This window comes from Cervus canadensis, chromosome 14 (assembly GCF_019320065.1).
Source record: "Cervus canadensis isolate Bull #8, Minnesota chromosome 14, ASM1932006v1, whole genome shotgun sequence".
Lineage (NCBI taxonomy): Eukaryota > Metazoa > Chordata > Mammalia > Artiodactyla > Cervidae > Cervus > Cervus canadensis.
In genome coordinates this window covers 53,519,877-53,640,115 of record NC_057399.1, presented here as the reverse complement: position 1 = coordinate 53,640,115, position 120,239 = coordinate 53,519,877, and the positions used below count along the sequence as shown (strand labels likewise).

General features: G+C 37.6%; 1 protein-coding gene across 1 annotated transcript; it reads left to right on the top strand.

Annotated features, from left to right (window-relative positions):
• The first annotated feature begins 9,551 nt into the window (after nt 1–9,551).
• On the top strand, nt 9,552–72,221 carry CAAP1 (caspase activity and apoptosis inhibitor 1). Its single transcript, XM_043487061.1, has 6 exons — nt 9,552–9,980; nt 13,820–14,020; nt 15,437–15,521; nt 16,461–16,536; nt 35,717–35,790; nt 70,796–72,221. The coding sequence occupies exons 1-6, from the start codon at nt 9,675–9,677 to the stop codon at nt 71,140–71,142; spliced, it is 1,089 nt and encodes a 362-aa protein (XP_043342996.1). The 5' UTR covers nt 9,552–9,674; the 3' UTR covers nt 71,143–72,221.
• Nucleotides 72,222–120,239: the final 48,018 nt, after the last annotated feature.

Sequence of the window (120,239 nt, the reverse complement as noted above, 5' to 3'; positions counted from 1 at the left end):
ATTTAACTTATATGCAGAGAACATCATGATAAACGCTGGGCTAGAGGAAGCACAAGCTGGAATCAAGATTGCCGGGAGATGTATCCATAACCTCAGATATGCAGATGACACCACCCTTATGGCAGAAAGTGAAGAAGAACTAAAGACCCTCTTGAGGAAAGTGAAAGAGGAGAGTGAAAAAGTTGGCTTAAAACTCAACATTCAGAAAACTAAGATCATGGCATCTGGTCCCATCACTTCATGGCAAATAGATGGGGAAACAGTGGTTGACTTTATTTTTCTGGGCTCCAAAATCACTGCAGATGGTGATTTCAGCAATGAAATTAAAAGACGCTTACTCCTTGGAAGCAAAGTTATGACCAACCTAGACAGCATATTAAAAAGCAGAGAAATTACTTTGCCAACAAAGGTCCTTCTAGTCAAGGCTATGGTTTTTCTAGTGGTCATGTATGGATGTGAGAGTTGGAGTGTGAAGAAAGCTGAGCGCCAAAGAATTGATACTTTTGAACTGTGGTGTTGGAGAAGACTCTTGGGAGTCCCTTGAACTGCAAGGAGATCCAACCAGTCCATCCTAAAGGAGATCAGTCTTGGGTGTTCATTGGAAGGACTGATGCTGAAGCTGAAACTCCAATACTTTGGCACCTGATGAGAAGAGCTGACTCATTGGAAAAGACCCTAATGCTGGGAGGGATTGGGGGCAGGAGGAGAAGGGGACGACAGGATGAGATGGTTGGATGGCATCATCAATTTGATGGACATGGGTTTGGGTGGACTCCGGGAGTTGGTGATGGACAGGGAGGCCTGGCGTGCTGCGATTCATGGGGTCACAAAGAGTCGGGCACGACTGAGCAACTGAACCGAACTGATTCAGTCTATAACACATAGTGTAGTTGTCATTATAAATACAGTTTTGAACACTTATTTTTCCATGTGTTTCAATTTTTTAATGAAAATAAAAGTTAATAGAGTGAACACTCATGGACTTGCCTACTGGTTTCTGCAGTTTCGTTTTCCATATATGCTTTTTCTCTTGATAATACTTTCTTTTGAAATTATTTAAAAAAATAAGTTACAAATAACCCTTATCAACTGAATACTTCATTATGCATCTTATAAGAATAAAAACATTTCAAAGAATATTCTTATTACTACTACATATTTAAAATTAATAATCTCATAATATCTAATATCTGGTCCATATTCAAATTTCCTCATTGTCCTAAGGATGTCTTTTAAATTTTTGTTCTAAAGGCTCTACTCTATTAATAAATAATCAAGCTTTATCTTGTTTTTAGTTATTTGGTTATATATAGCTCTTTGGTCTCAGTCTACAGCAGCTTATCTCTTATTTTTTTTTTTAATTTATTTATTGTCTGTGGTGGGTCTTTGTTGCTGACACAAGCAAGCCGGGGCTACTTTCCAGTTGCAGTGTGAGGGCTTGTCTTGTTGCAGAGCATGGGCTCCTAGATGTGTGGATTTCAGCAGTTGCAGCACATGGGCTCATTAATTGCGGCTCATGGGCTTAGTTGCCTCGGGGCAGGTGGGATCTTCCAGGACCAGGGATCTAGCCAGTGTCCCTTGTGGTGCCAGGCAAACTCTTAACCACTGGACCACCCAGGAAGCCCTCCATTTTTTTTTTCCTTCTTTTTTAATATAATTAACTTTAAAGTGTGTTGGCCAATCCAGAATGTGATGTACTCCTGTTTTATTTGTAAAAAATGTTATTTTTTAAAAAATTATTTATTTGACTGCACTGAGTCTTAGTTGTGGCTTGTGAGATCCTACCCGGGACCCCTGCACTGGGAACTCAGAAGCTTAGCCACTGGACCACCAGGGAAGTCCCAATTTGTAAAAAAGAAATGATAATAATCTTATAATCCTCTATTCCTCATTAATAAATTACTCCAGTATTTAGTGGCTTAAAATAACACACATTTGTTATCTCAAATTTTCTGTGAGTGAAGAATCCTGCCACAACTTGGCTAGCTCCTCTGCTGCTTTATTTCACATGAGGCTTCAATCAAGGAGCCCACCAAGGCTGGGGTCTCATCTGAAGGCTGGATTGAGGAATGATGTATGTTTTAAGCTCACTTGCACAGTGTTCAGTTCTTTATAATTAAGGACCTCAATTCCTAGCTGGCTGTTAGCCAGAGGCTGCCATCAGGTTTTTGCCTTGTGGACCCCCCTGACATGGCCAGTCGTTCATGTCTGTTCTTTGCAATGCGGCTCAACTGGTTGGTGAGAGACAGAGTACTAGCAGGACCAACAAGAATCTTTATAATTTAAGCACAGACATGACATCCTCTCAATACCGAGATACTCTACTAGTTGGAAGTAAGTTACTCAAGAAGAGTGGATTACACAAAGCTGTGAATACCAGGGAAAGCGATCTCTGGTGGCCCTCTTCACATTTGCTTGCTACACTTGTTTCCTTAGACAGAAAGCTAAATCCAAAGGCTTGGTTAGATTGAAATTACACTATTGTGGCAAGAATATTGAGAGGTGATGAGTACTTGCTTTTTGCTTGTGTGATTTTTTTTTAACTTGATAGCATCATAACTGAGTTTCCTTAATGATGTCTGCTTCCCTTAACTAAGGCAGGTTAGAAGAATAAAAATGGTACAATTACCATTCTAGTTACCATCTCAACAACAATGGGGGAATATTCTATTTTTTTTAAAGTATTCCTATTCTTAACTATTTTATTTTTTCCACTCAGAAAAACAAAATGGTTATCAGATTTTACTTGTTTAGTGTTTAAGTTTAGGATGCTTGCTTTCCAGGGATACTAAGAAAGGCATGATCTTGACTTTGAGGGCAATAAGTGAACCACTCTGGTGCCGGTCACAGAGGAAACTAGCCTTCAGAAGAAAGCAGGTGATGGAAGTTTTAGAGGAGAAAGTTGACTGGCATCCTTCTCTAAAGTTGGCAGGCTGATATTGATCCTAGGCCTAAGATGAAGTTCTGGGACTTAAAACTTGCCCTTGGGTTTGCTGGACACATTATAATCAGTAATAATCACATGGCAATGATATTTTCATTAGATATGCTCCGATAGAGATAATATCATTCTACATTTAAGGCATGTGATATAGCAGTGTTTACTCATTGGTTTGCAACTGAATTTAAAATCAACCAGTTTTCCTTTCCCGGTAAGCGGCCTGAGCTGACCCCTAAAAATGGTGCGCTATTCACTCGACCCAGAAAACCCCACAAAATCATGCAAATCAAGAGGTTGAAATCTTCGTGTTCACTTTAAGAATACTCATGAAACTGCCCAGGCCATAAAGGGTATGCATAGTCGAAAAGCCACCAAGTATCTGAAGGATGTCACTTTAAAGAAGCAATGTGTGCCATTCCATCCTTACAATGGTGGAGTTGGTAGGTGTGCACAGGCCAAACAGTGGGGCTGGACGCAGGGTCGGTGGCCCAAAAAGAGTGCTGAATTTTTACTACACATGCTCAAAAATGCAGAGACTAATGCTGAGCTTAAGGGCTTAGATGTAGATTCTCTGGTCATTGAGCACATCCAAGTGAACAAAGCCCCCAAGATGCGGTGCAGGACTTAGACAGAGCTCATGGTCGGATCAACCCCTACATGAGCTCTCCCTGCCACATTGAGATGATCCTTACTGAAAAAGAACAGATTGTTCCTAAACCAGAAGAGGAGGTTGCACAGAAGAAAAAGATATCCCAGAGGAAACTGAAGAAACAAAACCTTACGGCCCGGGAATAAATGCCACAGAAAATAAATGCAAATAAAAGTAAAAAAAATAAAATAAAATCAACCAGTTGAGCAGCATTGCAAAGAACAGACAAATTTAAGTAAACTGAACAGCATTCATCAAGCAATTACCTTATGCTCATTCCTAAGAGTATCACTATTCCCATGGGGAAAGTACTGCTAGTAATCTTACTTTTACAGGTGAAGATGCTGAAAAAGATCAAGTAAACCTTTATTTGACAAGTCCGTAGTAATAAAACAAGAAAACTATATTTAATAAATTGGCAAAACTGGATATCAGTATGGAGAAAAATCTCAATTTGGAGTAGCCACTTTGCTTGATCATAATAGCTACTGTGATGGTTGGTAGTGGTATGTAATGTTGATACATAGATACAGGTTGATATACAGATACAGGTTGATACTGAAAAAGCTGGTCTGAAACAAGCTCTCAAGTCACATTACTTTCATTCTTGTGTCTTCATAGGGACTAATAAATTCAAGAAATATTTGCTCACATCTACATTATTCAAATTTTCAGTAGTAAAAGCAACCAAGATACAGTGTAATATATATAGCAAGAGTGCTGGCTTTGGAGTTAAAAATCCATATAGTTCAATGACTTTTCCACCACTTACTAATAAGTTAGGGCAAGCTGCTTAAACTAAGTCCCAGTTTACACATCTCTACATTGAGATTTCATAGAATAGAATAATAAGGTATTTGTGTAAAAGCCTAGTAAAATATCTGCTATGTATAATGTGTTGACCAAGCATTCCTTTCAAAGATAACCAAGCAAGCCTACTATCTTCCTAACAATGAAAGTGACTGCTATATACAAAGAATATTCAAAAGGTAAAGAAAAATATTAGATTTTATTGCTATAGGGAGAGAATGTGCCCACGTAGTTGGTGGTGGGGATGGGGGGTGTTGTCCTGATGATATTTTAATAAAAGCAGTTGGTTGGAACTCGAAACACAAATATCCTTATGCTTCTTTATAATACCACAGAAACTCACCATGAAATACAAAGGTCTATCTGTTAGAATATAAAAATAAGTGGCAGTTCAGTGGTTGAGACTCTGTGTTTCCCCTGCAGGGGACAGGGGTTGAGTGGTTGGAGAACTAAGATTCTGCATTCCACACAGCATGGCCAAAAAAAAATTATTTTTTAACTCCACAACTATCCATTCTACAGCTGTGGCACTGAATAGTGACTCATTTGATATCAAATCAGCTGTGAAAATATCTCTTCTAATAACTATCAAAGAAATATTGTGACTGACCCAACATTTCATTCGGCTTTTTCTGCAACATCTTATGGAAAAACACTAACTTTTTGGTCAACCTCACACAAGGAAAGGGGATGTCTAGAAAGAAGGTAAGGTGGTTGGATGCCATCACTGACTCAATGGACATGAGTTTGAGCAAACTCCGGGAGATAGTGAAGGACCCGGAAGCCTGGCATGCTGCAGTCCATGGGGTCGCAAAGAGTCGCTCAAAGAGTCGCAAAGAGTCGCTGAGTGACTGAACAAGAAGAAAGTATGCATATAAATTAACTATACCCACAGTAATACTGCACAGAAAACAATTACAAAAATTATCAGCATTAATTTAGCCAGGAGTTTGGGGTTTGGCTGATCCTGGGTAGGCTCATTCATGACTCTGCCCTAGCCTGGACCTCACAGCTTAGCTGGGACAGCTGAGCTCTGCTTGTCTCACCTTTCTCCTGGGACCAATGGGCTAGTCTGGTGATGGTGGAAGTACATGCATGACCATCCTAACGGCCCAAGCTTTTGTTGAGATTCTGGTGCCCATCTGCTTAACATTCCCTTAGCTTAAGTGAGTCATACAGCTGATTCCACTCTGCTTGTCTCTAGTTGTGGAAGAAGGACACTATCAAATTACATGGAAAAAGGCATAACTACAGACAGAGGTGAAGACCTGGAGCCATGAATGCAGTTTACCACAGTGGTGATACAGAAAGAAGCTCTGTGTGGATCCACCACTTCTCAATAGAATTTGACAAGCATGGAGTCTCTAGCATGTGTCAGATACTGTATTATATGTTGAGACTACAAAGATATGTAATACTTGGCTTTTGTTTATGAGAACTAACAATATTTTGAAGAAGATACTGAGCAAGAGCCTGCAGTAGTGAGTTTTGGTTGCTCGTAGGGAAAACAGTGGATTACAAAGGAAGAAGCTGCTAATCTTAGCAGGATTCAGAATGGAAACACGGATTCTTTATTGTCTCAGCTACCTGGCAGATGAAAGACAGGCTTCCCAGGTGGTGCCAGTGGTAAAGAACCCGCCTGCCAATTCAGGAGATGCAAGAGACGCGGGTTTGATCCCTGGGTTGGGAAGATTCCCTGGAGGAGGAAATGAAAACCTGCTCTCCAGTATTCTTGCCTGGAAAAATTCATGGACAGAGGAGCGTGGTGGGCTACAGTCCGTGGGGCTGCTGGGAGTCAGACATGATTGAGCAACTAAGCACACGTAAGATAGAGCAAATTTCTCACCTAGTGAATCTTTATAAAATTCCAGAGAAGTACTGATTGCCCCCAGCACTAACGCATCCTATCCCCAGACATCCACTGTGATTCATGCTTACTGAGTTGCTGAAGAGTAGTTACAAAAATGCATATAAATCCCACTCTCTGTCCACCCTACCATGTATTTGTCTTCGGGCAGAAAAACAGTCCTGTGTTTGCTCACAGAGCTTTAAGTTCATAACAATATTTAGTGCTGGGCCTCTTAACTTCTGTAATATTGGGTTGAACCATATGAAACTGCCAACATACAATCAGTTTTGACCTACAACATAGGCAATTCCATCATGAGGCAGGAGATAGATGGGCTCCAGGCTAGACATTCACAACTAGCTTCTTGTTTCCATTTCCTGAGGAAGGAAGCAGGTGAGCTCCAGGCTAGATATTTATAATGAGCCTCCTGCTTGCACTTCGAAGTAGAAATAACAACAGAAACAGGGTAAATAGCCAGATTTTGCCTCTTGAAGACATTTTAAGATAACAGTCAAGGCAGGAACAGAGGAGGGCTAAATCCTGTTTGAGTAAAAGATCAAGAGATCATACATTTCCCATCTTTGGAGCAAGGGAGACTTCACACATGCACAGAAAATCTCCCTGGGGTCAAAACGGAGGGGATGACACCCAAGAACAGGTGATAGCAAGGGCTCCACCATAGCCGATTAACAATGTTGTCATAGTTTCCGGTGAACAGCAAAGGGACTCAGCCATACATACACATGTATCCATACGGGCATGTGTGCTCAATCGCTTCACTTGTGTCTGACTCTTTGTGACTTCACAGACTGTAGCCTGACAGGCTCCTCAGTTCATGGGATTCTCCAGGTAAGAACACTGGAATGGATTGCCATGCCCTCCTCCAGGGGATCTTCCTGACCCAGGGATCGAACCCACATCTCCTATATTTCCTGCATTGCAGGCAGATTCTTTAACTGGTGAGCCACCGGAGAAGCCCATAAAAATATCCATTTCCCCCCAAACTCCCAGGATGTCACTTGTTGAGCAGAGTTTCACGGGTTATAGGTCTTTGTCAGTTATCCATTTTAACAATAGCAGTGTGTAATGTCCATCCCAAACTCCCTAACTATCCATTCCCAACATCCTTCCTTCTGGCAACCATAAGTCTGTTCTCTATGAGTCTGTTTCTGTTTTGTAAGTAAGTTCATTTGTATCATTTCTTTTTAGATTCCACATATAAGGGATGCCCTATGATATTTCTCCTTCTCTGTCTGAATTACTTCACTCAGTAGGACAATTTCTAGGGCCATTTTGTTGCAAATGGCATTATTTCATTCTTTTTAATGGTTGAGTAATATTCCATTGAATATGTGTACCAACCACATCTTCTTTATCCATTCCTCTGTTGATGGATATTTAGGTTGCTTCCATGTCTTGGTTATTTTAAACAGTGCTGCAGTGAGCACTGGGGTGCATGTGTTCTTTTGGGTCATGTTTTTCTCCAGATACATGCCCAGGAGTGGGATTGCAGGGTCATATGGTAGCTCCATTTTTAGTGTTGTAAGTAACCTCCATCCTGTTCTCCATAGAAGCTGTAACTGTTTACATTCCCACCATTAGTGTAGGAGGGGTCCCTTCTCTTCACATCCTCTCCACCATTTATTGCTTGTGGATTTTCTGATGATGGTCATTCTGGCTGATGTGAGGTGATAGCTCATGGAGTAATATTTTATTTATTTACTTTTGGTTATGCTGGGTTTTCATTGTTTTGCTTGGACTTTCTCTAGTTGCCATGAGAGAGGGCTACTCTTCACTTAGGCACAGGATTCTCACTGTGGTGATTTATATTGTTGCGGAGCACAGGCTCTAGGGCACACAGGCTCAGTACCTGTGGCGAGCAGGCTCTAGGATGCTCAGGCTTCAGTAGCTGTGTCTTAGTCGCTCTGTGGCATGTATCCAGAGGAGGGATCGAATCCGTTTTCCCTGCAGTGTCAGGCAGGTTTTTATCCATTCTACCACCAGGGAAGCCCTTGATCTCTGATTTTAAAACCAGGTTTGTGTTTAGATCCAAAATCCTACAGGGCAGCCTGCAAAGTTAACAGTCATAAAACTATGATCCATAATCTATTTTCAAAAACTCACTTGTCCCTTTCTTGTCCCTCACGCACTCTATGCAAGAAATACATAATCTCTAGAGGTACTCCCCAAATTTGCTCTCCCACTGCTGCCATCATACACTTCTCTTTTTCTTTTGCACTTCTTGCTTCAAATCCCTTTAAAAAATGGCCTGGGATTCTCTTATTGGTCACCTTCACTCCTAAACTCTTCTTGCTTTCCTCCCCTTCAAAAAACCAAGAACTAGTACGAAACAGCAGTTGATGAGGAAAGAAGGAAAAGAGAAAAGGTAGGAACACTGATATGCCAATAGTATTGTATTCCTGCTCCCCATTCCTCAACAGAAAGAACTAATTTACATTTAAAAGGTCGATATACTTATTTTAGTAGGTAAATGGTTAAACAACATCAGACTATTGAGCATGAGGAAACACCGTTCTAATCTGTGGAACAGTATTCAACATTGTAAGCCAAGAATCCAAGTTAAAACTAATCATATGTTAGAACTTACTTTTATAAAGATTTCAGTGTATCGGTGACATTTTAAATTGCCTCAGCCTTTCTTTTTCAAGCAAACTCGATTACATAAAACAAGAAAAATAACGTGCTGATAACTTTTGATCAATTTCTTTTTGGGGGTACAAAATAATGTAACTTTTCCCTTAAGTTATTTACGGCGGCACTTTTCTGACATGTTCCAGACGGTCAATAACCAAGACACCAGTATTTGACTATTAAATAAACTGAGAAGTGATAAATAAAAGTGCCAAGTGCCTTCAGAAGTGAAAATGAATCATGCCTAGAAAGTAGTGTTAATGGGGAAAAATAAAGAAGCAAGAGACTGCTCTTGTACAATTTCTTAAAACACATTAAACAAAAAATTGTCCATGTGATGATGATAATGAGTTTCTCCTAAATTTGCCTCATTGTTGTCGTGTCAAACAAAAACTGAAAGACAAATGAAATCAGAAGATCAAACAATATACCTTCACCTTACTGTGTATTGTATACTGACAAAGTTGAAAAACAGTATCAACAAGGCAAAAAGCTACTGTAACGCTCCACCTATGGTTCTTTGTGTATGGAAACATACAACCAGCATCCGGCCGCAGTGCTCACCCGCCCTCAACCTCTACAGCCAACCTCCGCAGTAGGCGGAGGCAGCTTGATCAGCCCCCACCCAGCCTTCAGAAACGACTCTCAACGTTTGCGGCGCGACCGGAAGTGACGTCAAGCTGCGACGCCAGCGCCTGCAGCTTGCCGCTGCGGGAGGCATTTGGTCTATCTGGAGACGGCGTCTCTCACCGGATGGTTGCTAGAGTGGGATCATGACGGGAAAGAAGTCCTCCAGGGAGAAGCGGCGCAAACGAAGCGGTCAGGAGGCGGCGGCGGCCCTCGCGGCGCCGGACCTGGTCCCCGCCGTCGGCAGCAGTGGCAGTGGAAGCACCAGCGGCTGCGGGAGCGCCAGCGGCTGCGGGAGCGTCACCTGCTGTGGAAACACTAGCGTGAGTGGAAGTGTCACCGGCGGCGGGAGCGGCGGCAGCTGCTGGGGTGGCAACAGCGTGGAGCGCGGTGAGCGTCGGAAGCGGAGAAGCACTGACTCATCTTCCAGCGTCGCCGGCTCTCTGCAGCAGGTGCGTGCGCGTCTTTCTCGCCGCTTCTCGAAGCGGCCGCGTTTTCAGAAGGCGGGCGAAGAGCGGGATGTGACTGCGGGATGCGTAGCCTGCTATCGCTCCTGTTAGCGCTGCGGTCCTACAGGATCCGGTGTCTGAAGTGCACGTTCCTAACTTCCCTTGAACCCCACCCTCGCACGACTTGAACTTAAAATTTCTGGCTTTGCTGATCGTCTGACCCATGTTGCCTTTAGCTCCTTCCACTCCTGTGGTCACCTTTCAGGTCAGTTCAGTTCAGTTCAGTCGCTCAGTGGTGTCCGACTCTTTGCGACCCCATGAATCGCAGCACGCCAGGCCTCCCTGTCCATCACCAACTCCCGGAGTTTACTCAAACTCATGTCCATCGCGTTGGTGATGCCATCCAGCCATCTCATCCTCTGTCGTCCCTTCTCCTCCTGCCCCCAATCCCTCCCAGCATCAGGGTCTTTTCCAACGAGTCAACTCTTCACATGAGGTGGCCAGCGTATTGGAGTTTCAGCTTCAGCATCAGTCCTTCCAATGAACACCCAGGACTGATCTCCTTTAGGATGGACTGGTTCGATCTCCTTGCAGGGTGGGCACCTTAGCCTCCCTGAAAGGTTTAGTTCAGGAACTAGCTTTCAGTGCCCTTGCAAGCCCCGCTTTACTTCTCTTCATCTACTTGATACAAGATGAGAAAATTGAGGATCAAAGAGATTAAGGAAGTTTACCCGTAGTTAGCAATTTGTTAATAACACCTACATTCGAATCCAATATGTGATTATAAAAGCCCTCTTTACTGTGGTACATATATACACAATGGAATATTACTCAGCTATTAAAAAGAATGCATTTGAATTGGTTCTAATGAAGTGGATGAAACTGGAGCCTATTATACAGAGCGAAGTAAGTCAGAAAGGAAAACACCAATACAGTATATTAACGCATATATATGAAATTTAGAAAGATGGTAATGATGGCCCTATATGCGAGACAGCAAGAGAGACACAGATATAAAGAACAGACTGTTGGACTCTGTGGGAGAAAGTGAGGGTGGGATGATTTGAGAGAATAGCATTGAAACATGTATATAATCATGTGTGAACTAGAGCACCAGTCCAGGTTCGATGCATGAGGCAGGGTGCTCAGGGCAGGTGCACTGGGATGACCCTGAGGGATGGGATTGGGAGGGAGGGTCAGGATGGGGAACACATGTACACCTATGGCTGATTCATGTGAATGTATGGCAAAAACCACCACAGTATTGTGAAGTAATTAGCCTCCAATTAAATAAAAAAAACAAAAGAAATAAAACCCCTCTTTATGCCCCTTCAACCTGGCAAAATACTGCCGTTTAAAAAAAAAGGTTTACTCACATTAGAAGATGCAGGAAAAGAATAAAAACACACAAAAAACAATTACAGGACTGCATGCTTTAAATACATACAACACAAATGATGGGAAATGGAAGGCTTTCTTTATGCTTCCTCATTAATTGTTTGATACGCAGCCCCTTCATTAACTCGTCAGCCATGATATTTCTTATTTTTTGTTATTTTGCATTATCTAAGGCTTTTTTCTTTTTTTTCAACCTTTTAGTGTAGTGTTGAACACAGGCATTCATAGCAGGCATTCTTTTCCCATTCCTTTTTGTAGTAGAAACAGTTTTTTAAATTTTATACCAGTAAGTCTATTTGTCATAGGTTCTGAAAGATATCTGATCAAGTTAAGAAAATTTTTAATTTCTGGTTTTCTGAGATTTTGTGGAGTTTTATCAGATACCTTTAGGGCATTCTATTGAGGGGTCATACAGTTTTCTTCCTTTAATCTGATAATGTAATTTTATTGATAAATTGAATTGTCCTTGCTTTTTGAGATAAATCCTATTTGATTTGTTGATTTGGTGGTTGTACTTGACTATAATTCAGTATTTTTATTAAATACATTTTGTGTTTATGTTAAGTTAAATCAGGTTATGGTTTTTATTTTTGTAGTTACCCTATTTTGTTTTAGTATTGAGCTATGGATTGAGTTGGGAAAACGTAACAGTTTTTTTTTTTCCCATGTATTCCAGAGTAGTTTATATCTTTCTCTCAAGAGTGTACTTGACTGTTGGACCATACAGCTGTTTGGGTCTGGTGGATTTTTCTAGGGGTAGTGTTTTTTTCCTTAATGCCTCTCATCTTTTTTTCTTCCCCACTTTCTTCGATAATTATAGGTATATTCAGTTTTTCTATTCCTTCTAGATTTAGTTTTGGATCAGTTCAGTTCAGTCAATCAGTTGTATCCTGCTCTTTGTGACCCCGTGGACTGTAGCACACCAGTCTTCCCTTTCCATCACCAACTCCTAGAGCTTGCTCAAACTCATGTCCATCGAGTCGGTGATACCACCCAGCCATCTCATCCTCCGTCATCCCCTTCTCCTCCTGCCTTCAATTTTTCCCAGCGTCAGGGTCTTTTCCAGTGAGTCAGTTCTTTGCTTCATGTGGCCAAAGTTTTGGGGTTTCAGCTTCAACATCGTCTTTTCAATGTATTTTCGGGACTGATTTCCTTCAGTATTGACTGGTTGGAACTCCTTGCAATCCAAGGGACTCTGGAGTCTTCTCCAACACCATAGTTCAAAAGCATCAATTCTTCGGCGCTCAGCTTTCTTTATGGTCCAACTCTCACATGCATACATATTGGAAAAAACATAGCTTTGACTAGGTGGACCTTTGTGGGCAAAGTGATGTCTCTGCTTTTTAATATGCTGTCTAGGTTTGTCATAGCTTTTCTTCTAAGGAGCAAGCATCGTTTGATTTCATTTTTGGATATCACCATTCTTACCTTAAATAGTTTGCATATTTTTAGTACTCTATTATTATGAGAAGACCAGTAGTAAGGACTGTGTAAGCATTTGCGTACAGAACTAAACTGTACTTTTATGAGAAGTACTTCATTGGGAAATCTTACAAATAGGATGATGATGTGTGCATTTATAAAATCCATTTTGGTGACAGTATACAAAACAGATTGGCAAGACCTTTGATTAGATGTAGGGAGTCCAGTGTGTGTGAACTCACTCACTCAGTCATGTCTGACTTTTTGTGGCCGTGGACTGTAGCCCACCAGGCTCTCTGTGCATGGGTTTTTCCAGGCAAGGATACGGCAGTGGTTTGCTATTTCCTATCCCAGGGGAATCTCCTCCATCCAGGGATCGAACCTGCATCTCTTGGCAGGCAGGTTCTTTATCACTCATGCCACCTGGAGGTAATCTAGGCAAAAAGGATGTTGCGTTGGATCAGCATTCTGGCAGTAGACTTGAGAGACTGGATAGATTTGGAAAATAGGAGGCAAAGTTGATTGAATTATCTTAAATTACTTGCCTGCTTTGAATATGATTGGATATTTAACAGTTTTAAAAATGACAGTAGCTTCTGGTAAGCAGTGGTACTTAATTATATATGTGATTTGTAACATTTTGCTGCTATCTTGTTTCTTTTTAAGAATTAAGAAGAATGACCATACATACAAAAAATTCTTGGGTGAATGGTCTACTGGAGGAGTATCGTATTCTTCAGAAGTCTGAAATTGTAGAAGATTATTCAGTATTGAGTATATTTCCATTTGTGTGTTGTAAGATATTATTATTTCTTCACTTTTTATCAATTTGCTGATAATTACAGCCTGGAGAGTAATGTCAAAGAATACTGAGTAATTAAATAGTCTTTTCTGTGGTTTTAAATAACTGATTTATGCAACCAAAGAATTTGGAGATGTTTAATAAAGATTTTATTAAATGATGTATGACTTTATAGATGTATTTTTATTGTTTAATGGTTCTTTATGTCTTTTAATTTTAGGAGACCAAATATCTTTTGCCACCTCTGGAAAAAGAGTTATTCTTGGCAGAGCACAGTGACCTTGAAGAAGGTGGATTAGACCTGACTGTGGCATTAAAACCAGTTAGTTTCTATATATCAGACAAAAAAGAAATGCTTCGGCAATGTTTCTGTATCATAGGAGAGAAGAAGTTACAGAAGATGCTTCCTGATGTGTTAAAGGTACTTCATGACATACATTAGCAGGTTCCCCACTATATAGAAATATACAAAAACTTTCTTTGTAGCAGTCATTTTACTTAATGGAAATTATAATTGTATGTTTTCAACTAAGCTACTTCAAAAAGATAAAGGGATTTTGCAGAACCATAATGGCTTTGTGTATTGAAAAATTTGCCAGAAAGAAATGGGACACTTTACTGTATTTAGGTAAGGAATTTTTTGACCTTCTGGGAATAATTCTATTAAATATTGGCAATTTAAGTAGCTAGGTTAGACATACACTGATTCTTTTCTTTTGCTTTAAGAAGTAGTATACTGCTGTGTAACAGTATGTAATAAAAGGAAGAAAGTGAAAGTGTTAGTCACTCTCATGTTAGACTCTTTGTGACCCCATGCACTGTAGACCACCAGGCTCCTCTCTCCATGGAATTCTCCAGGCAAGAGTACTGGAGTGGGTTGCCATTTCCTTCTCCAGGGGATCTTCCCGATCCAGGGATTGAACCCCGGGTCTTCCACGTTGCAGTCAGACTCTGCCAACTGAGTCACCAGGGAAGACCACAGTGTGCAATGATAGTTGATAATAGCCTGTATTTCATTAAATTCATAAATGTTTTTCTATGTTTATTTCTGAAAATTACTCAGAAACATATGTGGTGTTGTAATTTTACTGATATGGAAAAAAGACTTGGACAAGTTAAACCCAACAACATATATATCTAAGATGAATGGAGCCAGGGCTTGAATATGTAAGCCTTTAGTGGTATTAGCCTAACATAAATAGGAGAAGACTATTGAGAGTCCCTTGGACTGCAAGGAGATCCAACCAGTCCATCCTAAAGGAAATCAGTCCTGAATATTCACTGGAAGGACTGATGCTGAAGCTGAAACTCCAATACTTTGGCCACCTGCTAAGAAGAGCTAACTTATTTGAAAAGACCCTGCTGCTGGGAATGATTGAGGGCAGGAGGAGAAGGGGATGACAGAGGATGAGATGGTGGAATGGCATCACCGACTCAACGGACGTGGGTTTGGGTGAACTCCGGGAGTTGGTGATGGACAGGGAGGGCTGGCGTGCTGGGGTTCATGGAGTCACAAAGAGTCAGACACAACTGAGCGACTGAACTGAACTGAAATAGGCTGCTGTTAACAATATCTGGGCACCTGACTCACTCTTTAGTTTGTTCTTTCATAGTAAACATTACTTTAATATTCCAATTAAAACTATAAATTATAATGTTTGCTTGTTAGCTGGAAGGTCTTCAGATTTTATCCCATAAAAAAGATTTTTGTGACTTTTCATTGACTGCACAACTTTGCTAAGCAAGACTTTTTTTGTTTTTTAAATGCTTGTTGTTTTCTAGTTTACTTTGGTGCTGTATTATATAAATGCATTTTTAAAAATATCATTTTCTTTAGAACTGTTCAATAGAAGAAATTAAAAGACTTTGCCAGGAACAGCTAGAGCTCCTGTCTGAAAAAAAAATTTTGAAGATTCTTGAGGGTAAGAATGCATATTTCTACCTTCTGGTAACTTACTATAGATATTTAATCCTGTATTTAGCATAAATCATGAGGTATTTTTACTTGACTTCAGCTTTATTCTTAGTCATTAACTAATGAATATTTTTACTTCTCTGTATACAAAATTATAGTTTATATCTTAGAATAGCATCTCTGGAATGGACTTGTTGATGTATGTGAGGTTTTTCCAAATCAGTTATATAGGTAAGAACTTTCAAGTTTGTGTGAAAAAAAAAAAAAAAATAAAAAAGGTTATCCAAAATTCTATAAAAAATTAATTATTAAGAAGGCAAAGGCTTCTCTTAAGATATTTTTTGCTTTCTCATTGCTTCTAATTATCCATTGAATACCATTTCTGCTCTAATAAGAGCCAAATGCAGAGTTAGAATAATTTCTTGCAAATTCCTGACATTTGTCTGTCTGCCTAAAGTAAGACTCTTCTTTGTGATACATTACCTACAGAATTTTGGATTTTTAAGGTGGTTTTTTTTTTTTTGACTCTACAAGGATTTTACTATTAGCATTACAAGAGAAGGAACAAAAAAATGGAGACTTTGAATTTCTAGAGATAACGTCTTTTTTTTTTTTACCGAGATAACGTCTTTTTAAAATGTAAAATGGTTTAATGGAATTTGTAACTAAGAAAAGATGTGTACATGTGTGTATAGTCTGTAAGTATATATATGTATATATACACATTCTTATTTATATACATTTTGTGCATTTATAGAATAGATAAATAGGATAGATACCTAAAAAGGCATTTTAAATATAATAATTAAAACTGTCATCTTTCAACAACTATCCGGTTTCTTAATCTGTCACTTTATAGATGAAACCTTCTGTATAATGATAAGTTGCTCTGACTTTTTGTCTTATAAGTGTGTTTTCATTTTTTTTTTTTAATGTCATTCACCAGGTGACAATGGTATGGACTCTGAAATGGAAGAAGAAGCAGATGACGGCTCTAAGATGGTATCTGATTTAGTTAATCAGTAAGTTAAAAGCATTTATTGTAATTTCAGAATTGCTTTATCATCTCTGGTGATTTCTTACCTCAAGAATGTGATTGTTTTTCTGTGTTATAGTTATATAAAGAGGTTCAACAATGTTGGATTGATTTTTTTACTTGTAGTGATTGGTCTTTTTGATTTGTGAGGGTGGAATTAATTGCTTTGAGGATTAAGATAATTTTATTAAACTGCTACTCAGAAACAGGACTATAACAGTGCCAACACTGAAGCAGAATCACATCTCTCACTTGGAATTTGAATATATATACTACTACTGATACCCACTGTTTATTAAGTACTTACTATAACAAACATGTTAATAGTTTAGAAGACTTTATCTCACTGAATTCTCCTACATACCTCTTAATGTTTGGTGATAATAGCATCTTTTCATGGATCAGAGAGTAAGCTGGTTCATTTGATATCAGTTCAGTCGCTCAGTGGTGTCCAATTCTTTGCGACCCTATGGACTGCAGCATGCCAGGTTTCCCTGTCCATCACCAACTCCAGGAGCTTGCTCAAACTCATGTCCATCAAGTTGGTGATGCTATCCAACCACCTCATCCTCTGTCGTCCCCTTCTCTTGCCTTCAGTCTTGCCCAGCATCAGGGTCTTTTCCAATGAGTCAGTTCTTTGTTTAATATAGGTACATTTAATTTGACTATTGTGATGGTGAAAAATAGCTGAGTTTTGGAATGCCAACTAATTAAGAAATGACATGCTAATTTTCTAGGCTATTCTGCTCTGCCATGGGCTTATTAAACTTTCACCCACTAATTTTATCATCTGTTCTGATTTTTTACTAAAATATTTTTTTTTGGTCATCACCAAAGACTGACTTGTATCTCTGTTTGCAAAGTTTGGCTGTAGGCAGTAGCCCAAATAAAAACATAACCAGAGATAGTAACATAAATCAGTAGCACATATTTAAACTGAAACCTGAGTATATTTTCATTTCTAATACAGTGCTATTGGGTAAGTATCACTGGAAAAAGACAATTTAATTTCATATTATAACTATAGAGAGAGCATCAGCTACTTATACTGAAGCACTGAAAAATCATTGTATCTTGGCTGCCTCATAATCAGTAGATTTTTGGTCATCACATTCATCTTGCCTCAGAATGTCATAGGATGGTTTATACTTACCCACAAAATATAAAATGTACACATTTCTACAGTCTTGCTATTGACTTTTTTTCAAAATATGTAGCTTTAAAATGCTTATGTGTATGCTCATCTAATTTAGCTAGTTTAAGCCTGTCACTTTTTAGTTTTACATTTTAGTTTCTTAAATAATCTATATTAATCATCTTGTTTCTTGATGCTTTTTACAGAGCATCAACTTTTGCTTGATTACTTTTATTTTGCCTTTGTTTAAATGTGTTTATTTTTCCAATTTTTGAGGTGTTTTCAAGGTTAAGTCCTTTATTGTTCACACCTGAACACTAATGCTACTTTTCTACTGTTAGAAGCCATTTAATGGATATCTAATTAGATTAGAAATTTGTTTCTTTTTTAAAAATTGCAACAAAGTACAGTATTTGACTTCTGAACTTTTCTAATGAAAAAAAAGGTGATTAGATTCAAAGTGACTATTGTGAAGAACTGAGTTTTACAATGTTACCATGAGATAGGTCATGTTAGCCTTTAAATGCTGCAGTGAGTAGGTTAAGCAATCACATATATTACCCAAAATTGTCATAGTAGCCACTTGTGGACCTGATAAGTGTCAGATCATTGAGATTCTTTTGAGTTATTTGAGTATATAGGCTTTAAAAAAAATCATATTTGTAAGCTACAGGATGCCAAATAAAATAATAATATCAAGAGCATTGTATGCCAGACACTGTTCTAATCACTGTACTTGCCTTCATTCACTCATTGGGTTTGTACACTAGCCTTGTGAGGTGGGTGGTATTAGTATTATCATTTTACAGATGACAGATAAGGTCTAGAAAGATTTGTGTGCCTGAGATCACACAAATGAATGTGGAAGTAGAAGGAGTGTTAGTTATGAAGAGACTTTTAAGTATTCATGTAACTGGACCTGGCTTTAAAACACTTAACCTTCTCTAAAATCACTTTGTACATGTGTAAAATATGGGTAATACTTGGCCCCAATAGGATAATTGGGATTAAATGGTAGTGGAGTGGTAAAGAATCCACCTGCCTAGTGCCGGAGATGCAGGTTTAATCCCTGGGTCAGGAAGACCCGCTAGAGTAGGAAATGGCAATGTGCCTCAGTATTCTTGCCGGGAGAATTCCATGAACAGAGGAGCCTGGCGGGCCATGATCCATGTGGTCACAAAGAGTCAGACATGGCTGAGCAACACTAATGTGACTTGGTTTGTTATTTAAAAATTTTTTTTTACTATTTTGTTACGAATCTTAATTATGAATAGGGAGATACACTGCACTGTGAAACAGTGAAGGTGGGACAGGGAAATAATGTGGGAAAATGTTGGCCTTAGCCCACATTGCTGACTTGACAGTTTGCTGCTTGCTTTGTGCTCAGAGGTCAGTTCAGTCCTGTTAATTTCTGTTGAGTTGAACTGAACCTGGCGGGCACGCTCATATAAACTTCATTCCAGTGCTTCAGCAGAGGGTTGCTAGTTAACATGTTTGGTACTTGGTGCTGAAAAGTTTCATGTTTTTTATTACCTGCTGGTTTTTTACTCTAACAGATAACAGTAGTCTGACCTTTTTGGATGCTGAGGGAACAGTTATGAGTAGGCAAGAACCTTCAAGGAATTCTGCAATTTGGGAGAGGAAAATAAGGCTGAATACATTGAATAGGTAGCTTCTGTGGAACACAGGATTAATAGGCAATAGGAAAGGAAACCTTAGCAAAGTAATGATAACTTGCAAAGAAGTAGAGTTAGAACACAAATGTAGTTTCAGGAACTAAAACAATTCTGAATTCCTAAATTTAGGAGACAAACAACAGATTAGCCATGACTGGAGGCTAGCTACATCATTGTGCTAAGAAATTAAATTGAATAAATAAATACAGAATAGTAGAGAGAAACCACACAGAGAAAGTGTAAATCCTTATGTATAACTCATGGTTACCTGGAAGACAGTTTTAGACCTATCTTGAACATACTAGAAATCCCGGAAAGAGAAACAAATAGCTAGAAAAGAATTGAAGAAATGATAGAAGTAACATTTTTTATTTAAAGACCTAAGACTGTAAGGACAAGGATAACGATCTGGTTATGAGTTGAATTGTGTCCCTCCAAAATTCATATATGGAAGTCCCTAACCCTTAGCACTTCAGAACATAACCTTATTTGGAGATTAGGTCTTTAAAGAGGCGATTTGTTTGTTGTTTAGTCCCTGAGCCATCTCTCATTCTTTTCCGACCCCATGGACTATACAGCTCGCCACGCTCCTCTGTCCATGGGATTCTCCAGGCAAGAATATGGGAATGGGTTTCCATTTCCTTTTCCAGGGGATCTTCCCCACCCAAGGACTGAACCTGCGTCTCCTGCTTGGCAGGCAAATTCTTTACCACTGAGCCACCTGGGAGGCCCAAAGAGGTGATTCAGTCAGTCCAGTCTGACTGGTGTCCTTATAAGACAAGGGAATTTGAGAGCCCTGAGAGACACCAGGGCCGGGCAGACACAGAGCAGAGCCGTGTGGACGCTGTCTGCAAGTCAGGGAGAGGCCACAGAGGAAGCCAAACCTGCAGATACCTTGATCTTCAACCTCCACCTTGCAGAACTGTGAGAAATACATTTTTATTGCTTAAGCCAGCCAGTCTTGGTATTTTGTTATGTGTGTACTTGTGTAAATTTCCTGGTGCAATTTTCCCCCCGAACTTTTTATTTTGGAAAACTTCCAACTTATATTTTGGAGAACTTTAAACTTATGTAAAATTGAATAGAATTATATGATGAACATCTGTATACTTTCTGCCTAGATTCAGCAACAGTAAGATCTTGCCAGTTTTGCTTTCTCTCCCCTTATATTTCTCTTTTTCACCAGGAACCATTTGTATTAGGTCGCTGGAGCTGCCAGAGCAGAGTACCATAGCCTGGCTGGGTTAAACAGCAGAAGCTTATTTCCTCACCATTCTGGAGGAAAGTCCAGGATTAGGGAACTGACAGGGCTCTTTTCTCTGAGGCCTCTCCCTTTGACTTGTATATGGCCACCCTGTTGCTGCCTTTTCACTTGGTTGACTTCCCTTGTGTGTCTCCCTGTTGTCTCTCTCTGTGTGCTATTCTCCCCTTAAAAGGTCACCAGTCATGCTGGATTAGGGCCCACCATTATGGCCTTCAGTCCGTTAGGTTCAGTCGCTCAGTCGTGTCCGACTCTTTGCGACCCCGTGGACTGCAACATGCCAGGCTCTCCTGTCCATCCCCAATTCCTGGAGCTTGCTCAAACTTAGGTCCATCGAGTCGGTGATGTCATCCAACCATCTCTTCCTCTGTCGTCCCCTTCTCCTGCCTTCAGTCTTTCCCAGCATCAGGGTCTTTTCTTTTCTTTTTTTTTTTTTTAGGGTCTTTTCTAAGGAGTCAGTTGTTTGCATCAGGTGGCCAAAGTATTGGAGTCTCAGCTTTAGCATCAGTCCTTCCAATGAATATTCAGGACTAATTTCCTTTAGGATTGACTGGTTTGATCTCATTGCAGTCTGAGGGACTCTCAAGAGTGTTCTCCAACACCATAGTTCAGAAGCATCAGTTCTTCAGCGCTCAGCTGTCTTTATGGTCCAACTCTCATATGCATACATGACTACTGGAAAAACCATAGCTTTGACTAGACAGACCATTGTTGGCAAAGTAACATCTCTGCTTTTTAATATGCGGTCTAGGTTTGTTATAACATTTCTTCTAAGGAGCAAGTGTCTTTTAATTTCATGGCTGCAGTCACCATCTGCAGTGATTTTGGAGCCCAAGAAAATAAAGTCTGTCACTGTTTCCACTGTTTCCACATCTATTTGTGATGAAGTGATGAGACCGGATGCCATGATCTTCATTTTTTGAATGTTGAGTTTTAAGCCAGCTTTTTCATTCTCCTCTTTCACTTTCATCAAGAGGCTCTTTAGTTTTTCTTCGCTTTCTGCCATAAGGTTGGTGGTATCTGCATGTCTGAGGTTATTGGACTTATTTTAACTTAAATTAGCTTTTAAAGGCCCTATTTCTAAAATGGTCACATTCTCAGGTACTGGAGTTAGGGTTTCACATACGAATTTTTTGTGAGCAAATAGTTCAGTTCATAACCTATCAAAAACTAAGTTGCAGATGTCATAACATTTCATGCCTAAACAATTCAGTGTGCACTTCTTAAAAATAAGACCAGTCATCACTCTTCAGAAATAATCAGTATTTCAAGTAGTATCATTTAATGCATTGTTCATACAAAATTTCCCCAATTGCTAAAATAAATTTATAGCATCTTTATTGATTCTGATCCAGAATCCAGTGGAATTCATGTGTTATGTTTGACTGTTAGTATTACAAAGTTGAGTTTTCTTTTTGTTTATTTCTGGGTTTGTTGTTTTTTTGTTTTAATTTTGGCTGTGCTGAGTCTTTGTTCCGTCACATGGGCTTTCTCTAATTGTGGCACACAGACTTCTCTTGTTGTGGTACACAGGCTCTAGAGCATGTGGGCTCAGTAGTTCCAGGTGCATGGGGCACTCTGGTTGTGGTACACCTGCTTAGTTGCCCTGCGACATGTGGGATTTTAGTTCTCAGATCAGGGATTGAACCCACGCCCCCTGCATTGCAAGGTGGGTTCTTAATCAATGGACCACCAGGAAAGTCTGAAAGCTGAGTTTAAAGAGAAGATACAGATAGAAGAGATAAAAGCTTAATGAATAGTCCAAGAACTTAGTTCACATCTTAAAGGAACTTAAAAAATAACAAATCAAAAGGAAGTAGAAAGAATAACAGAGGTAAACGTTAAAACTAAAGACATAGAAAATAGAAGGATAAATTTGTAAACTTGATTTTTGTAAAGGCAAGAAAATAAGATGAATTCTTCTTAGATCTGATTAAGGAAATAAGTGGAGAGCAATTAAAATCGAGATTAGTGAGGAAGGAAGAGTCATGTATTTTATGAGTTTGAAAGAATAGTGAGAAACCACATGCAGCATTGTATAAACAAATTTGAAGCTAGCAAATGGATATTCTATCAAAATACACATTAACCAAATTAACTTCTTCCTAAAGTTGAAAACCTGAAGAGATTAACAAACAAGAAATTAGAAAGGTAAAGAGATCTGTTGAAAAAGACAAGGTGAATCCACAGCATTACTTAAAATATTCAATACTTGTTACGTGTTTATAGCTAATAAAATGTTCAATAATGTTATCTGTTATAATTTCAAATAGGTTACACCTGTGCTATTTAAATTAGTCCAAGCCCTAGAAAAAGATGAAAAGATCTTCAATTTACTTTATGACTTCTCCATAGTTTTAATATTCCAAATCTCATACATAGTGTCAAAAAAAATGTGGGGGGATTATAGGCCTTCTCACTTGTGACTATAGATGCAAAAATTGTAAGTACAACATTAGCATATAGAATCCAGCAGTGTATTAGTGAATAATTATACTACTGACCAGGTAGGATTTACTCTGGGAATTTATAGCAGACTTAATTAGAAAGTCTTTTAGTGTAATTCATTTCAATAAATTAAAGGAGAAAAGTTCAGATAAGTAGATGCTAAAAATGCCTTTGATAATACCCAGCAGTCATTTCTAATATAAGCTATAGGTGAAAGAGATATAGAAAACTATTCAGATACAGTAATGACCCTTTGACCAGACTTAACCACCCACTTGGTGAACTAAAATGAGGAATCAGACAAGACCGTTCGTTTTCAACATTTCTTGAAGGTTCAAGCAAATGCAGTTAGACTAGAAAAAAACAAAAAGCCACACATATGCAACGTGAGTGGTAGAAAGTAATTAACTGGTCAAAGGCAGCTAAAAAGATGGGATGATGGAAGCCCAGAGATTGGGGTGATGTACTCTGAAGATGGAGAAAGGAGCGAAAAGCCAAGAATGCAGGTAATCTTAAGCTGGAAAAGACAAGGAGATGAAACCTCCAGAAGAAATGCGGCACTATCTATGCCTTGATTCTAGTGTCCCAAGACTCACTTGGGATTTCTGACCTGAGAACTACAAGGTAATGTAAGGTATGTTGTGTTAAGCCACTATTGCCTCTGTAATTTGTAACAGAGGCAATAGAAAACTAATGCAAGGTACTTGACATAAAACCAGAGTTACAGATTGTTGCCTATAGCCATAGAGATATTTTGCTCAAAATTTAAATATTTAAAGTTTCAGATGGTTTCCAGCTTTTAAAAATCAGGTGATAGTTCACCAAAATTTTGATTTTTGAATTGCTTAGAAATCAGATCAGCTTTTCCTCAGGGGGGACAAAAAACAAAAAATTAGAGCCAAGTGTAGGTACTCTCTTTTTGCGTGGCATGTGTGTGTTTCACTGTGCCACATAGTACTACATTTGCCTGTGTGTTTAATGTACAGAATGTCTAGAAAAGGAAGCTCTGGTTCAAGGGAAAATACATAAAGGCCAAAGGTTTGCCTTGGAACCAGTTCTGTCAGTTTTTCAGGGTCTTATCAACTGGGACATATACCTTTACCTTTTTATCCCAGTTTTGATGAACACAAAGAACTTTAAATAGATCTGGATAAAGCAGTCTTTATTATTAAAAGCACATGGAAATTTTGATGTTTTCTTTTAATGAGCAACTTATGTGCTTTTGTTATAGTGCTTATGGCAAAGGAGATAGTATTAAGGATTCTTAGGATTGTCTAAGAAGCTGTAAAATGACCTTTCAATATGAGGTATATATGTGTATGGTATTTAATATGCTTTATGTGAATTAATTTTTTCATAAACCATTACAGTTTGAAAATACAGTACACACAGATGTTTATGCACAATTTTATTTTTTTTATTTTTTATTTTTTTCATTTATTTTTATTAGTTGGAGGCTAATTACTTTACAGTATTGTAGTGGTTTTTGCCATACATTGACATGAATCAGCCATGGATTTACATGTGCTCCCCATCCTGAACCCCCCATCCACCTCCCTCCCCATCCCATCCCTCTGGGTCTTCCCAGTGCACCAGCCCTGAGCACTTGTCTCATGCATCCAACGTGGACTGGCGATCTGTTTCACACTTGATAATATACATGTTTCGATGCGGTTCTCTCAGATCATCCCACCCTCTCCTTCTCCCATAGAGTCCAAAAGTCTGTTCTATACATCTGTGTCTCTTTTTCTGTCTTGCATATAGGGTTATCGTTACCATCTTTTTAAGTTCCATATATATGCGTTAGTATACGGTATTGGTGTTTATCTTTCTGGCTTACTTCACTCTGTATAGTGGGCTCCAGTTTCATCCACCTCATTAGAACGGATTCAAATGTATTCTTATTAATGGCTGAGTAATATTCCATTGTATGCACAATTTTAAAAAATTTAAAATTATATTTTCAGTTTTATATGATTTATATGTTTATAAAACAAACAGCTTTATATGTTTGTTGTATTCTAAGGTCAGCTTTCAAATACATGTTTTTTCCCCCAAACTCTTTTGATTTCTGTTGCTTTTTGAAATTTTGATTGCTTAGTCATACTTAGTTTACAATAGTTCTCTTTCTTTCTTTTTTTACAATAGTTCTTTTTTACTTTCCAAAAGTAACAAAAAAATAGTAGTTATAAGAAATTTTTGACAGTGCACTACTTAAAACTTGAAATTAGTGTTAACTTATAACAATTTTAATAGAAATGAAATGTAGTAACTATGAAGATAGGATATTTATAGTTTCTAAATACCTTCATTTTTAGAAAGGTGAGGGTTGCGATTGTCACTTTTGTTCACCTTAGGTAAATAAGTGAGCAATTTTATGTTGTATTGAGATGGTGTAAAACCTTAGCATGTATAATTTTGCAGTATTTTAAAACTTAGATATCGTGACAAGAGTTGTGTATGCTACCAGTTGCAGGTTGCTTACCAAGAACATCTGTTTTAAGTAAATAAGATAATATGCCTGCATGTGGAGTGCTATCTTCATTTGGAAAAGAAGAAGCTTTATTGTAGCCCAAGTAGCACTAAAAATGAGAACAGGTATTAGCTTGGCATATACTGTGAGATGATTGCACTAAAGAATATGTTTGTAATGAAATTTAAGTCTTGAATAGTGCAATAAAATAACCAGGATTGTGGTTTCACATAAAAATAAAAATACAAGCACTTTAGGGAAATCTTAGCAATGTTTTAGTATTGTTCTCATAAATACTTTTATGAATTTTAAATTAATATGCTTTCAGTGAATGATATTGAGGGAAATGTCAGTGGAAATGAAGCTGTATTTCTCTATGGATAATAAGCAATATTGAGATACTATCCCAGTTCTGGAAGGCAGAGAAGTTTAGAAACCCAGCTTCTCAAACTTAAAATATACCACAGAGTAGATTCGCCAGAAGTGTTCTGGAACTCTAGTCACTGCTCCTTAGCACAGGATGGGCATATTCTGAACTTCAGTTACTGAATTCTAGTTCTGGATTCTTAACTTTTTGGAAAAATAATATACTCCTAAACAGGTCTTAGGTAGGAGATTTTCCATAATACGTATAAGTTGAACAACAACTAGAGTTGTGTTTATGACCACTCTTGTATTGTGGACCTGATAGTGATATGTGGTAGAACTCTGATAATGTTTGTTGGTTGAATAAAAAAAACATTTATTTTTCTTCTGTTTTTGGTAAGGGGAAAGCATCCATGCCCTTTTTGATGAAGTATAGCTGTCTTGTGGGTTCAGCTCACTGTCATTAGAGTACTCAGAGTTCGATTTGTTCCAATTCACGTCTCTTGTATTCCTTGAATGTGTATGTATAAGTAACTTTCAAAGGGGCAGTAGTACTCAGCCAAATGCTGAACTATCAACAAGTGTCAATAAAACTGAACTCATTGGGAATAAAAGACTGTTGCTTCATAAACTGCTATTATTAAGCTTCAATGGAATAAAGTATTTGAATAAAGTTTATAGTGCTCTGAAAGTGAAAGTGAAAGTTGCTCAGTCGTGTTGGACTCTTTGCAACCCCATGGACTGTACATGGAATTCTCCAGGTCAGAATACTGGAGTGGGTAGCCTTTCCCTTCTCCAGGGGATCTTCCCAACCCAGAGATAGAACCCAGGTCTTCCGCATTGCAGGCAGATTCTTTATTGTCTGAGGCACCAAGGAAGCCCACAGTGCTCTGGAGCATTGAATTAATGGGCAGCATGAATCTACAGTACATGATTAAGTAAGCATTTTTATCAGTGGATACAAAAAAGGCATCAAGTAAACCCAAGACCAAGCCTTGTTAGGAATAATACCTTCAGAAATTGATCTGTGACTCATCAAACTCACATGACCCACTCTGGAATGTATGAAGTTGTTTTGTAACAGTTATTTAACTATTTATTTGTTTATTTAACTCATGAAAAATTTCAGTGTACAATGAACCTTGAATACCTATCATACAGTATGTTTCCTCCCATATTATTGGAAACCTCCTCCTTTCAACTTCTGCCAGTTTGATAACTTTGAAACAAATCTTGATCCAGTTCTTTTTAAATATTTAGCAGATGGGCATCTCTCTGAAATCTTTATACATATTCCTTGGAATGGGAAGGCCTGAGCTTCTCAGAGGTCTTAGATAGGCTTGAGTTGTAACTGTGTTTTCCGTTAGAGAATTTTGAGGGTCTTTGGAAGCATTTTCTGATTTTGTAACTGTCTACACATAAAAAAATTGTATTCTTTGTGTTACAGAAACCTAATTTTTAAACTATATTTGTTCTTTTTTCATCAGTCATTTTAGTGCCTCGTCTTGGTGCTTAAGCACTGGATTAGATGTAAACAAGTAGTTTTCCTATTCTCTGCTCTTTCCTTATCACTTTTTAAAAAAATTTAAGATTTTCTTAATCGCTTACCTAATTCTTTGTATTAATAGTCTTTTCCATTTCACTTGAAAAATAAATCCACTGATGTTCAGTACACTAAACTGGTTTGTTAATGCCTGTTCTTTATGCCAGTACACTTTTCCCACCATTTGAAGGTTTTACTTACCAAGAGTCACTTGTATTTATTTCCAGTACAATTACTGTAATTTTATAATATGGTTACATATAAAAACTGATGAAATAGCAGTATGAAAAGATTAGTTGATCACATTGAATGCTTTGGGAAAACTCAAAGTACAGTTGTTGTTAGCTGTGGGATAACAGCAGTAAAAGTTTGGGTGGCATTGTGTGTGTATATATGTATATGTGTGTATATATATATATATATATGTATAAAGGGTTATCTTTTTCTGCACTCAGGAGTTTTCTGTTTTAAATAAGCCAGAAGTAGAGATGTAGACAATGGCTTATGTGAGTAGGGTGAGCCTGAGCTCTTCTTTGGATTCTTATCCAAAGATTGGTGAATGAAGATTCATTCCTGTTTTATGTTAACCTAAGATGCTTGAATTATATATGTAACTTTTAAGTGTTTCCCTGTGTTAAGTTTTTCTTTTCCAGTAAAGTGATACCACCTGAGTTAGAAAAAAGTGATTTCACTGTATTAGATTGTTTTTACTTTTTTATTATGAGAAGTGTCATCTATCTAGAAAAGTAGAGAGACTAGTATAATGAAACCCCCAAATAACTATTGCCTAGATGTAACAGTTATTACCACTTTTCATATTTGTTTCATCTGTTTTCTTGAAGCACTATAAAGTAAATTGACTCTAAATGTTTATGTTTGAAATTTCAGAGAATAAGTACATTTTCCCACATAGCCATGTGTCTTGTGTCTGTTATTTAACAGCTTGTTTATTCAAATGGTAAATACATGCACATGTACATAGTATGATTTTTAAAAGTATATAGTGAAAATTAGTCTCACTCTTTTTTCTATTTCCCATTCTGAGTGCCTTCCTATAGGCAACCACAATAAACAAGTTTCTTGTGTATCCTCCCCGAGATATTCTGTACATTTACAAATGTATAAGTGTATATATATTTTTTCTTCTCACACAAATTGTAGTGTACTGTGCAAACTGTTCTGTACCTTTTTCCATTAAATCTTTTCCATTTAATAGTATGCCTTTTCTTGCATTTTGTTTTACTTAGTGCATATAAGGCTTCCTGTATGTGTGTGTGTGTATGTATGTGTGTGTATACATACACACATATATATACACATACATGTATATATGTATACACACATGCATCTGTGTACTATTCCATTGTTGGATATAGCAAAAGTTTGTCAATGGACATTTAAGTGTTTACTATCTTTTGTTACTGCATATAGTATGAATATATCTGTATGTAAGTAATCATGTTTTTCAGTGATTATATAAATACCTGTAAATTAATTGTTGGATTAGATGTTTGGGCATTTGAAACTTTAATAGGTAACTGCCATAATTGACTTTCACAGAGTTTAAACTAACTTATATCTGTCCCCACAAATGTGGGGTATATGTTTTCATATACTTTAGCTAATGATGTTATCTGACATTTTGATGGTTGTTCATCTGTTAGGTAAAGAAAGGGTATCTTACTGGAAGGCAGGTATGCTCACCACTATACCACCAACACTGCACTGGGAATTTTAAGCTATAATCTCGTGAAGTGAAGTGAGAAGTGAAGTGAAAGTCATTCAGTTGTGTCCGACTGTTTGTGACCCCGTGGACTATACAGTCCGTGGAATTCTCCAGGCCAGAATACTGGAGTGGGTAGCCTTTCCCTTCTCCAGGGGATCTTCCCAGCCCAGGGATCGAACCCAGGTGTCCCACATTGCAGGCAGATTCTTTACCAGCTGAGCCACAAGGGAAGCCCAAGAATACTGGAGTGGGTAGCCTATCCCTTCTCTGGGGGATCTTCCTGACCCAGGAATCGAACCCAGGTCTCCTGCATTGTAGGCAGATTCTTTACCAATTAAGCTATGAATGAAGTTGACTGTCTTTCTGTATGTTACAGAGCTGTTTGAACTTCCTTTTCCTATGAGTTCTTTTGTCATTTTTTTACCTTTTGTGTGTATGCGGGTAGAGGGTTTTGGTCTTTTTAATCGTCCATTGTTTGTGATATGGGTTCCAATTGTTTGTTGTTGTTGTTGTTGTTTTTTCTGCTTGTGTTGCTTTACTTTGCTTATAAGCTTTTATTTATTTATTTATTTATTTTTGCACATGTATAAGTATTTCAGGTTTATATAGTCTGATTTTATCAAGCTTTTTTAGTTTTGGGGTTTTATATTTAGAAAAGGCCTCTCCATTTTGAAATTATAGATTTTTCATACTTTCTTCTGGTACTTTATGGTTTCTTAAAATGTTGAAATCTTTGATTCATTTGGGATTTATTATTGGTTACCAGTTGTTATTGCTCTTGTTTGTCTTTTCATTGAAAATTTCCACTGTAACATAATAATTCCATCTTGGTTTAATAGCATATCTTAGTTTTACCAGTAGAAATAAGTATTTTCCTGTGAAGCTTGGGGTCAAATTTTGAGTGAAAACTGACTTGATACTTTGAGATACAGATAATGACTACATACAATTTTTAGTGTTACCACTTGGAGAACTATATCTTTATGTAGGAGAAAGTCTACATAAATGTAAAAAATGAAGGTTCTCGAGTTAAACTAAACCTGCATTTTTAACAGCAGACCTCCACACCTTACTATATCTGACTTATGGCAAGTTACTTAACCTTTCTGGGCCTGAATTACTTTGTTTGGACAATAGGGGTAACATCAGTACCTACTAATATGATTGTGATGATGATTAAATCAGAAAAAATTATAAAGTGCTTAAAATAGTACTTGTTGAGAAGCAGTGAAAAAATGTTGCTGTATTTGCTCTGGAATTTTTAACTTTGAATTTGTAACAATCACAATTCTTAAAATTCCACTTTACATTGATGAGTACTGGGGATTCCCTTCCCCAAATTCTTTTTATGAAACCCTAAAGAAAGCAAAATAACTCATTGTTATTTTTAACTATTATTTTTTACTGTTACTGTGTTTTTAAAAAATTTATTACTTACAAGTTTCTAGCTTTTTCATTTATTACAAAAATAGTTTAAGAGAAAACTATTTTAAAGCATAGAAGGATTTTTTTTCTCCCACAAATGTGATCAATTTGTTAAATTGCCAATACGCTATGCTCAGTTATTTATTTATTTATTTGTATAGTCCAGGTCTTTGTTTTCTTTACACCCATCATTATGCTCAGTTAAACTCAGTATGTATTCTAAAGAGCATTGATTACCTGTACCCTACTTATGTCCTTTTAAATTGTTATTAGGCTGTGATCTTTAGGCAGGCTATCAAAATAATAGGATAAATTTTTCAGAAAACCGTCACAGAAAATACTACTAATCATTGACAATATTGTGACTTAAAACTTGGATAGGACTCCAAATTTAATGTTAGTAGAATGTTTGCATAGCCTACTTGTACCCCTTTAAATAAAGCACTTACAAAGTGATCTCATACAACTTAAAAATGGAAAGTCTTGAAAGCAGGAGTATAGGGATAGAAGAAAGAGGAGAACCTCTGTTTCCTTTAGTCACTTTTGTATAGAATAGAGCCCCCCGTTTAGAGAGTTGCCTTATTTACAAAGACTTGTAATTGTAGAGAGGCAATTTATAGAACAAATTCTTCGAGAATCGTGGATCAGAGAAACTGGAGTGTGGTAACTGATTTTTAGAATTACATTATTTGGGGAACAGAAATGGAAACAAGGGTTGAATTTTGCTATCTTGAGTAATGACCTTGCTGAGGGAAACATTAGAGGTGTGGATTAATTTGCTGTTTGGAAAAGGCCCTTTGAGAAAAATAGTTTTGCTCCATTCCATGGTGTTCGAGGGTTACATTTGAGCACTATGTGATTTCATTTTTGTGAACTTGTTCTAAGACTTGGCAGTACCGTAATTTGAAAAATATTAAAAGTGTAATTTAGAACAAAATTCATTAAAAAAAAATTATATAGTTATGTGGGTTTGGACAAGTTTATCAACCACCGCAGCCACAGTAAGACCCCTTCCATCACACTCAGAATTCCCCCCATGGCTCTTTGTAGTCCACTCGTTCTCCTGTCTCCAGCCCTTGACAACCACTGATCTGATTTTTGTCCTTATACTAGTTCTTTTTCCAGAATGTCATATGGATCAGTACAGTATATAGCCTTTTGAGCCTGGCTTCTTTTACTTGGCATAATGCAATTGAGATTTGCTTGCGTTGCTGTGTGCATCAGTAGTTCCTTCCTTTTCCTTGGTGAGTAGTTGGTATTCTGCAATGTGGATGTACCGTAGTTTGTTATCCTTTCTCCAGCTGAGGCCATATAGTAGGCAGCAAAATGACTCTCTGGTCTTTAGAACCTGAGAATGTCTTTTGCATACTGACAAAAGGGATTTTGCAGATTTGGTTAAGGTTAAGGACTTTGAGATGGGGAGATTATTCTGAATTATGCAGGTTATCCCAGTTATCTTCCCATTGAGTAATTTAAAGGGAAAGAAGAGTAGGTCAAAGAGATGTGCCTGAGGGGACCTTGTGACTGGAAGCTGGCAACCAGCCAGGCAGCAGGGACTTTGGTCCTCGCATATCAGGGAACTGACTGCCCAAATGAGCAGGGAGTGAATTCTCACCTAGAGCCTCCAGAAAGGAAGGCAGTCTGTAGGGACTTTGATTTGAGTGCAGTGAGACCCCGCCCAGACTTCTGACCTACAGAGCTTTGGTATACATTTATGTTATTTTAAACTATTGACCATGTATGTATGTGTTAGATCTGTTTCTGGACTCTCTTCTGTTTCATTAATCTAGATGTTTATCCTTTCTCTAACACCATTACTGTCCTAATTACTGTAGCCTTTTAGTCTTGAATGTGATAGTGTGCATCCTTAAACTTTGTTATTTTTTTTCAAAATTGTTTTGGATACTCTAGTTTCTGCCTGTGTCTCATTTTTAATAGTACAAAACTCCTTAGTTGGTAGACTGGCTTCCTTCAGCCTCTATTTTACTCCTAGGATAGCGGAAAGAACCAAGGGTTATACCTATCGCTAGGCTAGTTTGCCTGATTGTTAGCTGATTTTTGCCAGAACGGGAAGAATCCTTCTGATGCAGTTCTCTTTCTTTTTATCCTTCTGTTGAGGTCTCTTCCCAGTATTTTTCTTTTGGGCAAGAGATTGATTTTTTTTTTTAGAAACATAAACCTTAGTAATTCACACGTGTGGTTCTTTTTGGTTAAGTCCTGCAGATCTCCCCAGTGTATTACTCTGATTTAAAAACAAACTCATTCGAGTTACAAGAAAGAATCCTGCCCAGAACTGTATTGGAGGTAAAAGAAAGAAAGGTGGACTGATGTTGGTTTGAGAACTTAAATTCCAAGGATAGACATAGGGCTTTCTTATAATTCAGGGTCAAGACTGTAAATTAAGCTGCTTTAAGGAGCAGTGCAGATGGTAGAAGAGAATTGGGAAAATTAAAACTCTCTTTCTTTTTTCTTTATGAAAAAGAGTACAAAAAGCATTGCGAGATTCTTAAACTCAAGCCAGCCATGTGTTCCTTCCCTCCTTCCTTTACCTCTTCTCCAGTTGTTACAAAATTCTGACATGGTTTTAAAGTGTTTGAAATATTTAAATGTCATTTAAATATAAATTGGAATTCCTCTAGTTTTCCTACCTCTGACAGTATGTTTTATCATCTGGGGGTGACATTTTTTATTTTCCTAAAGCTGGAAATAAGATGTATGTACACATAATTTTCTTATACTTTAAGACATTTCTTATTTTGTTTCTATCTTGCCTTTTATATTCTTTAGTGAAAATCTTTAAATTGTATTACAGAACTCTGAATGTGTATGGTAGTTTTAGTTGTAAATCTGTGTCTGGAATTTTTTTCAGCTTCAGATGATACTGATGTAAAACCAGCTAGCTTTTCACTTTTCAGCCACAAGGCGGTGTACTGCCTCTACTGTCTGCAGTTGTTTTTTTTTTTTTTTGGTGACTTTCTTCAACAGCCAGATCAAATCCAACTTAAGAAAAAAGGAACATTATAAAAGTTCACTTTGGGCAGTAAAAGAAACTATTTATGACAGCAGATAGTTTTATAGAGGGGTCTAGTTTTATCTGAAGGTGATTCAAGGAACTTTCACAGAGAAAATAAAAAATAAAATTAAGAAAATTCATAAAATAATTCATTTCATTGCTTTATTAATTTTTACTTGGAAAAACTTAAAGAGTTATTAAAATGTTGCAGGAATAAGAATAATAATATAAGAAGTATATTTATATATGCTTTACCTAGATTTATCTGTTATTAATATTTTATCCCATTGCACATACTCTGTTTATATACTTGTGTATTTCCTTCTGAAACATTTAAGGCTGAGTAACATACATCATGACATTTTACCTCTAAATACTACACTGCATTTTTCCTAAGAATAGTGATATTCTTTTTCTTATAACCACAATACATTGTTAACGTCAGTAAATTCAGCTTTAGTAAATTTAACATCAATAAAATAGTTTTGTTGAATCTGCCATCAGTGTTTCCATTTGTCTCTTGACTCAATAATATCCTTTATAATGGTCTTCCACTTTAGTTGAGGCCCTCACATCAGTTGTTACATTTAATTGTCACTGCTCTTCAGCTTCCTTTAACCTGGAATGTTTCCACAGCCTATCTTTGTTTTTTATAACATTGACTTTAACTTCCCTCCCCAGTTTTAATAGAATATTACTCATTCCCACTTTGGCTTTGTCTGATGATTCCTCATTATACAGGTTATACATTCTCAGCTGTAATTTTACATGAGTCATGTTCTGTCTGTTAAGGTCTTGTGTATACCTAAGGTCCTTTTAATGGTGATGTTACTTTATGTTTTTATTCAAGTCATTTTTTAAAAATTAGGTTTATGTGTTTAGAAGAGAAATAAATGCCATTTAATTTTAAGAGCAAACAAACATTTTCTCTAAAGGAATATACTTAGAAATAAGGTTCCCAGTAGATAAAATCTAATTTGACATAAGGCTTGAGATGGCATATTTTAACTTTATTTTTGCAAAGCTTTTAATGTAGTGTATTGGCATTTAATCTTTCCCTAGACTGCCAGGGAGTCTTGTTGATATCCTCTTTGGGATCTGCTAGTCATTCTGGTGAAAGAATAAAATCAACATTAGACTAAAAGAAATTTAAAAAATTGAGATATCTCAATATTAAATCTCTAAGATGTCACAATTAACACCAGATTAAAATATTTTTATAATCTCTATTTGAGTTTGTACTTGTATTAGTAAAATTTCAGTACAAAACAAAAGAGCCTAATGTGTTGGCTGGAAAGAAAATTGTAAACTTCTCAAGGAAATAATCACATCTTTATCCTTTAGTTATTTGAGGAATTTATTATTAAGTGAATATAAAGTTTTGTGAATAGGTAACTTTCCTAGATGTTTTTAGTTTGTTAGTCTTAGAGTGTGTATAAACATTCTCAGAAGGTGATAGACACATATTTTAAAGAAAATAGTCATTTTGAGTATTCATAATAGTTAATTTCTTGACTTTCTGAAAAGTATTTGTAACATCAGTATAAAGATGGTACAGTGCTGTCTAAGAAAAAGTATCAGTTGAGCTCTTTTGCAGAACATAGTGGATCAAGAACTTTTTAGTGGCATCTTAAACATAATCAATTTACTTTGATAACATGTATATTACAGATAAAATATGTATTTCCCACATACTGTAAACATCAAAGCATTTGAGGTATGAAATTAGATGACTGTAAAATGATTTGAATGCCAAAGTGCCCATTAAATTTAACAGTTGAACTTGAAAAATTACTGGATTCTTCTGTGAGTTAGGATTTCTCACATTAGCTACCCTGCTGAGTATTGGAAAGGAGAAAAAATTACCTTGATATTCTTCCCAGGTTTGCTCTTTGATTTTACAAAGAGGTATACTACTTAAATTGTGGTAGTTTGTAGCTGCTGCTTCTGACACTTGTGTAAGTGTTTCTGTCTCCAGAGTGTACTGAATTGTACCCTGGGACTGAGAAGGATTCATTGTGTCTTTTCAAGTGTATAACTTAATTCTAGGACCTTGAATATTGTTTAAAAAGTTGTTTTTATTTACTTTTCATTCCTCAGACAAGACAGCTGTGTAGATTCTACTTCATCCCTGAGAGAGAACAAGCAACCTGAAGGTTTGGAATCAAAACAAGGTATGGATCACATACTTGACTTTTTCTGAAACATTTGCCTGAAAATGATAAGCATTTTACCAATAATAAATTTTTATAGTCTTCTAGTTTTCCCTCATTTTATAAATAGGGAAAGAAAATAATTTATTTGGTCTGAGGTCAAGAGTAAGGAATACATCTTTTGTTTCATGACTCCTTCAGGTATTGGAGTGGTTCTGCCTTAGTAACTTGTGGGTACAAATGCCACCAGCAAGGTATCATTTTGAAAAGTTTTAATTCAATGATCTGTTATATACTCTTAGCTGCAGGATACTGTGGATATGTTGACTGGATAACTGTGGGTTTTATGTGAAGGAAAAAAGTTTTATAGGATTATTTTTTCTTTTTTTTTTCTTGATGTTTTGTCATTGTTTACTTTCTTCCTTATATATTGTTTTCTACAAATCAGGTAACTTTTGTAACACTAGTAAAGTGGTATTTGTTACTTATTCAAGCCAGGTAGATCAGTAGGGCTAATCTATTAGATGTCTTTTTGTTTGTTTTTTCCTCATGCCTGGTAGGGAAAATTGAATATAAAAATAAATTTTTATTAGTTCCTCAAAGACTACCTCACATTTTTCCATTTTCCTGATAAAATTACTTCGGAGCCATGAGAGTCTGTTGTGACCAAAAGGGTTATGTTGTTTATTTCATAGGCGGCTCAGCTAATCTTTGATGGCTTGGAATAGTTTCTCTAAAACTTTGAGTCATAAGAATTTCCTTGGTAGAGAGAGATAGGTCATCAGTTTATTCAGGCAGAATTTCTTCTTTTAAGCTGTGGCCTGTGTTACCAACACTTAATTAAGAAAGGGGGAAAAAAGTTGGTTAATTTTGTGATTCCTTCAGTTCGCATGTAGAGAGAACAAAATCTAAGTTTTCTTTTTTTTTTTTTTTTCAAAATCTAAGTTTTCTATAATTCTAACTTATGTATTCTGGCGTGTATATATTTTTCTGATGATTTTGAGAATTCCAGTGCTTTTCAGAAGTCCTGTTGTGTTAACTTCTTCAATAGCCAGACAAAATTATATCTTTGTATTCTTACTTCTTCTCAGTATATTCTTGCTTCTTTTTAGCCTCCCCACAGGCATAAGCTCAGATTCATAGTTTTATTTATGTTTGTCGTGTATAAATACATGCTAAGCACACATCATTTTCATATAATGTAGTCATAATCATTTAACTCTTGTATCCTGTGTGTGTTTTGACAACACTGCTGTTGTTTCTGCCTTTGTTTCTGTTTTTGCATTTAATGAGCAGGTGGTGTAGAGACTGTTACTAGATTATCTGTGGAGAGAAAAATGCCATATAAGGGATGGAAAAGTTCAGAATGGGCAGGTTGATTCTTGTTCCCAGGGAAAAAGGAATGGAGACCCCACTGTACAAATTAGCTAGTGCCGCTGTCTAAGGGGAGGGGTTTTTCTGCTCCCTTGTTCCGGCACCTGGAGCTGTCTTCAGAATTCCCTTTCTGGTGCCAACAGCCTGTTTTGCTGTGACTCTTTTTTTTTTTTTTTTAAATGGTAACTTCAGTCATTTGAAAATTGGCAATGGAGGCAAAGAAGGAGAGAAAAATAACTCAGTAGCCAGATACCACAAAGCCCAGTTTTTAATGCTCAGGAGCCTTGATAGACACTCTCAGGTTCTCACCTCAGCATCAGAAGCGTCGGGAACACAGTCATCAGTAAGTGACAGCCAGCAGGGGTGAGGAAACGGGAGATCCAAGCTCTGCAGTACCATTGTACAGTACTGTTCATGCGCATACTGTGACTGAATTTTAGACAAAGGCCTATGAAATGGTTAAAATTGTAAATTTTGTTGCATATGTGATATATTATAAATTATTTAGAAGATTTAATTATGTGGAACACCTTACAGATGAATGTTAGTAAAGCTGAAATCCGAACCAGAGCGTAAGTAACTTGCTGGGAGTTACCCAAGAAGTTCAGGTACCCCAGGAAACAGAAATGCTGGTAGGCTCAGTAAAGACTGCATTTTTTCTGAATGAACTAATATTTAATATTGTCTATTTTTAATATGCAGATTTTCAAAATTGATTTATTGTTATCTCTAACTTCTATTTTTGCTCACAGTTGGCTAATAAAAACAGAACATAATTCTCCTTGTGAATGCATTGTCATTTTATTTAATGGCTTGACCATTTAAGAAAATTCATTGACGCTTACTTAGTATTAAAGTAACTGTTGAGTAGACCAAAATATAAAGCAGCATTGAATTTTCTCTTTGCTCTTTCAGGATAAAATAAATCTTAGTATTATGCCCTATTAATAGTATGTGATATTGGCAAGTTATTTAAATTATCTTTTCAGTTTTTTCAGCTTCTGAAATACTCAATATTGAGAAATAGTAACTATGAATTAGGTAAATTGAAATTGGCATTTCTTTGTCTAGTAGTGGTATTATTTATCTTGTTGATAGGAAATTCATTATGAAACTGGCTGTGCTGAAGATGAGTATCAGACTGTACACTAACTTCTGCCTTCACTGAGAAAACATTTAAATGTAAATATAATCCAGTTGATTGATACTGTAGTAAAATAGCATTAGGATTAGTGTTGTAAATCATTTTTAGCAAAAGGGTAGAAGAATGGTTTATATAAATTTTCTAAATTGGTCATTTGTGCTCCAGATAAAAAAATGCAACTGCTGTTTGTCAAAGATATTTATTTTTCAGTTTACGTGCTTTACAGTTTCCTCTTTTGCCTTTTTTAAAATTGGGGGATAACTGCTTTGCGGTGTTGTGTTGGTGTCTGCCATATAACAGCATGAATCAGGCATAAGTATACATATATCCCCTCCCTCCTGAACCTCCCACCCGCCCCCCCAGGTGGTCGCAGAGCACCAGGTTGAGCTCCGTATGTCACGCGGCAACTTCCCACTAGCGCTCTGTTTCACGTACGGTAATGTGTGCGGTTCAGTGCTACCCTCTCTAATCATCCCATCCTCACCTTTTCCTTCTGTGTCCACCAGTCTGTTCTCTGTCTGCCCCTCAAAGTTATTTAATACCTTGAAAATATTTTAAAAATGTAAGACAAATCTTTGCTAATATTAATGAACTCTCATATATTTATCTATAAATAAATAAATTTAAGACATTCAGTAATATTAAAGCAATTTAAATTGTTGCTTTAAAGTTTACAACTGGAGTATGTGTAATTTTGCAGATTATTCTCCTTTGTAACTGCAAGAATTAAGCTGTTATGTTTGTGTTCCTTCTTGGAAGTTGTTATGAGAATTTTTTTTTAACTCTACATGATTAAATAGCTAAGTTAAAATTGTATATTTAGGATGAAGAGAAGAGTTGAGATTTATAGTAGTTCCTTTAAAATATTTGAACGGCTGTTATGTAGAAGACTGATTAGGTTTGTTCTAATAGAGAATAAAAGTAGGGCTAGGAGATAAGGTTATTATTAGATATGGTTGGTTCAATTTGTTTATGTCAAAGAGTCAGATGTATCAGAAAATGCATTCTGCTTTCTGATACATCCATATTGCTGAAGGTGTTTTCACACAAGTCACACAAATGGCCACTTGGTGGTGCTGCTGTAGAGAAGATTCAAGTAGTGTTTAAACATTTGGATGTTTGACCTTAATCTTGAAGTTCCTTTTTATCAAATTTTCTAAAGACCAGTGCCTAGTGCAGTGTTGGCACTTGTGAAGATGTTAATAACTGTTTTATTAAATTGTTTAATGGAAGAATAATGAGATATACAGTTTTTTCTCTCCATGTTTTTGTTAGAGAAAAAGATGCTTGACTTTTAGTCTTTTAAGCTGTTTGATGGTTTCCAAATACATTCATTTGAATACAGTTGTAGGTAATGTAACCACATGGTATATAAAATGATCAAAATTAATAAGACATTGACTGCATTTTACTCTGCATCTTTTACATCAACTTTCTCATGTGAAAATTATTCTTCTTATCTATTAGAGAAAGACATGCAAACAAAAAAAATGCACATAGATTTTTATTATGATTAGACTCAAGTCTTGTCACTTTTTTTTTAATTAGTGTAGTTGCCTCACGCAATTATATTTTGGCCTTCTAATTCAGGAGTTAGTGAATGATAGCTTTAAGAATTTACCTTGTTGAGAGCTTCAAGAATTTGAAAAGTAGACTTTAATAGGGAAAAATTGTTCACAGTGGTTAAACCATGTGATGAAATTTAGATACTTTTAGCCTTTCAGACTGCTGGTCAACAAAGTATAATTATACATACTCCCTGAGAATATAAAATGAAAATACTAGAAATTTTAAAGTGAAAAAATACATAAAAACTAATAAATTTAAATTTCTTCCTTTAAAATTTTTCAGTTAAATATAGTAATTATAATAGTTCATATTAATTATGTATTAATTTATAAGTCAAAAATATATGTAGTGGGACAGGTACTTAAAAATGTTTTCACTGATAGGTTTATGTAAACAATGAAGTTGAGACATGACTCTTTCAGACTGTTATTAAGGATTGATGGTGACCATAAGTGTTCATTTATTACCTCTAAAAAATTAAATGTGATATGAGATTTTTCCATTGTTTAGCAAAGATACTACACAAAAAAACTGTATGAGACTATTTGAATCCTTAAGGTGAAAGTAAATAGAAAAACTCAGTTAATTTTTGTTCTTACTGCTTTTGTTGTTACTGTTCTGAGGTAATACTGCTCTAGGGGAAGCGAAGGTAGGTACAGAGGGGAACTAGAATAAAAAAGAATGAAGAAATGAATTTTCTCTTACAAAGGGGTTGATTTTTGCTGAAAAGAACTTCACAACCATGGAGGAATAAGTACAAGTTATAAAAAACTGCAAAGACAATGAGAAAAGTGTCATCAGAGACTTTTATTGCTCAGTAAAGAAAGAGAGAATGGAGATCATCAGTTAATTAAGTAGCATTTATAGGCCAGAAGGTTTCTGTGAAGAAATCCCTGGATTGGCAAATGAACTCTGCAGAGCCTCTACATTTGAAGCCCACAGCTGCAGGCAGGCATGTTAGAGAGCTGAGGGAGGCTGAAAGGAAAGTGTTACAAGGCTGTTGTGGAGCTGAGAGCAGAAAGCATGTGTACACTTGTAGTGCTGGTTTGTTTTCAAAGTTGGCATCTAATTCCTTCCTGCTAGCCCTTGATTATCCCCTTGACTGGCTCTAACAAATAAGTATTCACAGAATGCGGCTTCTCAACACGAGTTAACTTCTTTAAAAGATTTTTGAAAAAACTTGTTCTGGGGAAATGATATCCAATTCAGCAATTGGTGAAGTAAAAAGAGATTGTGGTATAACCATTGGTGTGGCTTAAGAATTTACATCTCTTTTCTCATTCCTTTGGGCTTTTTCACAAGTTATTACCAGCAGTGACACCAAACATGATCCTCCCTGCTTTTTAATTTGTCTCTTTGTGTGAGTACTAGTTAAATGAAAGGGTGAAAATTACATTTTATATGGCAAATTAGCCCATACTCTTCCTGTACCTTTTGAAGGCCCCCTGTTGAATTTAAATGTGAAACCTTTTCTGTACTTCTTTTCTTTTTCTTTTCTTTTTTTAAAGTAAACTGACAAGGTTTTTGTATGTGTAATGCTCTGTGTGTGTTTTATCGAGAATGAAATTGTGAAGACTTGGATTCAGTATTTTGAGAGAAATGTTTGTTTCCATGTTTCTTTAAATTTTGCTCATTTTAAGCATTATATCTTGTGGTGCATTTGATAATATCCTAGACACACTGTAAGGAAGTGTGTCTCTCAGCTACTTTGGAGTTCACGTATGCCAAACCTCCTCAGATGTTTGAACCCCCTTTGGATCCTCTGTGCTTTTCGATCATTATGTTCTCATCCGGTTCACTGGAAAAAGTAACCCCTTATGTAGAAGCTCTCCTCCCAAAGGGAAGATAGTAAATACTAGGCTTGAAATCAGATTTTGTCAGCAGGTTCTGAACTTTTTATGTACCTAGCATCCATAGCCTATGATATAATTAGCAGTTTTGGTTGCTGTATCATATAGTTGATAAATAATAAGCTTGTAGTTAATTGATACATAATAAGCTTGTAGTTGTAATTTCAAAAATAACAACTTTATTTTTGAAAAATAATACTTAAAAATTTTTTTGAATGTCTTTAGATTTACAAAAAAATTGAGTAGAAACTACAGAGCTCCTTTTACCTACCAGTTCTTCCAGTTTCCCATATTATCTTACATTAGTGTGGTAAATTTGTTACAATTGGTCCAGCAATATTAATACATTATCACTAACTAAAGTCCATAGTTTACATTAGGGTCCATTCTTTGTGCTGTACCTGCTATGAGTTTTGGTAACTTATGATAAGGTATCCACCATGATAGTATCATGTATGATAGTGTCATACAGTATAGTTTCACCTATTCATTCCTTTTTTCTCTCTCTCCCCTAGACTCTTGGCAACCACCCACCTTTTTACTGTCTCTGTAGTTTTGTCTTTTCTGTAATGTCATTCAGCTGAGCTCATATAATACATAGTTTTTGCAGATTGGCTTTTTTCACTTAGCAATACACATTTGAGGTTCTTCTGTGTCTTTTTATGATTTGATAACTTATTTCTTTTACTGTTGAGTAATCTTCCATTGTATGGATGTACTGCAGTTTGCTTATCCTTTCACCTACTGAAGGCCATCTTGCTTCCAGATTTGGCAATCGTGACTAACGCTGTCATAATCATTTGTATGAAGGTTTTTGTGTGGACATAAGTATTCAACTCTGGGCAAATGCCAAATTTAGTTTTGTAAGAAACAGCCCAACTGTCTTTCAAAGCTCTGTACCATTTCACGTTCCCATGAGTGAGAGTTCCTGATGTTTCACATCATTGTTAGCATCTGGTGCCTGCCAGTGTTTTGGATTTTGGCCTTTCTCATGGGTGTCTAGTTTTACTTTGCAGTACCCATTGTAATGGTCTGTGATGTTGAGCATCTTTTCACGTGCTTCTTTGCCATCTGTATCTCTTCTTTGGTAACTTGTCTCTTCAGATCTTTTGCTCATTCAAAAATTTGGTCCTTTGTTTTTTGATAGTTGACTTTTAAGGGTTCTTTATATATTTTGGATACCAGTTTTTATCAAATGTGTTTTGCAAATATTTTCTCACAGTCTTTGGCTTGTTTTTTATTCTCTGAATTTCTATCCACTTTTAATAAATACTTTTTGGGTCTTTGTCTCCCTCATATTATATTTATTTAGGTGGGGTTAAGGGACCTAGAAGATATGTTTCCCTGAACCAGCATTCTAATCTGTGAAGGTTTTGTGGTCATTCTGATTTTGTTAAGATCTGAGAGGTAGTACGAAAGGTTTAAATGCATAGATTTTCAAAATATACTTGGGTTTGAATTTTGGTTCTGCCACGTAAGTTTTATAAACTGGGGCAAGTTACTTAAATTCTCTGTTCCTCAGTTTCCTCATTTGTGAAATGGAGATAATAAATGAATGCCTGTTGTGCTACTTTGGCATAAGGATGAAATGGACTAATACTTGTGAAGTGCTTTAGAGAAATAAAATGTTTTGTACAAAGTAACTGCTCCATAAATATCAGCCACTGTTAAAATATTTCTACCATTATTATCATCTTTAATGTTTTCTGCTGCATTCCCTTAGTATCATCCTGGCTGTCTCTAATGGGTAAAAGTGTCACTGTGTCAGATCATAGTCTGCCTTTATGTAACTTCTGTGCACTTGGTCCGTCTGTGTCCTTTGGGTTATAGACAGTGAATTCAATATCTCTCTGAATAGCATCTCTTCAAATTTTAAGGCTGATCCCTTCTTCCTACAAACAACTTGTTGTTTCGTGCTGGGAACCAGGGGTAGAAAGATAAATACAGTGTGGCTTGGCTTCATAAGAACTTACCTAATCAAGGAAAACAGATGTGTAAATTAAATTTTCATATCTTTTTGTACCTGAACTTACATATTCCCCTTTCTTCCCATTAAAGTGCTTGAACTCTTTATGTTGCTGGAACCAGCCCCTCTATTTGTATAGTGGCCACATCCCTTCTGGGACTTGTAGTTGTTAACTGTCTTTTATCAGGGTCCTACTCTCTAGTGAATCCTTGCCAGCAGCTATTTCTTTGGCCATTGCAGAGTGCTCATCTTGACCTACCAGCCGTGTGTGACACCTTTGATTAGTTCTCGTTCCCTGACACTGTCTTTGTTCTTAGTCACCTTGGCATTATACTCCCCTCTTTGACTTCTGAAGGCTGAGTGTCTTCGTACTTTTTTCTGCATTCCCAGCTAGTGATCTTACCTAGTTTTAGTACTGATATCTACTAATTTATTTCTTCAATTCAGAACTCTTCCCAACATTTGTACATCCAGCTTACTTAATCGATGTTGAATATGCATCGTAAAAATTAATATGTCCCAGAATAAATTCTAGATCCTTCCCTGACCCTCCACCCCTTGTTTGCTTGCAGAGCAGCAAACAAATAAAACACAAACGTTGAACTCATATTTTTTTGTGGTTGCACCACATGGCCTAAAGGATCTTCTTTCACCAACCAGGAATAGAACCCATGTCCCCTGCAGTGGAAGCTCAGAGTTCTTTTTTTTTTTTTTTTAATAGCTCAGAGTTCTAAACCCTGGACCACTAGGAAAATCCTGAACTCATTCTTGAGTCCTTTTTTCTCCATCAGCAAAACTTGTCAGCTCTGCTTTCAGAATATTCAAAATCCAGCCAATCCAAACACCTCTTCTTAGCCATATTATTCTGGTGCTGATTCTTAGAGTATCCTGATCCCTCTGTTGCTGTCTATGAGTTTCTATAGTCTTTTTTTCTGCACAGCAGTCTGCATGATTGTCTTTAACTGTAAGAATGGTCATGTCACTCTTCTTCACAAAGTCTTCCAAAATCTTTCCATCTCAGAACGAAATCTGAAGTCCTTCCTTCTTTCTGATGACTGGTACCGTATGGTATGATAGGGACAGTGCCACGTGATGTGACCTGTCACCTTCCCCCTAACTCCCTCTCTTCCTTCATCTTGGTTTTCCTCTCCAATAGAAAGCCCACTCTAAGCTCTCTTAAGTCAAGGACTTGCTTTTGCTATTCCATATACCTGTGTGCTCCTCCCCAAGAGAACCATGTGAGTCTCCACAGAGCATTTAGATCCCTGATCAGATGCTACCTGGTCTTTCTAAACTAATCAGCACTGCCATTGTCATAGTTCATAAGTCTCTCAATCTAGAGATTTACTGGGAATTAAAGGCAGGCGTCCTGTACTGCAGTCCTAGAGAAGTCACCTTTTGAAAGACAGAACTATGTTAGTGTATCATGTGTCTAGTTCACAGCATATCTCACAGTACGAATGGAAATCTGTCACCATGACTAGAAGTTTTAATATCTGTCTTGCAGTTTGTTCAGATCTGAGATTTATGCTTGTTCACACCAATGGTATGCTCTTATTTAGGTTAAACTGCTTGTTCTTTAAGATTGTTGTCTAGTTGCTAACTTGTGTCTGACTCTTATTGCGACCTCATGGACTAGCCCGCCAGGCTCCTCTGTCCATAAGATTTCCTAGGTAAGAATACTAGAGTGGGTTGCCATTTTCTTCTGCAGGGAATCTTGCTGACCCTGGGATCAAACCCGCATCTCCTGCATTGCAGGCAGATTATTTACCCTGTGCTACCAGGCTCTCTTTAAGCTCAGACATCTCCAGATTGGTGAGGCCTTTCTTAACCTATTTACGCTTACCTCACTTTTTTTCCTCAGTGCCCTTACTGTAGAATTGATTATCACCTCCTTGATACCACTACTGCCTATTTTATTTACTTCTGTTATAACACTGCCCAATAATTAGTAATAGTTTTTAATTCAGTAAACATTTATGGGTACCTAAATTTAGATACTGTAAAGTAGAGGATTATATCTTAGAATTCTTCCACTGATTGTCTATAGTGGATACTCATACTCTTTTGAATAAGTGGATGGATAGCTGGCTAAAAGAATTCCTTCTTTTCTACCCTGTCCAATGTGTACAAATTCTTAAAAAGAAGTTAAAAGTGAAATAGAATATTAGTTATATTTGTCCTTTAATATTCTACCACCTACCCCAAAAAGTGAGTTGCTTATAAGAATGTTTTTCTTTCTCGTCTTAACAAAACTGAGTTAAATTTTGGTTCATTTCCCTTAGCCTTTAGATTTGTTTATATTACTTGTATAGATTCATATTAGTCTTTTATATTAAGCATTGATCGTGTGCCCTTTATAAAATATGTGGTCCTCATAGAGGTTCTTCTTTTTTTTTCTTTTTTGTCCATTTTTTTTTAATTGGCTTACCTGTATTTTGGTTGTTTGTTTGTTTACCTGTATTTTTTAAAATTAATTATTTTATTGAAGGATAATTGCTTTACAGAATTTTCTTGTTTTCTGTCAAACCTCAACATGAATCAGCCATAGGTATACATGTATCCCCTCCCTTTTGAACCTCCCTCCCATCTCCCTCCCCATCCCACCCCTCTAGGTTGATACAGAGCGCCTGCTTGAGTTTCTTGAGCCATACAGCAAATTCCCGTTGGCTATCTATTTTACATATGGTAACATAAGTTTCCATGTTACTTTTTTCATACATCTCACCCTCTACTCCTCTCTTCCTATGTCCACAAGTCTACTCTCTATGTTTGTTTCTCCATTGCTGCCCTGTGAATAAACTCTTCAGTACCATTTTTCTAGATTCTGTATATATGCATTAGTATATGATATTTGTCTTCCTCTTTCTGACTTACTTCACTCTGTATAGTAGGTTCTAGGTTCATCCACCTCATTAGGACTGACTCAAATACATTCCTTTTAATGGCTGAGTAATATTCCATCGTGTATAGGTACCGCAACTTCTTTATCCATCCATCTGTCAATGGACATCTAGGTTGTTTCCATGTTCTAGCTATTGTAAATAGTGCTTCAGTGAATACTTGGATATATGTGTCTTTTTCAGTTTTGGTTTCCTCAGGGTATATGCCTAGGAGTGGGATTGATGGGTCATATATGGTTTTATTCCTCGTCTTTTGAGAAATCTCCATACCATCTTCCATAGTGGCTGTATCAATTTACATTCTCACCAACAGTGCAAGAGCGTTTCCTTTTCTCCACACCATCTCCAGCATTTATTGTTTGTAGACTTTTTGATGACGGCCATTCTGACTGGTGTGAGGTGATATCTCATTGTAGTGTTGATTTGCATTTCTTTAATAATGAGCAATATTGAGCATCTTTTCATGTGTTTGTTAGCCATCTGTATGTCTTCTTTGCAGAAATGTCTGTTTAGATCTTTTCCCCACTATTTGATTGGGTTGTTTGTTTTTCTAGTATTGAGTTGTATGAGCTACTTGTGTATTTTGGAAATTAATCCTTTGTCAGTTGTTTCATTTGCTATTATTTTCTCACGTTCTGAGGGTTGTCTTTTCATCTTGCTTATAGTTTCCTTTGCTGTGCAGAAGCTTTTAAGTTTAATCAGGTCCCAGTTGTTTACTTTCGTTTTTATTTCCATTACTCTAGAAGGTGGGTCCTAGAGGATCTTGCTTTGATTTATGTCATTGAGTATTCTACCTATGTTTTCCTCTAAGAGTTTTATAGTTTCTGGTCTTACATTTAGGTCTTTAATCCATTTCGAGTTTATCTTTGTGTATGCTGTTAGGAAGTATTCTAATTTCATTCTTTCACATGTAGTTGTCCAGTTTTCCCAGCACCACTTTTGAAGAGGCTGTCATTGCCCCACTGTATATTCTTGCCTCCTTTGTCAACAATAAGGTACCCATAGGTGCATGGGTTTATTTCTGGGCTTTCTGTCTTGTTCCATTGGTCGATATTTCTGTTTTTGTGCCAGTATCATATTCTCTTGATAACTATAGCTTTGCAGTATAATCTGAAGTCAGGAAGGTTGATTCCTCCAGCTCCATTCTTCTTTCTCAAGACTGCTTTGGCTATTCAGGGTATTTTGTGTTTCCATATGAATTGTAAAATTTTTTGTTCTAGTTCTGTGAAAAATGTTGTTGGTAATTTGATAGAAATTACATTGAATCTGTAGATTGTGTTTGGTAGTATAGTCATTTTCACAATATTGATTCTTCCTACTCAGGAACACAGACTATCTCTCCATCTGTTTGTGTCATCTTTGATTTCTTTCATTAGTGTCTTATAATATTCTGTGTACAGTTCTTTTGCCTCCTTAGGTAAGTATATTCCTAGATATTTAATTCTTTTAGTTGTAATGGTGAATGGGATTGATTCCTTAATTTCTTTCTGATTTTTTCATTGTTAGTATATAGAAATGCAGGTGATTTCTGTGTATTGATTTTGTATCCTGTGACTTTGCTAAATTCACTGATTAGCTCTAGTAATTTTGTGATACTGTCTTTAGGGTTTTCTATGTATAGTATCTTGTCATCTGCAAACAGTGAGAGCTTTACTACTTCTTTTCTGATCTGGATTCCTTTTATTTCTTTTTCTTTTCTGATTGCTGTAGCTAGGACTTCCAAAACTATGTTGAATAATAATGGTGAAAGTGGACACCCTTGTCTTGTTCCTGATCTTAGGGGGAATGCTTCAGTTTTTCTCCATTGAGAATAATGTTTGCTGTAGGCTTATCACATACGGCCTTTGCTGTGTTGAGGTAGATTCCTCCTATGCCCATTTTTTGAAGAATTTTAATCATGAATGGGTGCTGAATTTTGTTAAAGGCTTTTTCTGCATCTATTGAGATGGTCATGTGGTTTTTATCTTTCAATTTGTTAATATGGTGTATCACATTGATTGATTTGCGTATATTGAAGAATCCTTGCATCCCTGGAATAAACCCAACTTGGTCATGGTGTATGAGCTTTTTGATGTATTGCTGAATTCTGTTTGCTAAAATTTTGTTGAGGATTTTCACATCTATGTTCATCAGTGATATTGGCCTGTAGTTTTCTTTTTTTGTATTATCTCTCTCTGGTTTTGGTATCAGGGTGATGGTGGCCTTATAGAAAGAGTTTGGAAGTGTTCCTTCCTCTGCAGTTTTTGGAAAGAGTTTAAGAATGATAGGCATTAGCTCTTCTCTAAATGTTTGATAGAATTCACCTGTGAAGCCATCAGGTCCTGGGCTTTTGTTTTTTAGGAGATTTTTGATCACAGCTTCAATTTCAGTGCTTGTAATTGGGTTGTTCATAATTTCTATTTCCTCTTGTTTCAGTCTTAGAAGATTGAACTTTTCTAAGAATCTGTCCATTTCTTTCAGGTTATCCATTTTATTGCCGTATAGTTGTTCATAATAGTCTCATATAATCCTTTGTATTTCTGCATTGTCTGTTGTAACCTCTCCTTTTTCATTTCTAATTTTGCTGAGTTGATTCTTCTCTCTTTTTCTTGATGAGTCTGGCTAAAGGTTTGTCAATTTTGTTTTCTTCTGAAAGAACCAGCTTTTAGTTTTACTAATCTTTATTATTGTTTCTTTCATTTCTTTTTCATTTATTTCTGCTCAGATCTTTATGATTTCTTTCCTTCTATTAATTTTGTTTTTTTGTTTTTCTGTTTCCAGTTGTTTTTAGGTGTAAAGTTAGGTTGTCTATTTGATGTTTTTTTTTGTTTCTTGAGGTAGAATTGTATTGCTATAAACTTCCCTCTTAGGACTGCATTTGCTACATCCCATAGGTTTTGAGTTGTCATGTTTTCACTGTCGTTTGTTTCTAGAAAATTTTTGATTTCCCTTTTGATTCCTTCAGTAACCTGTTGTTTATTTGGAAAGGTATTGTTTAATCTCCATGTGTTTGTGTTTCTTATGGCTTTTTTCTTGTAATTGATATCTAGTCTCATAGCATTGTGGTCGAAGAAGATGCTTGATAGGTTTTAAATTTTCTTAAATTTACTGAGGCTTGATTTGTGATCGAAGATATGGTCTATCCTGGAGAATGTTCCATGTGCACTTGAGAAGAAGGTGTATTCTTCTGCATTTGGATGGAATATCCTGAAATTATGAATGAGATCCATCTCATCTAATGTATCATTTAAGACTTGTGTTTCCTTATTTTCTCTTTTGATGATCTGTCCATTGCTGTGAGTGGGGTATTAAAGTCTCCTACTATTGTGTTACTGTCAATTTCTCCTTTTTATACTACTGTGTTACTGTCAGTCTCTCCTTTTTCTCTCTGTTTTATGTATTGAGGTGCTCCTGTGTTGGGTGTATAGATATTTACAATTGTTATGTCTTCCTCTTGGATTGATCCCTTGATCATTATGTAGTGTTCTTCCTTATCTCTTGTAATCTTTATTTTAAGGTCTATTTTGTCTGATATGAGGACAAAAGCTGTCTATTTCGTCAGCTTTCTTTTGCTTCCCATTTGCGTGGAATGTATTTTTCCATCCTCTCACTTTCATTCTATATGTGTCTTTAGGTCTGAAGTTCATTTCTTGTAGATGGCATGTATATGGGTCTTGGTTTTGTATCCATTCAGCTAGTCTGTATCTTTTGGTTGGAGCATTTAATCCATTCACATTTAAAGTAATTATTGATATATATGTTCCTATTGCCATTTTCTTAATTGTTTGGGGTTGATTTTATAGATCTTTTTCTTCTCTTGTATTTCTTGACTATTTAAGTTCCTTTAACATTTGTTGTAAAGCTGGTATGATGGTACTGAATTCTCTTAACTTTTGCTTGTCTGAAAAGCTTTATATTTCTCCATCAATTTTGAATGAGATCCTTGCTGGGTATAGTAATCTTGGTTGTAGATTTTTCTACTTTCAGTACTTTACATATATGCTGCCATTCCCTTCTGGCCTGCAGAGTTTCTGCTGAAAGATCAGCTGTTAAACATACGGGGTTTCCCTTGTATGTTACTTGTTGCTTCTCCCTTGCTGCTCTTAATATTCTTTCTTTGTGTTTAGTCTTTGTTAGTTTGATTAGTATGTGTTTTTCCTTGGGTTTATTCTATATGGGGCTCTTTGTGCCTCTTGGACCTGACCGACTATTTCCTTTTCCATGTTGGGGAAATTTTCAACTATAACCGCTTCAGAAGTTTTCTCATACCCTTTCTTTTTCTCTTCTTCTGGGACCCCTAGAATTTGAATGTTGGTGCATTTGATATTGTCTTTAGATCTCTGAGACTATCCTCAGTTCTTCTCATTCATTTACTTTATTCTGCTCCTCAGAAGTTATTTCCACCATTTTATCTTCCAGCTCACTGATTCATTCTTCTGCTTCAGATATTCTGCTATTGATTCCTTTTAGAGTATTTTTAATTTCAGTAATTGTGTTGTTTGTCTTTGTATGTTTATTCTTTAATTCTTCTAGGACTTTGTTAATTGATTCTTGCATTTTCTCTATTTTGTTTTCAAGGTTTTTGATCATCTTTACTCTCATTATTCTGAATTCTTTTTCAGATAGTTTGAATTTCTGTGTTTCTAGTTTGTTCCTTCATTTGTGTAGTATTTCGCTGCCTTTTCATTATTTTTTTAACTTAATTGTGTTTGAGGTCTCCTTTTCCCAGACTTCAGTGTTGAATTCTTTCTTCCTTTTGGTTTCTATCCTGCTGTGGTTGGTCCAGTGGTTTGTGTAATCTTCATATAGGATGGGGTATGTGCTGAGTTTTTTGTTTGTTTGTTTGTTTTTCCTCTGATGGGCAAGGCTGAGTGAGGTGGTAATCCTGTCTGCTGATGATTGGGTTTGTATTTTTGTTTTGTTTGTTGTTTAGATGAGGTGTACAGCACAGGGTGCAGTAGGTGGTTGGGTGGTTGGGTCTTGTATTCAGGAGGTTTCCATTGTGTGAATTCTCACTATCTGATACTCTGGCAACCCATTCCAGTATTCTTGCCCGGAGAATCCCAGGGATGGGGGAGCCTGGTGGGCTGCCGTCTATGGGCTCACGCAGAGTCGGACACGACTGAAGCGACTTAGCAGCAGCAGCAGCAGCAGGGTTAGTTCTCTGGTAATCTAGGGTCTTGGAGTCAGTGCTCTCACTCCAAAGACTCAGAGCATGATCTCTGGTCAGGAACGAAGATTGTACAAGTGGTTTGTTATGGCATTAAGTGAGATTAAAACAAATACCCAAAAACGAGAAACCAAAGATGAACCACAGACAAATGGCAGTTACAAAATCAGACAAATAATAATTAAAATAATGGAATATACACATATACATATATACCCATAAGCAAAGCCAAAACAGTCCAACAAAAATAAAGTACAGTAGATTGACCCGGTGAACAAAGGAAATAAAAAATTATATTTACCAGTTAAGAACAAAACTAACTAAAGCACAAACTGGAAAACAGAACTTAAGCAAGGTGCCAAGTGGAGAGTAAAGCAATGAAAACAGAACTAACAAATATGTTGAGAGGAAAGAAAAGAAAGAAAGAGTAGATAAGCAATGTTAAATAGAGGTAGATAAAGAAGATTTATGTATATTAGAGATTAACTGCAAGGGGAAAAGAACAATAGGAAAGGCAAACAATGGAAAAAATGTAGAAGAAATATAATAGCATTGAAAAGTTAAAAGTTAAAATTATAAAAAAGAGAAAAGAAAAAAAAAAAAAAAGAAAAGAAAACGCCACAGAACTACAAAAGCCCAACCTAGAGGCAGAGGTTTATAACAACAATAAAAAGCTTGACTATATATATATATATATATATATATATACACACCCATTAGCAAAATCAGAACAGTCCAACAAAAATACAGTAGATTCACCTGGCAAACAAAGGAAACCAAAAATTATATATACCTGTTAAGAATAAAACTAACGTGTAGTCCTAAGATGGCTGAGGAATAGGATGGGGAAACCACTTTCTCCCCCACAAATTCATCAAAAGATCATTTGAATGCTGAGCAACTTCCACAAAACAGCTTCTGAATGCTGGCGGAGGATACAAGGCACCCAGAAAGGCAGCCCATTTCTCTTCAAAATGAGGTAGGACAAAATATAAAAGACTAAAGGAGAGACAAGAATTAGGGATGGAGACCTGTCCTTGGGAGGGAGTCGTGAAGGGGGAGAAGTTTCCAAACAGCAGGAAACCCTCTCACTGGCAGGTATGTGGAGAGTTTTGGAATCTCGGAGGGCAACATAACCGGGAGGAAAAAAAACACAAACCCACAGAATAGGCGCCTAATCACAACTCCCAGCGGACAAGTAGCCTAGACGCTCACGTCCGCCACCAGCAAGCAGGGGCTGGACAGGGAGGCACGGGTTGCATGCTTAGGGTAAGGACTGAATGCCTAAGAACAACCTGAGGGAGCTAATGTGAGATAGCAACCCAAATTGTGGAATAGCCAGAGAGAGGAAAAAAAAACAAACTGAACTTTCCCGCTAGAAGCCGTAGCTAAGGCCCAGCCTGGCCCACTCACGGAACAAAGGATTGAGTGAATACCAAAGGAGTGCTAGCCTGCTGCAGACCAGCCTCTCGCCCTGCCGGAGGCAGAGAGGCAGGTGTGGGACAGCCAGAGCCGAAAGGCAGGGGGCAATCTCAGCCCCAGAGATGGGCTTCCACCAGCAAACTGTGAGAACAACAGCAATCTAAACAAAATGAAAAGGCAGAGAAATATTCAACAGGTAAAGGAACATGATAAATGCCCACCAAACCAAACCAAAGAGGAGGACATAGGGAGTCTACCTGGAAAAGAATTCAGAATAATGATAGTAAGAATGATCCAAAATCTTGAAAACAAAATGGAGTTACAGATAGACTAGAGACAAGGATTGAAAGGATGCAAGAAATGTTTACCAAGGACCTAGAAGAAATAAAAAAAGAGTCAATCAATAATGAATAATGCAATACCTGAGATCAAAAGCACTCTAAAGGGAACCAACAGTAGAATAACTGAGGCACAAGACAGGATAAGTGAGGTGGAAGATAGAAGAGACAAGGATTGGAAGGAAATGAAGCAGAGAGGAAAAAATAACTAAACGAGAACAACCTCAGAGACCTCTGGGACAATGTTAAACACCCCAAAATTCAAATCATAGTCCCAGAAAAAGACAAAAAGAAAGGGCATGAGAAAATACTTGAGGATATAATAGTTGAAAACTTCCCTAAAATGGGGAAGGAAATAGCCACCCAAGTCCAAGAAACCCAGAGAGTCCCAAACAGGATAAACCCAAGGCGAAACACCCCAAGATACATATTAATCAAATTAATGAAGGTCAAACACAAAGAGAAAATATTAAAAGCAGCAATGTTCATTGCAGCACTGTTTACAATAGCTAGTACATGGAAGCATAGTAGATGTCGATGGGCAGACAAATGGATAAGAAAGCTGTGGTACATATACACAGTGGAATATTACTCAGCTATTAAAAAGAATGCATTTGAATCAGTTCTAATGAGGTGGATGAAACTGGAGCCTATTAGGAGTGAGGTAAGTCAGAAAGAAAAATACACCAGTACAGTATATTGACGCATATATATGGAATTTAGAAAGGTGGTAACGATGAGCCTATATGCAAGACAGCAAAAGAGACACAGACATAAGGATCAGCCTTTTGGACTGTGTGGGAGAAGGTGAGGGTGGGATGATTTGAGAGAACAGCATTGAAACATGTATATTACCATATGTGAAATAGATCGCCAGTCCAGGTTCGATGCATGAGACAGGGTGCTCAGGATGGGGGACACATGTACACCCATGGCTGATTCATGTCAATGTATGGTAAAAACCACTACAATATTGTAAAGTAATTAGCCTCCAATTAAAATAAAAAAACAAAACAGAACAAAACTAAAACACAAACCGGAAAATAAAACTAAAGCAAGGTGCTAATTGGAGAACAGAGCAATGAAAATAAAAGAAATATGTTATGAGGAAAGAATAGATATGCAGAGTTAAATAGAGACAGATAAAGATTTATATACATTAAAGATTAACTGCAAGGGAAAAAGCAGTAGGAAAAGCAAACAAAGGAATAAATGTAGAAAAAATAGTAGGTTTAAAGAAGTAAAATTAAAAAACAGAGAAAAGACAAAAAAAAAAAAGAAAACTCCACAGAACTGCAAAAGCATAGAGGAAGAGGTTTATTACAACTATAAAAAATGTGAGGAAAAAAAAAGATCAAAGGCATAATTAGATTTCATTGTACCAATAAAATCAATAACTACAATAGAGAGGAAAAAATAAAAGGAAAAAAAATTCCAGAAGAATCTACAGAACAAGTTGAAACATAAGAATAATAAATGTTTTTCTTGAGTCACTGCTGTCAGAGTCCTTTCCCTTGCTGGGAGGCCTAGCCCACCTCACCTCCCTAGGATGCTCTCCAACACTATGCTATCTCTGGACCTGCTGTGGGAGCAGCTTAGATTCTAATCTGGTCCTCCTCCTCTGTGTTCTTGCCTCCAATGTCCACAGCTATGAGAACTAGCACGTTTTCTTTTGTGGGAGCTCTCAGTGTCCTTTAATATATTCCATAGACAGAGGGTCTGCCTAGTTGATTGTGTGCATTTAATCTGCAGCTTGTACAGCTGGTGGGAAGGCTTTGGGTCTTCTTCCTTAGACACCCTGCCCCTGGGTTTCAATTGTGGTTTTATTTCCACCTCTGCATGTGGGTCATCCACTGGGGTTTGCTCCTGAGGCTGCCCTGGAGGACTTGGGTTTGCTCCTGTGAGGGCCAGGGGTGGAGGTGGTGCAGCTGTTTGGGTCACATGGGTTCTGGCAGCAGCAGGTACTCAGGGGAGTTATTGGCTCGGGCAGCAGGAAATATAGTGCTCTTCAAGGGTATGGCAGCCAGTATTGGCCAATATGCTGCAGTATTCTTATCTGGAGAACCCCCCTGACAGAGAAGCCTGGCAGGCCACAGTCGACAGGGTCGCAAAGTGTTGGACATCACCAAAGCGACCCTGTGCACATAGATGCAAGACTTTTTTTGCCTGTGGCAGCTCTGCCCCAATGAGAGTTGAGTGTGAAGGTGGCGCAGCGGCTTGGCTTGCGGGGACCCTGGCAGCGCCAAGTGTGCGGGGACATGGACTGCCTCCTGCGCAGGAGTTACGGCCCCATCAGAGTCTTCTTTCAAGCCTTTTGTAGCTGGCCATCAGAAGGCCTCTTTGGCCAGTCTTTCTCCATTGCTCCACCCGTGCAGGCACTTAGAGGACTCCCTTGCCCGGAGTCCTTCTCTATTGTTTGGTGTGTCAGGCACATAGAGGGACCCCCCCCTGGCTGAGGTCCTGCCCTGTAGATCCGCGCATCGGGCACTTAAAGGGGCACCCTCGGTGGGGTCCTACTCTGCAGTTCAGTGCCTCAGGTGTTCCAAGGGCCAGCCTTTCTCTCCTTCAGCTGCCGATGCTGTGGGGAGGGAGAACTTGTGGTGCTGGCTCCACCCCCTACGCGTGACTCAGCAGTATCGCCTTGCTTCCATGGCCGCCTGGCGTTCCTCCACTGGCATTTCCCACCACAATCTCCTCCCTCACATCCCTTCTATCTGTCTCTCCACAGTCAAGAGCAGCCCTCGCCCTGAGGTTGCTCCACAATCTCTAAACTCCAGCTCCTAGCTGCTGCCCCTTCCAGGGAACCTGCATCCCTGTCCGGGGTATGTATGGCTGCGGCAAGGACTGTCTGATTCTCATTCCGTTTAAGCTGCCACAGATCAGCTGTTTCACTCTCAGCCTTAAATGTTTCTCCTCTGACCCAGACAATTGCCCTGATGTGGGGAGCAGACCCCTGCTTTAGTTCCCCCACCTGTGGAGGGCAAGTCCAGTCCTACTAACACTCCTGTTTTCCCCCTAGTTCCTTTGTCCTACTGAGTTTTGTGTGGTTCTATATATTCTTTTCCGCTGGTCAGGTCCTCCTGTCTGTTCTCTGCTGGTGTTCTGCATGCACGTCTGTGTCTGAAGGTGTGTTCCTGATGTATCCGTGGAGAGAGATGTGCTCTGTGTCCACCTACTCCTCCACCATCTTGTTCCCCTTAAAAATTTTTAAATGTGGGCTGGAATCCATATTTTAGAGTTCCTTCTCTGCAGAAACCTCAGCTCTACTTTCCCCTGCTTTTCTGAGCTTCCTCCAGGAAACTTTTTCAGGCAATGGGAAGAGTGGGAATTGAGGTTCTTCTGCAGCTTGTATTTCTTTGGATAATTCCACATTTGGATAATTAATGTTTGGATAAAGTTTATTTTTTAGCATCTTTTTAACACTCTTTAACTATCCTTACCCATGAGATTATACCTTTTCTCCAACCATTCTGAAAACATTCAGGGCACTTTTTACTACATTATCCACCTTCAGTACCAGAGTTATTTTTCCAAAGACTCTAACTACTTACTTTATGGAAAGAATAAGGGTGAAACTGACAGGTTTGTTATTTTTCGTGCTTCTTTAATGAAAGTGTTTTTAGTTTTAGGGTAGGATTTCTATTTCTTTTTTTTATGAAATACACTACCACTATTTTTGCCATACTGATAATGATTGGCTGCTTTCTACATGACTATATATAATAGATACCTTTACATTATCTACAATTAGAATCAATATTTTGCTTAGTTGTGTCCGACTCTCTGAGACCCCGTGGACTATACAGTCCTTGGAATTCTCCAGGCCAGAACACTAGCTGTTCCCTTCTCCAGGGGATCTTCCCAGCCCAGGGATTGAATCCAGGTCTCCCAGCATTGCAGGCAGATTCTTTACCAGATGAGCCATAGGGAAGCACATATAAAAGATAACTTCACATTATCTAAAATTAGAATCAAGTTTTTAGTATCTCTTTCTAAACTTTAACAAACTAAACAATTTTTTTTAAATTTTTTATTAGTTGGAGGCTAATTACTTCACAACATTTCAGTGGGTTTTGTCATACATTGATATGAATCAGCCATAGATTTACACGTATTCCCCATCCCGATTCCCCCTCCCACCTCCCTCTCCACCCGATTCCTCTGGGTCTTCCCAGTGCACCAGGCCCGAGCACTTGTCTCATGCATCCCACCTGGGCTGGGGAACTGTTTCACCCTTGATAGTATACATGCTGTTCTTTTGAAATATCCCACCCTCACATTCTCCCACAGAGTTCAATAGTCTGTTCTGTATTTCTGTGTCTCTTTTTCTGTTTTGCATATAGGGTTATCGTTACCATCTTTCTAAATTCCATATATATGTGTTAGTATGCTGTAATGTTCTTTATATTTCTGGCTTACTTCACTCTGTATAAGGGGCTCCAGTTTCATCCATCTCATTAGGACTGGTTCAAATGAATTCTTTTTAACGGCTGAGTAATATTCCATGGTGTATATGTACTACAGCTTCCTTATCCATTCATCTGCTGATGGGCATCTAGGTTGCTTCCATGTCCTGGCTATTATAAACAGTGCTGCACTGAACATTGGGGTGCACGTGTCTCTTTCAGATCTGGTTTCCTCAGTGTGTATGCCCAGAAGTGGGATTGCTGGGTCATATGGCAGTTCTATTCCAGTTTTTTAAGGAATCTCCACACTGTTCTCCATAGTGGCTGTACTAGTTTGCATTCCCACCAACAGTGTAAGAGGGTTCCCTTTCTCCACACCCTCTCCAGCATTTATTGCTTGTAGACTTTTGGATAGCAGCCATCCTGACTGGCGTGTAATGGTACCTCATTGTGGTTTTGATTTGCATTTCTCTGATAATGAGTGATGTTGAGCATCTTTTCATGTGTTTGTTAGCCATCTGTATGTCTTCTTTGGAGAAATGTCTGTTTAGTTCTTTGGCCCATTTTTTGATTGGGTCATTTATTTTTCTTGAATTGAGCTTCAGGAGTTGCTTGTATATTTTTGAGATTAATCCTTTGTCTGTTTCTTCATTTGCTATTATTTTCTCCCAATCTGAGGGCTGTCTTTTCACCTTACTTATAGTTTCCTTTGTAGTGCAAAAGCTTTTAAGTTTCATTAGGTCCCATTTGTTTACAAACTAAACAATTTAAACAGACTAAAGCAGTGCTGCAGAAACAGCAGATTGTGAATAGATGATGAGTTTGAGCATACCTTCCTTGGATAGGCAGCTTGTAAAGTGTTGAGATGTTACTAGCAGAGAATGCTTGAGTGTGATGCCCTTTTAAATTTGTAATTTCCAACAAATCCCGGGGGAGAACAGTTGCCTGATTTTAAGCATCAGTGCTTGGAAATATGCTATTCGGTCTTCATTTTAACCCTTTTGTATGTTTTCATAATTTCCTAGATTTTGAGATCAAACTTTTATTCTATTACAAGTCTGTCTAATCAAACGGTAGGAGAAATGATGAATCATATTTAAAAATATGTTCTTCCTACTTACTTTTAGATTACTAGAGGAAAGATAGGCACTCTCACATTAACCTGTTGTACCCTAGTGCGACCCCAAAATAACCACTACGTGATCCATTGTAAAAGGTCGGCAGGACATCCCTGTTGTGCATTTTGTCCTGGATTGGTGATGTCTTCAGAGGCAGTAATTTTGAATACTACCCTTTTCTGTATTCTCATATGTGCATTTTATTCTGTTAGACTCAGCATGTACTGAGTTTAGATCTAATACTTTATATCTTTGTCCACCCTGTCCCTCACACTTGGAGTTCCTCCCCTGTCCTTATCACTTGTTAGGCTTTAAGACCTACTTCATAATACATGTCTGTAAGATCTCCTTTACTTTTCACCATTGCCTTATGTACTCTGAATTTCTGTTATACTTCATATTGCACAATTCACCACTTTAAAGTGTGATATTCATATTTTAAGCATATACAAGCACCATGAAGGCAAAAGTTGTGTCTTAAATCCTGCCACACACACACAGTACCTGTGGCATTTTGTAAATACTGTTTCTGTGGCCTTTACAGCTCATATGTCATAGTACTGAGTGGATACTTATTTATTCTTGGAGTAATCTCTGGATTTGTGGTTCTATTTTTTTTTAAGTTATTTTTAATTGGAGGATAATTGCTTTACAATGTTGTGTTGGCATTTGCTGTACAGCAGTGTGAATCAGCTGCAAGTATACGTATATCCTTTCTTTCTTGAAGACTGGATTTGTGGTTCTTAAAAGTTAGGTTTACAGGCTATTAGGCAGTCACTTATCCAGAAGTTCAATGGGCAGTTCAAGGGTTTGGTAGAATACTAGACAGTTTTTCTGTACTAAATTGTTTGCATTTTCTTCTTTATGAAAATAATTGATTAATTTTGAATATCATGGTTAACATTGATGCAGTTAAACTTAAGTCAGTAGTTTAAAACACTGCCTGAAAGTCTGTTAGTTTTGCTAAGAGAAGGATTGAAAGTTTCTCCGAAAAGATTATTCTTACGTATTAAGAGAACAATTCTGTTTCTTTTTCAGAAAGGAATGTTTTGGCTTCTTGAATAGGCTGAAGCTCACTAAAAATGTTGAAAGTTATCAAGCTGAATTTCTACAGTTAGACTATATTAAAAATGTGTTCTTTATAACTTAAAATGTTTTAAAACCAAAGTTATGTGTAGTCTAAGAAAAGAAGGAAATCCATGGAGGCACAGCACTGCTGTCCAATATATCATCGGCTTTTTTACTAATGAGATTCCAGCAGATTGATAATGCCAGAGGCCTTGGAGAGTTAAGATTCTAGAAGGAAAGCTGGTAAAATGTGTTGTTCTAAATGGCATAACCACTAAACATGAATAACTTAAAGTCAGATGAGAAAAACTTATTAAAAGAGAAAACAAAGTAAAAAGCTCAACCCTTCTAGTAACCAGCTCTGTTTGCTTGATAGGAATATTGGATTTCAATACTCTCAGTTTCTTCTCCAGTACACACACACACACACACACACACACACACACACACACGACTTAGCGACTCAAAAAAAAAATGTACATATACATTTTAAAACCTGATGTTTGGTTCCTAAATAAGAATCAACTTAAAAACCTTTTTTAGAAATTTTCAAGCATAAATAGAAAATAAAGTAGGAATTTTAACTCCCATATACTCAGCTGCATCTTCAGTAATTACCTGCAGTGTCTAATCTTTTTTCATCCATATTCCTACCTGCTTCCTACCTGCTATATTATTTTAAAGCAAATCCTATATCTTTTCAGTTCATTTGTAAATATTTTAGTAACAGTGTATCTCTTAAAGATAAGAGCTCAGTTTTTAAACATAATCAGAATACCTTAAAAGTAGCATTTCTTAAGTATCAGATAATATTCAGAAAGTGTTCAAATTTAACCTAGTCGTTCATTGGTAGACATTGTGATATTAAGATTGACCTGTTGGGTCAGGTGTTATCAGCCTTGCATTAATGGTTTTGTGCTATACTTATTCACTCAGTCATATCCGACTCTTTGCAACCCCATGGACTGTAGCCCACCAGTCTCCTCTGTCCAGGGGGATTCTCCAGGCAAGAATATTGGAGTGAATTGCCATGCCCTCCTCTAGGGGTCTTCCCAGCCCAGGATTGAACCCAGGTCTCCCACGTAGCAGGCAGGTTCTTAACCAGCTGAGCTACCAGGAAAGCTCCATTAATGGTTTTAGTAGCTATTTAGTATTGTCTTTTTCCATTATTTCATTAGGGGTTACAGAACAGTAATAATGTAATTTTAATCTTGAGATAGCCAACGTTCAAATTTCTCTAATTGTCTTATAGTATTTTTTATTTTAAATTTATTTTTTAATAATTTGAAGTTATCTTTATTTTATCCTTATTCTTTTTAAAATTTATTTATTTTTTAATTGAAGGATAATTGCTTTACAGAATTTTGTTGGTTTCTGCCAAACATCAACATGAATCAGCCATAGGTATACAAACTATGTAAGAATCAGTATCCAAATAAGGTCTCTACATTGCAATTGGATAATATTCAGCCTCTTTTTAATCCGTGTGGTCCCTCTTTTCTCCTTCTCTCTGTAGTTTATTTCTTGAAGAATCGGGATTGTTAGATTCTCCATTTGAATTTGCTGATTGCATCTCAGTGTTTCATTTAACATTGTTTTTCTGTAAATAGATAATTAGAAATAGAGTCTTGAATCAGATTCATGTTCAGTTTTTTTAACAGGAATATTTAGAAGCAATGTTGTGTCCTTCAGGCACACAGTATATAGTTCTTCCATTTTTTTGTGAGCACATTGTAGCCTTTGCAGTCTGTTGTCCACAATGGCTGTTAAGAATGTGCTTGATTTCTTAAACCTATCTTTTCTTGGAAATCTGTTTCTTTTCCGCCTCTGGGAATTTTTAAGATTTTTTTTTTTTTAACCCTTGAGTTCTGATATTTCACAGGATGTGTCTTAGGTGTTATGCTCCTGGGAGACCCTTTGAGTGTGAAGGCCTTCTTCATTTCATATCAATTTTCTTATTTCTTCATTTTCCTTCTTCATTCCCTCTCTTCTTGCTTTCCAACTTGTTCTGTTGCTTTAAGTTTCTGCTCAGCTGTTACTGTATCAGATCAAAATGCTGACTGTATGAAAGCATTCTGCTGCTGTCTTTATTTTTTAATTGGAGTCTAATCGCTTTACAATGTTGTGTAGTTTCTGCTGTACAATGAAATGAATCAGGTATGAGTATACTTATATCCCGTCCCTCCTGACCTTCCTTTCACGCCGACTCCCACCCCTGTCCCACCCCCTAGGCCGTCAGAGAGCACTGAACTGAGCTCCCTGTGCGATACCGCAGGCACTCACTAGGTACACGTGCTAGTGTGCATACGTCAGTTCTGGTCTCCTCATTTGCCCACCCTCCCCTATCTGCTGTGTCCACATGTCCATCCTCTATGTCTGCGTCTCTTTTCCTGCCCTGCAAGTAGATTCATCTGAACTGTTTTTCTAGATTCCACGTATACGCGTTAATAACGGCATTTACGTGTCTATTTACGCCTTAGTTCCCTTTGTATGACAGGCTCTAGGTCCATCCATATCTCTACAAATGACTCAGTTTCATTCCTTTTTATGGCCGAGTAATATTCCATTGTATATATATACCACATCTTCTTTATCCAGTCATCTGTTTATGGACATTTAGGTTGCTTCCATGTCCTAGCCGTTGTAAATTTTGCTGCAGTGAATATTGGGGTATGTGTGTCTTTTTGAATTATGGTTTTCTCAGGGTATATATTGCTGGATCGTATGGTAGTTCTATATTTAGTTTTAAAAGGAGCCACCATACTGTTCTTTATAGTGGCTGTTTTGATTTGCATTTCTTCAGTACTTAGTGGTGTTGAGGCACCACTTTTCATGTGCCTCTTGCCTTTCATGTGCTTTTCACATCTTTTCATGTGCCTCTTGGTCATCCTTGTCTTCTTTGGAGAAATGTCCATTTAGCTCCACTGCCTTTTTGATTGAGTGTGTGTGTGTGATATTGAGCTGCATATGCTGCTTTATTATTTCCATAGTACCTGATGTTGATTTATAATGTCTTTCGAATGACTTAATGGTAAGGCAGGGACTTTTTAAAATTCACTGCTGTTTTCTCAGTGTTTAAAACAATGTCTTATACATAGTAGGTGCTCAGTAGTTGTTGAAATAATTAGGTTGTTGGACTTGTGGGTCATCCCCATTTCTTGACTTCTATTGTGTATTTTAAATATATTTTTATTTCTTTTGTACATTTTGAAAGTTTTTTTAAGTCTGTATTGAATTTGTTATAATATTGCTTCTGATTTATGTGACTTGGTGGGGGGAGCGGGCAGGAAGCATGTGGAATTTTAGCTCCCTGACCCAGGATTGAAGCCACACCCTCTGCATTGGAAGGTGAAGTCCCAACTACTGGACCGCCAGGGGAGTCCCTGAAAGTTTTATTTTTTTAAAAATGTTATCTTCCAATAATCATTGACTGTTTGCTCTTGATAATTGTAATGTTAAATTTTAGTATTTCTTTTCTCTGGTCATTTTTCATTGCATCCTGTACTTGTTTTATAGTTGCAGATCTACTTCAGGCTCCATAAGGATACTGACTAGACTTCCCAGCCCCTCGTTCTCCTCTAGTAGAATATCTTTTGATCTCCACCTTTTCTTTGTCTTCCTTTGTTCATCTTGGTCCTTCATTTATTTTAGTTTTTCTAGTAGCCAGTTTGGGCTTCTTCAGTAACTGTTTAGTTATATTTTGCTACCAGATCTCTTTAATGTAAGTACATGGGGTAGGCCTCCCAGTAGAGTGCTTGGGCCTGTGGCAAGGAAGGGGAGGATAAGAAAGTTTCATTTGGCTCAGCTATTCAGAGTGAGTTTAATTTTCTCACTCTTTGTTCCAAAGCCATCTCTTCCTTACTTCCAAGACTCTGAGAGGGAATTACAACTTCCTGTGGTGTCTTTGGCTATGGCTTTGCTTTGCTTTTATTTTTGTGTCAATTTCATACTACTTACTTAGGCTTTATAAAACTCCAGCAAAATTTCTTTCTAGATGATACCCTATCTTGTTATCTAATATTATAGTTTCTTTAAAAAATTCTTACAAGATTGTATTCTTAGAAATGGTTGAAGAAATATATATGTTCATAGAGGGGAACTGGGAAACTCATTTTCTTATCTTCCTCTTCTATTTGTACTCCCCTCTCTGGAAGGAAGCCATTATTAACAACTCTTTAGGTTACTTTTTTGACTTAACAGTATGTCTTGATCATTTTTGCATCTTGTCAATTTATTATTTTTTTTCAGCAGATAGGTGAAATTCCTTTTTTTAAAACTAATGAGTAAAAAGTAATATCTTAATGTTTTAATTTGTATTTCCCTGATTAGAAATTATGTTGAGTATTTTTCATATATTTACTGAACTTTTGTATTTCATACTCTGTGAAATGCTAGATCCATTCCTATCCTTACTTGTGTTTTTACTTGTTTCTAACAATACCCAGACATTGTATATATTTTTACATTTGTTTTCTTAAAAATTGTATTTTGCTAATATTTTCTTATAAGTTTGCCCTGTCTTATAATTTTATCTGTAGTCTATATTTTCTTTCTCAGAAGTCTCACATTTTTTTAGCTTTATTTGTTGATTTTTTTTTTTTTTCCCTTTGTGGAGTCTCTGTCTTGTGCTTTCCTTAGGAAGGACTGATGTTTGTTAGTTTCACCCTCAGTTAATTTACAATTTTTAGCTATTATTTTAAAGTATCTGCTCTTCTGTCAACTTCAGTGGATCCTTGATGGGGAAGGGAATTAGATATGTGTGCTCAATTTGCCATCTTTAGCAGAAATTCAGACAGATATTTAATTATTCCCTGTACTAGGGTTTGTCTCTTGGCTTAATTTAATAACTCATTATCAAAAAGTTTCACAGGCATGTAGTCACTCATAACATTAGATACGGTTTCATTTTATGCATTAAAAGTATTCTGATAAGTTGAATTATTTGCACATGGACTATTACAGGCCCTATCAAGGTTTAAACATGCTAGCATAACTTAAAAGTCTTTTTTATTCTTATTACTCAAAATGTTTAAAAACTCTTCTAATTTTACTTTCATTGGGTAATTAAAACTTATTATAACAGAAAGCAAATCTAAAACAAAATATTTTCCTTTATCAAGCTTAGGGAATCTCTGTAGCTCTCAAGCATTGAAAATTGCTATAGATGATAATAAAAATACAAGTATTATATTTTAGCTTTTTGTATTATGTTGTATGTTCCCTTTTTAAAATACTGAAACTCCATTAAATTTTAAAGTGATTGGGTCTTTAATAGTTATAATTTTTCTCCTTGTCAGTAAAATATGTAAAGAGTGGTAGGTGTTCTATTTAGTTGCCAAATATTTTCCCTTTATGGTTTTATCCCATGTTTGTGTTGTTGTTGTTGTTCAATTGCAGAGTCCTGCCTGGCTCTTTGTGACCCTATGGACTGCAGCACTCCAGGCTTCCCCGTCCTTCACTATCTCCCAGAGTTTGCTTAAACTCATGTCCATTGAGGGCTTCCCTGATAGCTCAGTTAGTAAAGAATCTGCCTGCAATGTGGGAGACCTGGGTTTGATCCCTGGGTTGGGAAGATCCCCTGGAGAAGGGTAAGGCTACCCACTCCAGTTTCCTGGCCTAGAGAATTCCATGCACTGTATAGTCCATGGGGTCGCAAAGAGTCAGTACAGAGTTTGACTAGGGTATGATTCAAGTTGGTAGGAAAGAAGATAGCAGGAAAACAAAAGAAAAGTTGAACATACACAGATCAGAAGAAAATGGAATAGAATTTATATTTGTGAGTAGTTGGCTACGGGATTAACCATAATAGATGAATGCTTAATAAGTCCTTGAACTCTTTATTGCTTTTTCATTGAAAAATATCAATATTTTAACTCTTTGTCTTCCTCTAACTTTTGCTTAGCCAAGTTCTTAAACTCTTTTGTCCTTTCCCTTAGGTTATTTGGTTCATTTCTTCAATTATATTGCTTTTCTCTAAAATTCTCTAAATGGTATTTAGTATTTTAGGGGCCACCCATATTACTAGATTATATAAAGGAGCAGAATTAATGTAGTTAATTCTGTAATGTCTCTTGTTTCTTTGTATATATATATTTAAAGTATTTTAATCTTTATATATTTAAAAGTATTTTTATTTATTTGGCTGTGTGCCAAGTCTTAGTTTTTATTTATTTGACCATGCTGGGCCTTAGTTGCAGAATGTAGGATCTTGTTCCCTGACCAGGATCGAACCTAGTTCCCCTGCATTGACAACATGGGGTTTTAGCCACTGGACCACCAGGGAAGTCCCTCTTTGTGTATATTTTAAAGTCACTTTGTTTTACTTTTAAAAACTTTAACTTTATTGGAGTGTAGTGGGTTTATGGTTGTTTTAGTTTCAGGTGTGCAGCAGAATTGGCTCAGTTATGAATGTGTTTACATATATTCATTCTTTTTTAGATTCTTTTTCATTTAGGTTATCACAGAATGTTGGGTAGAGTTTCCTCTGCTACACAGTAGGTCCTTGTTGGTTATCTGTCTTATATATGGTAGTGTATGTGTGTTCATTACAAGGTCCTGAATTATCTCTCCCCTCCAGGTTTTCCCTTGGGAAACAAGCAGGTAACCATCTGCTTGTTTTGATGTATGTAAGTCTTTTTCTGTTTTGTAGGTCAGTTCATTTGTATCTTTTTAAAAAAAATTAGATTCCACATATGAGTGATACTATATGATATTTATCTTTCTCTCTCTGACTTACTTCACATTAGTATGATAATCTCTAGGTCCATCCAGTCAGTTCAGTTCATTTGCTCAGTCGTGTCTGACTCTGCAGCCCCATGGATTGCAGCACATCAGGCCTCCCTGTCCATCGCCAGCTCCTGGAGTTTACTCAAATTCATGTCCTTTGAGTCTGTGATGCCATCTAGACATCTCATCCTCTGTCATCCCCTTCTCCTTCTGCCTTCAGTCTTTCCCAGCATCAGGGTCTTTTCAAATGATTCAGTTCTTCACATCAGGTGGCCAAAGTATTGGAGCTTCAGCTTCAGCATCAGTGAATATTCAGGACTGATTTCTTTAGGATGGAGTGGTTGGATCTCCTTGCAGTCCAAGGGACTCTCAAGAGTCTTCTCCAGCACCAGAGTTCAAAAGCATCAATTCTTTGGCGCTCAGCTTTCTTTATAATCCAACTCTCACATTCCATGCATGACTACTGGAGAAACCATACTTTGACGAGACAGACCTTTGTTGGTAAAGTGATGTCTCTGCTTTTTAATATGCTGTCTAGGTTGGTCATAACTTTTCTTCCAAGGAGCAAGCATCTTTTAATTTCATGGCTGAAGTCACCATCTGCAGTGATTTTGGTGCTCCCCAAAATAAAGTCTGTCACTGTTTCCACTGTTTCCCTACTATTTGCCATGAAGTGATGGGACCAGATGCCATGATCTTAGTTTTCTGAATGTTGAGTTTTAAGCCAACTTTTTCACTCTCCTCTTTCACTTTCATCAAGAGGCTCTTTAGTTCTTTTTCGCTTTCTGCCATAAGTGTGGTATCATCTGCATATCTGAGGTTATTGATATTTCTCCTGGCAATCTTGATTCCACTTGTGCTTCCTCCAGCCCAGCATTTCTCATGATGTACTCTGCATATAAGTTAAATAAGCAGGGTGACAATATATAGCCTTGATGTATTCTTTTCCCAATTTGGAACCACTCTGTTGTTCCATGACCAGTTCTAACTGCAGGTCTAACTTGACCTGCATACAGATTTCTCAAGAGGCAGGTCAGGTGGTCTGATATTCCCATCTCTTGAAGAATTTTTCATAGTTTGTAGTCGTCCACACAGTCAAAGGCTTTGGTGTAGTCAATAAAGCAGAAGTAGATGTTTTTCTGAAACTCTTTTGCTTTTTCAATGATCCAACAGATGTTGGCAATTTGATCTCTAGTTTCTCTGCCTTTTCTAAATCCAGCTTGAACATCTGGAAGTTCATGGTTCATGTACTGTTGAAACCTGGCTTGGAGACTGTTGAGCATTACTTTACTAGCGTGTGAGATGAGTACAATTGTGTGTTAGTTTGAGCATTTTTTGGCATTGCCTTTCTTTGGGATTAGAATGAAAACTGATCTTTTCCAGTCCTGTGGCCACTGCTGAGTTTTCCAAATTTGCTGGCATATTGAGTGCAGCACTTTCACAGCATCATCTTTAAGGCTTTGAAATAGCTCAACTGGAATTCCATCACCTCCACTAGCTTTGTTCATTGTGATGCTTCCTAAGGCCCGCTTGACTTCACATTCCAGGATGACTGGCTCTAGGTGAGTGATCACACCATCGTGATTATCTGGGTCGTGAAGATCTTTTTTGTACAGTTCTTCTGTGTATTCTTGCCACCTCTTAGTTTCTTCTGCTTTTGTTAGGTCCACTACCATTTCTGTCCTTTATTGAGCCCATTTTTGCATGAAATATTCCCTTGGTATCTCTAATTTTGTTGAAGTGATCTCTAGTCTTTCCCATTCTATTGTTTTCCTCTATTTCTTTGCACTGGTCACTGAGGAAGTCTTTCTTATCTCTTCTTGCTATTCTTTGGAAGTATGCATTCAAATAGGTATATCTTTTCTTTTCTCCTTTGCCTTTCGCTTCTGTTCTATTCACAGCTATTTGTAAGGCCTCCTCAGACAGCCATTTTGCCTTTTTGCATTTCTTTTCCTTGGGGTTGGTCTTGATCCCTGCCTCCTGTACAATGAAATGAACCTCCGTCCATAGTTCATCAGGCAATGTGTCTATCAGATCTAATCCCTTGAATCTATTTGTCACTTCCACTGCATAATCGTTAAGGAAAAACAGTTTAAAATATTGCCATTTTATATCTTTTTGTATAGACAGCTTACTGTGTAAAATTAGGCTTTTGGGACATCCTAAGACAATATACCTTAATTTTTACACGAGAGCACCTCTGAGAAGGTAAGGGATTTTCCCAAAATCATACGATTAAAAGCAGAGTAAGGGTTAGAATTTAGGTATTCCAACTTTGAGACTCTCCCTTTCTCCCCAGTCATCCATTCCATTCTGCTCTTCATTCATTATCAGGCAACATCTTCTAGTCTGAAAAACCAAATCACATTTTTCTAAAAGCTTATATTTTAAAATCTTTTAAACAGGCTGCATATTTTCACTCAAAATCAGTGACTTAGAGATTTAGAATTCTAGAGTAAAGCCTGTTAGGCATGAAAATTAACTTTTAGACTATGAACAACCTAGTAGCACTTTTTTTGTTAAATTTGTTTTGTCTCACATTAGAATACTTAGATGTAAAGCATTATTTATACAAAAGACTATTCATTTTTTTCTGTAGCTATTTGGAAATATTTTTTGCTCTGGAAAGATATATAAAATATTCTTTGGCATTAAATGATTAAAATTGGAACTTTTTTTTTACAAGTTCTATTTGTGGACACATAATTTGTTAGTTCATTTTCTACTTTAACTTTGGAATGGGAGTAGTTTTTGAATAATTAGGATGTAGGAGAATCAGTTAAGGTCAGTAAATCATTTATTTTAAAATCCATGGAGCTGAATTTTTATACGTTATATTATCAGAATTTTCCATCTGTCAGTCTATGTTTTGTAAATGTTTTCCCCACCACAGGAAAATTAACAAAGCTAACAATTGAGGGATCATTACTTTCTTTGTATCAGGAATTTAAAATATAAATAAATCGGCGGTATAGAGGAGAACTCAAAGTTGTAACTAACTTGTGGACTTAAGTAATGGTCCAAGACCATAGAGGTTGAGGGCTACAATCTGTGTTTATATGCACGGTCTTAGCATCAGTTACAGAAGTCTTATAACAAATGCATTTTTAAAAATTATAGCTTTATAATTTTATTTATAAAAATTTTTATATTTTATATAAAATTTATATATTATATATAAATGTATAAATTTATAAAATTTATATAAAATTATTTATAAAATTTTAAATTTATAAAATTTATATATAATTTATATAAAATATTTATAAATTTTTATAATTAAAAAAATTATAGCTTACTAACTTACTAATTAAAATCCTCTTGATGAAAGTTATTTTATCTTAGAAAGTAGCCTTAGGCATTCTCCTTTAATTTATTGATTTAGAACAAAGTGTTTGAAAAAGCATATGAAAAGCTTTGGAATGGTGTCCAGCTTACTGATATTTTTCTGTTTTTATAGTTTATAAGGCCGAGTACTTTAAACTCCTTTTTGAATGGAATTTTACTTCAGTAATAAGTAGTATTCTGTCCAAAGGGTGTCAACATTTTGTAATGTCAAGGCTTCACTGTGGTCTAAAGTGGTACAACATTTTAACTTGGAAAGTTGGTCAGGGACATCCATATGATGGTATACATTTCCCAATGCTTCCATGTTCTACTAAACTGGGATGAAAAATACATTAAGATTTACATTAAACTAGATGTTTTCAAAGTTGATGGGGGAATTCCCTGGCAGTCCGGTGGTTAGGACTCAGTGCTTTTACTGCCAGGGCCTGAATTTGATCCCTGGTCAGAAAATTAAAATTCTTCAGGTGAAAAAAAAAAGGGTTGAGGAGTCAGGGGAAAAGGGTTTGGGATGGGGCTATGGAATTTGGGACTCCAGGGTGGCAGGTGGGGGAGGTCAAAGCAGCCCTTACATTATAAATAGAAGGGAGATTTTGATCAGAACCTTTAGGTCACATGATTCTTTCCCTTTTTTTGTGTGTGTTACAGGCAAAGGGGAAGATAGCGATGTACTCAGTATAAATGCAGACGCTTATGACAGCGACATAGAAGGCCCCTGTAATGAAGAAGCAGCTGTTCCTGAGGTCCCAGAAAATACAGTCCAGAGTGAAGCTGGTCAGATAGATGACCTGGAGAAAGACATTGAGAAAAGCGTGAACGAGATTCTGGGACTTGCAGAGTCTAGCCCAAAGGAGCCCAAAGCCGCCACCCTGACTGTTCCTCCGCCGGAAGATGTTCAGCCTTCGGCGCAGCAGCTGGAGCTGCTCGAACTTGAAATGAGGGCCAGAGCTATTAAAGCCCTGATGAAAGCTGGTGATATAAAAAAGCCAGCCTAGTTTATTTAAGCTGTGTCTAAATATTGGATGTGTTTGAGCAATGCCACACCATATCATTTTGTATCTAAAGTTTATTTGGTGTCTTACCTGATATTTCTCATATAACTCTTACTAGATAAACTCATCTTAGGTCTAAAATACATGTTGTTGTTGTTGTTACTTTTGTATTATGTAGTTGTTTTTTGAATTCATGACACATATCATTGGGTAATCTAGATACTTTGTTAGATGAGTATTTAGTATATCTGCAAATTAATATCTGAAAAGCCATTAGCTAAAAAGAGTCATGATATTTTTTTCCTTTATTTTGAAATATTTTGGCATCAAACCAAAAAGTTTATGAAAGATTGATCAAGCATGTTGCCTTCAGGCTACCTATATTTTGCAATAGAATATTAAATTATTGCTTCTAGGTATATTAACAATTTAAGTTGGGTTATGTTTATATGCACTTTTAAAATATGTACCATTTTGAAGATGCCTTTTATGGGTATAGACTTAGTAAAAACTGAACAACATTTTTGTTACAAGACAGAGATCCAAAATGGCTGAGCAAAGCTTTTTTATAAAAAAGGGGAAAAAAGGACTTAGTTTAAAGCATTTTTTAACAACGTCGAATTAATTGTCCAACTGTAATTCCAGCAAGCAAGCCATTCTAACAGGTATTTGATACTGTTGAACTCTTAGTTCAGTTTTTTTCCTTCAATGAAAAGGGCACACATTTTCATTTACATTCCAGGCAGTTAGGAGAAGGAGACTATTTTATTGTACAGGCTTTCATCTGATGTTTTTGCTTGAAAATCTTATGTGCTATAATTCCATGAATTAAAAATCATTAAGACTATCATTCTGGATCTGAGGACTTTTGATAGATTTCCAAAAATGAATTTAACTTCAGGAAGTTTTGATAAGTGGATGTAATAATTAATCTAATTTTGTATAGTTTTTGTAAATAGATTAACATCCTGCCACAATTATGAATGCTTTCTGTCCCATCACTAATTGTAGTTGTTTGATACCAAAATAAATGTAGGTAGAGACTCTTAACTTAAAATAAAATTTTTTTTGTAAAATATAAATCTGAAACTGTTGTTTTTGTATTTGCTAACAAATATAGTATATTTATAAGGCATGTTCTGTAAGTGTTGTGTGAGGATTTTCCTTATACACGAAAGAACTTAGAGGGATTGTGTCTTTTTAGCTGGCTTAATTATATATAAATTTTAGAGGATCTCTTTTGGAAATAGTACTTGGGCTTCCCTGATAGCTCAGTTGGTAATCTGCCTACAATGCAGGAGACCCCAGCTCGATCCTGGGTGGGGAAGATCCGCTGGAGAAGGGATAGGCTACCCACTCCAGTATTCTTGGACTTCCCTTGTGATGCAGCTGATAAAGAATCTGCCTGCAATGTGGAAAACCTGGGTTTAATCCCTGGGTTGGAAAGATCCACTGGAGAAGGGAAAGGCTACCCATTCCAGTATTCTGGCCCAGAGAATTCCATGGATTGTATAGTCCATAGTGTCACAAACAGTCAGACACAACTGACTGACTTTCACTTTCTTTTTCACTTATGGAAATAGTATATATGAAACACTGGAGTAGCAGTTACAAATTCATTTTTGTTGTTCCTGAACATGCCTTTAAATAATCCTGTCATTTCTTTTTTCTTGCTGAATCTTTGTAATGAAGCACAGAGGCCTGTATCATTTGAAATGCTTCTCTTAGGCTGATAAACCTGGGTATGATTTAAATAGTTCTCACAGTTACTGCTTCAAGATGAAAAAAATCAGTTTCTATTTCCACTTACACTAAAAGTTAAAATGATAACAAAGTAGTGCAGAATAAACTTTATTGCTCCTTACTAATTATAAAATGCAGTAGATGACATTTGTGTGATCAAACATAGAGAAGAAGAAAGAGGTCTGAGTGCTTTGTAGCTGATTAAAGTCACCACCTTCATGAAGCATTGTGTGCCTGCTCTATTCACTTTGCAGAATGCTTTAGAGTACATTTGACTAGAGTGGGTGTATGTGAGGAAGAATGAGTTGAACAAATTAGGCTACTTAGATTACTACCTTGGAAAATCAACTCTTTTTTTTTTTTTTAATGTTAAAAGACATGAGAGGTTTTTGCAAATGAGTGGCTTTAGAGAATAGGAATAAGGTTATTTTAGAAATGCCTAAGTAATGGGTAAACACCATATATTGATCTAATGCTGTCATTTAATCATCAGCTCACAGGTATTTATTGACTCCCTCTAAGGTGTTTAGTCTTGTTCAGAATCTTAAACTGTTACGGTGTAGGAATGTTATGGTGTAGATTTTAGCATGGAATAGACTGATTAATAAACATGAGTGCTGCTTCATTTTATGCCTAATTCTTCCATTTTGCCAATGTAAAAAAAGAAAATTAGTTCATGTTTAATTAGTGACTAAGAGGAAAAAAAATGGCAGTCTAATTTTTCATCCAAAGTCAGGTAATACTGATATTTGACTAGGAACTTTACCTAAATCTTAAATGATTGGTGGTATCTGGTATAATGGGTCCTTTGCAGTAGGCCTTGGCCCACTTTTTGATGTTCCTACTAATCCACGTGCTCAAGATATATCCTGAAAACCTATCCCTGAATGACCAGTGTAATATACTAATTATGAAAAATCACCTAAGCCTCCCAAATCCTTTTGTTGAACGCCATCAATTCCTTAAAACTATAGGGCAATATATCTTTTCCTTATAAATCTTGTTGCCAAAACCTACTTTCAGGAAATCATTAGATCCTAGGGCATGATTAGCTATCTGAATAAAAGAATCATTTGGACAATAATACAAACTGCAATAAAACATTTTTCAATGCCATTTCAAGATCGATAAAACAGGAGTGAACCCACAATTTAGGCAAAATATAGATGGCAGCCTGAAGGTTTTAAAAACTATCAGTTTTATGTCATAAAAAGTAGGAAAAGAGTTTGGTTACAGATACTTTCCTTTTGTTGTATCTGTTTGTTTAAAAGACCAACATGCTTTACCTTAAAACTAATAGATATTTTTATATATTTTTATCTTCAAGTAGACTCCCTTTTTAAATAAAAAAAAGTGCTGAGATTCAGTTTCCTTGATTATCTAATTATTTAAAAATTATATTTAGTTATTATTTTATCATTTATTTGTGATAAAATGAAAAGGGTATGAGAGTTAAAAACAGAGGTTCTGAATCTGCCCCAGCCAGCTGTGTAACTTTGGATAAGTATCTATTAACAGTTGAGATGAATCATTCACTGATATATAAGGTTCCTTTCTGCTATAACTGGGCTTCCCAGGTGGCTCAGATGATAACGCGTCTGCCTGCAATGTGGGAGACCCGGGTTTGATCCCTGGGTCGGGAAGATTCCCCTGAAGAAGGAAATGGCAACCCACTCCAGTACCCTTGCCTGGAAAATCCCATGGACAGAGGAGCCTGGTAGGCTACAGTCCATGGGGTCACAACGAGTCGGACATGACTGAGCAATTTCACCTTCCTTTCCTTTCTGCTATAACATCCTGATTACAATAGAAAATACCATAAAATTTGTAAAACTTACCAAGTATTTTTGCTTCCCAGGTGGCTCTAGTGGCAAAGAGCTTGCCTGCCAATGCAGGAGACTTTGGAGACACAGGTTCAATCCCTGGATCAGGAAGACCCCCTGGAGGAGGGCACGGCAACTCACTTCAGTCTGGAGAATTCTGTGGACAGAGAAGCCTGGCAGGCTATGGTCCATTGGGTCACAAAGAGTTGGACACTACTGAAGCGACTTAGCACATCACAACACCAAGTATTTTGAGTTCAAGTATTTCTTAGGGCTTCCCTTCCCCTTTTCTTTCCCCTTTCCCCTTTCAAAATGAAACAATCTAAACTGTCTTTGTCCCATATAGTTGCTAGATATGAACAATAATCAAGTTTTTTTTTTTTTTTCTTTTACCTAGGCTTTATTGTCAGGGTCACTTGGTAAGTATACTCTCTAGAATTGTTCACTTTGGCTTATAAACTTAGGTTGCTATCTTTAACCTACTGCTTTATTGTATTTCAAAATAATATGTAGATAGTTTTAAATCAAAAAAATTTTTTCCCAAGGCTTATAATGAAAAACAGTACTCCCCTATTCTTTTCGTACCAACTCTTGCTACTGAGAGGTAACCACTTTCAAATCTTTTAGCCTTCTTACAGATTATCTTTGTATTTCTAAGTAAAGTTATTTTTTGCCATTCCTTAATATTTCAGTCTTAGGTTTTATTTATTGATCTCTTTTGGAATATGAAAATTAAACTATATTCCTTCTCCCTCTTCCCTAAAAATGTACCTTCCTCTCTCATCCTCACAATACAGTGCAGTTATTGGGTTGGCCAAAAAGTTACTTTTGAGTTTTTTCTGTAACATGGAAAATCCCCAACGGACTTTTTGGCCAACCCAATACATGATGATTTTGGTTAAATTAGCATTCAGCATTTATACTATTTAGACTGTGTAAATATTATTCACAGCTGGGTTGTGTGGTACCTGTCATTAGATTTCCTTTTTTGTTCCAGTTTTTGTTTTTGGCTTTTTGGAATTCTTTTATAATGACCTTATTCATTCTTTTGCTCAGTGTTCTCTATAGTAGCTTTTAATTATACCCTGACTACCCTCCAGGAGCTTAACTTTGTTAGTAGGTTCAAACATATCATATAATCTTTTTTTTTTCCTTTAAAAACATTCCTTCTGGGACTCCCTGTCCTACGCTACTCTGGATCGGTTGGTCTTCACCTCTCTCATGCTGAGTATCCCATTTGCTGAGTCCTGTCTTTCTTCTTTTGTTTCTTCCTTCAGTTTGGTGATGTACCTCTTCCAATAGCTTCCTGTGAAAAACTGCATGAACGATCAGTTGTTTTGATTCATTGGTGTGACTCAGCATGTCAATTCTATCCATATCCTCAAATGAAGCATTATGTGAGTGTTGGCATTAGGCTGGAAGTCATTGTCCCTTTCATTTTACAGCATTTCATGGTGCCTTTAACTTCAACCCATGGACTGTAGCCTGCCAGGCTCCTCAGTCCATAGAATTTCCCAGGCGAAAATACTGGAGTGGGTTATCATTTTCTTCTCCAAGGGATCTTTCCGACCCAGGGATAGGACCCGCCTCTCTTACGTTGCAGGCGGATTCTTTACTGCTGAGCCACCAGAGAAGCCCTCTTTTAGCTTCCACTGAAGCTACTGAGAAAGTGAAGTGTCAGTTGTGTCCGACTCTGCGATCCCATGGACTGTAGCGCACCAGGTTCCTCTGTTCATGGGATTTCCCAGGCAAGAATACTGGAGTGGTTAGCCATTCCCTTCTCCAGGGAATCTTCCCCACCCAGGGATTGAACCCAGGTCTCCAGCATCACAGGAAGATTCTTTACCATCTGAGGTAATGAGAAGTCATTTGTAATTTTGAACCTTGATATTTAATGTGTGTCCTGCTTGTTTTGACAGCTCTTGGGGTCTTATCTTTATTCCCAATATTCTGAAATTTCTTGATAATGTGTTATAGGATGGATCTTTTTTCATTCTCAAGTTGATCATTGATAGACTCTTTAAAGGGGAAATTCATATCATTCAGTTCTGGGAAATTTTTTAATACTACTTCTTGGATAAGCTCCTTCCCTCTAACTTTTTCTAATCTGTATTTCTAGAACTCCTTTTGTTAAGATGTGGATGTGTGCCCAGTCGTTTCAGACACGTCCAACTCTTTGCAACCCCATGAGCCTTAGCCTGCCAGGCTCCTCTATCCATGGGATTGTCCTGGCAAGAACACTGGAGTGAGTTGCCATTCCCTCCTCCAGGGGATCTTCTCAGCCCAGGGATGGAACCCACGTCTCCTGCAAGTCTTCTGTATTGCTGGCACATTCTTCACCGCTGCGCCACTGAGGAAGCTCCCAAGATGTGGCTTATCTAGGCCTAATTTTTAAATTCTTATTTCTCACTGTCTCTTTTCCATCTTCTGCTTTCTCATATATTTTCTCAATATTCTCTTCCAGTTCTTCCATTGATGTAAATTTTTTCTCCTATCATTTTTAACATCTGAAAGATTTTTTTCCCCCCTCTGAATATTCCCTTTTAAAAGTAGTAGTATGTTGCGTCTGTAGAGCCCTGGCCCCACCCTGGTGTCCTGGTGAACTTGCCTGTATCCTGGTGGGCCGTGCAGTCAGAGCGTGAACCTCCTGGCCTAAGTCTTGGAGCAGTGCTGTGTGTGCGATCCTCCTGGAGTGTGGTCAGACAGTCTTGTGAGGAGCCATCACAAGAACATTTTCTTATCTGCCTTTTCTTGAGGGAAGTCCTCTATTTTGTGGATGGATGTCTTGAGGCAGTTTTCCCATCTGCCTCCCTGGTTTCTTGGAGACCTGAGACTATCCCGCCCCACTTAGGGCACAGCTGTAGGCTATAAAGGGAGAAGGCAATGGCATCCCACTCCAGTACTCTTGCCTGGGAAATCCCATGGATGGAGGAGCCTGGTGGGCTGTGGTCCATGGGGTCGCGAAGAGTCGGACACGACTGAGCGCCTTCACTTTCACTTTTCACTTTCATGCACTGGAGAAGGAAATGGCAACCCACTCCAGTATTCTTGCCTGGAGAATTCCATGGACAGAGGAGCCCGGTAGGGTACAGTCTACGGGGTCACAAAGAGTCAGACACGACTGAGCGACTATCACTTTTAGTCTACCCAAGGGCCGTGGCGGCTTGGCACCTTTGACTACTGTGTTTCACTGTGTAAGTAATAAGCTGCCTGAGTCTAAAGAGACTTTACTGTTTTTCTTTAACGGCTAAATCTGTCTGGTCTTGCTTGGCCCTTGTCCTGGCCTTGTGCTTGATGGCTTCATGGATGTAACATTTTACCTCTCTGAGGATGTTAATTTTAATTGTTGTTTTCAAGTTTTCTTCTACTTTTTGCCTTCTAGTTCCTTCAATTTAAATATCTTTCTTGTTTGTTTTGCTATCTGATGTTTTTTCAAGCTTCCTTAAACCTGTGCTGATGTTTAACTGCTTTCATAAGTTAGACACTAAAAAGCTGATTGGAAGTCCTGTTTTAGGGAGGAGGCTTGTTAATCGGTGGGATTCGGCTTTTCATGAACGCTCCTGTTTCTGTAGGTTCACCGTGCCCTTGGCTCTGCTTGGTACGCCTGAGTGTGGAATCGCATGCTTGAGCTTTGCCAGTCTTCTGTGGCATTGGTGAACGAATGTTTGCCTATTTGTGAGACCAGCTCTCATATTTTCCTCTTTGCACTGTCTTTGGAGGAAACTGGGATCTTCATTACCAAGCATTACTTGGGTTTCTGCTTAGAATCAAGTTGCTTCTTAGTTTTCTACAGGCCTTTAGGTTGCAACCTTCTTCATCCACAAAGTCAACTCCACTCACTTATTTGTGCTTCAGCTTTCAAAATTTTCTTGTCATTTCGGTGGACTTTCATGAGAGAGCAGTGGCAAATGTGGTGTTCAGTGTCCTTTTAAGCAGATATTACTTGCATTTTTAACTTGTCTTTGCTTTTTTCAACTCTTAAGTCTTTTTTTTTGTTTGTTTTTGCTGTGTGAGTTTAGGTTAATTGATTACAGGTGGAAAAGTGTGAAAGAAAGTAGACAAGGGTGAGGGCAGTTTATAATCAGTGATACCTGAGGCTGGCTTATATCCATCATCATGTGTTTTTCTTCCTTCTTTCACTCCAGTAATTTTTGGTAGAGTATGTGTTGGTGTTAGTTATTATGATGATAGTTTCAAATATGCTGTGTATTCTTTTGTCATGTAATTTCACATTCTTTTTACTTTTACAAATATTTGCTTGAATTATTGTAGTATTCTCTTGCCCTTGCTTTTGGTTTTCTTCTGGATTTCTTGTTATTTGTCATGTGTCTTTGTTTATCTTCAATATATGTTATTTCCTAACCTTTTTTTAATCCTCATTTTGAGTTAAAAAATTTTCCCTTTTCACCTATTTCTCTTAGGCATTATCTGTTTATTCACGCCTATGTTTCTTCAGTTTTCATTTTCATTTCTGCAGTGATATTTTCCCTTTTAATTCTTCCCTGAATTCTGTCCCCTCGTAACTAATTCTGATTCATATTTTCTTTTATGACTTGTATTAATATAATTTTCTTAATGACTAATCTCATTTTACAATACAAGGTAATAGTTTTGATATGTACTGTTATTGTCTGGAGGGTTTATTCTGTTCCTTAGTCTTTATCTCTCTGTTGTATTTGTAACACTATAGCATAGGTTTGACCTTGATATGTTTGTCATAGTGAGACTTATTTTTCTGAACTTTCACAAGAAACCTAGTTCAGAATAGCTTTTCTATCTTCATATTCTGTTGTCTATTTTTTGTTCTCTAATGATGTTCAAAATTATGGTGCCTTGTTTTCAGAGAGTTCCTAGATCTGTTCCCCTCTCTTACACATTTTCCTGAGCTTCTCTTTTCCATCTGTTGATTTTCTCTGTCCTGATCACTTTTGATTCTACAACCAAGTGATTCTTTTGAGTGGACCTCTCTCCTAGAAGGGGGCTTCCCAGGTGGCTCAGCGGTTAAAAAAAAAACAAAAAACAAAAAAAAGTCTGCCTGCCAGTGCAGAAGACGCAGGATACATGGGTTTGATCCCTGGGTGGGAAAGATCCCCTGGAAGAGGAAATAGTAACCCACTCCAATATTTGTGCCTGGAAACCCCCATGGACAGAGGAGCCTGGTGGGCTACAGTCCATAGGGTCACAGAGTCTGATACGAATAAGCGGCTGAACACACAAGGCTCCTAGAAGGGAGCCCTGGCTGGTTCCTTTCCAAAGTGCTTAGGATCTAACTGCTCCTTTGAGACATTATTATCCTCGAACTCACCTGCTGTTATTAGAGGCAAAACCCTGCCACCTTCGCTTGCTGTCTCAAGTTGTCTCACCTGACATCACCTTATTTTGGGCATCTCCTGGCTTCCCTTTATTTTCCCCTTCTGAAGTGCCGATATTATGAAGGTCTTAAGACTTGTCAGTGGTTTGTTCTACTTGCTTATATTTTGAGGTTGTGTCATACCTCTGCTTAGTCTTGTTTTAAATGTTTTCCATGATTTTTTGTTTTTCTTTTCATTGTTCTGCCTGGTTTTATGTAGAGATGCAAAAACTTTTGCTTTTGTCACCATTTTCTTCCCAGGATACTCCTGTGTTTTTGTTTTAGGATATGTAGGCAGTCTTCATTATATACAAATAACAAAGTACTGTATATCAAGGAGAGCTGATATATATGTAAAATATTTTACTGATTTATTTCAAAGTATTCTTAAAATTATCTTGTTAATTTTGACAAAGTTATTTTTTATTTTAAAACCACAGCTTGTTTGTTATCTTGTTTGGTAGAAGCAGTTGTTAGCTAGAATGTAAAACGCATTTGCACTGCCCCTTAATAGCAAGGGAATTAGCTTTATTAGGTATATTCTTATAGTAGTAATTGTCAGTTGAGAGATTTTTGTTACCCTCTTAAGATTGAAAGTCATTTGTATAAAAATAAAAAGATATGACATTATAGATTAAGAGAACCAATATTCTAATGTGAAATTTGGGGGGAAGAGAATTGAAGTCACTGTGTCGCTTCTAAAAGATAATTTTTTTAATTCTTTGAATAATTAATATTTATTTATATTTACTCTTCTGTATAGCATCTCTGCCTGGCACGTATTTTCTCAGAGTCCAAAAGAGACCTACAAGTTTTAGCAACTGATTTTTTTTCCCCTCTAAATACATTTGGTGTAGGCTTTTAAATAAGATTCTATTTTTAGTATGATATTTAAAATCACTATATTAATGGAAAATTGGTGGTATTGTATATGTTTATCAACCAACCTATTATAACATGATCTCAAAAACCAAAATAACTCTGCTTGAAAAGAGATTCAGAAAGTATCCATTATCATTACGATATAAAATTTTTCTCTCTTTTAGTTTAAAAGATATCTTGATGTGGTTGATTGCTACAACACAACTGTTTTGGTAATAGCTTACTTGTGGAATTTTCCTATTAGTAAACTGGAAGAAGAGACTATATCAAGAACACTTAAAGTATCAAATTAAAATCTAATTGTCTTCACTTATTCACAATTATATAACTCTTCATATATATGCCTGCATCAAATATGCAATATATAAAAAGAGAAAAAAATGTTTATTATGTCTATCTTGTTTACAAACAGATTTAAAGTTTAAAATGCTGCATTTTTTATTGAGTTTCATGTTTCAGAGTTCTTTTTTATTAACATTTAAGTGTATGAATGGAATTCTTATTCATTCTGAAGCCTGCAGAAAGGTTTTTGCTGCACTCTGGCTAAACAAACGTCTGCTGTTGTCACATGAGAAAGAGCCAAAGGTGATAACTATGAATGCCATACATTTATGAAACTGTGTAGGACAAATAGTATTCCTTTTTTAAAAAAATTATGTTCATACAATTCACTATTCTCTTTTAAATATACCTTCACATATCATTTTTTCTACCTAATCTTTAGACTCTTGTCAGAAACCGGTGTGAATTTTAACCTCTGATAAAAGGTAGTCTTACATAAATACTTATTGTTTTCTGTGTTGAGTAAATAAAATGAGTCCCTGCCAGTATGGGACATGTTTACCAACATGCGACAACTGAAAGAACTTTGTTTTCGTATTTCCACTTATATATTAAGTTAATTGATTTTTTAAAAATAAAAAGCCTTCTAGTCTTTAGTGAAGGATAAATAATTCATTGGTAGTTTTTTAATCTCCAAAATGAAATATTCGGAGATGCATTGATTTGGAATTCAGAAACTTTTAAATTGTACCTTTTCCTCAAAGTACGTAAATATCGTGAGTTGTCAATCTTAAGCACATTTTATTGTGAATTACTTTGAAATTATTTGTCTTTATTTGCTATCATCAGAAAATGGTTTTGGTAAGAGAAGGAACTTTATATTTAGAATTTATGGATCTAAAAGGTGGTTAGGAGACCATGGGCTACAGCTACCCACATTAGCTTGGTTTGTGGGTTTTTTTTCTTTTTTTTTTTAATTTTTTTTATTATTATTATTTTTTTTTCCCCAGTGGGTTTTGTCATACACTGATATGAATCAGCCATGGATTTACACGTGGGTTTGTTTTCTACCAGCTCCACCTGACCAAAGTTTTAGTATACCTCTCTGTCCCTCTTCCCTTTTTTCTTCCACCTTACTATTAATATTAACTCTTTCCTTTGCTCTTTTGTCATTTTCCTGCTCTACATTTTCTTCCTTAACTGATGATCATTTCAGACAGTTTTTTAAATCCTTTGCTGTGTTCTCAACCTATATGTTAAAAGAAAATTCATGTCAAAACTCTGTTTAAAGACTTCCCTGGCAGTCCAGCAGTTAAGACTCTGAGCTTCCATTGCAGCAGGCATGGGTTTGATCACTAGTCGGGGAACAAAGATCCTATGTGTCATATTAACAAAAAATTTGAAAAGGAAAAAGAAGTATGTTCTAGAAACCTGATTTTCTTTCGGTAATTGAGAATTTTATAATCATAGAGAATCAGAGAAACAATTTTTGACTTGATGGGATATTAAAGATCTAATGCAAAATAGCAACAAATGTCTATTTTTTGTATATGATTTTCAAAAAATTACACTTTTGAATTAATGTTTTTCCATTATAAGAAAAGATTAAAGTTTTTGAGCCCATTCCCCACAATCATTTCAGTACCCATGACACTTAAATATTATCTTCCTCCTGTCTTTTCCCACATTTTCAATTTAAATTATCAAAAGTATATGAACACTGGATATTTTTAAGTTCAAAGCTTTATTTTTTTAAAGCTCTGTTTCCTAATTTCTCATCTGCAGCATTAGAACTTTATTGCAGATAACTTGAACAAAAGAGAGAAGTACAGAGAGGAATCTCACTGACTAGATGTAGTCTAGTGGGTGTTTTGCCTTGTTCTCAAATATTCAAAATCTTTGTTTATTGATCAAATTAATAATACACATAAGATACTCAGTATTGTCAAGAGTACAGAATTTCCTTGACTTACGATGAGGTTATGTCCTAATAAACCCATTATAATCTGAATATACTGTAAGCTGAAAGTTCACTTATTAATAATACACCTAACCTACTGAACGTCAGAGTTTAATCTCGCCTACTTAAACATGCTCGGAACACTTAGCCTGGCTTACAGTTGGGCAACATCCATCTCACACAAAACCTATTTTATAAAGTGTTGAATATCTTATGTAATCCTGAATACTGTACTGAGGGTGGAAAACAGAATGGCTGGCTGGGTACAAAATGGTTGTAAAGATATTGGTTATTTACCCTTATGATCGTGTTACTGACTGGGAACTGTAGCTCCCCACTGCTGCCCAGCATCATGCAAGAGTGTCATCCCACCCATCACTAGCCTGGAAGATCAAAATTCAAACTATGGTTCCTACTGAATGCATGTATTGCTTTCACATCATCATAAAAGTTGAAAAGTCCAAAGTCAAACCGTCGTAAGTTGGGAACTATTTGCATCAGGAGTTAAAGGATAAAAGGCATGCAGTCTGGAGAAAAAAGAGCATTTGTATAAATCGAAGCCACAGAGTTGATATCCTTAAGAAAGAGAACCCTCTTGTACTGTTGGTGGGAATGTAAATTGATAGGAAGAACAGTAAGGAAATTCCTTAAAAAACTAAATGACCTAGCAGTCCCTCTAAGGGGTATGTAGCCTGAGAAAATCATAATTTGAGAAAACATGCACCCCAATGTTCATTGCAACATTATTTACAATAGCCAGGACTGGAAGCAACCTAAATGTCCATTAACAGAGGAATGGATAAAGAAGATGTGGTATCAATACATATATTCAATGGAATATTACTCAGTCATTAAAAGGAACGAAATTGGGTCACTTGTAGAGGTGTGGATGGACCTATAGATTATCATACAAAATGAAGTCAGAGCAAAACAAATATATATCAGAACATACATGTGGAATCTAGAAAAATGGTACAGACGAACCTGTTTGCAGGGCAGGAATAGAGACGCAGCTGTAGAGAACAGACCTGTGGACCCGTGTGGGGATAGGATAAATTGGGAGATAGGGATTGGTGTATATACACTATCATGTGTGAAACAGCTGGTGGGAAGCTCCTGTAGATCCCAGGGAGCTCAGCTTGGTGCTCTGTGATGACCTACAGGAGTGGGATGCGGGGTGGGGTGAGAGGGAGGTCCAAGAGGGAGGGGACGTATGTACACATATAGCTGATTCACAGCATTGTAAAACAACTATACTTCAAGAAATAAATCAGTCTTGAATATTCACTGAAGGACTGATGCGGAAGTTGAAGCTCCAGTATTTTGGCCACCTAGTACAAACAGCTGACTCATTGGGAAAGACCCTGATGCTGAGAAAGATTGAAGGCAAAAGGAGAAGGGGGCAGCAGGGGATGAGATGGTTAGATGGCATCACCGACTCAACGGCCATGAACTTGCACAAACTCCAGAAGATAGTGAAGGACGGGGTACCCGGCATGCTGCAATCCATGGGGCCAAAGAGTTGGACACAACTTAGCAACTCAACAACAACAATACTTCAGTAAAAAAAAAAAAAAAAAAGATGTAGTATATATAATCGAGAAATTATAAAGTGTCAGTATTGTAGAATGGTGTGTAAAGTGTGGCTGCTAATTCCTAAAGCTCAGAGAATATTGGAGGGGAGTGAGGGAGTGCTGGGGATGTACAGAGAAAGCCCGTCCACTAGGAGAAATGACAACTCACGATGAAAGAAGTGAAAGCACTCTGGTTATGTGGTCCTTGGAGACCATTTGGTACAGGGCAAATAGTCTCACTCAGGAGGTGTCGTTTGCCCTTAGTATCACTATGGTGTGAAAACTGATGTTTCTAATGATGAATCTGAGTCTGTAAGAAATGAAGTTCATGTGGTGGTGGTGGCAAATTTTTGTTGCAAAAATGTGCAAAAAGCAGATGTTTGTGTGTAAAAAGAATACATATTTATGTATTGGGCAGCCAGGCTCCCCTGTCCTTCACTATCTTCTGGAGTTTGCTCAAATTACTGTCCATTGAATAGGTGATGCTATCTTTTCTTGATTTATTGGATAAATGAGGCATTGTCTTTAGGCAACTATTTGAAAACACCCTGTTATGTTCTCTTATATCTGCTTTGAGCCCTAGTTTCAGCCAAACTCTCTTAAGTTTGTCAGAATATATATAGTTTCTGTTCACTGAAACAACAGAATAAAGAAAATGGACTTGTGTATTCCTTCGTGGATGGCCACATAATGTCATTTGAAGCTTGAGACATGGTTTCACTGAAAACTGAAATTAGCCCCAGAACTAGTGGCCTGTGTTTTTTTTCTTTAAAGGTATAAATTCAGTGAGGAACGTAATTAGGAATAACAGGCTTTTATGCCTGGCCAGGGTAGGCGGTACATATGTTTAATATACAGTGCTTGATATTACTCTCTTGGCAGACTCTCTAAATATCATGCTTTTCCATGGCAACATGTGCCCCCATATGTCTGGTATTTGATATAAGTAAGATTTTTAAAAAGTGATTGTAGTTAAATGATGAGAACTCTGTGATATGGTCAAAGTGAAATATCACATACTGTGTATGTAACAAATATGAATATATAATCTATCTGAAATGTATCAAGTCAAGAAATCCAACTTTTTAATAGCTGTGAGTTTGCTATCTCTAGCTTCCTGGCAATTCAGTGCTTGTTGCAAGGTACACTTTCTCTGAGGGCCTTGTTTTAAATTTTTGTTTTTGTATTACCCTGAAAGGAGAGCTTCCAAGTTATGTTTCCATATCCAGACCCTGTAAATGTTTAAATTTAACTAGTCAAAGCAATGAGTAAGTCTTTCTTTTGTTGCAGGATGTAATAAACAATGCCTGAGTAAAATAATAGAAACACATTTAAACTGTTTTTTTAATGTTTTAATTTTGTGTCTTTTTTAAAAAAGAGATGGGAGTGGGGAAAAAAGAGAACTTAAGATTTTTGTATTTAATTGAACTAACAGCAAGTGCTGACAAGTCATAAATAACGGCAGTCTAAAGTGACTAAATAAATTGGTTTGCACAATAGTGATTTATCTTCTGTCTTTCATTGCCATCAGGCTAAGAGACAGCTTCTTTTTGTCAGCCTATAGGAAAAATACTTGATAGTATAACAATCCTGTTTCTACACCTGTGATAGAAGCTCATTATCTTCTATAGAAGTTGCATGTTAAAATATTTAAATGCAATAATTAAGTCTACATTTGGTCGTTCATGTACCTAAAACTTTGTAATACTCTAGTTGCTCAGTCTTTGTAGAGATTTGTAATCTTTTTATAGGATCATTTCCTCTTAATTTTTTTCTTTGACTCATGGATTACTGATTAATAGATATATGTTTTTTGCATGCGTGCATGCTAAGTCACTTCAGCCGTGTCTGACTCTGTGCAACCCCATGGACTGTAGCCCGCCAGGCTCCTCTGTCCAAGGGATTCTCCAGGCAAGAATCCTGGAGTGGGTTGCCATGCCCTCCTCCAGGGGATCTTACCTATTCAGAGACAGAACCCAAGTCTCTGGCATCTCCTGCATTGCAGGGATATTGTTTACCGCTGAGGCACCAGGGAAGCTCGAATGTTACTTAGGATCCTAATATTAGGAGATTTTTGAAATCTTTCTGTTATTGATTTTTAACTTAATTCTACTTGGTCATAGCACATATTTTGCATGACTTGTCTCCTTTTAAATTTATTGGGATTTGTAATATGGCCTAAAGTAGGGTCTATGTTGGTAAGTATTCCTTGATCACTGAAAAAGAAGGCATGTTCTGCTGTTGTCTGGTGGGGTGTTATATAAATATCAACTGCATCAGGTTGGTTAATAGTGTTCTTCAAATCTTCCATGTTCTTACTGATTTTCTGTGTGTACTTTTTACTTACCAAGAAAGGGCATATTAGTTTTATATTGCCACATAACAAATCACCACAAATTGGGCTTAATGTTAATGTATAGTAATAAAGTGTCAGGAATACTGGAGTGGGTTTCCATTTCCCACTCCAGAGGTTTTTCCCAACCCAGGGATCAAACCCATGTCCCTTGTATCTCCTCATTGCACATGGATTCTTTACCAACTGAGCTACCAGGGAAGCCCATGGTGTATCTTATCCTACCTTTTAATCTACTTCTGTCTTTAAATTGTAATTCTTGTAGGCTGCATATGGTTGGGTCTTAATTTTTTTATCCAATGTTGCAATCTCTGCCTTTTATTTATTTTTTGAAATTTCTTCATATTCATTTTTTATGAATAGTATTTGTACACAGCGTATCATATGTAACCCTATCTCTCAGCTTTTATGTATCTTCTATAATAATATATTTCTATCATTTCTTTTATTTTGATGGTTTTGTTGATATATAATTCACATACCATAAAGGTTACTGTTTTAAAATGTACAGTTCAGAGGTTTTTACAGAGCTATGCATTCGTGTTGTTGTTTTAATTTAGTTGCTGAGTTGTGTTCAAATCTTTTGTAACCCCATGGACTGTAGCCCACCAGGCTCCTCTGTCCATGATATTTCCCAGGCAAGAATATTGGAGTGGATTGTCATTTCCTTCTCCAGGGGATCCTCCCAATGCAGGGACTGAACCCATGTCTCTTATATTGGCAGGTAGATTCTTCACCACTGAACTCCCAGGGAAGCCCATTTATCAATACTATGTGATTCTAGAATATTTTCATCACCCCTTCCAAAGAAACTTTTTACCTATTAACAGTCTCTCCACGCCCACCTTCTCCAAGCCCCTGGCAATCATTAATAAACTCTTCCATGTAGAATTTGCCTATTCTGGACATTTCTTCTCAATAGGATCTTGCAATAGGTGACTTTTAGTATCTGGCTTGTTTTCAAGATCCATCCATATTGTAGCAGAGGCCATACTTGTTTCTTTTTTATGGTTAAATAGTTTCTCATTGTATTAGCATATCACATTTTGTTTATTCATTCATTAGTTGGTTCATTATTGGGTTATTTCCAGTTTTTTTGGCTATTGTGAATAATGCTTCTATAAACATTCATGTACAAGTTTTTGTGTAGGCAAATGTTTTCATTTTGGTTTTCTTGGCTATATACCTAAGAGTAGAATTACTATATCATATAGTAACTCCGTGTTTAACTTTTCAAGGAATTCACAAAAGTTTTCCGAATGGCTAGACCATTTGACTTTCCTACCAGCAATATATCAGGGTTCCAGTTCCCTTCAATACCTGCTATTGTCTGTCTTATTTAGTATTTGGAAGATGTTGCATCGTTGTGGTCTCATTTGCTTGTTTCCAGTGAGATATCTCCTGTCCTTATTATCCCTCTGTATAACATGTCTTTCTCTGAGTGCTTTTTACTGGTTTCTTTATTACTAATTTTGAGCAATTTGATTACCATGTGGTTGTGTGTAGTTTTCTTCATGTTTCGTGTGCTTAGAGTCATTGTTGTTCTTGGATTTGTGAGTTTATTATTCTCATCACATCTGGAAAATTTTCAACCATTATTACTTTGAACAATTATTATTTGTTTTTCAAAATAATTATTATTTATTATTACCATTATTACTTCAAATAATTTTTTTTATTTCCCTCTTTTTCTTTGGGGGGACTTCCTTTGCATGTATGTTGTATACTTAAAATTTTTTTTTATCATAGCTCACTGCTGCTCCATTCATTTTTAAAAATTCTCTTTTCTGTCTTCCAGATTCAGCAATCTTTTTTCTGTAGTTTCTAACCTGCTGTTAATCCCATATAATGTTTTTCTCATATTTTCCGTTGTAATTTTAAATTTAGTCAGCTTAATTTCCATCTTTTAAATATTTTTCATATCTTTGCTTGTTATTTTGAACATACAGAAAATAGAATGGCTTTTTAAAAGCACTCGTCTCCTTTTTCTGTGTCAGTTCTTGGTTAGTTTCAATTGATAAATTTTTCTCCTAATGATGGGTCCCATTTTCTAGTTTCTGTACAGGCTTGGCAATTTTTTAGTTGAATACCAGGCAATATGACTTTTACTTTGTTGGGTGCTGGATATTTTCATTCAATGTAAATGGCCTTGAGCCTTTTTCCTGGGGCACAGTTAAGTTATTGTAAACAGTTTGTTCCTTTCCATTCCTGCTTTTAAGATTTGTTAAGCCCAACTGGAACATGCTGATTATAGGAGTAATTAGTCCCCCTTGCTGCAGAAAAGCCCGCTCATGTACTTAGTCAAGTGCCCTGCGGGTCATGAGGTTTTCCAGCCTGGCTTTTGTGAACAAGCACTGCTCTTGGCTTCGTGTAGATGCTGAGCACCATCACCTCGTGTGCGGAAGGTGGTTCTTCTCTCGGCCTCAGCAGTTTCCTCCCCTGCATTCCCTGCTCAGTCTCAGCGGAGGGACTGAGGAGGCCTCTGCCCTTCCTCAGAGCTCTGTGCCACCCTCTCGTCTCTCGTTCAGTTTGTCTCCGGTGTAGATTTGGCTTTGGCTAGTTTATTCTGATTTCTGTTCCTTAGGATGTTTCCCCTTTTTATTAAAAAAGTGATATTTAAATAAATATGTATACATACATATATAAATACATTTTTTTGGATGTTCTGAGTCTTGGCTGAAGCACATGGGTTCTTTTTTTTTCCCCTTTTTAAGTTGTGGCACGTGGTATCTCTTAGTTGTGGCAGGTGGGATATAGTTCCCTGGCCAGGTTTCGACAGCATGTAGTCTTGGCCACTGGACCACCAGGGAAGCCACAGGTTGTTTCTGTAATCTTAATAAATCTGAAGGCAGATCTTAAGCCTTATCTCTCCACCTCTCTTTACCCCTATTTTCCTCTATTTCCTTGCCTTATATAGCAAAGAACTGTTTTTTTTTTTTAAACATCCGGAATAAATTTTAATAAAACTATTAAAATGATTATTAATGCTATTTCAGCACATGCTACATGGATCATGAAGATATTAATAGCTTTTCTGTATTAGTTTGCTATACAGCAGCCAGAACAAAGTACCACAGATTGGGTACCTTAAACAACAGAAATGTATTTTCTCAGAATTCTGAAACTAGAAGTCTGAGACCGAAGAATTGTCTTTCCATATGACATAGTGTCTGATTCTGCAGGCCTACTCACTTCTGTGTTTCGTAGAAGCAGAGAGGTAAAATATTAATTTGTTTAGCCGTATTTTGTTACTTACAAAGGTCCTTGCCTATGTAAGACTATTATTGCAACTTTCAACTGGTCACCCTCATTTCCTTTATCAGTGTGAGTTATAACTTAGATTGTCATTTCCCCCTCGTAACTGTTTTCTCAAGAGGAGATAATTGATACTGCTAGTGGTTTTTTTTGTGTGTGTGTATGTGTGTGCTGCACAACTTATGGGGTCTTAGTTCCCTGACCGGGGATTGAACCCGGGACCTTGGTAGTAAAAGCATGGAGTCCTGATCACTGGCCTGCCAGGGAATTCCCTACTGCTCATACAGTTTTTAAAACAATCTCTTTTAAGCCTTCTTTATTTGCAATAAAATAATTGTATTGTCATCTGTTTTTCTTAGTATTATAGGTAATGAATTTTAAAAAGAGTTGACATGATGGTAACTTTAAGCCCTTATTAAAGTGGCAAAGAAGAATTATTGGGGAATAAATGTACAATTCTATGAACAACTGTTTTCTGGCTGTAAAAAAAAAAGGTTTACTTGTATAATGTTTAAATAATGCAAAGGCAGATGGTTAATAACTCCTATCTGCAGCCATAAAAGTAAAATAAGTTTGTTTAAAACAATTCTTTTTATCAAATGGACATGTGGGCAATTAATCTGTTGCTGTCTTTCCATTGAGAGCAAATTTAAAATGGTATAAAAGTATTCATAAACAATTTCTCAGTCATGGACCAGTTTCTTGTTTTGCTAGTCTTTGGTACTTCTCTGTTCTTGTTGGAAATGCTGAAGTTTTGAAATACTTCAGTAAAAAATGGGGCAGCGGGTGGGGGGGGGACCTCTCTTTTATCCAGGAATATGTTGTGTGGCAGATCATTGAGTCAGCAGTTATTTTGACTTTCCCTGAAAGAGATAAAGTTCGTAAGAATTCATTATATATGTGTTTTGCCACTGAGTGAGCAAGAAAAATACATACCCATCAGTGCTGACTGGTTGGTAATTTCTGAAACATGATGCCACAGTCCTCATAAATAACAGAGTAACAGAATCAAGGAGAATTTGGCAGAGATCAATCTCTAGATGGATGAGTTAGGCTGTAAGCAAATAGCTACTCAACGTCTCTTGACTTATAAGAATGCTGTGTGGGCTTTCTAATTCAGACCCTTGGATTTCAGTGAGTCCCAGGGATTTTTACAGACCAACAAAGACTAACAGGTCGGCAACTGAGCATTGGTGTGTGGAGGTATATTGTAATTTCAGTGGGAGACACCCTGTGCAGCTTCTAGAAACTCTACTGTTTAACTTGCTATCATGGAAATTTGCCATGACTGTTGAATTTGTCTCTGATGTCTTGAGATGAGAAAATATAGATGTCATCAGTGAAAACCTCATCAGAGCTGTGAAAACCTGCTAATAAAATATTTGTGTGGCCTAGTGGTTTTATTTTTGGTGTATTTTATGAGGCTGGGTTATGCAGGCTCTTAGAGATTATCTATTTATCTATGTGTCAATTACCTTGTATAAAAGTATAACCTTGATAGCTAAAGACATTTCCTGGTCTTGCTGTGTTTCTCTAGTAACTATGCTACAGGGACTATAAAGTTGTAGTTGTTTGATAGGTATGTTGCCTAACAGCCCGTTTCCCTGTTTGGAACCTGGAAACATTCCCTGGCTCTATAAATGAACAAAGGGATGATCTAAAAGCAAGTGAATATGATTTGAACTTTCAAGTGAGATGTGGACCCACGTAATCCTTTACACATCTCTGCAAATGAGGAACGAGAAGGCAGGAGAGGCCTGGAAGTGGTCCCGAAGGTGCCATCAGCTGTTATCTCAGGCTTTTGGCAGGTATAAGCACGAAGGGTGGTTAGAAGTTTGAAACAGATGTAAAAAATTATGTCACATTTTAAATAACCTTCATATACAGTGCTTGCTTCATTGCATTGCTTCTTACTGCCTTTTTACATTTGGACAGACTTTTTGTTTGTTTGTTTCACTATGGCACTTGGCAAGGACAAAATTGCTGTATGGGGAATGTTAACTATTTGGGATGGATAGCCTTAGACACAGCTGTGAAACAGGCCAGGTGCCTTTCTGCCAACCCACTCCCTCTTTTGAAGTGTCCTTCCTACTGAAGGGATTCATGCCGTCATTGCTGCCTGGGCCCCAATGAGGAAAGAAACCCCATCAAACAAAGACTGTGGACTTTAAATGTCACTGCTCTGAGTGTGGGTAATATATGAAGAGAAAACCCAGGGAGATGGCAACTCTTAGCAATAAACGTAATGGTGATAATAATAATGTTAATGAGTTACCTGTGTGTCAGGCACTGTGCAAAGTACTTTATATACACTGTCTTCCATCATGAAAACAGTGGGGAGTGATAGTTCTCCCCACTTCTTAGATGCCATGCCCAAAACAACCCAGGAAAATAGAGCCAAGTTTCGTTTTTCTGATGCCAAAGTCAGATTCTTTTCTTTGTCCTATGGTTTTCCACTATGAATGGCTGATAACTGGACTTTTGCACATCATAATGGGACATCATTTTAGGATAGGGATCTTAACTACCTCCAGTTATGGAGAGACAAAGTTAATTCTGGAACCAGAGACTCTTTCACACACCATACAAGTGTTTTTGTGGCTCCAAGGATCTGAATAGATTCAAACATATGAGGGAGCTAGAAGCCAAGAAAATAAACAAAGCCTTGATGGTGACAGGAGGTTTTGTCTGATTATCGGAATACCATCCTGGGAAATTGTGGCACCCACGAACCATCAACTACTTTACCCCTGTTTGTTCCTAAATGCCGCTGGTGCCCTTCTGTGAATGTCAGGCGAAGCAGCATCTCCTCACTTGAGTAGTTGCACGCAATGGGTAAGAGCATCATTAATCATTGATATAGGCATTTTACATTTTTGAGCTATGTTCCAACAGCATAGAAGTGACTAATCGTAGATGGGGCATGAAGGGAGTGCCAAATGGGCATTTTCATTTAATGGGAAAAGTAAGGGCGGACAATTGGTAGCTGTAGATACATCTCTATTTTTAGTCAGTGGTCTACTTTATGTGGGACTTCCCAGGTGGCTCAGTGGTGAAGAATCCACCTGTCAATGCAGGAGATGCAGGAGATGTAGGCTCAATCCCTGGGTCAGGAAGATCCCCTGGAGGAGAAAATGGCAACCCACTCCAGTATTCTTGCCTGGAGAATCTGATGGACAGAGGAGCCTGGTGGGCTACAGTCCATGGGGTTGCAAAAAGTCAGACACAACTAAGCCACTAACATTCTCTCTTTCTTTCTTTCTTTCTTATGCCAGCCAGACTGGGTACTTCTAATCAGTTAAACAGGCAAAGAGCCCTGCTTTGTGGAGCTTAATAAAGTTAAGCTTGTTTGTGTGTGTCTTCAGTTCAGTTCAGTTGTTCAGTCATGTCCTACTCTTTGTGACCCCATGGACTGCAGCACGCCAGGCTTCCCTGTCCATCACCAACTCCCAGAGTTTGCTCAGACTCATGTCCATCGAGCCAGTAATGCCATCCAACCATCTCATCTTCTGTCGTCCCCTTCTCCTGCCTTCAATCTTTCCCAGTGTCAGGGTCTTTTCCAAGGAGTCAGTTCTTCGTATCAGGTGGCCAAAGTATTGAAGTTTCAGCTTCAGCATCAGTCCTTCCAATGAATATTCAGGACTGATTTCCTTTAGGATGGACTGGTTGGATCTCCTTGCAGTGCAAGGGACTCGCAAGAGTCTTCTCCAACACCACAGTTCAAAAGCATGAATTCTTCAGTACTCAGCTTTCTTTATAGTCCAACTCTCACACCCATACACAACTACTGGAAAAATCATAACTTTGACTAGATGGAACTTGTAGGTAAAGTAATGTCTCTGCTTCTTAATATGCTATCTAGGTTGGTCATAGCTTTTCTTCCAAGGAGCAAGCATCTTTTAATTTCATGGCTGCAGTTGCCATCTGCAGTGATTTTGGAGACCAAGAAGATAAAATCTCTCACTGTTTCCCTTGTTCCCCATCAATTTGCCATGAAGTGATGGGACCGGATGCCATGATCTTAATTTTCTGAATGTTGAGTTTTAAGCCAATTTCTTCACTTTCTTCTTTCACTTTCATCAAGAGGCTCTTTAGTTCTTTTCCACTTTCTGCTGTAAGGGTGGTGTCATCTGCATATCTGAGGTTATTGATATTTCTCCTGGCAATCTTGATTTCAGCTTGTGCTTCATCCAGCCTGGCATTTCACATGATGTACTCTACATTTAAGTTAAATAAGCAGAGTGACAATATATAGCTTTGGTGTACTTCTTTCCCGATTTGGAACCAGTCTGTTGTTCCATGTTCAGTTCTAACTGTTGCTTCTTGACCTGCATACAGATTTCTTAGGAGGCAGGTAAGGTGGTCTGGTATTCCCATCTCTTGAAGAATTTTTCATAGTTTGTTGTGATGCACACAGTCAAAAACTTTGGTGTAGTCATTAAAGCAGAAGTAGATGTTTTTCTGAAACTCTCTTACTTTTTCGATGATCCAACGGATGTTGGTAATTTGATCTCTAGTTCCTCTACCTTTTCTAAATCCAGCTTGAAAATATGTAGGTTCATGGTTCATGTACTATAGAAGTCTGACTTGTAGAATTTTGAGCATTACTTTGCTAGCTTGTGTCTTTAGGACTTGAACAAATAAGCCTTTTTCTATAATTATAATTTGAAACTTAATAAATGACCAAATAAGAAGTTAGTGTTGTGTGTATTGTAGTTCATATTTATGTTGTTTCATGTTTTCTAGCATTTTGATGTGAAAATTTTCAAGCAAGTAGCAACATTGTAAGAATTTTGCTGTGGGACACCCTCATACCCAGCTGCTAGATTCTACTATTAGCATTACTGGACTTGCTTTATTACATAGTTATCAATGCATTAACCCATCTTATTATTTGTGATTACTTCAAAGTAAATCAAAGACATCAGTATACTTCCCCTAAATACTTTAGAGGCATATTATTAATATTAGCATTTAAAATCTACAGTGAAATGCACCATCTTAAGAGTATGTTCATTGCATTTTGACAAACATATATACACATATAAGCTATCAAGACACAGAACACAGAAAGTTCTCTCACTCCTATTCCTAGTGAATCTCTCCTCCAAGGCCCAGTGGTAACCCCTGTTCTGAATGTTTTCCACTGTAGATTAGTTTTATTTTATGGCATCATGTCAATGAGATTATATGACGTATACTCTTTGGTGTACAAGACTTCTTTCAGTGCATAATATTCGTGAGAGTTACCCATATTCTTTCATGTGTCAGTCATTTGTTCTTTTGTGTTGCTAGTTTCATTGCTCACCACCATGTAAGCATCTAGTTTTCTGTTGATGGGCGCTATGAACCTTTCTAGTTATTGGCAGTATGAGTAAAGCCACTGTAAACGTCACAAGTATTTTTTGTGAATGTGTCAATTTTCATTTATATTGGATAAGTGCCTCAGTGGAAGTGCTGACTGTAGGGTGCATATATGCTTCGTTTCAGAAGAAGCTCCCTGACTGGTTCCCAGCACAGTCGTGTCAGTTACCCTTCCGTGGACAGCGTTGATTCAGGAGCTCCGTCCCCACTTCCACTGATGGCTGGTGTCAGTTTCTTTGACTGTAGCCATTCCGGTGGGTGTGTAGTCTTGTCTCCTTGTGGTTTTAATTTGCATTTTTGGAGAACAAGTGAGGTTGAGCATTTCTTTCATGTGCTTATTGGCCCTTCAGGCATATGTACTTTTGATTCTTCAAATCTTTTGCCCATTTTTAGTTAGTTGTCTGTCTTCTATTGTTGAAGTGCCATGGTTCTTTGTATACCCTGCATAATAATCCTTTGTCAGATATACGTTCTGCCAGTGTCTCCTCCAAGTCTGTGGATTGCCTGTTCATTTTCTGAATGGTGTTTTTTGATGAGCAAAAGTTTATAATTTTGATGAAGTCTGTTTTTGTCTTCTTTTATGGTTATTGCTTTGTGTGACCTAAGAAATCTTGACTCATGAGTCATGAACATATTCTCCAATACTCTCTTGTAGAAGCTTTATAATTTTAGCTTTTATGTTTAGGATATTTATTTCGCCTTTTCACTAATTTTAACAATTTTTAAGAATGGACCTCCTAAACTGTCTAAAATAATATCCAGTTAAATTTTATTTTATATATAAACAAATAAATGAAACGTATTCAATGTCAAGGAAAGGGAAATTTGCCCTTCTGCCCCTTGAGTTCTTCTGGCTGGACTGATAATAAAATTGACACAAGACAGATTCATAGGAGGAATAAATTTTAACTCATGCCCACAGAGGTCTTATAGAAATGAGACCTAAGAAGTGACAACAAAGAAATAATTTTTTTTTTAAATTGAAGTATAGTTGATTTATAATGCTGTGTTAGTTTCAGGCATACAGCAAAGTGATGCAGTTACATATATTTTGTCAGATTAGTTTCTAGCATATGTTATTATGAGATATTGCATTTACTTCCCTGTGCTACATGGTAAATCTTCGTTGCTTATCTATTTTATGTATAATAGTGTGTACCTTTTAATCCACACTCCTCATTATCCTTCCTCACTCCCTTTGCTTTTTGGTAACTTTAAGTTTGTTTTCTATGTCTGTGAGTCCATTCTGTTTTATAAATAAATTCATTTGTATTATCTTTTTATATTCCATATATAAGTGATGCAGTATAATATTTGTCTTTTTCTGTCTGATTTACTTCACTTGGTATGATATTCTCCAGGTCCATCCATGTTACTGCCAATGACAGTATTTCATTCTTTTGTATGGCTGAGTAACATTACATTTTATAAATATACCTCATCTTCTTTATCCATTCATTGATTGATGGACACTTAGGTTGCTTCCATGTCTTGGTTATTGTATGCAGGGCTGCTATGAGCATTGAGGTGCATGTATCTTTTTGAATTAGTGTTTTTATGTTTTTTGGACATATGCCCAGGAGTTAGATCACTGGATCATATGACAAGTCTATTTTCAATTTTTAAAGGAACCTCTGTACTGTTTTCCATCGTAGCAACTCCAATTTACATTCTTTTCATTGGAACAGGAGGGTTCCCTTTTCTTCACACCCTCTCTAGCAGTTACTATTTGTAGATTTTTTGATGATGGCCATTCTGACCTGTGTGAGGTAATGCTTCATTATGGTTTTGATTCACATTTCTCTAATAATTCCGCACCTTTCAGGTGCCTGTTGGCCATCTGTATGTCTTCTTTGTAGAAATGTCTATTTAGTTCTTCTGCCCATTTTTTGATTGTTTTTTTTTTTTTTTTTTTGGATATTGAGTTGTATGAGCTGTCAAAGAAACAATTAATGAGGAATTGACAGGATAAAGAAACTTAGATTTGGCATCTGTAATTTGTAAAGAATTTGGGTTTGGGGTAGTAAATAAAAAAAGTAACAGGAGGCTTCCTGGCTATAATTCTCTGTCTCCGCTGTAAGGCTGTCTTACTTTCAGATGCAGGATAAATGCACTATTTTTTTGGCTGTGCTGGATTCTCATTGCAGCATGCAGGCTCTCTAGTTGTGGCCCGTATGCTTAGTTGCCATGTGGCACATGGCATCTTAGTTCCCCGAGCAGGGATTGAACCCATGTCCCCTGCATCAGAAGGTGGATTCTTAACCACAGGGCCGCCAGATAAGTCCCTGGGAGTGCACTTTTCACATGAGAGATTTATTTCCTGCTTTTCAGAGAGACGGAAGAGGGTCAGAATTTTCCTCTTGGGTTCACTGCTTCTGAAGCAGCTTCAATTAAAAATAATTAATATGCCATTGTAGCATATTCTGGGGTGGCCCACCCTCAGCCCCAGCATCATGTTACAAGAAACCTATTACAATGTCTTTCCAGAGAAAACATGTGTAAATATGGGATCATTGAAAAGATCAGACTATCCATATATGTGCTTTGCTTTCAAGCATTATCATTTAGGAATAATAGAGGATTCTCTAATTAAAGAGCAAACTAGACCTAAAGAGGTATTTTACAAAGTTATGTTAGTTTCTAAAGCAATTATACTCCAATAAAAAATAATGATCAGAAAAATGATGGCTGAAGGAGGTGGTCCATTAGGGAGGGGCTTGAAAAAGTTTATTAAGATTATTATAATGATTTGATTATTGTCTAATTTTTTAAATAATGAAATAAATCAGGTATGAAAGTAAAAAATAATAGAGGTGTTTTCAATATATGATTGTTCAGTTAAGAGAAAAGAGACTGTTCTGTGCATTTATAAGAGCTTCCCAGTGGCTCAGCAGTAATTTGCCCACAATACAGGAGCTGCAGGAGACTTGGATGTTCTCCAGGTTCAGGGTTTGATCCATGGGTGGAGAAGATTCCCTGGAGGAGGGCATGACAACCCATTCCAGTACTATTGCCTGGAAAATCCCATGGAAAGAGGAACCTGGTGGGTTACAATCCATAGGGTCACAAAGAGTTGGACACGACTCAAGTGACTTAGCATGCATGGCAGGCATGCGTTTATACGTAGCAGCTGGGGAGGTGTGGGGGAAGATTGAGGGTCGGGGGAGACAGAAATAGCACTCACACTCTAGGCTTTGTCGGCTCACACGGAATTTGGGAGGAAAGTGGGAGCAGAAAGCACATCCTCCTTGATGTCACGGCCTAGAGGAGCTTACTCCTCCTGTTCCCAGCTGTCCTCACGACGGGTTCTTTCCTGTCTCACACATTCAGCCCTGAGAGTCAGGTGATGCCTCCGGCCACCCTGCTCCAGGCAGCGTGTCAGCCGAGTTCCTTTACAAGGCCTGGCTCCCAGCTGCTACCTGGTGGAGGAATCTGACACGCTGACAAATGAACAGGCCATCCGATATCCTATCCAACAGAGGGCAGTGGCTCACTGAAGCTCTCACATAACATTTGCTCTGAAAATAGATTTTTCTGAAACTTTCCACTTAAATAGCTGTGGATTAACTTTCAGTGAGGCCAACCTAGTGGGAACTAAGCAGAGCATGTAACCCCAACCCCAGACGGTTGGGCAGCCACATGTGGTCACAGTTCTGCCTTAATTCGCTGCTGATTACTTCCTTTGAAATTTACAACCAGATTCTAAACTGTTCACCTTTCAACATCTGGAAATGCTGAGAGCATTTGGTCCTTTGTTCATCTTGTTTAAGTACACCCGGGTTGGGTAAGACTGTATTTGCCAAAGCAGAGTAGACATCGCTGAAAGATTAGCCTTGGTACTTCTGAAATGCTCTTCTAACCTAGACAAGCCATAGAAGGTTAGTGATTGTGTTTCTATGCAATCCTATTAGTGATAGCATTCCATATGATGCTGCCTCCCCCCAAAGCTTTTTTTATGAAGTTAAAAAAGTTTCTAATGTAAAGATTGTATTATCAACAAATGCTAGTTTGAAAGAATCAAATAGGATTTCGAAGATTACCCTTCTTTAACAATGCCTTAAATTTTTATCTCCTTATCCATTCCGTTGCTTTCTTTCTCAAGACATTATGGTTTATTGTGTCTCCACTAGGTGCCTTGCATGTGATTTACACAGTGAATGGCCCTGCTTTTGGAGCAAGTTAATGATATAATATCCCCATTTATATTCAGAGCAGTCAACACTTTCTAGCTCTCAGAATAATAAAAGCACCTGCATTTAATATACATGGAAGAATGGGAAGGCAAATAGCAGATAAGGCACAATCAGGTAAGTGTAATCAGATAAAATATCACAATATTATAGTAGATCAGCATCTGGTAATGACTTGAATTTTGAAAGACTGACAGACAGCATGGCCTAAAGCAGCCAGGCATACCTCATTCAGAGCACCTCTTCCCAGGGCTGATTGCTCCTCTCCTGTGTTTTCTGGCAGATTAAGCAGGTAGGGTTTCTCATTTTAACTCTTCTAGAACTGTATTGTGCTACTGGAAAAACACTGGCAGCATTCCTCTCAGAACCCAGATCAGAAACAAAAACAAATGATGTAGCTAAAATAAAACCTGGCATCTCCCAGCAGTTATCTCAAATTGATCCAAATCAATTTTATTAAAAAAAAAATAAAGCTTGCGGTGATAGGCAGAGCTTTCATTTCCATCTCTGTACTTGCCTGCATGGTGTTGACATTTTATTCTTTTTTTTTTTTTTTTAAGCAAGTGAAAACTTAGTTTTTTAGAAACTTACTTGTCTCTGGGAACTTTTGCGGCTTTGATCCTTGGCAGCTAGTAAACCTAGCTCTAGACCTAGTAAACCAAGGTCTCTTTTGACCTTGGAGGAGTCTTAATGTAACAGAACCATAAGGAGTCAAATAGAAAGCTTGAAAAACTGAACAAACCTGGTTGGTATAGGAGAATTTAGCAGTTTTCTTCTCCTTTAAAAAAAATTTTTTTTAAACGAAGTATAGGGAGGTCGTGAAGGACAGGGGAGCCTGGAATGCTATAGTTCATAGGGTCGCAGAGAGTCATACATGGCTTAGGTGATTTGCAATGTGTGTTAGTTACTGCTGTACATCAAAGGGATTCAGTCATATGCACATATATATACATATATTCCTTTATTTAAAATAGTCTTTTCCTTAAGTTACTCTTTGTTAGAAGCCAGCAATTTCTTCAGTTAACTCACTGCAGCTTACCGGGTACCATGGAGACAAGGGGGAATGTACTAGGGGGTGGGGATGAGGGCAGAGGGCTCTTTAGCCTACAGTTAGCCCGAGGGGTGGCTCTCTGGTCGGAGGATCAGGAAGTGCCTTTGGTCATGTGTGCATGCATGCTAAGTCGCTTCAGTCCTGTCTGACTGTTTGCAACCCCATGGATTGTAGACTGCCAGGCTCCTCTGTCCGTGGGATTTTCCAGGCAAATATACTGAAGTGGGTTGACATGCCTTCCTTCAGGGAATCTTCCCCAAGAATTCAACCCGTGTCTCATGTTTCCTGCATTGGTAGGTGGGTTCTTTACCACTAGCGCCACCTGGGAAGCCTGTATTTTGTCATACCTGCTGTAATTTGACTAGACCTTGAATGTAGGAAATGGCATTAGCTGCCCCATCATTTGAGAAGGGCTGTATTCAGCCTCTTGCTCCTCAGTTCGTATATGTTTGATTGCTGTCTTCAGGGTGAGGGCCCTGGGCACTGGCCAAGAGATGTCTATTTCAATGAAAGTTCATAAAATATGAGTACAAAGGAGAGGAAACCATTGTTGCATTTAGAACAACCAGTTTTTATGGAAATCACTCTTTCCAAAGTGTCTCTGTCTCTTTACCTGGTTTAGGCAGCTTGGGCTGTGATAACATGGACGCAGAAAGGAATTATTTTACAACTCCAGAGGCTGTAGGTCTGATAAGGGTGTTGGCATGGTTGGCTTCTGGTGAGGTCTCCCTTCTTGGCCTGCAGACCGTGGCCATCTTCATGTGTGTTCACTCGACCTCATCTCTAAGCACCTACAGGGAGAGAAAGAGTGGCTCTCCAGTGTCTCTTTTTATAATGACACCAATCCCATCCTGAAGGCCCTACCCTCATGACTTCATCGAAACCTGTTTACTTCTCAAAGGCCCCATCTCCAAATACCAGCACATTAGGGGTGAGGGCATCACCACACGAACCTGGTGTATCCCAGATCGCAGCATCCCAGATGGTAGCATCATCCAATTGTATCACTGTGGCAAAGTTACCAAGGCTGAGACAAAGAGAGCCATTGTGTGGCCAACAAGGCTGGCGTGAAGGGTGTGAGTAGTTCAGTCCTCGATGGAGCAAATGTCAATGAAGTAGGGCCCTTGATGACAGTACTCTTCATCCTTTCTTTCACATACACTCATACCCACACTCATTCATTCCTGCCATACCCACTTTTGACCCTGGTGAAAGAGAAAGTACACGTGTCAGGAATGAAATGGGAAAGCCACAACTTCAGGATATTTATGGTGTCAACATTCTCTTGCCTTGTCCATCACACTTTCCACCCTTGAAGAAATATGGACTGATCACTGATTTCAGAATGATAAATGAACCCATTCGGGAGCCTCACTCACACAAGAGTTTTCAATTATATTTTGCATGTGGAGGATGGAGAAAGAACTAATTTTTCAGATGTTTGTTGACAGGAGTAGAAAATAAAAAGGAGTTTGTGGAGAATCATGGGTTGATTTTAACACCCTATTTTCAGAACATCCCAGTCTATATAATGTTTTCTTTCTCATAATTCAATATTCAGTGCTTTGGGGAGGTAGGCTGAGATTTACATTTTACGACTGAAAAACTATGAGCTTCTTCAGGGTCATGAGAAGAGACCTGGGTTGTCAATTTAAACCTGAACTGTACTATTGAAGATGGAAAACACCTCCCTCAACTGTTTGTTTGAGTTGGTTGTTGTTTGTTTTGCATTTTAGTTGTGGCTCGAGTGGACAAGCAAAGCATTCTGTTGTTATTTTAACTTGTCATTTAATGAGTCTGGACCATGAAAAGCCACGGCCATGTCAAAGAAGAGACATATCACTACCTGATCTGTGATAGAGACAACCTGAGACAAAGCCCAACTGAGGCTATTTCATCCTCTGAATTGAAAACCTTTCTATTTCTGCTTGAAGCCACATTAAGGGGTATTCTGTAACTAGTGATGGTGATATTGCAACCAGGAAAATTCTTCTCTGGTTCTACCTATGTCCCTCACCCTTTCACTGGAGCCATGGTCCTGGACAGCCAGGTTACTGCAGTAAGTAACATAGTTGTCTGAAGTATGGCGTGAGCAGTGATCCATCCTGAGGGTTTTTATGTTGCTGTGCTATATGTATGTTTCCCTTTGTTAAGTACACATCCCAAATCTAAACTTGGTACATTTCAACAATTATTGAATAGAAAAGATTAGATCTTCATGCTTGTTAATTCTTAGGAACTCATTTAGCTTTATGCTTCAGCTTTCTCATTTCAAGAGCAGAAACATATTATTTTTATGCCACATTTCATAATCTACTCATTTCTTAGCTAAATTCTCCAGGTATTTTTCAGAAGACTTTCTTTCCTTCTATGATGGGCGCACAACAATTGTTTAATAAATTGTTGCTATCAAGACATTACAAAATACATATATAAATAGATTTCTAAGGAACAAGTGTGGATAGTTAGATATGACAAATTGTTAAATATCAAAAATGACTAGTGGAGAAAAACCATCTGAAAAAAATGGTAACAGCTGAGTAATGAGTGTTCTGATTAACATATTCTACAAATCTATCAATACTATGGCTCAGCATGTCCGTGTTACTCTCTAAAATTAATAATGACAGATACCAAGACCCTATTAATATTTTAATAGTCTAATAGGTCCAGACAAGCATGCAGCAGAGAAGAATGCAAATCTGTGGTCAGGGTTGCCGAGCAATCTCGAGAGAGAGAGTCTGCCAGGTAGGAGAGCTAAGTCCTTGTAAAGGTTTCTTGACTTCTCCCTGGGTTCATTCTCATCTCAGGACCTGGTTTCAGAAAATGTACTCATTTTGAACAGAAGGATGTGTTAGTACAAGGCAAAACCTGCAGAATATTTAGCAAATCTTTTGCCTACAATGTATTTTAAGAAATACTAATGTTCATGTCAGTAAGTATCCTTAAATGCTCTGTCATCTGAAAATTGGGGGAACTCTTATAAAGAATACACATACATAGGTTTGAAGAAATAGGTTTTCTCTGATTCTTGCACTAGAAATCTCCTTGTTCTCATCACCTCCAAATTCATCTTTAGTAGAAATGATAAAATGTGCTAAATTATTGAGAGATACTTGAAAGAATAAAATTGAATGAAACAAAAGAAAATAAGTCTTTTCTTTCCTTCCTCCTAAAATACGTGTATTTTAAAATAAGTTATTAAATAGTAAGTGTAAAGTACCCGTGGTGGTGCCCAGCACAAAGGAAGTACACATTTAGCAGTGTTGGTTTTCTGCTTTTTTTTGCTTCTAAGTGGTCCATTTCCCCAAGAACCTTTGCTTCACCTTCCTGTGTGACCTGCATTTTATTTTGCAACTCTCATGAAATTTTCCTTGAAGTAGACTTTGGATCATAGGCTATATTGAAAGTTCTCCCTTGTAATCATATGTCTCTATAATTGATGCCCATTGATGTCATTCTTTGGAGAAGGAGGGTCTGCCTATTGAGGGTTGTCAACACTGGATAGTTTCGAAGCATCGTTCATTGAAAGCCATACAGGTCCACAGAGGAGAGACCAAATATTTCTCAGTTGGAATTTCTATTCTAAATACCACAATGGATCTCAAGGGGGAGAGTAAAAGTGAGGGTGGAAGGAAGCCAGAAGAAAAGGGGCCAGATTCCAGAAAAAAAGAGAATAAAAAAGTTTTTGCCAGGAAGCCAAAATCTGCACACCCAAGGACTCACACCCCGAGATGTAGGTTTGGTGGCAGCTGCTGAAATCTGTCCAAGACCAGAATTAAATCTGTTCTTGGAGTCTTCTTATACTTCAGCTGGCCGTGACTCCCTTTGAATCACCTGATTATACTTAGGGCTCAGAGACAAGAAATACGTTCTTCTCTCTCCCTTTCTTTCATACTTTCTTACAACTTAAAAAGAGGTTGGTTTTTACTTTGGTCCTAACTCTGCTGCTGGTTTGCCTGACTGATTTTTCTCACTACAAATCCCGCCCAACTCTGACTCCTATGTATGCTTGCTGTATTTTCTGGTCATTTTCACAGTTTGGGTCCTTATCTCCTTTCACTAAGCTACTGTGCTAGGCCACCTTCTATGTCCTTGCCTTTAAAAAAAAAATTATTTATTTGGCAGCTCTGGGTCTTAGTTGTAGCATGTGTGATCTTTAGTTGAGGCATGTGGAATCTAGTTCTCCAACTAGGGATCGAACCCAAGCCCCCTGCACTTGGAGTCCAGAGTCTTAGCTACTGGACCACCAGGGAAGTCCCTTGTCCCTGCCTTTCAACTTCATTCATTCATGCTCAGGGCCTCCTCCAGCAATACCTGCAATGAAATTTTCTCTTCCTTCTTTCCCTTCTCAGTCTAATGACCTCCGCTTTCCTTGTTTCCATAGCACATTGAGCATCGCAACCTGTCCCTGCAGGATTATGCTTCCATGCATGCATGCTTGCCTTCTTCACTGGATTGTCAGCTCCTTGGCAACAAGGCCTGTGCCCTTCATTCCTATATGCCTGCTACCTAGTAGGTGCCGATGGAAATTTTGCTGAACTTCCAATACATTCTCTTTGGTTTCATGCAACAAAATAATCTGAAGTTAGTAGGAAGTTTTTGACCTGTAGGATATTAATGAAGAGAATAAGTGCTTGTATTTTATTGTTTGTTGAAGACATGGAAAGCTATGTATGTTTAATAAATCTGGGAAAAAGATTGACTTGGTGAGGTTATGGAACAAACCATCCTGGGGACTGGCATGATGGCGTACAAGTGCACTGGTCTCAGGTTCATAAGCCAGCATCCTAGCCGTAGCTTTGCCAGAGAATCTTGCCATTGTCTCCCGAGGCTTCTCTTTCCTGGATGTAATTTTCTCATCTTGTAAAATGGAGAGACAGGATGAGGCAATTTTCTAAAAATTCCAGGTCATTTAAGCTCTGAAACTCTGTCATTTATCATCATAATCACAGCTAGGGATTGCTTGTTAGTACCAAGAAGTCGCATCTCTCTAGCCCCATATAGAGGCAGTTAAACATTTCTTGCACCTTATTCAGACTTGGGGTCCTTTAGGTACTTTTTCTTCATTCCCTCCTTTCCTTCTCCTTCCTCTAGAACCACAGTTTTGCTTGGAAGCTGCAGGGTAGTTTGAATGCGGTGTTACATGGTTCTCCTGTTCTTCCTGTAGGGTAGACTTTTTTTACCTCTCGTGGCCTCCTTTGCCTCATTACACTAGCCCCTCAGACAAGCTTTGGCCCCTCTCCAGCTCACACTTACCTCCACCTGGTTCAGATAAAATTTTAAAACCTCCTTGAATTTTGCCCTACCTTCATTTAAAAAATTTCTTTTTAATGATTTTTTGGTCGTCCCTCATGGCATGCAGGATCTTGGTTCTCCAACCAGGGATTGAAGCCGCACCCCGGCAGTGGAAGGGCAGAGTGTTAATTGCTGGACTGCCAGGCAAGTCCTGTCTTCATTTTTTGTGTGAAAGCCATGCCACCATGAAAATCCATGGCCATCCATCCTCAGGCCCCCTCCTTTTCTCCTGTTTGTTTATAGACCTCTCCCCAGAATGTCAAAAACTCTGGCATATTTTTATTATGACAGTAGTAAGCATTATTTACAGAATGCTTGCTAAACAATAGTAGTAAGTATTGTTTACAGCGTGTTTACTACGTGCCAAGTATTATGGTAGATACTTGCTTACATCTCTAATCCTTGTAGCATCCCTAAAGGAAAGATGTGGGGTGTGTGTGTGTGTGTGTGTGTGTGCTCAGTCATGTCCACCTCTTTGCAACCTCATGGGCTATAACCCCTGCCAGGCTTCTCTGTCCCTGGGATTCTCCAGGCAAGAATACTGGAGTGGGTTGAGACGCCCTTCTCCAGGGGATCTTCCTGACCCAGGGACTGAACCTACATCTCCTGTTTCTTCTGCACTGGCAGGCAGATTCATTACCACCGGCACCACCTGGGATTTAGTAAAGGGCAATTATTTTACATCAATTTTAGAGATGAGAAAACTGATTCTCAGATAATTTAAATTGTCCATATTTGTCTAACTCCAAAGCCACTGCTCTCTCCACTGCATCAGGTTACATTTCAGCATATGTAGCTCCACATCAGTTTTTTTGTTCTTTTGTTCATGTCAGTTTTTTGTTTCAGAAACAATATTATATCACCGAAAAGAAAAACATTTCATCACTTTATGACATACCAACTTGATATTTTGTTTTTCTTTTACACTTGTCTATTCTTTGTTTATATTCACACATATGTGAAAGAGTTGTGATTGTAATGTGAATGTAGTCCTTATTCTAAAACTAATAATTCCATAACCATTTTCTTTGTTGCTCGCTTCTGTATTGTCATCTTAATGGCTGTCTAATTTTCATCAGATTGGTTTATCAAAGATTAAGCATTTTTTTCTCCTATAGAACATTTAGATTATTTCCATTTTGCACTGCATTAAATTATGTTGTAATGATACTTAAGTACTTTTTTAGATCAGTGATAATGCATTGGCTTTTAAAATCTTTTTTTGTCATGAAAACTGAAATATTCATAAGAGACCAGAAGGGACCTGCATCTACCAATCACTAGCTTCAAGAGTAATCAACATTTTCCCCATCTTGTTTAATCTACTCCCCCACTTTTTTCTTGAGAACATTAAAGAAAATTTCATTTGTAAGCTTATCATTTCACTTGTAAATACTTCAGGATAGATTTATAACCGATAAAGACTTTTCCCTAATGTCATCTAATACTCAGTCTAGTTTAAATTTCCCTGGTTATCACAAGTGACTTTTAATATTTGGTTTGTGTAAATTAGGAGCCAAATATGGTCTACAAGTTGCAACTGGTTATTGCATCTTTAAAGTTTTTATTAATTCTAAGTAGTATATACATATTTTTTAATGGTATCAATTTATTGGAGAAACCATGTGAGAAGTCCTATAGAGTGTCCCATATTCTGAGGCTGAGATGATCTTATGGTTCGTTTAATTTGTTTCTCTATCTACCACCGAAGTCTCTTGGTATCTGAAAGTTATTGGTTCCAGCCTTCCCCACAGATACCCATGAATGTTCTAGTCCCTTACATAAAAAGGCATAGTATTTGCATATAATCTATGCATACTTATCTCTCATACACTTTAAGTTTTCTCTAGATTACTTGTCATACCTAACACAATGTCAATACTATATAAATAGTTTCTAGCCATGGCAAGTTTAAGTTTTGTTTCTTGGAATTATCTGGAAAAAAAAGTTTTTTCAAATATTTTCCATCAGCGTTTGCTCAAATCCACAGATGGGGAGCCTGCGGATTTGGAGGGCCAGCAGTATATTGGCTTAAACTGGTATTTAGATGTTGAGAGCCTAATAAGACTGTGACTCAATCTTTAAGAAAAACTACTTTGCAAATAAGGTCCTTTTCAATTTGAGGTCAGACTCAGCATACTTCTCAGAACATTTTGTCGGATCAGAGGGTCTTTTCTATCTTGTTCTGTTAGGAAGCCTCTTGTACAGGCAGTGTGTTGAAGGGAAATGCCACCTTTTGTCTCACATGCAGGGAGCTAGATCCCTGCTAATCTTAGCTTATTCTGCTCTGGGTACTGGACCCAGTGTTAACATTAACCAATTTCATTTTAGCCACTTCAACCTTGGTAGAAAACTAGGAGTTACCTGAAATAGTTTTGAAAGTTGTTAGAAGCCCAAGAAAAACCTGGGTTTGAAAGAGGAATAATTGAGAGATGGGAGCTTCCTTGAGGGCTCAGTGGTGAAGAATCTGCCTGCAGTGCAAGAGACACCAGTTTGATCCCTGGGTTGCGAAGATCCCCTGGAGAAGGCAACGGCCACCTGCTCCAGTCCTCTGGCCTGGGAAATCCCATGGACAGATGAGCCTGGTGGGCTACAGTCCATGGGGTCAGAAAGAGTCAGACACAACTGAGCATGCACCTACCCAATTAAGAAATGACGAAGGATGGTTCAGTGTTTGACAATGAATGTTCCATTCACAGGTTAAGTTCAAGGAGATTGGGCATGGCCATCGTAATGATATGCCTTTGCAGGTTAGACAAGGCCTGAGACACACACAACTGTTTTTCTGCTTCTATACTTGGGCTTAGGTAGTTTAAACAAATTTTCTTTTCTTTAGAGTGTGAATGTTGAATGCCATCATAAAGTAGTAAGTTCTTACGAGTCTAGTTCCATTATCCTGAATCCCTGGGCACAATGGGGAAGCCATGGCTAGAGCAGGGGGGTGCGGCACATCCCTATCTCGCAATAGTAGTTTAGATGTGGGCTCTGTGGCAGCTCTTCAGGGCCATGGGATGCCTCCTGTCCCACCGAACAGAGCAGAGGGATGTCCAGGATTGGGAGAAGAAAAGCCATTCTCCTTCCTCCCTGGTCCCAGCCACCCGCAGCACATATGTGGCTCTCCCTTCAGGCCACGAGGCAAAGTCAGATCTTCCGCATCCCGGTTTGCCTGACTGTTCCAGTCCACTTCATCTTCACACTCTACACACTCATACTCCGCAGGTGAAACCCAGCATTCCTGGGCAAGAAGACACGCATTCCCACTGCAGCCTTCTCTGCTGGATTACCTGCAACGGGAAAGGCGAGGTTCAGGTGCTATTACATTTTTCTCATGTGTGCCAGAGGCGGTTATGTTCTTGTGTTAATGGGAACAGGGGTGGAAAAGCTCATGACAATAGCTTCAGAGAGAGGAGGATTGTGAAGCAGTTTATTTAACAGGGTGACTTTTCTTTGGGGACTAAATTCAAGTATCTGAATTTTTTTTTTATCTCATAGGATAGGTTACGGAATAGCAACTTTGTATTTTAACTTTGAGCTATAACTTTCCTCATTCTTTCAGTTTCTGGGTGCTCATTTGTTTTCTTTATTACCATTGGCGACCTCACTGGAAGGAGTCAGAAATTGTGACTATGAAAATAGAAAAAAAATAAAAAGACTCAACATTAGATTGTCTCATCCTATATACCTCTGTTTAAAATTATATTCAGCAACTTGGTCTTTTCCCAGTTTAGACTTAAAGTGTTAAACATTTTTCCTCTTTATGTATCTTAAGAAATGGTTTTGGCTTGTATTAGGTGTTACCGAGAATCATTACTCTTCTGTTTTTTCATAATTGTCCCCAGGTATACTTCTTAGGCCACAGTAAGCAGTTTTTTCTTTTTCATTTAAATATTATGATATTTAGAGGTTTTTAAATTGGCACTGTGGCAAACTGAACTATTTGCCTCATTTGTTCTTTGATCATATGACTCATATTATTCTTTCAATAATCCTATAATGTGTGTGCAGCAAGTATATAGGTAATATATATGCAGGATGTTGTGTAAATATGAGTAATGTGTATGCAATTGAATATTGAACTCCCATAAATGAGAGGAAAGATCAGTGCCTGACTTCTTTTGGTTTTGAATAAGTGATGTAAGGAATAGAAATGAAATTGAAGGAGGATGTTGCTTCAGGCTGTAGTTTATACAAATAACTAATTTAAAAGATCTCTTTCAGGGACTTCCCTGGTGGTCCAGTGGTTAAGACTTCACCTTCCAATGCAGGAGACCTAAGATCCCACAGGCCTCACAGCCAAAAAACGGAAACACAAAACAGAAACAATATTGTATCAAATTCAATAAAGACTTTAGAAGTGGTCTACATAAAAAAGTTCTTAAAAAGAGTTTCTTTCAATATTATGGTCTAGTATTTCTAAGAGTAGCAAGACCTAAACTAGTAGGTGTAGTATTTTACAAGGCTAGCCAGTAATTGGGCTTCCCTGGTAGCTCAGCCGATAAAGAATCTGCCTGCAATGCGGGAGATCCGGGTTTGATCCCTGGGTCAGGAAGATCCTCTGGAGAAGGGAATGCAACCTACTCCGGTACTCTTGCCTGGATAATCCCATGGACAGAGGAGCCTAGTGCTCTGCAGTCCATGGGGTCACAAAGAGTCAGACACCACTGAGCGATGGACAAGAGCAGCCAGTAATTAGTTAAGCATACTCAAAAGTCAGGAACCAGTGTATACAAATCTGTACTCAGTGGAGGAGTTAAGCATACTCAAAAGTCAGGAACCAATGTATAAGAATCTGTACTCGGTGGAAGGCAACAGTGTCATGGCTAAGGATCAACCTTAGAACTTTATAGCTAAAGGAGAACGTAAGAAATCCTACCGTTTCATTCTCTTTCCTTGTAACTGAAGCCCTTGAGTTTTTCTTAAATCACCTGGCTACTTAGTTGTGAAACTAGTTAAGTTTTTCCCCCAGTCGCTGGGCTTGTTTTAGTCAACACTGGAGTAGGAATGACCTTAAGAACTTTTCTTTTGAATTTTTTAAGCCTTTCTATTATGAATTATTTCTCATTTTTATACTAAATGTTACTTTGGCATTCAGCATTGTGACTTATTATTATTTGGGAAATACTAGACAAATCATTGTTAAGTTCTCCCAGTACGATGCCAACTATGAATCCTTTTGCAGCCACTCTAAAACTGTAAAAACAGTGGCTAACTCCATCATGCTGTTTAGCCTGACTGTTCATAAGCATCTAAAATATGTATGTTCACCAATGCAGGGAGGACAAAAATGAGTCAAGTAGCAAATTAAGAATGTTGTTAATCATTTCCAAAGTCAACGACCAATCTTTTGCCCCTGAGGCTCCCAGAGGGAAAATATAAATAAGGCCGCACCTAAAATGGAGAATCAGTTTCTGACTTGAGACCTGGTATGAATTTAATTCTTTGCTAGAAAAGGAAAGTATCCCTTCCATTCCTCCTCTCTGCACTTATCTGAATTTTGTCTTTTCCTTTAAGTGTCTTCCATTTATTTAATTATTTTGTTTGTTTTTGAAACCACTATTGAGGTATTGACATACAAGAAGCTATACACATTTAATGTATATAACTTGATGGGTCTGGAAATGAGTATATACTTGTGAAACCATCACTGTGATCTGTGCCTTAAACCTACCATCACCTCCAAAAATTTTCTGCTGCTCTCTTTACTTTTTTAAAGATATATTTAATTCTTATCTCCTGACACTCTACATTTGAAAAGGATCTTTCTGTAATCCATGGACACCAGTTGCTTTCTGTTTTATAGTGTTAATTTGCCATATCCTAGGCATTCCCTGTATGTATTACCTAGCAGTGATCGGTCTACATTCATTTCCTTCTATTGCATAAGTAGTTCTGACTTTTAAGCAAATTAAGGAGTAAATTTCTGTATATATGGATGAAGCTAAAATGAAAAGAATCTTAACTATCAGACATGAATCAAATATGCTATACAGACTAATCCATTATTTGAGTATATCTGAGACAGCATGAATTAATCTTAATCATGTTTATTCTTTAAAAAATATCAACAGTTAAAAATTGTATATCTTATTATTAAAAATGGTTTTGGAGCTGAGATGTAATCTCCTAAATGAAGGAATAAAAATAAGAGCAGGATGATCCAGCTAACCATTTTTCTTCCTGAAACTTGAAATAAATGAAGATCAAGAAATGTTAGACATCTTTAAATAAATCAGAGGTCTTATGACATTTCTAATATTTTATTAACAAAATTTTGATTTGATTTATCTATTTAAAATAACTAGCAAGGTATTCTCTAAGTGCTGAAACATAAATTACAAACACGAAACCTTGATTTATGTTAATGGTAGATCATATGCAAGACATGCCAAGTTATCACAGACTGCAATATTCCTTTAGTCGGAGGACGGAATCACAGAAAAGTAGTGAAGAAAGTGCTGCCTTAGGCTCCGTTTGTTGATTTATAGAAGATGGCTGTCTTCTAAGAAATGATATAAACTTGACGACGTGAACTTTCACTTTTATTCCAGACACCTCCAGGTTTTGGTGAAATCTGCTCGACAGTTCCGAGTGCCTCTGTGTCTCTATGATGAATCAGAAACATTCAGATCTCTGAGAAGGATGGCATAGAAGCATTAAAAAAAGATTCTGCATAGGTAAATATTGAATCTGTCTGATTGCTTACAGAATGTTAAGATTTGCATATTTCTCCTCCATTTCTGTGACCTTTTATGACACTCACTGGCAATTCCCAATTCTGTGTCAATTCAAAATATGTCCTCTGTATCCTGTATCTGAGCTGTTAAGCATCACCAGAGAGAAATCACATGGTTTGGCAAATTGGCGCAAGTACACATTTTTGTTGTCCAGCCTTTATTTTTCTTATGCACCATCTCTTTGTTTGGACTTCCCTGTTGGCTTAGTGGTAAAGAATCTGCCTGCCGATGCAGGAGAAGTGGGTTTGATCCCTGGGTTGGGAAGATTCCCTGGAAAAGAAAATGGCAACCTACTCCAGTATTCCTGTCTGTGAAATTCCAATAACAGAGGAGTCTGGCAGGCTTAGCAACCATGGGGTTGCTACGAGTTGGACATGATTTAGTGATTCTGTTCTTCATATGGCTGTCTTCCTCCAATTCTTAAGGTCTCACCTTCAATGTAACTGCCTCAGAGAATCTTTCCCTGATCTTTCTACCAAAGTGGGTCCCCATTCATCTTGGGCCTGTTCATTTATTTCGTGATACTTTGTACCCTTTAGAATTCTTTATTTAGTGTTTGCCTGACTTTTTGTCTCCACAGTTAATTTCTTTTGTGTAGGGACCTCATCTATTTTATTAATTACAGTGGTATAGTGCTTTCTGGTGCACAGTAGGCACTTAGGAAGAATTTTTGTACAAATAAAGTATAAGGTTGCTTTTAGAAAAGCATTTCATAATTTAAAAAATAAAGTTTGGAAAGCATTGTTTTAAATGATTGTGACCACAAGCCCAAGAGATAGCCTTACAGATGTCAAGTTGCATATGCCTTTCAAGTCAACATCTTAGATCTGGTTAAATATTTAAACAGATTCTTGGGCTCTGAATTCAGAACACATAACTGTTGCTAGGGCTTCCCATGTGGCTCAATGGTAAATAACCCACATGACAATGCAGGAGACTCAAGAGACTCTGGTTCTATCCCTGGGTTGGGAAGATTCCCCTGGAGAAGGGGATTGCAACCGACTCCAGTATTCTTGCCGGAATAATCCTAAGGACAGAGGATCCTGGTGGGCTACAGTCCATGCAGCCACAAAGAGTTGGACATGATTGAGCGCAGCATAGCACACAGCAGTCGCTAAGTCTTTGTATCCGTGGTTTTCACCTCCCTCTGTGTGCAGACGTGCACAGGCTGTGCTGTTGACACGTGTGATGTGGACACACCCAGTTGTGTGTAGTTTCCAGAGCCCCAACTGTTCATGCACATCTTTCTTCTCCGCTTAAGCAACCATATTGGGAGTGACTGAGTGTGAATATAAGGCTATTAGAAGGATTATCTTGAATCTGCTCTAAAGTTGTTAAGGAACAAAAGATAAACCAATGATAATTTTGGAGTTTAAAAAAAAAATGACGAATGACTTGCTACACCCCTCACAAGTAATCAAGATACATCGATGTGATTTTTTAATTGGTACCACTTTTGATATCTTACTATTTATGAAGTAAGCAACAGACTTTATTCAGATTCCATGTTTTTTCCATTTGTATCCCTTTTATGTTCCAGGATCCAATCTGCTGAGATACCATATTTCATTTAGCATTATGTATTTTAATAATGGGTAAGATATAAAAGTAAGAGGGAAAGTACTTTACCCATATTCAGATATCACTGCTGTTAATATTTTGATATAGCCTTTTCCTGAAACACATGCATAAACACATACCACATACATTTTAGGATCAGATTGCATACCTATTTTTGTACCCTACTTTTACCATTTAACAAATCATGAAGATTACTCTATATTATTAAATTAGTATTTGAAATATATTTGATGTGTGCATAGTTTTTATCACATGAATGTGTGCACAGTTGCTTAGTTGTGTCCGACTCTTTGAGGCCCTATGGAGTGTAGCCCACCAGGCTCCTCTGTCCATGGGATTCTGCAGGAAAGAATAGTAGAGTGGGTTGTCACTTCCTACTCCAGGGGAATCTTGCCGACCCAGGGATCAAACCTGCGTCTCCTGAGTGTCCTGCATTGGCATGCGGATTCTTTACCACTAGTGCCACCTAAGAAACCCATTATGTGGGTATAGTTTGTTAACATTACCAAATTATTTAATTTTTTTTAAATAGAAGAAAATTGGGATGTAACATTATATCATCACCAGATGATCAAACGCTTGTTTCCGCTTTTCCTCTTACAAATGACACTGTGATGATTTCCAGTGCACTTGAGCTCTAGGCAGTTTTTGTATTTCTGCAGGCTGATCATGAGGAAGAATATATAAAGTGAAAATCTGTGGAGTTTCCCCTTTTATTATATTTTTAAATTCAAGAGCTGAGATCTCTAAGTTAAAGATGAAATCTCCCTCTGCTCCAGTAGACTTACTTCCCTGAGGAAAAGAAACTATCATGAGGTCTCTGGCTTTAACCCAAGCCTGTGCCACTGAAATTATTAGTGGTATTTCCAGAAACCATGTAAAAATGCAGCTTCAATCCCCAGCTTTTCAGAAGTGGTCAGAGTTCCAGTGAGTTCTCAGGAAGACTATTACAGCCCCATTATCTTTGATTTGTGGCCAAGGGTGGCATTGGTTGGGCATATCCTGTTCTTGTGGTTAACCGTTTTTATTTTTAGGATTTTGCTACTCCTTTGTCACTGAGGAGTCAGATTCATTACAAAGTAACAGACATCAACATTGGGGAAAAGGATCCTCTGATTGTCCTTGTCCTCAAGAACAGATAATTTATCTCTTCCTAGGACACTAAGTCTTGTAGGGACAAACTCCTGAGATGGCTGTTGTTGGCCTTGAGAGCATCCAGGAAACATTTTGGGACCCCCCCGGCTCCTGAAGCCACCAGCTACAGTGGCTTGGCTAGTCACCTGGAGCTCAGCTCATGTTGGGTCTTACTACTGCCAGGGAACAGAGCATGGATAATGGAAAAAGTGTGGTGCTGAAGCTAGTCAGGCCTGGGCTCAGATCCTAGTAGGCAGGATTCAGTCCCTATTAGGGACTCCTACTTTAAGCAAGTAAATGAACCCCTCTGGACCTGAGCTTTCTCAACTGCGAGCATCAGATGGCTACACAGGCAGTTGTAGGGTTTGATTCAGATGTGAAAATGTCTGGTACAGTGCCTGGCATACGGGGTGCCATCACTTGTGCCAAAGCTTGTTAAATGAAGGGGTGGATGAAGCACTCACAGAGCCAGCTGAATGCTCTGTTTTTAAAATAGGGATGTGGCCATTTGTGATAAAAAGTGTAAGAAATATTAGTGGAAGTGTTAGTCACTCAGTCGTGTCCGACTCTTTGTGATCCCATGGACTGTAGCCTGCTAGGCTCCTCCGTCCATGGAAATCTCCAGGCAAGAATTCTGGAGTCTGTAGCCATTCCCTTCTCCAGGGGATCTTTATGGCCAAGGAATCAAACCTGGGTCTCCTCCATTGCAGGCAGATTCTTTACCATCTGAGCCACCAGAGAAGTCCAAGAAATATCAGTGCAATGAGTTAAATGTCAAATTCATTTATTCTGAGGGTGGAAGATAACATACACCTGTTACCATAGAAGGAATTTATTGACAGGACACTCAGGTTCTGAAATCTGAAGTGAAGACAATCTATCTTGGGATGGGTTGGAGCCAGGCAATGTCAGAGACCTAAGAAGCAGGAAATTATGGATCTTTTTTCTAGAATACTGATGTCTGTAATTCTCCTCTTTAGTGACCTGCCCTCAGATGGATCAACCCTGGCCAGGAAGGCAGGGTCATGTGGTCCAGGCATGACTACAGGGGGCTCCTCCTCTGTATCAGGGGCAATTCCTAGGATAAGGGACTAGTAAACTACACACATTTAGAGTGTACAAATTGATACATTTTATCTATCGAGGAAACTATCACAATGAGGAAAATAATGAATACATCCATCATCCTTGGACATTCCTTGTGCCCGGTGTGTTCCTTCCCTCCTACCCCTCCACGGCTTTCTACCTGTCCCAAGGCAATCACTGATTTGCCTCTGTCACTATAGATTAATTTGCACTTTGTAGAATTGCAATATGTAAATCCTATATGTGGGATCATACAGGGCTTCCTGGGTGGTGCTAGTGGTCAAGAACATGCCTGCTAATGCAGGATACGTAAGAGACACAGGTCAGGAAGATCCCCTGGAGAAGGAAATGGCAATCCACTCCAATATTCTTGCCTGGAGAATCCCATGGACAGAGGAGCCTGGTGGGCTATGGTCCTTAGGGCTGCAGGATCATACAACACATACTCTTTCTTGTCTGATTTCTTTCACTCAGCATAATTATTTTGAGATTTATCATATTATAAGCAGGTATCAGTACTTCTTTCCTTTTTGGTAATGTTCCATCATATGGCTATGCCACAGTTTGTTTATCTATTTACTTCCTTATGGACATTTGGGCTGTTTTTAGTTTTGACCTGTTACCAATAAGGGTGCTATGAAAACTCACACACAAATCATTGGACACACATTTTCATTTCTCTTGGGTTAAACTCTCATTGTGGAAAGTCTGGGTCCTATTGTAGGTGCATATTTAACTTTTTTGGAAACTGCTCAGCAATTTTCCAAAGTGGTTCTACCATTTTGGATTCTCACCAGCAATGCATAAGAGTTCCAGATGTTCCGTGTTCTCACCTACTCTTGGTATGTATCCAGAATTTATTTTCAAAAAAACTCTCAAAAATTAATGCTAAGACAACCAACAACCCAAGTTTTTAAAAAATGTGTAAATATTTTTGTGTGTGTGTGTAAACATTTTTGACAGATGATTTCCCAAAGAAGATATAGTTCTTAGAGAAATTAGTGATTAGAGAAATAAAAACTGAAACCATACAGACATGCTTATTTAAGTGGCAAATGTTAGAAAGGAGCTTAACTTTTACATTACTGTGATATCCATTTTGTAGATGAGAAAACCAAGACTCAGGGAATTATGTAACTTGACCAGGTTAACCAGTTATTAAGTGGTGGAGTTTGAATTTGAACTCAGATATGCTAATCCCTGCTTAAAGCTGATTCGATTCAAACAATGGTCCTTTGAAGGAGGCTTTAAAAGTCAAGGTTGGAAACGGGAACTCACTTCTTACTAAGGAATAGTTTCCATTTCTTCTCCTGATGAGATAGCCTGTCGTGGTCAGTGGATGTTATGCAGCTTCAAGTTTGGGCATCTATTCTGCCTGAAGGATAAAATTTACACTTTACCAACATCCGGCTTTGTCCTCACATCTCTTGAGAGAAGTATTCAAAGAGTGGCATGCCCGTCAAAACTTCATCAATCCAACAGAGACATAGGCTGCTGAACCATGATGATTAACACTGAGTTTTCTGGGTCAGAGAAATGTGAATTTGAATCATAGATCTGCTATTTCTTAACAATGTGATTCTGGACAAGTTGCTAAACGTGTTGAGTTTGGTTTCTTCATTTATGAACTAGGAATGATACTGACCTGATAATGTTTTAAGGATTAGAGGAGCTGATATACATAGGTTCCCACAATATCCTGCAATTAATAATTCTCAAAACACTGTTACCATATCATAATAATAACACACAGGCACACTAAGACCAGGTATGTTAAGCTTCTCACTCACTGCAAAGCCTAAATGAAACACTAATTCATCACTACCTCACGTCTTGTTTCCCTGCAGGGGCTTGCTCCTTTATTTAGAAAATGCTAATCCACCACCAGATGATTACATTAATTCTATAAGGAGCCTTAATTCTATGAGGATTCTTAAGAAGTCAGTGAAATACTTTTCTCTTAGTCATCAATGTTAGACAGAGTTTTTGGAGGGCTTATCTATGGCTGCTCTTGGATACTCGGCAGAGTGTCTGCGTGAAGTTTTTAGAGTTCAATTATAAGATATACAGGGATCACATGGCATACAGAAATCAAAGAAAATGTAATCAAGAGCTGTACACCACACCGTTACCCATGCTAAGATAACCAAAGCCCAGCTTCAGTTCTGTGTGGCTTAAAAAGTTTATCAGGCATGCACACTCCTTCCTTCATCCTTTACTAGCCCTAACTCCACCAGTGCTTTTTCCAGCCCCTGGACATGCTACTTTAGCTACCAATGAAATGCCTTCCTCTGTCCTACTGATTTTTTTTTTTTGAAACACAATCAGTGTTTTCAGTTAGTACTTGGGGACCACAGTGAAGCTCCCTCCAAGCACTTGGATGTAAGATGAGGAGGAGAGACAAACCAGTTTCTCTCTGGATGCCTCCAGCAACTTTCTCTCAGGTTGTCCAGTAATGAGCTGGCCTGGCAGAGAGAGCCAGAAGTTGTACTGGTTAGCGCCAATGCAGAGCTGCAAACTTCCCAGAGGATGGACGTGGAGAAAAGAATGTTTTCTCACACTGGGAAGGTTGTGCTTCGTGTTCAGAGCAACAAGGCTGGGTGATCTCGGTCCCCTCCCAGCTGTCAGTGTAGGAGGTGGCTGAGTGTCCGGGGTTTTCTCTCTCCGGGAGTGCAGCTTAAATTGTCTCCAATTGTGTCCACTTACGCAGGAGAGACAGCTTAAGCCATGTGATGGTGGGACACTCGGGGGCTGCCTACATCTTGCTTCTTGAGCCCAGATGTTGACAATTTCTTCTGTATGTCATTGTGGTATTTGACCCTAGATCTTTTGCAACAGAATAATAATACTTTTTTTTTCATAAATTGATTTAAACACAAGCACATAACACTCAAAAGAGAAGATACTGAAATTCAACTCCAAGGCCTGAAAGATATGACCATAACTCATCTATTTAATTGTTTTATTCCTTTTTAAAAATGATGGTAAAATACACATAACATAAAACTTTTCATTTTTACTATTTTTGAGTTCCAGGCATTAAGTACATTCATACTGTACACCTATTATCATCATCCATCTCCAGAATTCTCTTCATCATGCAAAACTGAAATTCTTTACCCATTAAACAGTAATTCCACATCACCCCCAACACACTTGCAGCCCCTGGAAACCATGATTCTACTTTGTGTATCTTTGAATTTGACTAACTCTAGGCAGCTCATACGAGTGAAATCACATGGTATTTGCCCTTTTCCCTTGTTCATTCTTTTTTTTTTTTTTTTTCTTTTTCCCCACCCCCCCACCCCTTGTTCATTCTTAAGGTGCTTTCATAGAAGTTAGCCAGTCACTTTCTAGAACCTTTGGCAAGGAAATCCCTAGGATTGGGTAAATCCCACTGTATATCTTAATGCTATTAAGCAATCACAAAGAAAGGCAAT

Excerpts from the sequence above, each read along its gene's own strand:
- CAAP1 (XM_043487061.1), top strand. The coding sequence starts at position 9,675 with ATGACGGGAAAGAAGTCCTCCAGGGAGAAGCGGCGCAAACGAAGCGGT. Across the intron at positions 14,021-15,436 it reads TGCTTCCTGATGTGTTAAAG|AACTGTTCAATAGAAGAAAT; the intron begins GTACTTCATGAC and ends CATTTTCTTTAG. Across the intron at positions 15,522-16,460 it reads AATTTTGAAGATTCTTGAGG|GTGACAATGGTATGGACTCT; the intron begins GTAAGAATGCAT and ends GTCATTCACCAG.